The sequence below is a fragment of the Homo sapiens genome, chromosome 7 (genome assembly GCF_000001405.40).
Source record: "Homo sapiens chromosome 7, GRCh38.p14 Primary Assembly".
Classification (NCBI taxonomy): Eukaryota; Metazoa; Chordata; class Mammalia; order Primates; family Hominidae; genus Homo; species Homo sapiens.
This window is the reverse complement of record NC_000007.14, coordinates 35,313,338-35,457,516: the sequence shown is the minus strand read 5'-3', so window position 1 is coordinate 35,457,516 and position 144,179 is coordinate 35,313,338. Positions and strand designations below refer to the sequence as shown.

Here is a 144,179-nt window from a genome sequence, read left to right as displayed (position 1 = left end):
AAGAATTTGGGGGACTGTTAGGAAGGCATGATTGGTTTTGAAATGTGAGGACATGAGATTTGGGAGAGGTCGGGGCGGAATTATATAGTTTGGCTGTGTGCCCACCCAAATCTCATCTTGAACTGTAGCTCCCATAATTTCCATTGTTGTGGGAGGAACCTGGTGGGAGATAATTGAATCACGGTGGTGGTTTCCCCCATACTGTTCTCATGGTAGTGAATAAGTCTCACCAGATCTGATGGTTTTTTAAGGAGAAACCCCTTTCACTTGGCACTCACTCTTTCTTTGCCTGCTGCCATCCATGTAAGACATGAGTTGCTCCTCCTTGCCTTCTGCCATGATTGTGAGGCTTCCCCAGACACATGGAATTTAAGTCCAATTAAACCTCTTTCTTTTGTAAATTGTACAGTCTCAGGTATGTCTTTATCAGCAGCATGAAAATGGACTAATACAGGGGGCATGTTATATTTGGACATGATGGGAAGTTCAGTATGGTTGGAATACAGACCAAGGTGGGAGTGATGAGAGAGGATTTATTCAGAGTTAAAGTTACAGTGCTTTAACAAAAGACAGTGGCTTAAAGGATGTAAAAGCTTACCTCTCTCTCATGGAACAGTTCTAATGTGGGTAACCCAGGCTGTCAGGGTAGGACTGCTCTGTGTGGTGGTCCAGGGACTCAGGTTTCTTGCCTGTATTACTCCCTCATCTCCTAGGGTATGGCCCTAATCTCCATGATCCGGGGAATCTCCAGTTCCCATCCTCTTCAGGGAAGAGGATAAGAAACTAGAGAAATATGTGTCTGATGTATGAAGGCCCCCCATGAAAGTGGCACCAACACACTTCGTGTTTGCTGATTTTCAACGAGCAAGAATTTAGTCACTAGCCACAGCTAGTGCAGGGAAGTCTAGGAAATGTAACCACTAGCTGTGTGGGCACCTAGCAAGCTCTCTTCAGGCAGGAAGAAGCTCTGAAGAGCTGAGGGCAGCTTTTAGCTCAATGTATGGATAAAGGCTTCCATACTTAGAATCGGCCAAAAGCCAACATGTTTAATGATGAAGTCAGCTTCTCTTCTTCAGAGATATTCAAGCAGAAGCTGGACAGCAGCCGTGCAGATGCCTTGTAAAGGGGACTGGTAATGAAGCATGGACTGGACTAGAGGAACCCAGCCATGTCTAAGGCTCTTGGATTTGGCACTTGCTACATCTCTGCCTCTCAACAGTGGTGTGATTGGGCAGCCTGAGCCTGGAGACAAGGAGATCAGTTAAGAGGCTGAGCCAAACTGTGAGGAGGTACCAGTGAAGACAAAAAGGAAGGAATGGTTGTGAGGAAAAATGGAGAAGAAGAGCCACAGTTCTAAATGTCTGATAGGTTGTCAGTGGCAGGTTTAGCAAACCAGAAGAGTTAATGATGATCCCAAGTTTTCCAGCCTGCATACCTGCAAGACGTCACCAAGCCTCTAGCAGAGATAGATGAGGCCTATGGCATATTGATCAGGCAGCTGAAAATGTGAGTAGGCAACAGGTGAAGAGGTCCAGGCTGGGGGATTTAGATTTGGGAATTGTCCAAATACATATGATTTTTTTTTTTTGAGATGGAGTCTTGCTCTGTTGCCCAGGCTGCAGTGCAGTAGCGTGATCTCGGCTCACTGCAACCTCCGCCTCCCGGGTTTAAGCAATTTTCCTGTCTCAGCCTCCCAAGTAGCTGGGATTACAGGTGCCCGCCACCACGCCTGGCTAATTTTTGTATTTTTAGTAGAGACGGGGTTTCACCATGTTGGCCAGGCTGGTCTCGAACTCCTGACCTCAAGCGATCTGCCCGCCTCAGCCTCACAAAGTGCTGGGATTACAGGCGTGAGCCACTGCACCCAGCCCATATGATTTTAAAAACAGGAATTGGTAAGATCACCAAGAAAAAAAGTAAGGAGCAGAAGTGGTTAACCTGGGATTTACAGGCTCCTGTAGGGTCCATGAATGCCCATTGTGTGCTTGTGTTTGTGTGTGTCTGTGTGTGAGTGTGTTTTCATCAGATTCTCAAAAGGACCTGGGACTTAGAAGAATCACAGCTGTAGGAAAAGAATGTTCCTTCAGGGAGAAGAGAACTTGGGGGAAACTATTATTCATAGGTGCCAAAGGGAGCAATCACTCCAGAAAGAGGATGTTTGCAATTTCGGATGTTCCTGCGAAGTCCTGTGGCCTATAAGAATCGAGAAATGGCCATTGGATTGGCCAACTGGAGACCTTTAAGAAAGCCACCTCCGTGGGAGAGGGTGCAATTCAGATCCCAAACTGAGGCGAAGACCGCGCCCCGGAGTGTGGGCCGCCTTCCCAGTAAATCTGCTTATGAGAGGAAGTGATGGACCAGATGCTCAAGGGGTAGGGACTAGATTTTGCCTTACGGAGGACAAGTCAGTCTCTGAAGAGAAGTCGCGGAGAGGGACGCAGAAGCGCAGTGGGACGGAAGGGTCTCGGGGAAAGTGGGCTTGCGCAGAGGTGCCAGGGAGCTCGTGGGAGGTGCAGAGAGGCCGCTGGGATTCGGCCAGGAAAAGCGAGAGTGCGCGAACAAGCTTCACACAAATGGCCTTAACCTTGCCTGCTCAGAGTTGGGGTCAGAGGTGCACTCGGGGGCTGATCCTACCGGGGGTGTTTGAACCGCTGGCGTGCGGAGCGAGATGGGGGCGAAAGCGTAAGAGCCCGCGGGGCCGCGGCCAGGCCCGGGACCCTGGCTACCCCGAGAGCAGGAGCAGCTCCACCTGGAAGCGGGGCCCGCGGGACTGAGCCATACGCTGATTGGCCGGCGCAACATCGCGCGCGTCAGTTGCCAGCCGCCGCGTGGCCGAGGAGTAGCTTTGGCCCGAGCGTTCGTGGGGCCCCCACACCAGTTCCTCGGTGCCTCCGCCCGTGATGTGATTAGCCGAGACCTGTGCCTTTAAGGAGTGCCCCCTTCCTCGGCCCTTCCCCCTCCAATTACAGCACTAATTTCAGTAATGGAGCATTAATAGAGTAATGGGCGAGTGAGGCTGGCCTGAAGGAACTGTGGAGCTCAGCACAAATTGAGTAAATAAACCATGTATTAGATTTCTAAACAATACTTTTAGTCTGGTCTCCAGGGAAAGAGAGTCTTCAAGACTTATTTAAGTCATCCCTGCAAAGTGTATGTAAAAGAAGCCTCCTTTCAGAGCTTGGTTGTTTGTAGAAGCAGGAAATCTCTCTCTCTCATCCCGGGGATGGGAGAGGTAAGATAGCTGTTGTTCCCACATTTTCCCTTTTCCTGTTATTTTCCAATTTTTTTCTTACTTTGACAGATCTATGGGAGGTGAGAATCTCCAAGGATGCTTCCCTCCTGGGGACCCTGGTAGGGGTGGTGGAGGCAGACGTCTCCCAGTGAAAGGTAGCTTGCGCAGATCTTGATGATGGGTAGGAAGCAGAGGCAGGGGCCAGAAGGGGGAGAAACTTGGGGAGAAAGAGGGAAAATTATTAGCAGATGACCTCATTATGGAGAATGAGGCTGTTGCCTCCACTACTTGGCAATGTGTTATAGGGATGACTTTAAGAAGACTAAAGAATAATAACATGTTACAATAAGAAGGACTGCATCTTTGTTGCTTTAATGGGTAATGGAAAGAAGGAAGGTCTGGGTGTCAGAAGATCAAGGAGATGGTCTCAGATCCCTTATTTACTAGCTGTAGGACCTTGGACAAACAATCTTACCTTCCTGTGCCTCAGTTTCCTTGTCTGTAAAAAGGGAAGAGTGGTATCTTTCTGCCTGCTCCCCAGGGTCATTAGGAGGGCTAGAGGAGAGTGTGTGTTAGTTGCTGGGCAGGTGTGTCCTCTGTGCTTCTGATGTCCATGCAGCCCAGCTTCAGCCTCTGAGGGCAGGTCAGAAAGAATCTGTCACTCTAGTTGAGCAATGTTGACAAGATGAATATCAGTTCAAATGAACATCTTGGAAAGAGACACAGAGAGGCCACAGACTGTGGGGAGAGAGAGAATCCTATTTTATCCACAGTCCCTATACCAAATACTACTCTCACAAATCCAGGTAAGAGGTGTGGTGGCTCACTCCTGTAATCCCAGCTACTCAGGAGGCTGAGGTGGGAAAATTGCTTGAGCCCAGGAGTTTGAGGCCAACCTTGGCAAAATAGCAAGACTCCATTTCTAAAAAAAATAAAAGGAATACTTTGCTAATATTTTTGATAGCTCATTACTTTTTAGCAGTGAGTAATATCCCATTGTATGAGTGTACCAGAGTTTAATCATTCACCTATTAAAGGACATCTTGGTTGCTTCCAAGTTTTGGTAATTATAAATAAAGCTTCTATAAACATCCATGTGCACGTTTTTGTGTGGACATTATTTTTACAACTGATTTGGGTAAACACCAAGAAATGTGATTGCTGGATTGTATGGTAAGAGTGTGTTTAGTTTTATAACAACCCGTCGAACTGTCTACCAAAGTGCCTGTGCCATTTTACATTTTCACCTGCAGTCAACGAGAGTCCCTGTTGTTCTGTGTCCTCACTGGCATTTGGTGTTGTCAGTATGGGTTGCTTTGTAATTTATAGGTTTCTTCTTCATCTTGCTCTTTTTACCTTTCAGTTTATTTGTTGAAGAAACCAATCATTTGTCCTGTAGCATTTCCCAGAGTCTAGGGTTTACTTATTTTATCCCCATGGTGTCATTTAGCATGTTTTTCTGTCTTTGGATTGCCTGAAAATCAGCATTTAGATCTAGAGCTTGATCAGATTAAAATGTGATATTTTGGGCAAGACCATTTCATAGATGGTGGTGTGCACTTCCATCAGGAGGCACTAAATGATTGTCTCTATTTTTATGCTATTAGTAGCCATTGATCATTGATGCTTAGATATATTAATTTATGCAGATTATAACATAGTGATACTATATCATCACTTCTTCATCCTTTAGCTGGAAACTCTATAAAGAGAAATCACCCCTCATCAACTGTTTGGTTACCCTAAAGTATAGGGTCATACTGAAAAGGTGAGATAAATGTTTTATTCTTTCTTTTTTACTTACCAGTGTTAAAAATAATGAATTGGTTTCCTAGAATACATTTGGTATGTTTCAGTCCATTGCAGCAGTTATCATTCCAGTTGATATTCAGATTACCCCATCTTTGGCCAGTGGGAACCTCTTCAAGACAGCTCCTGAGTCCTTTTGACATGACCCTAGTAGACTCTGCTAACTTCCTTACTATCTGGTATGTCAAGAAGCTCCAGGTTTATCCTGTGTATTTCCTGTCCCAGACCTTGAAGCAGTCTTTTTTCCAAGGTTACTTGTAGTGGGTGACTGCTGCTCTTTGCCTCATGTTCTTTAATGTTGATAAAAATGCAAGCTGGGACGATTAGCTAAGCATAGAATTATATTAGTGTTGTGGATGTTTTACATCTGAGGCAGCCTAGGGCATCTTGAAACTCTGAGGGGCATTCCCTGTCTTGGCCATGTTCAGGGGCTTCTGTAAAGACTGTTGGTTATTGGCCGGGAGCGGTGGCTCATGCCTATAATCCCAGCACTTTGGGAGGCCGAGGTGGGTGGATCACAAGGTCAGGAGATCAAGACCATCCTGGCTAACACCGTGAAACCCCGTCTCTACTAAAAATACAAAAAAAATAGCTGGGCGTGGTGGTGGGTGCCTATAGTCCCAGCTACTCGGGAGGCTGAGGCAGGAGAATGGCATGAACCCAGGAGGCTGAGCTTGCAGTGAGCCGAGATCGCACCACTGCACTCCAGCCTGGGCGACAGAGCAAGACTCTGTCTCAAAAAAAAAAAAAGACTATTGCTTATTATTTCTTATGAACTCACAGTCAGCTGGGTCTTCTTTTATCATAATATTACAAGTATAATAATAATAACACTCATCAAATTGTAACTATGTTCCAGGTACTTTACATGCATTTTTTAATCCTCCCAACAATCCCATGAGGTAAGTATTATCATTAGTCCTCCCTCTTTACAGATGAAGAAACTAAGAGATTAAATAGCTTACTCAAGATTACAGAGGGAGAGAATTGGTAGTGCTGGGGTTTAAGCTGAGTAGAAATAATTAGGGCAATATACTCTCCGCAGCAAAACAGGCTTGGCCTGGAAGATGTGCCTGTAGGGAAAGCTGTTTTTCTTTGTGGTTAAGGAGATTTCAAATGGGAGATGTGTATTTAAGACATGGTAGCAGTGGAGAGAGAAAGACCATTGTTCTGGAAGCTGATAAATTGTTGCAGCATCTTTCTAAATCCTCCATGGAAGATTGGCGTAGCTAGTTCTTTGGTCCAGGAACCTTCCTGGCCTTGACTCTGAGCTTGCTGCAGGCCTCTAAAGCGGGGGAAAGGCTAGGAAAGGAGAAAGTGGGCATGTGGGAAGAGATTACACCAGGTTTCCTCCAGCAGATGGGTCATGTTCTAATTTATTGATGGCTGCTGTCCCAGTGGAGCCCATTGCACTGTCAGAATGGCATTTGTTGAGCCTGGCAGAGAGACAAACCATGCCTATGTATACCCCTTAGTCTCTGAAGCCAGCACTTTTTTCTTTAACGGCCCTTTGATGTGTTACAAGATCCTAATTAGGGCATTTCAATAAATCAGTCCCTTGGGCATTGACACTTCAACACAGGCCTAATTTGCTAAGCACTGGTAGACATTAACCAGTTGTTAAAAATTTGCTGTGACATTCCTTAAAGACTCATGTGGGGATCCTAGTCCCATGTGAGGACCTGGATGCCAGATTCTGGCCTTGAGTGTATGTACCCAAAGGTTGATCTCAGATATTCCATGACTAATAATACCACTCACAGGCCTTTAGTGGATTAAGCTATTGTTTGCCTAACACTCCAGGATAGACAGAGATATGTAAAGTGTTAAGTGGCAGCCTCATGGCTCCAAGTTTCCTGTGGTTACTGCCCAGCCTTCAGGATTAATTTGGGGCCTATGTTTTTAGAGAGTCAATTGTCCTGTGCAATCCTTATTCATAACTTCCTGCTACATCTGGTGAGACACCAGGACACTCATTCTTTGTCTGCTAGGCCCGAAAGAGGGAAAAAAAGGGGGTGGAGAATTGCAGAGGAAGGAAGGGAATTAGCGATGTCTTATCTTCAGAGAGTTAGGCTAGCCTTCCTCTGCATAGGATAAGAATGGCAAGATTTATCCTCATTGGCATCCTGCATGTCCAGCCTGGGATGGCACAGTGCAAGAAGGATATGACACATGTAAGGATGAGACATTCCCATCTGTTACGAGTGGTGCACTAGCACCTGGGCAAGTAAAATTATAATACCAAGATTTTTTTTTTAGAACTTGTTCTAAAAGGCCCTGTGCTCATGCCTTTCAATGCAATAGTTTATTTAAACTAAAAGGCTCTACACTCATGACTTTAAATGCAACATTTTATTTAAACTACCTGCAGTCCTACATGGAGTAGAAATTACTATTATTTACATTCTACAAGGGATGAAATTGAGGCCAGAGAGGTGAACGCCCCTACCCACCATGCAACTAGGAAGTGGCTTAGGTAGGCTAATGCTGAACTCCGAATTATGCACATTGAAGGAGCCGTTTCCAACCTGTCCCAGGGAGAGCCCCCGTGAGTGTGATGGCTGGACACTGGACCCTGCACAAGCCCTGGAGGACCAGTTATGAAACTCACTCATCAAAGTCTGGTGCAATAAAGTGGTTTAGGAATGAAGTTATTCCAGAGGGAAAAGCCTGGATCTGCTCTAATTTATATTTAAAAAGCAGATGATTTTCAAACTTCAATTCCTACAAGCCAGACACTACCTGCATTTCATCTCACCACTGATCCTGGTATACCTGTGGATCTCTTCATCGTGTCTCATGCATAGGGTGCTTAGCTTCCATCTGTCTTGTTAGACATTACTTTTGTTCCTGCCATCCTTTCTTACACACATCTCTGTTTGGTGTCGACATATATGTCAGGCCCTGTGCTGGCTGAGAACAGTCCTGAGGGCAACAGGCAGGTTTCTGCTATCGATGTGAGCCCAGGCTAGGACCGAGTCCCAGCGTAGTGTTGTGCTTATGAGCAAGGGCTGGGTCAGATTGTCCAGGTTCAATCCTAGCTCTGCCATGTATCAACGTCTTTGAGTCTTGGTGGTTCTGTCATCTGTAGAATGGGGAAAATAATGACCTACTTAACTGGGAACAGCAAAGATTAAATGAGATAATTCATTTGAAAACTTGACCCAGTCTCAAGTGTAGAGTAAGCTCAAACAGATATCAACTGTTAGTGTTTTCTGACTTTCTGGGCTTACCCTCTTTTAATGACAGCCAGGGGTTCCTGGTTTACTGGCCCTGCCTCTTGAATCTGTGTTTGATTGATGATCCTCTAACAACAGGGTCTTGGTGTTAAACTTGCCCAGGTTAACAGTACAGGACTTTGCAGGATCTCACAATACCCAGCTAGTCCACAACTTGGGGCAGCTGACCTGGGTACTCCTGCATCCAGACCCTGCTTGCCCATGGGCTCATCCCCTGCCCATCTTTGTCAGGCACCACAGTTATCTCCACCTCAAATAATATATTTGCAGTTTTCCACAGTATCGGTGACATATTTTTACATTGGCTGGAATCTTCTTGCCATTTCTTTGATTTCCTCTTTTGAAATAGGAAGATCACTTTTTATAACTTGACTGAGAACGGGATGAAATGCCTATTTCACATAGTCTGTCTCAGGCTCTAATGCTGTTTGGCACTGTGTGAAAAATACAATGTGGGAACATGGGATGACCCATGTTCCTCTGTAGAATATTGCTCTAGCTTCTGTGTCCTCGCAAGCTGTGCTCACTCTTGCATCTGTGCCTTTGTTGGCTGCTTTCCTAGCCTGGGCTGCCTTCACGTGTCAGCTGCTTTCTTTCTTCAATGCGCATCTCAAAGTTTTATTCTAGCTGTGGAGCTTGGAACCTTCCACCCATGCTTGACTTCTTTCCTCCCTGTATAAGTGGAGTACTCACTGCAACCCATAATCTGACACTGTTCATGTGCTTGCTTATGTTCAGATTATTCAGCAAACCTCCTAATATTTTCCAAGCCTTGTGCTAAGTATTTTTCACATATATTGCCTCTTTTAATCCTTACAATAACCTTGAGAGTAGATATTATTAATTTACCTACAATGTATATGCGACAATTGAGGTTAGATTCAATAGCTTAAATAACTTATCCATTAAGAAAATGAAGTCCAGGTGTGGTGGCTCAGGCTTATAATCCCAGTGCTTTGGGAGGCCAAGCCAGGAGCATCGCTTGAGACCAGGTGTTTAAGACCAGCCTGGACAACATAGCGAGTCCCCATCTCTACAAAAATAAAAATAAAAGACAATTAGCTAAGCATGGTGGTGTGTGAATGTAGTTTCAGCTACTTGGGAGGCTGAGGTGAAAGGATCATTTAAGCCTAGGAGTTGGCTGCAGTTAGCTGTGATCATGCCACCACATTCTAATCTGGGTGACAGAGACCCCCATCTCTAAAAAGAATAAAAAGAAGAGAAAAGATAAGCCACCAACTGGGGGAAAATATTTGCAAATCTTATTTCTAATGTGGAACTTGTATCCTGAAAATATAAACAACCCTTACAACTCAGCAGTAAGAAGACAGATAGTTCAACTTCAAATGGGCCAGATTTGAATAGGCATTTTTCCCAAGAAGATGTGTGCATGGCTAGTCAGAGCATGAAAATATGTTCAGTATCATTAGCCATTAGGAAAATGCAAATCAAAACCACAATAAGATACTATTACACCCATTAGAATAGCTATAATTGAAAAGAGAGGCTGGGCACTGTAGCTCATGCCTGTAATCTCAGCACTTTGGGAGGCCAGGCAGGTGGATCACTTGAGGTCAGGAGTTCGAGAACAGCCTGGCCAACATGGTGAAGCCCCGGGTGTCTCTACTAAAAATACAAAAATTAGCTGGGCTTGGTGGCGGGCACCTGTAATCCCAGCTACTCAGGAGGCTGAGGCAAGAGAATAGCTTGAACCTGGGAGGTGGAGGTTGCAGTGAGCTGAGATTGTGCCATTGCACTCCAGCCTGGGCAGCAAGAGTGAAACTCTGTCTCAAAAAAAAAAAAAAAGAAAAAAATGAAAAAGAAAAGAGAGATAATAACAGATTATAAAGATGTGGAAACTAGAACCTTCATGCATTGCTGATATGAATGTAAAATGGTAGAATCATTTTGGAAAAGAGTTTGGCAGTTTCTTAAAAAGTTGGATATTTAGCTTACAACTCAACAAGTCTACTCCTGGGGATTTACCCAAGATAAATAACATATATCCACACAATAATTTACATGTGAATGTTCATAGAAGCATTATTCATAATAGGCCAAAACTGAAACAATCTAAATACACATCAGCTGGTGAATGGATAAACAAAATGTGGCATATTCATAAAATGGAATACAATTCAGCAATCGAAAGGAATGAATGTATGCTAATACATGCTACAACGGGGATGGCACTCAAAAATGTTATGCTAAGTGAAAGAAGCCAGACACAAATGACTACATGTTGTATGCCTCCATTTATATTAATTTCTAGAAAATGTAAATCTATGGAAAGAAAAAGCATTCAGTGGTTGTCCAGAGCTAGGGTGAGAATGAGGATTGCCTACAAGTGGTCATGAGGGAACTTTTGTGGGGTAATGGAAATGTTCTAAAACCAGATCGCGGTAATGTTTGCACAACTCAACTCTATAAATTTACTACAAATAACTTTACTAAACTGTATACTTCCAATGGGTAGATTTTATGGTATATAAATTATGCTATTTTGTTAAAAAAGAAATAACTTGTAATGATATTTTGAAAATAACTTGTCCAAGATCTCACAAGTAGCAGAGTAGGGATTTGGGTAGAACCTTCCTTCAGTGCTCTTCTTGGCTCTTCATTGCTCTTCTTGCCAGCCTCTGACATTTGCTGCTTGGGTATGGCTTGTCTCCCAACAGAGGGAAAGCTCTTTGAGAACAAGGAGCATGCCTTTACATCTTCGGGACTTTCTCAAGTGTCCTCAACAAATATGTGGAACCGAGTTGATAGCACATTGTAATATAATGGGATTATTCTGTACCAGAAGGAACTCCATAGGGCTGCTATTTCTCCAAATGCTGCCTGCAGTGTTGAGACAGGAGGGGTAGATAGTCGTTCAAAGGCACGCCGCCTGAAGAACAATGTAGTGACAGGGCTGGCTGACAGCGAGAGACAAAGAGCTGTGCTGTTGAACACTGCCCAGAGCAACCTGTCTCTTCCTGCTCAGCCCAGCAGACTGTAAATGGACCACAAAAGGCTGCTGGAAAGAGGACAAGAGCTTAAGAATTTGCTGAATGTGTTACTCTTGATAGCAGGAGTAAACCCGAGTGACCTTCCTGGGACACACAGTAGAGATCATTAGAATATAGGCCAGACCTGAATCCAGGCAGGGAGGTGGAAATAAATATTTGAAGACATTGGAGTAGGCTCACACATATTGGACCAACTCAAATTTTTCCAACTTTGTTGGAAACCAATATTAAAATTAGTTGTTCGTAACTTAAGGTGTTATAAGGAAAATTCGTCTACAACTTGAAAACAGGCAAATGAGACTGCTAGGTGTCCTTTCAGTGGCTTGCTGGACATTGTCTAGCATAACCTATAAGGAGTGCACTTTTGATTGGCTCTCCATTGATTAGGCTTATTTTACAGCCATAGGGGTAGAAGTTAGCTTGTAGAAAATTTGATAATAATGCCAATGATTCTTGTCCGCAGCAAAGCAAGTGATTTAGAAAAGCAGCAGATTTAGAAAAGATAGTCCTAAACATTAGGTCTTATTGCCCTTTCAGATGTTAACCAGTTTTGCATCTGTTATTGACTTTAATTCAGCATTCCTGACTGCCTTTAGATACCTCTGTTCTTCAAGTTCTCCTTTAACCAGTGTTAACATCTTATGGGTTCTCCCATTAATTGGTGAGTCAAATAAAATCTTTTATATTGGCACGGGAGTCATATTTTTAACTTTTTGAACATTATATTTGAAGAGTGTGCATGTATATATTTCAGGTTCATTACTATGGAGACCACAATTTCTAAACCAAACATGGTCGTCTAGCATCTTATCAGACAATTAAAGGAGTCCCCACCTTCCTACAATCTTGAAACTCTCCTGTTGCTTCTCTATCAGTCTAACAGGTGTTACTTTCTTTACCAAGAATCTTTCTCTAACCTTTAGACTGAGCTAGATGTCTTTGTTCTATGTACTCTCTTTACTTGCTTTTCTTGCAGTACTTAGCATAGGCGCACCCAACTGAAAAATGGTAAAACTCCAATGAGGGGCAACAGTCAGAACAATTACTGAGGAAGCAGTGGGCAGGGCAGGGTCTGCGACCAGTTTAGACCATGGTTAAGTGCCAGGGGTTGGAGAGTTGTCTGAGATTACACAAGTAGCAGAGTAGGGATTTGGACCGGACCTTCCTTCAGTGTTCTTCTTAGATCTAGGAGGTCAAGGCTGCAGTGAGCCATGATCATGCCACTCCACTCCAGCGTGGGCAACAGAGCAAGACCATCTCAAAAAGAAAAAGAAATGATTAATAGTGGAAGTGTGGTTGAATAGCCAAGGTTCAAGGAACAGGTGGGCAATCTTGGATTGGGCACCAGGTGGGAGCCCAGCTACTGCTTTTTTGGGAAGATCATTTTCTTCTTCAGTCAAACCACCCAATCAAAGTTTCATTGCCCACAGCTGGTCCAAGGAACACAGAAACCAATGGTGATAACTTTTTATGTCAAGATTAATAGTGAAAGGTTGGGTGCAGTGGCTCACACCTGTAATCCCAGCACTTCAGGAGGCTGAGGTGGGAGGATTGCTTGAGCCCAGGAGTTTGAGACAAGTCTGAACAACTTTCTCTATAGGAAAGTTAAAAAATTAGACAGGCGTGGTGGTGCAGGTTTGTAGTCCTGGCTACTCTGGAGGCTGAGGCGGGAGGATTGATTGAGCTCAGGAGGTCAAGGCTGCAGTGAGCCATTATTGAGCCACTGCACTCCAGCCTGGGTGACAGAGTGAGACCGTCTCAAAAAGAAAAAGAAAAATATTAATAGTGGAAATGTGGTTGAATAGCCAAGGATACTTGTCCTAGACAAACAGAGAGAACTCATTAGACTAGTTCAAAACAATCACAAGTATTTAAATAAGCACATTCTAATTCTTACATAGGAACTAGCTCTACAGCACCTGTTTCTCTTCTTTTTTTGCAATCAAAACTGAGTCTCAGAGAGATTATCTTTTATGTGTTTAAAAAAATAAGTTTATAATTGCCTTTTTCTGTTTTTCATATAAGATTTAGGTGAACTTTAGCAATGGCTCCAGCCCTCTTGTGAAGTAGCGACACTTCAGTTGGAATTAGTTGGCCAAAATATTTCTTCAAAGTTTAGTAAGGATGGATAATTTCTACATTTGTGGATAGCCATGCCTATCTGCAAATTGTGAAATTTATAACAGACTATATTATTAGTTAAAAGAAATGGAAAAGACTGTGCATGCATACTACACATACATAACAGAAGAACTAACACAATGACAAGGACATTAAATTCACAATACCTAGTCATGATTTAAAAACTCTCATAAAACATAAAAATATTTAGAGATTGCTTGAACCCGGGAGGCGGAGGTTGCGGTGAGCTGAGATCGCACCACTGCACTCCAGCCTGGGTGACAGAGCAAGACTCCTTCTCAAAAAAAAAAAAAGAAAAAATTTAGAATTCATTAAAAATAATGTACATTTTGTTTACAAGAGACATACTTAAAGTGATACAGAAAGTTTGAAAATAATTTTTAAAAGGAGATAGACATGAATATACATGTTAATACAGGTAAAAAGAGAATAATGTTGGCAGTATTAATATTGGACAAAGGAAAATTCAAGGAGAAAACTTCAGGGAAGCAAGTGTGTTTCGTATAACATTTTTAAGAAAATGATTTGCAATGAAAGAGTGCCTCTTACACATCTGATAGGGGCAAATGCTATCATCACAGTGTAATTACCAATTGTGCTTTAGCCAGTCAACATATTTTTAAAGTCATTTTTTTGACCTTCTAAATATTGAGCAAACATCAAATCGTCTGAGAAGAAACTATTAGAGGTACAAGGGAAAACTAAGATTTTGATTATAACAAGAGTTTCACACACTCAGCTCAATCACAGACACAGCAAATAGACAAAATAAATAAGGATATAGAGGACTGGGATAATATGATTAATGATATTTGCTTAAAAGATCCATGTGGAAAATTACAGGTTACAAATAGAGAAAATATTCTGTTCAGTGTCAATGGGATTTAACAGAAATTAATCATTTATTGACACACTAAAGAAAACTCAAGGCTTTCCAAAAAGTAGAAATCATATGGGCTATGTTTTCCATCTATGATGCAATAAAACTAGAAATAAAAACAATGTTAAAAATTTAGAACAAAAAAGGTCTCAGAACTGAAAAATTTTAAAATTAGTTTCTAAAAATGGGTGAATGAAAAAAATAAAAATCACAGTTAAAAAATGACAGTAAGAATATTACCTCTCAAACAAAATATATTACCAAAGTTTTTGGGTTGACTGTGTTCATCTTTCCAGTTATTTGCCATCCTCCCTGTGACAGCAGTATGCCCTTCTCTTTGAACGTGTGACATTGGTTTGACCACTAGAATGCGAATGGGGGCAAAGTTTGCCTTGTCCAAGCAGAAGCTCCAAGAGCCTCTGTATGTTTCAGCCACAGGAACAGCATGTCCCAGAGAGGAGGCCGTTTGTTCAGCCTGGATCTCAGAATGAAGACGTTAATCAGAACTGCAGTCAACATGCAAAGGACGTGTAATGTAAAAGATAAATAAACCTGGGCTGTTGTAAGCCAGTGAGGTTTTGATGTTATTTGTTCCTTCAGCGTTACCTAGCAAAAATTAACTAATACAGCTATATGCCGTAAAGAAAACTATAGTCTCGAGTATGTTTATTATTAAAGAAAGGAAACAACAAAATAATCTGAGCTTTTAACTCCATTCAGAAAGAGAAATATAGGGGAATCAGGAGGAAGATAGCACGAAATTGAAATTAAAATTAATTACAAGAGTGAAGAAATGATAGTAAATCCCAAATCCATTCTTCGAAAAGAGCCAATTATGTTGGCAAACTCCTCACGAATCTAATCAAAACAAAAAAAGAAAGAAAAAATACACAAAAATTCCAACGTAAAATATCAATAATGAGAAGTAGACTTAGGCAAAAATACAAAAGAGATTATGAAAAATTTTGTGAAAATACCATGTATATTTTTATGTGGATAAACTCAAAAATCATGATTAAATCAAAGATTTAAAGAATAAAAATGAAAATGATCAAGTCTTATAAAAGAAGTTGAGAATCTTAATAGAGAAAATAAAACAAAAAGCATAGAAAAGGTAGGAAATTTTGTTAAAGATCTATTGTTAAAGGTACTGGATCCAGAGAAACTTAGAGACAAGTTATTTTAAATCATCAAAGAACACATAATTCCTGTGTTATTAAAAGCCAAAAGGAAGGGAAATGGAAATCTTTACCATTTATTTTAGAAAACTTGATAACTCTGATACCAAAACTTGACATATTAGAACCCCAAAGAGAGCCAACTATAGATGAAATATAAAATTATAAGTAATAGTCTGTGATGGTTAATACTGAGTGTCAACTTGATTGGATTGAAGGATGCAAGGTATTGATCCTGGGTTTGTCTGTGAGGGTGTTGCCAAAGGAGATTAACATTTGAGTCAGTGGGCCAGGAAAGGCAGACCCACCCTTAATCTGGTGGGCACAATCTAATCAGCTGCCAGCAAATGTAAAGCAGGCAGAAAAATGTGAAAAGATGAGACTGGCTTAGCCTCCCAGCCTACATCTTTCTCCCATGCTGGATGCTTCCTGCCCTCAAACATCGGACTCCAAGTTCTTCAGTTTTGAGACTTGAACTGGCTCTCCTTGCTTCTTAAGCTTGCAGACAGCCTATTGTTTGAACTTGTGATCATGTAAGTTAATACTTAATAAACTCCCATATATATGATATGTATATGATCAATACTTTGCATCCTAAAAATACTATGACAAAGTAAGTTTATTCTAGAAATATAAGAATGATATAATTTCAGGAAATTTATTAATGTAATCAATCATATTACTAGAACAAAGAAAATTACTAGTACTTTAGTATCAAAAACATTTGATGAAATTCAACATCCATTCCTGATTTAAAAAAAAATTCTTAGAAATAAAGTTTTTTTTAACCTAATTAAGAATACTGGCCGGGTGCAGTGGCTCACACCTGTAATCCCAGCACTTTGGGAGGCCAAGGTGGCAGATCACCTGAGGTTAGGAACTCGAGACCAGCCTGGGCAACATGGTGAAACCCCGTCTCTACTGAAAAATACAAAAATTACCTGGGCACGGTGGTGCACGCCTGTAGTCCCAGCTACTCAGGAGGCTGAGGCAGGAGAATCACTTGAACCCAGGAGGTGGAGGTTGCAGTGAGCTGAGACCATGCCATTGCACTCCAGCTTGGGTGACAGAGTGAGACTCCTAAAAAAAAATAAAAATTTAGTATAACCTGAAATTAATAGTAAAAAAGTAAAAATATTTCTCTTCAAGTTAAAAACAAGGCAAAGGAAGATACTTACTATAACAATTATTATTAAGTATTGCTTTCAAAGTTTAAAGAATGGCAATAAGGTAAGAAAACAAAATGAGAGGTATAAATATTGATACAGAGGAAAAAATAAAAAAGACTTTACAGAAGACAGTCTATCTGGAAAGACTAATAAACTCATATATAAAGAATATTGAGTAAAGTGGCTTATTAAAAATATGTACAGAATAATAGCTTTTTAATACTAGAGCAATAACCAGTGAGAAAATAAATACAAATGAAAGAAAAAATTCCATTAAAATGGTAATTAAAACATAAAATATCTAGGAATAAATTCAATAGAAAATGTTCAGGACATATGTAAGGAATCTATAACATGCTTTATTAAATTCTAGACACATGATATCCCTGTATAGGGAATTTTTATAATGATCTATTTTGTCACCAAGTTAATCTATAAATGTTATGCAATATCAATAAAATCTCAATGGGGATTTTTTTTCGAGATTGGCGGTCTCACTATGTTACCCGGGCTGGTCTTGAACTCTTGGGCTCAAGTGAGCCTCCTGCCCTGGCCTCCCAAAGTGCTGAGATTATAGGCATGAGCCACCAATACCTGGCCCTCAATGGAGATTTATAAGAAAATGTGAACATATGATTCACATGTGTTCCTGAAATAATAAACATGGGAGAATAAATGAGAATTTTTAGAAAAATGTATAATGAGGAGAGAATTGCCTATGCTGATGTCAAAACAATTTTTAAAGCAGCATGATACTGGTGCAGAGAGGCAAGCCCGATGAAAAAATAGAAAGTTCAGAAAGAGATTCAAGTTTAGATAAGGACAAGGCATTTCACATCAGTGACAATGGCAGTTCGATTTGACTGAGAAAGGGCATGTAATTCAACAAATACTTTTGAGACAAATTGCTCACTATATGGAAAAATGAAACACTCTATTTTGCACTCTAAAGAGAGCAAAATAAGGCCCACATGATTTAAAAACAAAAAGTAAAATAGAAAAAAAATGTATACACACACACATACACGCACACACACACACAGTCTTGGTATATATAATATCACTAATCCTGAGGCAAGGAGAGAGAAAACATGAAGGAAAACATTAATTTGATTTTTTAAAAATTCTGTGTAGCAGAGAACACAATAAGTAAAACTGAAGGGCACATGATAAACTAAAAAAGGTAAAACTCATCTAAATGTTAATTCCTTGGATAAAGAAGTCTTACAAGTGTTGGACATCATCCATCCAGTAACTACTGAGCACTTATTTTTGTCAGGCACAGTTACAGGTGCCCCAGAGACCTAAATGAACAAACAGACATACGTCCTTCCATCATGGGGCTTAGCTCATCAGGCAACTTATTTAAACAAATTTAAATAAAAATGAAAAAAAAGAAAAAGACCTTCATTAGCAATCAAAGGAATGTGAATGAAAATGTTTTAGTTTTTCACTATTTTAATCAGTAGAGATTTTAAAAAGTTGATTATACTCCACGTCGCCAAGGATATGGGAAAAATGTTTTCATATGCTTCTGGGAGAAATATAAATTGGAAGAACTTTCTGGAAGGCTGTTTGGCAATCTTAAGAAGGTTGACTAGCAATTCCCCTTCTAAGAATTTATATCAGGTAAATAAACAGGTAATTGTAACAACAATTTAACTACAAGAATATCTATTGTTTATAAGACCAAAAAATTTTGAAACACTCTAAATTTGATGTACACACACAATGAGTAACACACAAAAATTCTATCATGGAAGAATAATGATACAGAAATATTGTTAAATGAAAATATAGGTTATAGTATATATTGGATTGATTCCATTTTAAATAGAAAATATACTGCTTAAAACTAGAAAGATAGACAATAAAATGTTAATGAAGATTCTTAGTGGCAATTTTGGATGCTTTTAATTTTCTTTTTTGTGTTTTATATGGTACAGGTTTTATAATTTAAAATAGTGTTGTTTCTTTAATGTACAGATTAAAGATATCTACGTGCCTTAGGTGTTTTATATTTTATTGGGTCTGATTTAATTATTGCAGATGCAGCTCCTTCAAAACTGCATTAATTCTCTCAGACTAGAGAAAATGCTGCCAGAAAGAAGGGATCGGCAGGGCCAGGATTAGGTGAAGGGAATGAGGTGAGTTGTGCAAGACAGAGTCAGATACTGCCTTTACTTACAATTACGATATTTTGTTCATTATAGTTTTTTTCATTCATTTTTATTTTATTTATTTATTTATTTATTTTGCGATGGAGTCTTGCTCTGTCCCCCAGGCTGGAGTGCAGTGGCGCAATCTTGGCTCACTGCAAACTCCACTTCCTGGGTTCACGCCGTTCTCCTGCCTCAGCCTCCTAAGTAGCTGGGACTACAGGCGCCCGCCACCACACCCGGCTAATTTTTTGTATTTTTAGTAGAGTTGTGGTTACACCATGTTAGCCAGGATGGTCTCAATCCCCTGACCTCATGATCCACCTGCCTCGGCCTCTCAAAGTGCTGGGATTACAGGTGTGAGCCACGGCACCCGGCCTCATTTTGATTTGTAAAATACTGCATTAATATTTTTTCTTGAATACTGAGTTATTTGGCATCCCTTGCACTTTGCACCTGAGGTGTATACCTCACCCTAGCCTCAGCCCTGCTCACCAGCAGCCCTCTGCACCCTCCATGCTCCCCAAACAGCATCTCTTCATGTCCTACATCTGCCTCCTGTCGAGCAGCTGCAGTGCCTTCCTGACAACACAGAACCAAGCCTGGATGCTCTGGGTAGAGGAGGGATGGCAGCAATCCCAGCCATTCATGGAACATTTCCTTTGGCCTGGGCTCTGTGCAAAGCACTTTACCAGCATTATCTTGTTCAGTCCTCATGATAGCTGGATAGGTTTGGTAGCAGAGAATAATGTGCATCTCCTTATATCATTGTTTCCTCTCCATAGTAGTCTTTCCCAATTGCATCTGGGTATGTGGACATCCAAAATAAAGACTTCATGTCCCCAGCTCTCTTGCAGCCACATGTGGCCATGTGATTAAGCTCCAGTGAAAGAAGATAAATAAGAGTGTTGTACAGTTTGCAGACATGTCTATAAAGGGAAAGGCCATTCCCTTCTTTCCCGTTCTCCTAATTCCTCTGTGTGGAATGTGAGTGTGAAGACTGGAGCTGGAGTTCCACCTGCAACCAGAAGATGAGAGCCACAAACTGAAGATGGTGAAGCAAATAGGTGAAAGAAGACAGAGTCCTTCCTGATATGGGGTTGCAATTCCCAATCTGGACTGCTATGTTTACGTGAGAGAGAAATAAACTATTTTGTTAAAACTACTGTTGTCTTAAATTACCTGCCGTTTGCAAACCAACCTAGTCCTAATTCATTTGCATAAATATTACAATTATGTCCATTATGTAGATGAGAAAACTGGGACTCAGAGAAGTTAAGTACGCTTCACAAGATTACACAGCTATTAAGTGATAGATCAGAATCTGAAATCAGGATGTCTGACTCCAATGTCCTACCTCTTAATCCTTTGCTGTTAAACTTCTGTGCCCCAGGAAGATTTCCAAATCTGAGTAAAGGGTTTGCGGGCCTAGAGTTTGGATACTCATCCCTGTATTTTTCTCCAGCCAAATTCCTAAACCCTTTGGTAGCTTCAGGGGTTGGATCACATGCCGTTTTCAGAGCACTGTTGAAAGACTAGGAATACCTTGGAAATGTCTTAGTTACTACCCATATGTATTTTGCTCAGGCCACTCTGTGGTCCCAGCACTGTTGGTTTGCATCAAGACTTGAGGATCATTCATCATTGTTACCTAGGACAAATGTTACTCTGCTCTTCCTACAATGAGTGGTGGGAGTGGCGTATTGGGGAGGTCTGCATCTTTGCAGACAGTTCAGTCAGAAATCCCACTGCTTTAAAAGTCTCATGGCAAACCCAGTTCCAGCCTTGCAACACTGGGTAGCCCTGTGGCATTTTGACATTGGGTGTCTCTGCATTGTTGAAGTAACTCAGCACATTGCCATGCGTTTATCCTCTTAGGTCAATGCTAGGGGAAGTTCCTCACCTCTGCTTCTTCAGTAACTGATGTCTGGTGCATCAGCTGAATGCATTTCAGGCTTATAAGCAGTTCCCCCGGATCTACAGGCAAAAAAGCTTTTCACCATCCCCACCTCCCCCACGAGTGACCAATTTCTCAGCATTAATGCATCTGATGGCACCGAGCCTTAGTGGCCTGAGGGAGGACAGTCGCCAAGCAGAGACTGAAATCACATTTTTATTTACATTATTACTTTTCCACAGCTTGGTTTCTTGCAGGGTTTTGATCTATTAGGCCACACTATTTAGTCTGGACTGAATCCTTGAATTACTTTACTTTGTCTTCCAAGACTCTCAAAGAACTTGATAAACTTGTTCTAATTAATCTACATATTCATCCATAGTGTCCATATACCAGATCTAAAAACGAAACATTGCTTAATGCACACAGCATGAAAGACAATCTGGACATTTTCAAGTGTAGACTTTGCTTGTGACTCTTTTGTGAAGAATAATCATTGTTATTTTAGGAAGACCCTAGTTTATCCAACTCTTGTTAGAATTGGGTGAGTATGAATCTCTACAATAAAATGGAAATGTGAGATCCAAGCTTATAAAATAAACTCATATTATCATTTATACATGTCTGGTCATTGTGTTAATAAAATCAGTTTGTCTTGGATGAAACACATGGTTGGCCTTTATAATAGATGTGAAAATGGGATTATAGATCATTGCTCTTTTTTATTCTGAACATTACTTTGTATTTATTGCCAAACTCTTTCGACAGCTCCTAAGGAGTAAATTTTAAGTGCATTTTTGTTGTTCTCCAGGAACAAGCTGCCACTTCAGTTTCACCACATTCTTCTTCCACACACTGATGAAAGATATGGAGACAGCAGGAACTGAAGTAGAACCAGAGGGATTTGTTAGGACAGACATTCGCATTCATTCATTCTGATTCTCACTATGGTCAGACAGTCAGTAAAAGTTCACTGAATTTTTCTTTTGATAAATAAAATGGACAATTTTCTCAGTGCAATGCCTTAGTTTTAGAAGAGCAACCTTAAATGTACTACTGATTAGTAAACTCTAAACTGCTTTCTGTGTTTTTTTTTTTTTTTTTTTTTTTGAGACGGAGTCTCGCTCTGTCACCCAGGCTGGAGTGCAGTGGCGCCATCTCGGCTCACTGCAAACTCTGCCTCCAGGGTTCACCCCATTCTCCTGCCTTAGCCTCCGGAGTAGCTGGGACTACAGGCGCCTGTCACCACGCGTGGCTATTTTTTTGTATTTTTAGTAGAGACGGGGTTTCACCGTGTTATCCAGGATGGTCTCAATCTCCTGACCTCGTGATCGGCCCGCCTCGGCCTCCCAAAGTGCTGGGATTACAGGCGTGAGCCACTGCTCCCGGCCTCTGTGTATTTTTAAAAAATTTTTCAACTTTTATTTTAGATTGAGGGGTAGATGTGCAGGTTTGTTACAAGGTATATTGTGTGATGCTGACTTTTGGGGTAGGATTGAACCCATCGCTAAGGTAGTGAGCATAGTACCCAATAAGTAGCTTTTCAACCCTTTCCTCCCTCCCTCCCCCTTCTTGTAGTCCCCAGTGTCGACCGCTCCGATCTTTATGTCCATGTGTACCCAATGTTTAGCTCCTACTTATAAGTGAAAACATGTGGTATTTGGTTTTCTGTTTTGCACTCATTTGCTTAGGATAATGGCTTCCAGCAGCATCCATGTTGCTGCAAAGGACATGACTTCATTCTTTTTTATGGCTTTTTTATATATAGTATTCATATATATATGCACCATATTTTCTTTATCCAATCCATAATTGATAGGCACCTAGGTTGATACCACGTATGCTATTGTAAATAGTGTTGTAATGAACACATGAGTGCATGTGTCTTTTAGATAGAATGCTTTATTTTTCTTTGGGAATATACCTAGTTATGAGATTACTGGATCAAATGGTAGTTCTATTTTTATTTCTTTAGGACATCTCCAAACTGCTCTCCATAGAGGCTGAGCTAATTTATTTTCCCACCAACAGTGTATAAACATTCCCTTTTCTCTGCAACCTTGCTAGCATCTATTGTTTTTTGACTTTTTAATAATAGCCATTCCAACTGGTGTGAGATGGTATCTCATCGTGGTTTTGATTTGCATTTCTCTGATGATTAGTGATGAGGAACATTTTTCCATATGTTTGTTGGCTCCTTGTATGTCTTCTTTTGAGAAATGTCTGTTCATGTCCTTTAGCTAGTTTTTAATGGGGTTGTTTTTTGCTTGTTGGTTTATTTAAGTTCCTTATAGATTCTGGATAGTAAACCTTTGTCAGATGCATAGTTTGTGAATATTTTCTCCCATCCTATAGGTTGTCTGTTTACTCTGTTGATAGTTTCTTTTGCTGTGCAGAAGCTCTTTAATTTAACTAGGTCTCACTTGTCAAATTTGGTTTTATTGCAATTGCTTTTGAGGACTTAGCCATAAATTATTCGCCATGAATGATGTCCAGAATGATGTCTCCTAGGTATTCTTCTAGAACTTTTATAGTTTTCGGTCTTATATTGAAGTCTTTTATCTATCTTGAGTTTATTTTTGTATATGGTGATAGCTAGGAGTCCAGTTTCATACTTCTGCATATGGATATAAGTCAGTTATCCCAGGACCACTTATTAAATAGGAAGTCCTTTTCCCATTTCTTATTTTTGTTAAGTTTGTTGAAGATCAGTTTGTTGTAGATATACAACTTTATTTCTGGGTTCTCTATTCTGTTCCATTGGTTTATGTGTCTGGTTTTGTACAAGTACCATGCTGTTTTGGTTACTGTAGCCTTGTAGTATAGTTAGAAGTCAGGTAGCATGATGGCTCCAAATTTGCTCCCTTTGCTTAGAATTGCTTTAGCTATTTGGGCTCATTTTTGGTTCCATATAAATTTCATAATACTTTTTAAAAATTCTGTGGAAAATGGCATTGGTAAAGTTTAACAGGAATAGCATTAAATCTGTAGATTGCTTTGGCGGTATGGATATTTTAAAAATATTGATTCTTCCAATCAATGAGCATGGAATGTCTTTCCATTTGTTTGTGTCATCTATTATTTATTTGACAACGTTTTGTGGTTCTCCCTGTAGAGATCTTTCACCACCTTGGTTAGATTTATTCCTAGGTTATTTTATTTTATTTTCTTGTGGCTATGGTAAATAGGATTTTGTTATTGACTTGGCTTGAGAGCCTGGAATAACTGACTTATATCCATATGCAGAAGTATGAAACTGGACCCCTAGCTATCACCATATACAAAAATAAACTCAAGATAGATAGAAGACTTAAATATAAGACCGAAAACTATAAAAGTTCTAGAAGAATACCTAGGAAACACCATTCTGGACATCATTCATGGTGAATAATTTATAGCTAAGCCCTCAAAAGCAATTGAATGTTATTGGTGTCTAGAAATGCTACTGATTTTTGTACATTGATTTTGTATCTTGAAACTATAAACTTTCTTCTTAACACTGCTTTTGCTGCTTCCCAGAGATTTTGGTGTGTTGTGTCTGTTTTCATTTATTTCAAATAATTTTTAAAATTTCTGCCTTAATTTCATTGTTTACCCAAAAGTCATTCAGGGGCAAGTTGTGTAGTCCCCATGTAATTGTGTGGTTTGAGAGATCATCTTGGTATTCGTATTTTTATTTCATTGTGGTCTGAGAATATGTTTGCTATGATTTTGATTTTTTAAAATTTATTGAGATTTGTTTTATGACTGAGCATGTGTCTGATCTTGTTCCATGGTCTAGTGGAACATGGTCAACTGAGCATGGTCGAGTACGTTCCATCTGCAGATGAGAATGTATATTCTGTGGTCGTTGGATGGAGAATTCTGTAGATGTGTTTTAGGTCCAGTTGGTCATGTTTTAAGTTTAAGATCAGAATTTCTTTGTTCATTTTCTGCCTTGATCTGTTTTAATGCTGTTAGTGGAGCGTTGAATTTCCCCATATTGTGTGGCTGTCTAAGACGTTTTGTAGGTCTACAAGTACTTGTTCTATGAATCTGGGTGCTCCAGTGTTGGGTGTGCATATATTTAGGATAGTTGAGTCTTCTTGTTGAATTGAGCCCTTTATCATTATGTAATAGCTTTTTTGTTCTTTTTTACTATTGTTAGTTTAAAGTCTGTTTTACCTGATACAAGAATAGCAACCCCTGCTCTTTATTGTTTTCTGTTTGTGTGATAAATCTTTCTCCACTCCTTTACTTTGAGCCTATGGATGTCATTGCATGTAAGGTGAATCTCTTGCAGACAACAGAAGGTTGGGTTTTGGTTTTATATCCAACTTGCCACTCTGTGCCTTTTGAATGGAGCGTTTAGACCATTTACATTAAAGATTAATAGTGATATGTGAGATTTGGATCCTGTTTTGGTGTTATTTGCTGGTTGCTTTGTAGTCTCAATTGTGTAGTTGATTTATGGGGTCCATGGATTATGAACTTATGTGTGTTTTTAGGGTGGCAGGTATCCTTCTTTCCTTTCCAGGTTTAGAACTCTCTTGGCTGGGCATGGTGGCTCATGCCTGTAATCCCAGCACTTTGGGAGGCCGAGGTGGGCGGATCACGAGGTCAGGAGATCAAGATCATCCTGGCTAACATGATGAAACCCCGTGTCTACTAAAAATACAAAGAATTAGCCAGTCTGGTGGCAGGCGCCTACATGTAGTCCCAGCTACTCAGGAAGCTGAGGCAGGAGAATGGCGTGAACCCAGGAGACAGAGTTTGCTGTGAGCAGAGATCACGCCACTGCACTCCGGCCTGGGCGACAGAGTGAGACTCTGTCTCAAAAAAAAAAAAAAAAAAAAAGAACTCTCTTAAAGATATCTGGTAAAGCTCATCTAGTGGTAATGAATTACCTTAGCAATTGCTTGTTTGTAAAGGATTTTATTTTTCCTTTGCTTATGAAGCTTAGGTTGGCAGAAAACGAAATCCTTCATTGGAATTTCTTTTCTTTAAGGATGCTCAACATAGGCCCCCAATCTCTTCTGGCTTGTATAGTTTCTGTTGAGAAGTCCACTGTTAGCCTGATAGGGTTCCCTTAGTGATATGATCCTTTTCTCTAGCTGCCTTTAAGAATTTTTTCTTTTACACTGACCTTGGAAAGTCTGATGACTATGTGTCTTGGGGATGGTCACCTTATATAGTTTCTTGTAGGGATTCTCTGAATTTCTTGATATTGCATAATGACCTCTCTATTGTAGTTGGGGACATTTTCATGGGTTATTTCCCCAAATATGTTTTCCAAGTTGCTTACTCTCTCTCCTTCTCTCTTAGTAAGGTTATTAAATTGTATGTTTGGTCTCTTTACATAATCCCATATTTGTTGGAGGCTTTGTTCTTTTTTAAAAATTCTTTTTTCTTTATTTTTGTCTGACTGGGTTGACTCAAAGGACCAGTCTCTGAGCTTTGAAATTCTTTCTTCAGCTTTATCTAGTCTGTTGTTAATGCATCCAACTGTATTTTGCAATTCCTGTAGTGGATTTTTCAATTCTAGAGGTTCAATTTGATTCTTTCTTAAAATGGCTATGTAATCTTTAAAGTCTTGGATCATTTTCCTGGCTTCCTTGAATTGGATTTTAACTTTCTCTTGAATGTTGTTGAACTACCTTGCCATTCAGATTCTGAATTCTATGTCTGTCCCTTCAGACATTTCAGTCTGATTAGGATTCATTGTGAGGGACTAGTGCAGTCCTTTAGAGGTAAGAAAATACTGACTTTTTGAATTGCTGGAGTCCTGGTGCTGACTCTCATCTGAGGGCTAGTATTTATTTTTCTTTTTGAAATTGCTGTCATTTGGATAAAGCTTTTTGTTTTTATATATTTTTTTCCCTTGAGGGTTTGACTATGGTGTATGTTGTGTATAGTAATTGGCTTCATTTCTCGGTGGTTTCAGAGGACCAAGGCTTTGTAGAGGACCTTTGTGTCAGAGAACCTGAGTTTTGAATGGGTTTCATAGCCGTTGCATGCTGAAGATGTTTTTGTTTGGTGGTGTAATGCAGGCTAAGGTGCAGTAGATGGCGCTTAAGAGTAAGGGCCAGAAGATAGGCCCTTACTGAGCTGCAGGCCTCTTGTATTTCAGCGCATATGCAGCAGTGCTCTGAGGAGGCGGGGAGGAGGTGGCAAGAGATGACTCCATCACCAAGTCTGTTCCTGGGCCTTGGTGGAACCCCCTTCAATTACCGGAGCCGAGCTTGTATTTCCTTAACCTCAAGGGGGCTTTGGCAGGCTGTGTTCCCTCCTCCCATAGGAGCAGTCCAAGTCAAAAGTTAGGTCACCAGGAGACCCACAACTCCCTGGGGACCTGCTGGTCCTCTGGACTTGTCAGAGTCAGAGCTGGTTGTGGGGTATGTCTGTGGTTGGACTGGTGATGCAGTGGGTCAGGAGTGGAGGATCCCCAGGCAAGATGGTGGTACTGTGGGTATGTAACTGGTGTGCCACCCATGGCCTGAGGTTTTTAGCCCAGCAGACTGTTGTGGGACCCACGCAACTCACACTCCCCTGATCAGGTCTCTCTCCGGCATCTGCCTCAAGTGCAGACCCAACCAGCTAGACTTGTTCCAGCCTTCTGTGCCCAGATCACTGGACTGTTCCAGGTGTTCTAGGCTGTGAGGCTTTTTGGGACAAAAGCTGTGGCTGGCTAACAGGCTACATCTTTCCTAGACTGGGCTTGCAAATGGAGGGATGCCCAGCTTCTACAGTGGCACATGAACCCACGTCACAATCTTCTTAGTGTTCTGAGAGAGGGGGCCTCCTCCTCCACTTAAGCTCAGGCCACAGATCTCAGCTCAGTAACCCTGGGTGATGTGCTGAGATCCTCGGGCGGGTGGGACCAGGCCTGCATTTTTTTTTTCCACTGACCCCTCAGGGTTAAGGGCCAGCCATGCTTGGGGGACTGAACTACTCCCAGGCTGCTGGCAAAACACTCCGGTGGGGCAGTGGAGGCTGTGTTGTAGGTACCCTCCTGTGGGAGTGGCCAGGCAGGTGGTCTTGGGAGGGGTCAGTGGACGAAGGGTGCATACAGATCAGATGCACTCTGGTCATGCAGGAAAGGTAGCCTTTGTCTTTTGCGGCCTGGCAGTAAGCAGGAGCTACAGGCACTCAGAGAAAGATAGAGTGTCTTGGGGAATGAGCACTTATGGTCGCATTTTGCTGCAGCTACACCGCAGGCTCTGAAACCTTCTGGGCTCCACTCAGGTTTGCGCTCTGCTTCTGTCTGCTCTCTGTGCAGTTTCCTCTGCCAATTCAAATGTCTATGGAGGTCGTGGGATCTCTTGCAGCTAGGATCTCAGAGGTCTGCAGTGGGAGTGTGGTCCCCTGGAGTTCCTTCGTTCACCCCTTCCTTAGGACCTCTTCAAGACTTGGAGACAGCCCTGGTGCTCAGTGACTTCATGCAGGCTTCCCAGCTTCCTCCCTCTTCAAACATGGTGTCTATTTTCTCTCAAAAGATCTGTTCAAAGTATGATGGTTTACTTGGTATTTTGTTTTTTCTTGGTTCTAGAGGCGTTTCCTGGCTGCATCTAGTTGGTCATCTTCGGTCACACTCCCCAAACACTGGTGCTGAGCCCAGCCCAGTACTGTCAGTCACCAGTCACCAGACAGGCCCTGGCCAAATCCAAGATGGCCTGTTTTCTATGTACTTCAAGAGTAAAGGATAAGAGAAGGACAAAGGGTCCAGCCAAGCTATATCCATTGGAATTGAGGAGGGGCCCAAGGAGAGCGGAAGTAAGAGTTGGCATTGTCCCTTTCTGGGCCTTCTGGGATGGTTGGTATTGTACAGAATTGCCCAGAATTTCCTTCCCTGTGTGTTTCTGAGTTAGGGTGGACCCAGGAAACATTCATGGCAGTGACACAGTAGCCATTATACTCCAAAGTCAGACCATAAACCTTGTCAGTGATCTGTTGGCTTACCTTGTTAAAGTAGGGTAGAGGCCAAGACTGCAGCTCTTGCTGGATCTCCCCTTCAGCTTCTCTGAGCCTTGAGCGAGGTGCATGTGCAGTGCTGAGGCAAAGGGCACTGTCTTCTTATGCAGGTCACATCACCAAGGTTGAAGGTGCTGAGAGGCAGACATGGGTTGTCATCTCTTCTTGTGGTTTCCAGTTTTTCCCCCCTTTCCTCCACTTCACAGTCAGCTTCTCTTTCCTCTGTTGACCATGAGCAGACTGTAGACTTCTTCACCAGCCTTGTAATTGGATAAGACCTAATCTTGTGCTGTCCAGTACAGTGGCCACTAGCCATGTGTGACTATTAAAATTAAAATGAATTAGAATGGAATAAAATGCAACATTTTCTCAATTGTACTAGCCACATTTCACATATGTGTCTAGTGCCTGTGTTATTGTACAGTGCAGAAGTATAACACTTCCATAATTGCAGAAAGCTCTATGGAATAGTACTGGTGTAATTCCTTTAATAAATTCCTTATTTCATAGCACTCATAGGGATTCTGCTTCCCTAATCACACCCTATCAGATACCCTCGCATTTTGTAAAGACTGGTCTAGGCCAGTGGTTCTCATTTTTTTGTCCTTCTAAGCCTCTTTCACTGATAACATTGTGAAAGATGTGTGACACATTTCAATGGTCCTACTCAGATTGCGACAAAATCCCTCAAAAATTTTCCAAGGAGGAAAAGCAAATAGGTGAAATAGACACAGCATTAGTTAACCTTTACCCTCGCCCCCCATTTTCTTTTTTTTTTTTTTTACCACTTTAGAAAATATACCAAAATGTGTATAAGATGACATTTTATTGATTTTAGATGTTTCTTCTTTTTTATTATAGGCATTTATGCCATAAATTTCCCTCTAAACACTGCTTTTATTGCATCCTGTAAGTTTTGGTGTGTAGCATGTTCATTTTGATGAATCTCAAAATATTTTCTAATTTCCCCTGTGATTTCTTTGACTCATTGGTTTTGTAGAAATATATTATTTAAGTGCCACATATCTGTAAATTTCCTTCTGTTATTAATATGTTGTCTTTTTGTTGTTATTATTGTTTGTTTATTTAGTGACTTCTCTGGACTAATTCTGTAAAGTCTGTATTTTTGTCATAGGTGGCTGTTGAAGTCTCTGCTCAGCTTAGTGGTCATCTGATTATTGGACAATTATTTTCTTAACTCCCTGGAAACAATAAGCCTCCAAATTTTTGCCAATGATTGACTCCCAATGTTTGCATGTTAGGGCACACATTCAATTCTCAGCAAAGTGGTTGGAAACTCTGCCTTAGCCTTCATTTCCTGCTTGTGTAGAGCCTACAGGTCAGCCAGAGGTGAGAACTTAGGGCCCTTTCTGGTGTTTCCTGAACATGTGTACAGCCTAATATGTGTGTGTAGTCTTCCAGATTCCCTTGAACGTGTTGGAGTTTTTCAAATCCCCTATGACCATCTAATTTCCCAGTTTTCCTTTAAAGTTTTTGGTTTGTCTATTGTTTTTTCCAGCTGCTATTCTCTGCCTCAGGCAGCCATGAAGTTAAACAACTGCCTGTAACCAATGCCCCTTGGAGAAAAGGATTTTTGTTTGTGGGGGATAGGGGTCTGGAGGCTTTTTGCACTGGCTGAGCTCCAAAACAGGTTAAATAAAGACAACTTTGTCAGGGAAGTCTTCCAGGGAACTACCAGACAGGGAAAATTATGGTAATTCTTGCAAAAAGATGCTTTGAAAGAGCTCCAGCCTCCATTTGGTGACTGCTAGCCTGCTGATTTTCACAATGATTATGGGTAGTTATTTTTCAAGGCTACTGCAGGGCAGGGAGAGCTGAGACTAGGACAAGACAAAATGCTACAAAGCTTGCTGTTCTTACCAAGATTCAGATATTTTGTTCTTGAATATATACCCCACTGCTTGTTGTAAACCTTTATTTAATTTTTAGAGCTCTGAAAAAGTTGATTCTGATCATTTTTGTCAGATTCCTTTGACGGAGGAAAGAATTTTCAGAGGTCCTAACTTCACCATTTTTTTCAGACATCACCCAAGGTTGACATTTTATGCAGATAATCACAAATTATACTTTTCCAACAGACAAAACAAGACCAAGATAGAAAAGAAAATCACTCAATCATCCAACCTAAGTACTCCAGCCTTAGTCCATAGTAAAATAAGAAATACTACATGGATACTACCTGAACATGGAGGAAGGCTAACTACATGTTTTCTTAATTATTTGCATTTCATGAAGGCTACTTGCCTAGGATCAATGTGGATGGCTATTGAGAAAATATTAAAGACACTGAGATGAGCAAAGAGGGTGAGTCCTCTCTTTGGAAAGAGATGGGAGCCTCACATAATTTGTCACGCCCTCTGCAGTGTTCACTCTTCCTATCAGGTGCATACTTCCCTGGAATCAGTCAAAGCCTCAGGGGGTAGGGGGAGGTAGCGGAATACTGTTCTTTCCTCCTCCAGTCTCTCCCCTGCTCTGTGTCATCTCCTCCTCACTCTGTCACCCAAGGACCTAATGCCCCACTTCACCCTTCAACTGAACAAACCTAATCTCTAGAAAGGTACTTCTTCTGTATCCCACATTTTAGCCTTAGAAAACCAGCCCCACCTTGTCCTATTGGAATGAAGTTAGCTTTTACAAACCTCAGCAGTTCCTGAGTAATCTACTGCATGTCCCTTGTCCTGACAAAGGATTTCTCAGACATAGCTGAGAGGTGTGTTTTCTTTTATCGGCAAGAAAACTTACTTATTTTTTCTCTGATGCCCTTTGATTTATTTCCATTGAACACCTATAAACAATTCACCACCTCAATGCTAAGCACATTTATAGACTAATTCAGTATTTCTGAGGCCTTTTGTAGGCATCTCATATCTGCTCCTTGAGTAACAGAGGCAGCTGGGGCAGATTAAATGCAGTAATTCCTGTGAAATAAATTAGAATTTCTTGGATTCCCTATGAGTACAAATTATTTTGCTCTATCTTGTTATTTTAAAGGAAATAGTAAATGTCCTATTTGTGTGGCACCTGTGGATTTTTTTCTCAAAGGAGAAGGTGCAGATACACCTGAGTGCTGCCTTCTCTGTTTTACTACTCAAAGCATAAACATTGAAGACTTTTTAAAGACAGTCAATAAAGAACAATAGTTTAGTGTGCTGACATATGCTTTTTGCTTGTTTGTTTTGAGACAGGATCTTGCTCTGTCATTCAGACTGGAGTGCAGTGGTGAGATCTCAGCTCACTGCAACTTCCATCTCCCAGACTCAGTTGATTCTTGTGCCTCCACCACCTAAGTAACTGAGACTACAGGTGTGCACCACCATGCCTGGCTAATTTTTTTGATGTTTTTTGTTGAGACAGGGTCTTACTATGTGTCCCAGACTGGTCTTGGCTTCCCGGGCTCAAGTGATCCATCTGCCTTGGCCTCCCAAAGGCTGAAATTACAGCTATGAGCGTGCCCAACTGTAAACTGATATATGTTATTAGAATCTGCACCATATCCAAATGAACTTTAATTTTCTTCCACTCTTCAAGTTTGGAGGAAGAAACACATCATTTTTATTGCTGGTGTCAATTTTTAAGAAAAAAATTTCACTTTAACAAAACCAGGATTTTAAGATGAAAACAAAGTAGAATCAAACAAAAAGAAACAACAATTGCCACCCAGCTCCCCCGCTCAAGGAAAAACACCTGTGCCGTTGCTCAGCCACAGGATCAGTCCAGGCCTCCTGTGGCCACTAGCTGCAGTGGTTGGTTGTGTGCACTGCACTGCCCTCTGCTGGGTGGGCCAGCTCACATCTTACTTTTTTTTTTTTTTTTTTTTAATTGTGGTAAGAGTGCTAAACAAGAGATCTACCCTCTTGACAGATTTTTAAGTGCACAATACAGTATTGTTAACTATGGGCACAAAATTGTTCAGCAGATCTCTAGAACAAATTCATCTCATATAACTGAAATTTTATACCAGTTGAACAGCAACTCCCTGTTTCCCCCTTCTCCCACCCCCTGACAACCACCATTCTACTTACTGTCTGTTTCTATTAATCTGACTACTTTAGACACCTAATATGAATGAAGTCATGCAGTTTTTTCCCTTCCGCGGCAGGCTTATTTCACTTGGCATAACGTCCTACTGGTTCATCCATGTTGTTGCATATAGCAGAGTTTCCTTCTTTTTTAAAGCTGAATAATATTTCGTTGTATGGATATACCACATTGTCTTTGTCCATTTATCTGTCAGTGAACATTTAGGTTGTTTCCACATCTTGGCTATTGTGAACAGTACTGCAATGAACACAAAGGCTCACATCTTAATTCCATCTCCTCTGAGGCTTTTATCTGGAGTGGCCCATTTGATCTCTGCATTTGCCACTGTAGAGCCTGGGGCTTTGTAGTGGGACTAGGAGCTCCCATATACCCTATATCCATAAAAGTATGCTGCATTGCTTGTCAGGGCAAGGACCCTCCCTCTACCCTCCACCCAAGGATGAGACAGAAAGGGAGAGGACTTCAGCAATATTCATTATTGCTGATGAAGGTCACTGGGGTTGTAAAAGAAGGAGAAAGACTAAGACCGAGAAAGTCTGATGAGGGTTATGCTGGAGGTATTTGGGAGTGACAAGAAGGGAAGTATAATTTCAGAGGCCTGGCAATAAAGCACTGGAGAAAGGATATTTGGAAAATAACATTGGAAAGGGGCCCTTCATATCAAGCCACGAGAACAGGGCAGTAGATATACCCTGCTACCTCCTTGCTGGACAAGTATGTACCACAAATGAATCAGGCAAGTCCTTAAGGAATATCTAATCTACAGGGAAAACGAAACATGTGGACAGAAAACTCTATTCCAAGGTAGAAGTTTGTGTTGCCAGGGAGCCATGATTAATGTGTTCTCAGAGTTTAGAAGAGGAGAAAGCCCATGTGGCTGGGGGAGGATAGGAGAGGCCTCGTGGTGAAAGTAGGATTTTAGTGCAGACTTGATGAGCAAGGAAGACTGGATATGGAGAAGACCAGTCTTTAAAAGCTGTTTAGTTCTCATTTTAGTTCCTTAAAAAGCAAACTTTCAAGGGTAGATAGAGGGTGTGGGGAGGGAGAGGTCTAACCTCACTTTCTGAAATGGAATTTTCATGTAATAACCAATAGATCCTTTCACTGTAAAGATTTATGTCAAAATAAACATATGTAGTGGTAACTTTTGAAATTAGCTTCTCCAAATCAGTCTTAGATTTAAATAATTTAGAGGAACACGGATGTTATGGGCTGATGTGTGTCACTTGCCCCAAATTCCTGTGTTGAAGTCCTAACCCCCAGTACCTCAGAATATGGCTGTATTTGGAGATAGGGTCTTTAAAGAGGTGATTAAGGTAGAATGAGGTTTTATGGGTGGGCTCTAATCCAATATGACAAGTGTCCTCATAAGAACAGGAGATCAGGACACAGACTGAGGGGCAACGATGTTAGGACCGCAAACTGGGGAGAGAAGCCGCAGAAGCTATCAACCCTGCCAGCACCTCAGTTTTGGACTTCCAGCCTCCAGAACTGTGAGAAAATATATTTCTGTTATTGAAGCCACCCAGTCAGTGGTACTTTGTTATGGCGGCCCTGGCAAACCAATACAATAGGCATTACGGATTCATAAAACACAAAAACTTACTCCTGCGTTAAAGCTGGGAAACAATAGGCTCAGCCCTAGGAACAATCACTTGGATATTCCAAATGAGTATTTTCTTAAATAACAGGGCAGTCTGGATTGTCTTCCAAGTTGTTTGATTAAACATAGTAATATGTCCAACCAGAAAACCCCTAGCCATATTACAACAAACTAGTTGCTAGGATTTCTGTGTGATTGAAACTCTTTGACTTTTCAACCCATTGTTACTGCACGCGGAGACATACTCACTGTTCACCCTGGACTGCCAGATGATGTACTCTGTGTGAGTGTCAAGACTATTTTTACTATTGAATGTCACCTTTTGTGGCAGTCCATGTTTCTAGTTGCAAAGCAACCAAAATCCACTCTGACTAGTTTAAGCAGGAAAAGAATTTATTAATGAATATGAAGGAACTCACAGAATTGGGGGAAGGGCTAGAGAGAGGGACCTGAAGCTCAGCTCCTAGGAGCAACACCCAAACTCTGAACAGAAAATGGCCTGGCAAGAAAATCATTGTCTCTGACACTGCTGAATACCTAGTGCCAGAGATTCAGCTTTACTGCACCAGTTTTTCCATCCCTTTTGAGGACATTTCTGCAATAGGATCTTCCATGTGGAAGTCTTTCCCAGGTACAACTGACTGATGAACCCACAGGACAAATGTTGTGTCCTGGGTATGAAGGAGGCAAGTAACTTCATTTCCAACTTCTATATTGGGAGACATGGATATTTCAGCTAATAAAGGGAGGTTATTTTAAAGATGATGGGAACTAAAACTACCATTTGATCCCGCAATCCAACTACTGGGTATCTACCAAAAGTAAAAAATTATTACTAAAAGATACCTGCACTTCATTGCAGCACTTCTCACGATAGCAAAGATACAGAGTCAACCTAAGTGTCCCTCGACAGATGAATGGAAAAAGAAAATGTGGTATATATACACAATGGAGTACTATTAAGCCACTAAAAAGAATGAAATCATGTATTTTGCAGCAACATGGATGGGACTGGAAGCCATTATCCTAGGTAAAATAACTGAGACACAGAAAACCAAATACTGCATGCTCTCACTTATAAGTGGGATCTAACTAATGTTTACACATGGACATAGAGTATGGAATGATAGACAATGGAGACTGGAAAGGGTAGGTACTTGGGGGGTGGGGGGTTATGATAAGAAATTACTTAATGAGTACAATGTACCTTATTCAGGTGATGATTACCCTAAAAGCCCAGACTTCACCAGTACTCAACTACAAGTGTAACAAAATTACACATGTACCCCATCAGTTTATACAAATAAAAATAAACAAAAGTTGATGGGCAAGAAAGACTATAACAACTGCCCACTTCAAGTTTGGGGTTCTTCATTACTACTACGATGCTATGATTTTTTTGATGTTTAAGCCTTGAAAATAACAAAATTCATGTTGGACAAATTGAATGAGGATCCAGGCTGACAAGTCAAATATTGTCAATCAAATCCTCATCAAAATTTTATACAGAATTTCCTGCAGTTGATACATGTTCAGTATTCTTGGAAAATTCAAAAAGCATTTGTTGAGGAGTGAATAAATATTATGTAAAGTGTCCCTTCCGTTAATGAGAACACCAAAAACTATTAGACCCCAAATGGTTGGGCTGCAGTTCAAGATCCTTATTCTCATGCCCCCTAATGGTGTCTACTTTCTTACCCAAGAATATAGCTTCTCTTTTGCAATGGTGGTCTTGTTTCCCAATAGGACATTTGGGACGCATGATTCTGATAAAGAATCTTAGTAATTGGTTTTGGGCACAAGAAGCTGCTAGCTGGAAGCTCAAATATTAAAATGGTCATCTTGATGGTCGGTGAGGACAAGGGAACAGAATGTTTAAAGCTGGGATTATTCCAGAAAAGTATGATAGAGTCATGGTGCAGACCCATGGTATAATGGGTATAAGATTTGCTTTCAAGAGATGTTTTACAGGCATTTGTTGATTCATTCATGCATTCATTTTTTATTTTAACAAATATATATTGAGCACCTACTGTGTGCCAGACACTGAACTAAGCCCTTGTAGCATGTTCCACAAAGATTTTGCAGTCCAATAGCATCAGGCAGACAGCTAAGTAAAACAATGCAGCAAAAGTAGCTCTGGGAAGTAAATCTACAAGTCTGATTAACCACACACTGCGTTATAATTTAACAACAAAAAGTGAACTATAATTCTTTCTTAATTTGCTACGGAATATAATCACAAAAAGTCATGTATCAGTATCTCAGTCCCAGTGCATACTGGAACTCCATTAAGAGTGTTTGGAAGTCCACTGCCTCTGCGCTTCCGTTTGAAGACTTTGTTAGTTTCACTTTGCAAGCAATAAAATGTCAATGCATATCTAGAGCCCTGGATAGAAGATTCCACATAAATACAAAGGAAAGTAGCATGATTTCATTAGCTTGTATACAGAACAGACTTTTAATGAGAATTTCTCTTAGTTCAGTCCTTTCCCCCTTCTCTCTCAGGCATCTAATCATTTTCAATGACTTTTTCAAAACAAAACAACTTATATCTTAAAACCTGTGTGAAATCTTTAAGAAAGATCCCTTTCCAGTATTCCTACTGCACTTTGTTCATCTCTCTATGGGAGCAGGCATCATCTTATTTGATGTGTGTAGTATTTATTTTATTTTTGTCTGTCTACCACTGTACACCATGCATCCTTTTTCTATCCTTGGCACATAGAACCTGTAAGGTGAGCAATCTTTTCAGTATGAATGAGAAGATAATGGAATAAATGAATGAACCCCTTATCAACATCAGAAGAATGAAGAACAGTGTTCTAGTTAGGACTACAAGTTTAGGAGCAGCCTTGGGTTTATTAATTTGAGGACCTCAGGCAAATCATATAATCTCTCTGGATCCCAGTGGTTTAATCTGCAGTATGGGAACAATGAGTAGAACATGTCTCACAGGCTTGTCTGTGAAGATGAAGAGGGCTGATGTGTATAACGTTTGGAAGGCAATGCTGCTGCTCTGTGCCAAACCTGGGGCAGATCTTTGCAAAGAGTGTCAATAGTTATCATGGTTATTAACAATGACTGAAGAAGAGCTTTATTGCAGCAAGCACCTAGGATGCAGGGGCACTGATTTTCTGGGTAGAACAGTTGCACTGGCCCTTGGCTGCTATGTCCTTTGCCTCACACCCCTTCCCAATGTGGAAGCAACACCTCTGCTTGTCCCGAATCTCAGTGCATTTTTCACCCCTTGGGAAGGTGGCGTTTTTTTCTTACTGCCACAGCTCAAATTTTTCTTTCTCTGCCTCCCACTTCCCTGGAAGGGTATTTGATAGGAAAATGTCCCCAGCCTCATTGGAAAGCCCAACCTACTAATTCATCATAAAACATAGAAACCTAATAGGCTGGCTTCATTAAACTGGGACCCCAACAACACTGCACCACAAAGCCTAGGGAGTGGAGGACGTCGGCAGAATATCCCCTTCTCCCTGCCCCAAACAAAAACACACACACTGTCTTAAAAATAGCCAGAATTCTTTTTTTCTGTTTCTCTTCAACAGGAGGCTCATTCTGAAATTGAACCAAGTGGAAAAACACAAAGCCCTTCAGATGTGTCCAGCTTTGTAGCATTAAATTCGGATGGAGCATGTGACGGGGTGGGGGTGGTTTCATAATATAGTGAGTGGAACCTTTTAGCTTCAGTAAGTGAGTCTGATTCAGGAATGCAGGCGATTGTATCTCCAAAAAAATCAATATTAAGATGCACAATTATTCCCCTGGTATTGAAAGAATTAGTTGATCTACATGCTAAATGACAAGCCTCTTGATAACAGGGATTATGTGACCTGCCTTTCCAGCCAGAGCTGCTAGAGACGGTCCTTTAGGTCCCTAAGGCAGAGATAATCTAATTAGAACAACAAAGACCAGGTCCATTTGAGGAGAAGGCAACCGTGGGGGTGGGCGGGGGTCGGGAGGTGATGGTGGGTGTGCAGGGAGCCCTGCGGGGTCTGTGATGGCTGGGAGGGGCTTGTACAGAGCAACAGCAAGTAGGTGGGGAGTTGCTAGGGGGTGAGGCCGGAGGGGAAGGGACGCCTGCAGAAAGGGGTGGACAGAGGTCACCTCTAAAACATGACTTAATCTCCACTTTGGCTCCACAAACACTGCCCCGCTGGCTCCCAGACTGCGGCCAGACTTGACAGGATGAGTGAGCAGGGCTCCAGACATTCAGACACGCAGAGGTCTTACTAGCCCGCCACCGCCACCGCCGCCGCCGCCACCACCGCCACCGCCACCGCCACCGTCACCGCCACCGCCATCACCACCGCCACCACCACCACCACCACCAGAGAGAAATAAGAGGCCTGGGAGACATACGTGGGCCACTCCAACCCCAATCTTCTCACTCCTCTGGGAATTCCCCACCATCTAAAGACCAAAAGACCAGAGTCTGATGGAATTTCCACCTGTCCATAGCAAGACAAGAAAAATATAGACATGGGCTACATTTTCACAAAGCTCAATATCTTTTATTAAAAGATCTGTCCTCTCTTCTGATATTATGTCCTTCTTATGTTTTTGGTGGTAAAGATTCCCTTTTAAAAGATGGATAATGGGGATTTTTCTTCTGATTGTTTTGGTGTTTTTTTGTTTGTTTGTTTTGTTTTTGTAATGTTCTTACCTGGTACAATAAAAAGCTTCTGTTGATTCCAAAAACAATTTGTTTCTAAAACTTTGTCTGACTTTAAAAAACAAAAATCTATGAAATTGTCTTGTTAGACTTCTCAGCAAATGTTTTTAAATTTGATACTCATGTTTTTCTTCTTCTTAGGGAAAAAAAAAAATCAGACCAAATAAGCTTTGCTTTTAGTTCCTGTATCCTCCACAACTTTTCATTCCCAGGGTATTTTGAGCAAACGCTTTTTGAAAAAGCTGTTTTCGGCACCATGGAATTCTAAGGCAATGGGGCATTTATTAAGTAAGTCGTTTTTCCATTTTTTAAAAGCAAAGGGGCTTTGTCATGCAATCATTTCACTAAAACCTCACTGTGTACACAGTGTGATCTAAAGCAGAGAGGCTCTGACTTTGGGAAGGCGTTGAGGGGAGCTCAGAGCCCTGCCCTGGTCACCTCAGGAGAGCCTCGGGCCTTCAAACATAGCCTGAAAATGATTGCCAGAGGTGGTCCTCCATGTTTTCCTGAACTGTGGGTGGTGGGTGTGCTAGAGACCAGTTCCCCATCAGCCTGCCCAGCCCTGGGTGGGTAGGAGACCACCCCCTTGCCTCTCTAGCTTTTCATGGTGTTGAGAGACTGGACCCTGAAAAGCCAAGTGGGCATGAGGAAAACCTTCCCAAACTCAGGGCAGTGGAGATGACTTGTTTGAGAGGCCTCCCTACTTGTCTATGAACGCACAGGTGCTAACCATGAAAAGAACTCAAAAATTCTGGTAATATTGGCACTCAAAGTGGGAAATGAAGGAACTTTGTTGGGACAGGGGGTGGATGATGGAGAGGACAGGGTTTCAGTTATCCGCCAGGCTGGTCCTGTTGGCAAACACATACTAATAATCCTATCTATGAATAAAAAGCAGTTGGAAAAATATGTGAGGAGGCCTTAATGATAGTAAAAGATCCTGAATTTTTATTCTTCCTTCCCTCATCCCCTAATACAAATTCTCAACTTTCTTAGAGACAGCCTCTGGGTAAATAATTAATTACTTTGGCATTATTTTTACTCATAATAATATCAGTGATAATAATTATATTTTCTTTCTTTATAAGAAAAGGCTTGCAGGTTTTTGCTGAGGGAAGAAATTGTAAAAATTTTTGCATGATGGTTTTTTCTATTTAAAGAACTGAATGAAATCTTTAAGGACGTTATCTGTATTTGACTTCCTTCCTAAGTTCTGAGGACCAAATCCTAGAATAAATGACAGTTAACATCTGCTTAGCTTAAGATGACACTTGGAAGGCTTAACAATCTCTCTCAACTTATTGAGGTACCAATAATTTATATTAAATTGATTCACTTGGGCTTATACTTGAGTTTGATTTTTAGAAAATGCTGCCTTCATGTCAATCTCACTATGATTGATTTTGAAAGGCAGTCATGGTTCAATGAATGAGAAGGGAGAAGGTAAGAGGGAGGAAATCTCTAAGCCCTCCTTCTCTTCTAACTGAATCAAAATATACATGTATATTTTTAAAAATTAATTTTAAATTCACTGTTCACATTGACTCTAATGTCAACTATTGAAAACTTATTGTGTCCCTACTATTCTTGAAGATATCAAAAAAACATTCTTCACTGGGGAGAAAAGACTAACAGGAACAAACTTACTCAGTCCCTGAGCAAGGTTGTGTCATTAGGTGGCATATTGTTCAGTACAGTCACAGCTCAGTGGACATCCATGTGGGCTGAAGGCTGGGTGGAGACACAGGCCTTGAGGCTTGACTTGAGAGATGGAGAGAGTCATGCACAGCAGCCCAGGCAGGAAGACACATGGAAGAAGAAAATGCAGAAGCAGAAGAAAGATACCCTTGTGGCTCACTGGGAAGGCTGAGTCAGGTTCAGACTCCAATATAGGACCCCTATTTGGGAGACAGAATATGAAGCGAGGTGCGTCAGATGAGGCTGGGTTATGGTAGTGTTCACATCCAAGCCTGGAATGGCTGTTGCACATCACCATTCCTTTGTCCACAAAGACATCCACAATGGGTCATGACACTCCATGTCCTCTGTAGCTCTTCAGGTAGCCACTGCCAGCCAATTGAGCAGATTTGGCCTTCAAGATGAAATCTATTCTCTAATCCCATCTCAGGCAACATATTTAGGAAATGGAGAGATAGCGAGTGAAGAATAGATGAATGAAGAAGACAGGGGTCCCTAAACTTCCCACTTACTGTTGATTTCAACCTTTCCTAACACATTTACGTTTTAAGTGGGAGCTGGACACGATGGAAGATCACTGGACTGGAGATCCTAGGGCTTACATTAAAGCTCCATTTCTGCCACTAACTTCCCCCAGTCTGTGCCTCATTTTCGTTATCTGTAAAATGAAAAGATTGAAATAGATGATGGATAAGATGTGTCCTGACATTGCCTTTTGAGAGTCCTACAAATGCCAACAGAAAAGAAGCCAGGCTGAGCTTTGCAGGGGTCTCCTCTAGGAAGAGATGGAGGCTGGTACAAGCACAGCCAAGCCATGGAGGGGAAGAGGAAGCCAAGGTTCTGGCTGACCCACACCCTAAGTTAACAGCTCCTGGATAACTGAGAGCAAGCAGCATCAGTCACTGTTTGTGTTGGATGATCCATATGGCACGGAACATGTAGTTTAGGCGCCTTGAGGTCTCTCAGTAGGAAGTCGATGAAAGGCCTCATCTGGAAACAGCTTCTCTAAGGATCAAGGCAAGTGGGAAAAGTTTGTGTATCCTTGTTTGCCTCCCTCTGGATTACCCTGGCCCTGTCCTCAGCTTCACGTGGCCAGTTTGGCAGATGTCCCCACCCAAAGGCACTTCACAACAAAGCAGCCTTTCTCACCGATGACGTCTCCTACCTCCAGCTTGCCTGCTTCATTGGCCTCTAAGGGATGCATTTTGGAGACATGAGATGAGGCAGGATGAGGTCATGGCTCCATGCAAAAGGACAGGAAGACCGTGCCTTCCTTCATGCATGGAGCTGCACACCCTCATCCATGGAGGTTATTACCCCATATGCCGACAGCAAAAGATCAGCTCTGGCAGCCAGCTTGCCAGCGGCTCTGTTGAAACTTCAAGAATGCAGATAAGGCTGAGCAGCTTGGAGCCATGGTATTTGAATGTCTAGCTAGGCATTTTGCAGGCCTGGCTTGGCTTAATTTATTAATTTATTTGTATTCCCACCAGGACATGACAAGACTCTGTGCTTCCCTCTTGAAATGTGCCTTTTCTCAAGGTCCCTGCATGTCCATTCAGGGGCTGAGTATGCAAGGTCTACAAGGTCTGATGGAGAGGTCTACATGGCAGGAATAACATCTGTCTTTCAATTTGTTGCTTTTTAGAAAGCTCTTTGCATGGATGCTAAACAAAATACTTGTCTACTGTCACTTTTAAAGTACTTCTTGGAAACACATGGCTAGAGACAATGAAGGGGAAAACTAACTATTATTTACCGATATTTTGCATCTCTTAGTTCTAGGATACACAGAAGTCCATGACTAGAAATGAGGAGCTGGGACTCAAATGAGCCGAACTTGTTTCTGTCCCTCTCTTGAGTTGGGCTTTGTCACATCCATGCACCCATTAATTGATTCTTCCATCCTTCTGTCCATCTGTCTGTTTAGCCATGCATCTGTCCATCCATCCACTTTCTCATTCAACTGTCTGATACTTATTGCCTCCTCTGTGCCCAGCACCGAGGTTGCCATGGTGAATGAGACAACTTTCACCTTCACAAGCCCATGGCTGGAGGGGGCAGGTGTTTATGGGGAACTCTGTTGCTGGAGATTCTCTGGAGTTGTTGAGCTGCAGGTACAACTGGTTTTCTGCAGGCAGGATGGACTCTGCCTGGGTGTGCACTGCTTGCTGCTCAGAGCTTCTGATCTTTTAACAAATGAGGAAATGTTTCTTGTGGCCATGGAGCTTTCTATTCTACCTTCAGGATTTTTATATCTAATTTAGGAAAGAGACTAAAAGAGTAGGGAACATAGCTGAAGTCTTACTGACCCCTCTGTCTCTCACTATGGTGGAGAGAGGCATTGGTTTGGAGCTGTCCAGCTGGGCACTTGCCCTGATATCTGAGCCTTAGTTTCTCTTTCCCTAAACGCCAAGTGATAACATTCATTCTTCTGTGTCATTGTTGTGAGGACTGCATGAGATGAAGTGCACTGAGTCCTTAGCATAAGGCCTGCAATGTTATAAGCCTTCAGCAGATGGGAGTGCGTATTCTCATTAAACCTGACAGTGGGTTAGAACAGAGCTCTCTCACTTTCACAAGGGCTGTTAGTGGCTGTCAGTAACTAAGATTTGGACTTTATTTTACATTTCTTCACAAAATTGAGGTCCTCACCATGCTGTCACACAATAACAAGCAATCAGGCAGGGTTTCAAGCAAAGTAATGATTATCTTTTCCCTAATAACTTTCAGGTAGGACCTCAATTACTCTGTAATGAACATTAGTGTTCTTTGTCCCTGTCTGTGTGTCTCTGTGTAGGTATGTTTGTGTGTGTGTGTGTGTATGTGTAGGTGGATATGTATTTGCAGGACATAGATATGGCTAGGCTCCCCTAAAATTTTACCTAAAATAGTACTGAATTGTATGTGAATTGTTGAAAGTAGCATCATTCCTGAGTACAAAGAAGGAAAAGAGGAGGGAAAGAATAGAAAGGCTTTCTTTCCTAGTAGACACGTGGAAGAGAATGGGAGGAGGTCCTGGGACCAGAGGAGAGGAGGCAAAGACGTAAGCATGGGCTGCCATGGGCAGAACAATGTCTGCTGCTTCAGGGCACTAGTTTTCCTCTCTGCAGTGGAAAAGCATTTCCCTTTGAGGGGCAGACACTCCACCCCACAGGGCAGACACCAGCACAGGTGGCCCCCTTTCCATCTGCACAATGTTTAGGGAGCTTATGAGATGGTCTTTCATTCTGTGACAAGCCCCAAGGCACCCCCAAGAGAAAGTGTGTGGAAAGTGAGTGTATATGGCTTCCTTTGGGCTGGGAGCTTGCCTGCATGTGGAGCCAGACTTCATCCATTGCGGAAGCTTTGCTGCTTTTTTTCTTCCTTTCCTCCTACTCCTTGAAACCCCTGAGGATAGTTGTAGTTTTCCTCTGGATGCTTCTCATCAGATGATTGTATTAGTTTCCTATTGCTGCTCTAACAAGTTGCCACAAACTTAGTGGCTTAAAACAAAACAGATTTGTTATCTCATAGTTTCCATAGGTCAAAAGTCTGAGGATGGCTTTCTTGGGCCTTCTGCCTGGAGCCTCACAAAGCTGCAGTCAAGGAGTCCACTAGGTTGCATTCTCATCTGGAGGCTCAGTGGGAGAAGAATCCACTTCCAAGCTCATTCAGATTGTTGGCAGAGTTCATTTCCTTGCAGCTGCAGGACTGAGGGTCTGGCTTTTGCTGGCTGTCAGCTGGAGGCCACCTTCAGCTCTGGAGGCTGTCTGCAATGCCCCCACACAGGGACATCCTCATCACAGTGCTTACCTCATCAATCCAGCAAGGAGAGTCTCTAGTGTAGGTCCACAGGCAAGATGGAGTCTTTAAAGTATAACATAATTATGGGAGTGACATCCTTTTATCTTTGCTATATTCTATTGGTTGGAAGCAAGTCACAGGTCAGGCCTACGCACAGGTGCTCCTCAAGGGGAGAAGGTTACACAGGTATGAACACCGGGGGTGGAGGTCCTGGGGCCACCTTACATCCTGTCCACCACTGTGACCTACATATTTCAAATTTTCCCACAGGTGTTCTAGTGGCAAAGAACAGTCAGAAGCTCCCACCTCAGAGTGTCTGCTGCAAAGCTAGCCCCTTCGACTTGGAGTCCTCATCTGTTCTCAGCACTTTTCTCCCAGACCTGAACCCGAGTCCCACCGCTCATGTCTCGACCTTCGTGGACGGTAGTTGCAGATACCTTTTTGGCACCATCTACGTAGTCACCAGGCAGGCACACAAGACTTCTGACATCACCCTCGAGTCTTCCTTTCTTCCTGACTCATGCAAGCATTTCCCAACTCCCATCAATTTTAGCTCCTAATTGTCCTTCAAATCTGTTCTTGCTTCTCATCAGCACAGAGACCAGCTTAGTCTAACATTTCCTTATCTTTTGCTTAATCTACAGTAGTCCCCAACCAACTTCTCTGCTTCCAAGTTTTACCTCCTCAAATCCATTCCCACGTCTCGTCTCTCCCAGCACCATTCCCTTTCCCACTCTCTCCTCCAGCAAACCCAAACTGTTCATTGTCTTCCTTTGGCACCACGCTATTTCAGACCTCTGTGGATTTGCACATCGTGTTTTTTTTTCTCTACAGTTCTCTTCTCCAGTGCAATCTCTACCATTTGACTGTCTAGAAAACACCTACTCATCCTTTGGAATCTGACTGAGGTCTTGGGAAGATTTTCTTGACTATAGACAAAATAATTCACTTCCTTAACTGCTTCTTTGAACTTATTTCTGCTTTTTTTTTTATTTTGTTCTTGTTTTGCATATTCGTAACTAAATGCACCATCCCTGGTATTTTTTGGCTTGTTGATCGTTCTCTGTCCTACTTGCTTGAGAAAAGAATGTGTAACTCACCTGTCTTCATCTTCTCAGTACCAAGTACAACACTCCAATGCATAGTAATCAATAAATGTTGCTGAACTCAATTAGCATTTTTGAAATTATTTGGCCAGCTTTGGGGAATTTGTCAAATCCTATGTGATACCAGGATTATTTTAAACCTGGTTTTACACTCATACTTAACTTTAGCAGTTTGGGGTTCAGTTATGTATTTGATGCAATTTTTAATACCTTGCCCCCAATCTTTCCTCAGTTAGTTTTCATTTATTTCCAGCTCTCTTTGGTAGAGCTCAACAGCAATGAAGAAAGGAGCTGTATGTTTTTCAATAAGGAGCTTTTCGTGTTTCTTTTTCCAAGTGTTATCTCAATTCTGTGACCACAGAGAGCATTCCACAACAACATCACACTTTTCAAGTAAGCAGTCAGCCTCGAGTAAGAATTCAATGATCTCCACATCCTGATATTTTTTTTTCCTTCTCCAAACAGCTGGGGCCCAGCAGAAAGTAGAAAGTCTTTGCTTCATTTGCTTTCCTATGATGCCATTGACTCTTGCTTCTTCACAGCAATGTGGCAGCGAGAGCCAGATGCACCATCTTTGAGGGGGGCTGCGTGGCTCAGTGGAAGAATGGGCACCCAGAGCAGTGGCAGAGGGCACACCTCAAGTCACTGTATGTAGTAGCCTGGATCCTCACTTCAAATCCTAGCACCACTATTTACAGCTCATGTGAACTAGAGCAAGTTATTGGGCCTCTCTGTGCCTCAGTTTCCTCATCTGTAAAACAGGGCTAATATAGGACTATCCTCATGGAGTTATTGTGGGAATGAAAGAAGATGAAGCACATACACATACAACACTTAGAGGAGAGTCTTTCACATTCTAACGTTATAAGCATTCACTAGCCATTAGCCAGGCAATTCTCATTACCCCAGAACTTAATTTCCACTTTTCTGAAAGGACATCAAATGAGGGACCGTATTTTCTGGAACTGGTCCTCCTCATTTTCAAGATGCAAATTTCCAGAAAAGGCATCAAGATGAAAAAATGATCAGCTTCTCTAACATCACCTTTTCTAAGGGAACTTTTATCTAATCCACTTCATTTTTCTTATCTAACAGTATGAGTAGTATCTCCTGCTTCTAGTATTTCTTTCTTTTCTTTTTTTTTTTCAAATTCCCTTTCCCAGAATTCTAAAGGTTTATCTGAATTGAGAGATCCTCTCTATCTTTCTTCTGTTAGATTGTTTCTTGGTTTAAATTAATATCCGCAAACATAGACTGAATGCTTCCATCTGCGTGGGAGGCTTGGTGTTTGTTTTTACTTTGTTCTTCTCTGGACAGTGTTAAGAAGGGCTTGAGGGGATGATTTGGGATTCTTCTTCTGCAGGGACCCTTGAAGAGACATCCCTGGGAAGAGGTCAGAGTTGTGGATGTGTGTGTGCGCCTGAGCTAAGGTGTGGGAGTGAAGACACAGTGACAGAGTGCTGTGTCGCAGGAGGATGGATGGAGGAAGATGAAAGGAAACTATCAGGAAAGAGCCCCTCAAGATAGAGCCATTGAACAGCACTGACAGGTCCATGATTGAGCATGCCTGACCATTTCTCACTCCTTCCCAGGAGAAAGGAGAAGTGGGAAGAGACTCAGTGCTCATGGAGGACCGATCACGTGCCAGGTGAGGGGTAGGACATACTCATAAACCTTATCTCTCTTTTTAAAGCAACCCTGTGAGGTTGGTGGTGGTCCCTGTTTCACCCATGAGAGAGTTATTTCTTCTAAAAAGTCATACTGTATTAGGGGGCAGAAATAGGTTTAAATACAGATATCTCAGATAGCAGAGTGTGTTTTCCTTTGTAATGGATTCATTGTAGCTGAAACTTAAAAGTTTAAAGACCCCATGCTGTTCAGTGCAGGAGATGATCAAGCGTGGGAACATATAGACATCACTGTCTTCTTTCTGCAAGTCTTGGACTGTCACTCTCACAAGCCACCAAGATAACTCCCTGAGTACTTGGTAGTTGTTAGAGGAGTTTAAAAAAAAATCTGTTACCCAACTTTTTCAAGGAAATGCCTATCAGCTAAAATGATTCAAGATAAGGGTAAGCAGATATCAAAACAGACCACCAAGGAGCTGAGAAGCCTGAGGAAATTTGGGAGAATTGTGACAGGTGATAGAGGGGTACAGGGACACATGGACTCAGATATAGGAAGTCACAGGCAGTACCAACACCTGTTAGAGAGACATCATTGTTAATGCTTCTATTCCATTTATTTAAAGCCCGAGATGCTCAAGATGTTGCATGGAAAACAATTGCTCTGAAACAAAGGAGAGAGGGCATTCTTCCACCATAGATTTGCATTATGCTTCACTTTCACATAATGAAGGGGAGAAACTGGGGAGGGGCAGATGGGGACAGGCTGACTTCATTCTTCATGGCATGTGCTGCTTGGTCCAGCAGCATGGCCAGTGTGATGACATGGGAGAGGGTGTGTGGAAGAGTCCCCTTCTTTACCTGCCAGTGGATCCACACAGCAGCCTCTGGGTTAAAGTACCCTCAAGCTACCCCTCAGTTGTTGGCACAGAACAGAAAGCCTCAAAGTCCAGAATTTTCCAGCAACTCTCTATCTTTTATTTTAAAAAGCCTGTTATAGCAATTTTAGCAACTAATGATTTCTATTTTACATGGCAGCTTTGAATCATGTATATTTTTCATCTCAGTCTAATTACTGAATATCCGATGACACTGTGTGTCCATTGTGACCAAGAAGTGAATACCTTATAGAAGTGTTGATATTTCTGCTCTCAAACTAACGATTGAGTTACTTCATTGCTTTCTTCAGGGCTCTTAGAAAAATGACAGGGTGTTAAAAAGAATCCATCAATATGTCTCAGGAAAAAATTATCAGCAAACATAATTTTTTTTTTTTTGAGACAGAGTTTTGCTCTTGTTGCCCAGGCTGGAGTGCAATGGCATGATCACAGCTCACTGCAGCCTCTGCCTCCAGGGTTCAAGCGATTCTCTTGTCTCAGCCTCCACAGTAGATGGGATTACAGGCGCATGCCACCATGCCCAGCTAATTTTTTTGCATTTTTAGTAGAGATGGGGTTTAACCATGTTGGTCAGGCTGGTCTGGAACTCCTGACCTCAGGTGATCCACCCGCCTTGGCCTCCCAAAGTGCTGGGATTACAGGCATGATCCACCGCTCCTGGCCAACAAACGTAATTTTGAAGGACTAACTATCCACAATTCAGATGACAATGATAAGCTAAACTTCAGTAGCTTTGTTAATAGAGGTGTCCACAGTCTATGCTTTAATCAGCTTTAGTCAACTAATGAACATTAACTGTAACAGTCATTCATTCCTTTAACACACATTTATTGAAATATTTAAAATGTTTAACAGTTTAAAAATCTTAGAATAACACACATTTATTGAAATATTTAAAATGTTTAACAGTTTAAAAATCTTAGAAAATACCTTTTCCTAAATTGCATGAGCATTGCAACCTAGCATGAATTATTGCTTTGGATTTTAAATAGATTTTCAGTTTAATTTATTGGAAAACTGGGATAATTTCATGGGCAATATTTTGGCATCTAGCACAACTTGGATATTCAATAAATGTGTTAAATTAAACTGCATTACTAAATAATAGGAGATCTTGAAACAGAAGCGTAGTTTTTGAGTCCATTCCAATTTAAGCAGTATTCATTATATGTATAAATTTATGTGCATAGGACTGAAAATAGAGCCAATAATTTAAAACTTTTAAACTTTGTGTAAGTGTCTGAAAAAGCCACATTTAATTTCCAATTAATACTATGGGAGAGGAGAAGCAATTTGTCTAATGAAACTCAGAGTGCCACAGCTTGTCTTTGGTTGATTAGCAGATTGCGACTTTTAGCAAATTTTCTCTGCTGTATTATCCTGGAAAAGCCTATTATTTTATAACTTACACAGACTAGACTATTACAGGCATATGTTGGAGATATTGTGGGTTTGATTCCAGACCACTGTAATAAAGTGATTATCACAATAAAGTGAGTCACCCAAGCTTTTTGGTTTTCCAGTGCATATAAGTTATGTTTATACTATTCTGTAGTCTAAGTGTGCAATAGCATTTTTTTTAAAAAAGCCAATGTACATACCTTAATTTAAAAATACTTATTTTATTGCTAAAAAATGCTAATGATCATCTGAGCCTTTAGCAAATTATAATCTTTTAGCTGGTGGAAGTTCTTGCCTAAGTATTGCTAGCTACTGACTGATCACAGTGGTGGTTGCTAAAGGCTGCGGTCTATGGGGGACATTACTTAAAATGAGACAATGAAGTTGGCCCCAGGGATTGACTCTTCCTTTTATAAAAGATTTTTCACAGTATGGGATACCATTTGATAGCATTTTACCCATAGCAGAACTTCTTTCAAAATTGTAGTCAGTCTTCTCAAACATTGCTGCTGTTTTATCAACTCAGTTTTGGGAATATTCCAAATCTTTGTTGTAATTTCAACAGTGTTCACAGCATCCTCACCAGGAATAGATTCCATCTTAAGAAACTACTTTGTTTGCTCATCCATATGAAGCAACTCCTTGTCTATTCAAGTTTTATCCTGAGACTGCAGCAATTCAGTCACATCTTCAAGCTCCCTTTTGTCTCTAGTTCTCTTGTTATTTCCATCACATCTGCAGTTCCTTCCTCCATTGATGTCTTAAACCCTTCAAAATCATCCAGGAGAGTTGGAAGCAGCTTCCCCCAAACTCCTGTTAATGTTTATATTTTGACTTTCTCCCATAAATCACAAATGTTCTTAATGGCATCTAGAATGGTGACTCCTTTCCAGAAGGTTTTCAATTTATTTTGCCCAGACCCATCAGAGGAATCACAATCTAAGGCAGCTATAGCTTTAAAACATGCATGTCTTAAATACTATGAGTTGAAAATCAAAATGAATCTTTGATCCATGGGCTACAGAATGGGTGCTATATTAGCAGACATGAAAACAACTTTCATCTCCTTGTACATCTCCATTAGAGTTCTTGGGTGACCAGGTGCAGTGTCAATGAGCTGTAATGTTTTCAAAGGAATCTTTTTTTCTAAGCAGTAGGTCCCAACTGTGGCTTAAAATATTCAGTAAACCATGCTGTGAACCAATGTACTATTATCTAGCCTGTATTGTTCCACTTACAGAGGACAGGCAGAGTAGATTTAGCATACTCTTAAGGGCCGTAGGATTTTCAGAATGATAAATGAGTGCGGGCTTTAACTTACAGTCACCAGCCACATTAGACCCTAATAAGAGTCAGCCTGTCCTTTGAAGCTTTGAAGCCAGGCATTGACTTCTCTCTAGCTAGAAAAGTCCTAGATAGCATCTTCTTCCAATATGAAGATGCTTTATCTACATTGAAAATCTGTCGTTTAGTGTATTCACCTTCATCAACAGTGTTAGCTAGATTTTCTGGATAACTTATTGCAGCTTCTCTGTCAGCATTTGCTACTTCACCTTGCACTCTTTTATGGAGATGGCATCTTTCCTTAAACTTGTGAACCAACATCTGTTAGCTTCCAACTTTTCTTCTGCAGCTTCTTTACTTCTTCCAGTCTTCATAGAATTGAAGAAAGTTAGAGTCTTGCTCTGGATTAGACTTTGGCTTAAGGGAATGTTGTGGCTGGTTTGATCTTCTATCCAGACCACTGAAACTTTCTCCGTATCACCAATAAGGCTGTTTTGCTTTCTTATCATTCGTGCGTTCACTGGAGTAGCACTTTTAATTCTCTTCAAGAACTTTTTCTTTGCATTCACCACTTGGCTGTCTGGCACAAGAGGCCTAACTTTAGGCCTATCTTGGTTTTCAATATGCCTTCCTCATTGCTAGCTTTTCATTCAAAGTGGGAGACATGCGATTCTTCCTTTCATGTGAGTGCTCAGAGACCTTTGTAGGGTTATGAATTGGCCTAATTTCAATATTGTTGTGTCTCAGGAAATAGGGAGGCCCCAGGAGAGAAAGAGAGAAGGGGGAAGCAGTCAGAACACACACAGCATTTATTAAGTTTGCCTTCTGAAATGGATGTGGTTTGTGGTGCCCCAAAATAATTATAATAGTAACATCAAGGATCACTGGTCACAATCATAGCAGATATAATAATGATTAACATTTCAATATTGTGAGAATTATCAAAATGTGACAGAGACAGGAAGTGAGCAATCCTGTTGGAAAAGGGGTGCCGATAGACTTGCTCAACACAGGGTTGCCACAGACCTTCAATTTGTAAAAAACTCAGTATCTGCGAAGTGCAAAAAAATGAGGTGTGTCTATGCTGGGCTAAGGGGTTGGGTCGTGTGGAAAGAGCTGATAGAGACAAAGTACAATATTTAACCTCGAATACATTTTTTAAATGTGATGGCATTGATAGTCCTTTCTGTTAAGTTTTGGCCCCACATCTTTTCTTTCTTTATTTATTTTATAAACTTTATTTATTTTGAAGACAGGAATAGCCAAGTGATGATGGCTCTTCATCAAAAACGCAGATTCTGCTGGCATCACACTTGTAGATTGCATTGTGAGCACTTCATCTGGTTCCAAATAGCATATATCAAGCAGTTTGTTGTCAGGCTTCCAAAGGAAGGGAGATGGGAGGACGCGCGTGTGTTTTAATTTGATTGATTTGTGACCTACATTCTAAATGGCATACCTCTCGAAATGCAGAAAATCATACCTTCTCAGGTTAGAGATTACATAAAATAGCTATGTTAGAGGAACGTGAATACTTATAGCTGATATTAGTTGGGCTCTTACCACATTCAGCCCATCACCGAACACGTCATGCATGTGTCTCAAGAGATCCTCCCAGCCACGCTCTGAGGTGGGCATGGTTCTGTTAGATTTTCTGTGTAACAAGTTGCCCTCAACCTAATGTCTTCAGAGAATGCCCGTGTCACTTTTGGTTTGTTTTGTTTAAGGCCATTTAAAATGAGTTTTCATTGACCTGTCACTGAAAAAATCATGGGTAGAGACATGAACACACCCTGGGTTCTGTGTAGCCTCCTTTATTCCTCTTGAATGCCTTCACTGAGTGATTTCCAGAGTAGGGGTGGTTTGAAAGGCCCCAGTGCCACAAGATCCACACGGAGGACGATCATGCAGCTCAGAACTCAAGCTAGAGCATGCAGTCAGCTCCTGGTAGAAACCATGTCCTCTCCTCCCTTGGGAAGCTTTGCCCCAAGGAGTGAACCAGACCTGTGGGCTGCGGCTGTTCTCAGGAGATCTGGTTTGTGCCTCATCATCCAAGGTCTCCAGCTGCCCTTGACCTGTTCATGTGAGGCATAGTCATAGATGGGAGAGAGGTAGCATGGTAAAGGATAGGGTTGGTGGCCTATGGGGATCAATGGGGTTTCCCATTACAAAAATAGACTTGTTATCCCTGAAACTAAAGGAATACAATCCCTTTTGTTAAATACTAAAATACACATTGTCCAGTTCATGTTCATGTTCATGTTCATGTTCATGTTCATGTTCATGTTCATGTTCATGTTCATGTCTTCCTTTGTGGCATGGGAAAAGAAAATTCTTTTTCTCTTTCTTTCTTCTTTCTCCCTACCCTGATCCCTCATCTTTCTCTCTCTTCCCCTCTTCTTCTCTCTCTTCCTCCTCCTCTACCTCTTTCTCTGTTTTTTTCATTCTCTCCTGTCCAGGAGACTGGATTTTGTTATCTGATTTCTCCCCTCTAAAAGAAAAAATAAATAACCGTAGTGGAAGGGAAAAGAATGTGGCCCTTCTCACTGTGTCTTCTGCTCCCCACTCCCAGTTCCTGGGTCCGCAACTGCAGAGTAATTCTCAGGTGCCTCACTGTGACCCACCTTTGTCACTGGCCACCACTTGCAAAGAGGCCTGGAAGATTTGACAAACAGATAGAGCCTCCACTGGGCTACAAATCTGCACAAGTAAACCAAGCTCTGGCTCCGAGTGACTTCTCCCTGAAAGTGAAATGGCTTGGAAAATGGAAGCAAATCCTGTCACCTTCTGCTTCTTTCAAAACACTTATTCCAACTCTCAACAGGCAAGTGAGACGGGGTGGTTTCAGTTCAAAGTCATTCACTGCCACCCTGTGCTTAATTGCTGCTTCAGCATGGAACTGATGCTTTTCTCACTCAGGGAAGGTCCCTGGGTGTCTCAGTGCGTTTGGGCTGCTCTAACCAAGCACCATAGACTGGGTGGCTTAGAAACAGCGGAAACCTCTTTTTTAGAGTTCTGGGGGCTGGAAGTTAGACATTAGGGTGCCAGCCAGGTTGGGTTCTGGCAAGGGCCCTCTTTGGGTTGCAGACTGCCAACTTCTCTGTGTAACCTCATTTGGGGGGCAAAAAGAGCAAGAGAGCTCTCTGGGATCCCTTTTATGTATACTTTAAGTTCTGGGGTATATGTGCAGAATGTGCAGGTTTGTTACATAGGTATAGACATGCCATGGTGGTTTGCTCAACCCGTCAACCCGTCACCTACATTAGGTATTTCTTCTAATGCTATCCCTCCCCTAGCCCCTTACCCCCCAACAGGCCCTGGTGTGTGATGTTCCCCTCCCTCTGTCCATGTGTTCTCATCGTTCAACTCCCACTTATGAGTGAGAACATGTGGTTGGTTTTCTGTTCTTGTGTTAGTTTGCTGAGAATGATGGTTTCCAGCTTCATCCATGTCCCTGCAAAGGACATGAACTCATCCTTTTTTTATGGCTGCATAGTATTCCATGATGTATATGTGACACATTTTCTTTATCCAGTGTATCATTGATGAACATTTGGGTTGGTTCCAAGTCTTTGCTATTGTGAATAGTGCTGCAATAAACATATGTATGCATGTGTCTTTATAGTAGAATGATTTATAATCCTTTGGGTATATACCCAGTAATGGGATTGCTGGGTCAAATGGTATTTCTAGTTCTAGATCCTTGAGGAATTGCCACATTGCCTTCCACAATGGTTGAACTAATTTACACTCCCACCAACAGTGTAAAAGCATTCCTATTTCTCCACATCCTCTCTAGCATCTGTTGTTTCCTGACTTTTTAATGATCGCCATTCTAACTGACGTGAGATGGTATCTCATTGTGGTTTTGATTTGCATTTCTCTAATGACCAGTAATGATGAGATTTTTTCATATGTCTGTTGGCTGCATAAATGTCTTTTTTTTAGAAGTGTCTGTTCATATCCTTCACCCAATTTTTGATGGGGTTGTTTGTTTTTTTCTTGTAAATTTCTTTAAGTTCTTTGTAGATTCTGGATATTAGCCCTTTGTCAGATAGATAGATTGCAAAAATTTTCTCCCATTCTGTAGGTTACCTATTCACTCTGATGACAGTTTATTTTGCTGTGCAGAAGCTCTTTAGTTTAATTACATTCTGGGATCCCTTTCATAAGGGCACTAATCCTGTTCAAGAGGGCTCTACCCTCCCAAAGGCCCCACCTCCTAATACCATCACATTCGGGGTTAGGGTTTCAATGTGTGAATATGGGGCAGGGGCACTAACATTCATCCCATGGCCCAGGTGTTGTCTGAAGCCTCTTGGAGATTTTGTTCTGACATCTGCACTGCTTTCCAGGTTCATGTGGCAGCTGTGCTATGAATCTAGTGGGGTGCAGAGAGGAGAAAACCCTGAGCTCAAATCCTAGGCACAGCTCAGAGCCAGCATTTCCTTTCTCCGCTACCTGGTTCTCCAGCTTTGTAAACGTCTTCCTGGCTTTAGACTGAAAGGCAAACCTGAGGGCTTCTGGCTTACAAAGTGGCCCTGTCACTTCCTACTGTGTGATCACTGGCAGGGCACTTTAACCTCTCTGGGCCTCAGCTTTCTCATCTGGAAAATGGGGACATTGGACTGAATCAGTGGTTTTCAAATTCTTTTCTGTGACCATAGGAATCTCTATCTTGAGGAGGGAGAAGAGAAAGAGCTGGAGGTGGGGGTGGGGCTGCAGCCCCTTCCCTGCTTTACCTGGTGCAGCCTGGGTTCTGCAAATGTTTCCTTCTTGGAAAAGTTCCACGGCTAAAAAGAATTCTGAAAATCACTGTCCTTGGTCAGGACCTCCCAAGCTTCCCTGCTCATAAAATCTTCCCTGGTTGGTATAGGGTGCATCCCCTCCCAGAATCTAAGCAGTTCTCGCTCTGCCCAAAAGCCTACCACAGCCTCAGGCCCCTACACAGAAAGGCGGAGAAGGGACACCCACTCAGGCCCAGAGAACAAAGGCCAGAGGACACTGCAGCTACCTGAGGACATGCTGCATGGTGACGTGGTTGCCCGGCCCTGACCTCTCTGCCTGGCTGCCAGGGCTGGCATTTGTTCCCACCTCCCTTGCCTGGACTGTGACTCAGCTTATGACACAGGATCCCACCTGGGTAACCCTCAAACAATGTCTGTAGGGGCATCTCCTGCTCACATCTGTAAAGGGCCTCAGGACAGGTTTTCATTCCCTGTCCTCGTGTGCTCCTCTCTCATTGTTGGGGAGTCTCCAGGTCCAACATTCAATGCCACGGAACCAAAGTACACGCGCCCAGCTCAGCCCAAGCTGGAGTCACCACAACCATGCACAATTGACCAGGCTGTGTCACCCTGCCACAAGGTTTCCATCCAAATGAGGCACTTTTTTCTAATTAGGGCACAGAGGATAACCTATTAAAGAGAAATCACCAACTCCCAGATTATGTGGAGATTTTCTTATATTTTTCAAGTTTATAACTAGTTCTTTTAGGCAGAAAGTGAGGCCAGATGGCAAAAACAGACCACATACCTGAGCAAAAGCAGGGTCAGTCTTCAGAAAACCAAGCAGGGCATATAAGCCGGGAAAGTTGTGTGTCTCAAAGACATAGACTGTGAGCCAATGGTCCTTCCTTGTGTTATTTGGAAGAAATTTAATGGCAATATTAGTTCTGGTAAAATATGAAAAACATTTTCAAAAATAGGTGCTTCCTATTTTCAAATGATCTTTCAAAATTGTATCCCATGACTGTACAGATGTGATCGGAGGTGAGGGGTGGAAGATGGGGAATGTCCTTATTTAAAAAGATGAGTGAGGGCAAGTACTTTGGCCAAAGCCTGATGGATGGTACAGTCAGTTCTGGAATATCACATGTTTTAAAAATGCGAATTTGTTCCAATGCAATTGATATATTAGAGAATAATTTGAGTATAATATGCATGATGTTGTCCAGGAGAAACACTAGGCAAATGCAGAAAATGCACCTAGCTGAAGTGAGCTGTGTGGGACTATGCAACCACACAAACATCTCAAATATCTACCAACTACTTTGGTTCACTGTGTAAATTATGAGCTATACACATCAACATCTCATATTACAACTCTGCCCATTTCCAGAATGGTGAATGGGAACTACGGATGCCATGACTCCATTTCCTCCTCTGGAGCACCCTCTTGGATGTTCTCTGGTGTAGGCTGATCTGGCCTTCTCATCATATGAGGTGTCCTGGCCCCCTCCCTGCTGCCACACCGGCCTTCTGTGACATTCTGTACCATGCACCACAGTAAGAAAGAAAGGAAGGAAGGGAAGAAAGAAAAATATTTTCATCCCTCCTTTCCCCAGGGTTTTCCCTTGGAGAAAAAGAAGACAAAACATCCTGATCATGCTCATTCTTCTCCACTAACATCTTTTCTCTCCTTTGACAGGGACTTCTTGTCTCTGGGTCAAGTTTGTGTATATCTCTGTAGCTTCCTTCTCATGCAAAGGGTCCCACTGGGTCTCTCCACCAGCCCTTGACAACTGCCTGGACGTTTCCAAGCTGCAGGGCGAGCACATCCAGGCCTCTATGTGGGACCCCACCACAATGAGCACAGTGCGAGTTTTCCTTATTGCACACTCCAGCATCTGCTTTCAGACTAGCAGCCTAATCTTTCCCTAAAAGGAGAGTGGCTGTGTGCTGGTACTATTTGCACCACTTCACAGTAACCTCACAAACTGTAACCCTTCCCATTCCCTCGAGCAGATTTTTAAGTTCCTTTCAAGGTAAAGCACCCTATTTATTATGATATTTCTATATATTTTTAACCCTTCATCATGTGTAATCATTTGTCATATTTTTACCAGGTTCCTGTCATTTTTTGTTTTTTTTTTTTTTTTTTTTTTTTTTCTAAATGTGTCACTAGTGAAGTTTTGGATTGCTGTGCCCTAACTTTGTTTTTCCCATGAGCCCTGTTTTTCTTGTGTGATTCTGCATAGCCTGGTGAATTTTAAGAACACTTATGTCATGTTGCAGCAGAATTGACTACATCAAAATGTTAAATCCCACGATGACAGTTTAAATGTTCACAAACAGCATTAGATACACATTCATAAGTGAGATCCCACTGCAACTATAAAAACCATGTACAATTCCATCCCAGCTCTGCCTCCAATGTGGGTCTGCTCTTTCCTTTTGGAGAAGATTGGGCTGCTAGTCTGAAAGCAGATGCTGGAGTTTGCAATAAGGAAAACCTGCACTGTGCTCATTGTGGTGGGGATCCCACATAGAGGCCTGGATGTGCTCAGCCTGCAGCTTAGACACATCCAGGCAGCTGTCAAAGGCTGGTGGAGAGACCTGATGGAACTGTTTGAGAAATTGAGATCCTCATGAGAAAGAAGCTATTGGAGGTGCACATAAACTTGGCCCAGGGAAAAGAAGTTCCTATCAGAGGGGTGAAAAGATGTTAGTAGAGAAGAATGGATGCATTCAGAATGCATTGTCTTCCTTTTTCTCCAAGGGAACACCCTGGTGAGAGGAAAGATGAAAATGTTTCTTTCTTCCCTCCCTTTTTTCCTTCCTTACTGTGGTCCATGGTGCAGAATGTCACAGAAGGCTGGTGTGGCAGCAGGGAGGGGGCCAGGACATCTCATATGACCAGAATGCCAGATCAGCCTACACCAGAGAACACCTGAGAGGGTGCTCCAGAGGAAGAAGCAGAGTTATGGTACCCATAGTTTCCATTTGCAAGTCAATTCTCCCTTAGACAGTGAGACAGATGTCCACGCAAAATCTATAAGAGGCATGCCCCCCAGTCCTGTGGAAGGGCAGAAGAGAATGGGACTAACTCCTCCTGGGTGAGTCAAGAAGGGGACAATATTGAACTGTGCTGCAAAGTGTAAGCAGCAGTTCACCAAATTCCAGGAAGAAGGACTCAAATATGCAAAGGCACAGAGGACAGAAAGAGGCAGTTGTCTGGGGCTGCCAAGGTAAACGGTGGGAAGAAGGGCTGCAAAGTACACCAGGGTTACCCATGCCAGAGCTGTCATGCCAGACACCAGTGATGTCTGGAAAAAATGGGCGAGCTCAGGCAGTGGTTTGACGGAGAAGGAAGGTGGAGTGGAGGCTTTGAGGAAAGGGATTTTTTTTGAGCCCGAGGTAGGAAGTCTGATAAGAAGCAGTGCTTAAAGTCCAGGAGATGGTGGGGGTATGTGAGGGGAAGGGTTCTGGATAAGGGGACATAGGGTCCAGGTGGGAGGGACAGTGCTTTAAGAATGAAAGCTGAGCCCTGGGTGGAAGGGGCCACCTGCAGAGGTGGGAGGCGACTGGACTGTGATGATGGACTAGGTGTGACAAGAATAACCAGCTGGCTCAGTACTAAGCTTGGACTTGAAGACAAATAAGGCAGGGACCCTGCAGAGGAAGCTCACAAGTAGATTTTTCTCTAAGTTTCAGAATCTAAGACAACTGTAACTAACACATTTAAAATACTTCTTACCTGGAAAGACAGCCAACCAGATTTTACCTTGCCTTTGGTAAGTTAGTTAGCAATAGATTCTGGAAGTGTGACTTTTTACTGCTCACCAAGCCAGGTATTGTGCTAGGCACTCTGCGTGTGTTATTTCTGATCCTCACAACAAGCTCTGAAAGAGACACTACCATTTCCATTTACAAATCAGTAGACTGAGGCTCTTAGGGACAAAGTGACAAGCCCAGGAGCATATAGCAATTAAGATGTGGAGGTGGGAGTCAAACTACCCTGGCCTGTCTCCAGTATCCACACGTTTTCTCCCTTAGAGTGCACTGAGAAGAAACTGGTTTGGGTCAGTTTCCTTTTGATCTTCCCTGATTGGCTACTGGCTTATAAATACAACTTCCTTATAGTAGGGTTTCCTCCAGTGTCTGATGCACTAAAGTTTCTAGGCCCCTTTTCTCCTATTTACTAACCTCAAAACATTTTGCATGTCCTCTCATTTATCCAAACTCAGTTTCTTCATCTGTAAAATAGACAAAGCCAGCCTATCTACAAGAGGAAGCCATTGCAAAGCTCCAATGAGAACACAGAATTCCTTTGTACATTGTGAACTACTGTGTATGTGTTAAAGAAAACAAACAAAAACATCTTCCTGAGTATTCTCCCATAAAGCAGCACTAACGCCAAGTCAGTGGGGAAGGACAGGCCTTTCTCCTAACCCACACACATGTGCACACACACAGACACATATGCATACCCCAAGATGAGTGTTTCCCTTTTGAGTTGCATTTTGTTCCTTTCAAAGTCATTCTTGATGCTTATTGAAGTCTGACCTTGCCCATAGGGAATGCTGGGGAGAAAACCATATGTAAAATAAGAGCTATGAAAACTAATAAAACAGGGTGAGGGGACAGAGGATGGTGGGGGCAGTGCTAGTCCATGTAGGATGGTCCCACAGGCCTTTCTGAAGAGTTGCCGTTTGAGCCCAAACTGTCAGGAAGTGAAGGAGTCTGCCGTGTGATTTTCTGGGGAAAGTGTTAGGCAGGGGGAAGAGCAAGCTCTGGGTGTCATGAGGATTAAACAGGGTTGTGCATACACAGCTTGACACATAGCAAGTTCTCACTAAGAGATTTACTCAACTAGAAGTCTATACCAACATAGGCCAGTGATATAGTTTTGAATAAGAATTTCTGTATGGAGTTCATTAATATGGAATAAGAGACAGATTACATTTTGTCATATTGACTTCCTCCTCAGATGGCATGTCTCATTATCTATATAGCTGGTCCAGTGTCACAATTTTATTCATGTCTCTGGACTGCTGATGAGTTTACCTAGTTCTTCCAGAATGTACCAACTGTTTTTAGGTATGATCAGAACATCTTTGAAACATTTGGGGCCACCTTTTTTCCTGGCCTTCAACCCTTGACTGTGAGAGTAATGTTGTCAACTAAAGTTCCCCTCCTGACCATGATCCATATATTTATTTTTTTAACCCCGCCTATCCGTTGGTTCTATGTGGCCATTCTACTGAGAGTTCCAAATTGAATTTGTATGGATCGCTCACGCAAAAAGCCTTTTAGAGAGAGTGGAGGGCAGACTTGTGGGGGTGGAAGGGAGGTTTGGCCCAATACAGGTCTGACTTTGAACACTCTCTCTCTCTCATTCTCCCACTCTCTCTCCCTTCTCTTCACCCCATTCCGTGAATGCTAGAGGTGAAATGAAAGTAGATTCTTTCTGAAAAAGCAGGATAGATAATCAAGGACTTAAAGTCAGAGACGCTAAAGGACACAGCCTTCTGCTTTTAGTTGGCAAATTCAACAGATATCGGAAAAGTACCGGGAAACTCCACACCTCTTACTTCTGTGCCCACTGACACACACTTGAGATCATCTCAGTTTGCTCCCTTACAGAGCTCTCTCACCAAACATCCATGGTTTAGGCACATTTGTCCTCATTTCCTTGTGACTGCTGGGGGCTCTGGAGGGAGAAGAGCAGTGGAGTAGAAGAGTGAGGCTGCAAGTTGAGTGCCCCACAGGATGGGCTCCTGGGAAGTGAGGGAGAATGAAACTCCATGGGGAGATGTTAACAGCTTCAACCCAGCCCAGGAAGGTGGAACTTTCATTTAATTAGATTGGTCCCCAAAGGGAAATTCTAGTGCCTGGGGCAAGATCGCATTTGTCATCTTGACACCTTTCCATTGCTTGTCACATCTTAACAGCCCTCCTGGGCCTCTTCACATGTCCTCCGACTTCAGGGTCTCTTTGTCTCTGGTGCAAGTCTCATTGGTGGAAGTTGTTAAGAAATATTGTAAAAGCAACTAAGGTCCAATTTCTGGAAAATTCACATTTGCTCATTTTGGAGCTTAATGGCAAAGAGCACAGTGTGGTCTGCATGAGTTTAATCCCCAGCTCTCACACTTGATCTGTTCGGGCCTCAGTTTCATGGGCTGTATGATGGAGAAGGTCACAGCTGACCCTCAGGCACTGTTATGAGGGTTGAGGAGGATGGATATATCTGTAAAACTCAAGTCAGCTTTTGCGCATGGCAGCTGACAGTCCCATTGACATTCGTTCGTCTGCTTTTTGGGTTGCCTGCCTGCTTTATCGAATCAGAACACTCCTTTAAAGAAGGCAGCAAACTTCAGATTACATGAATTGAGGCAGCTCCCAAAACCACCTTCTTGGGAGAAATTGACACTTCGGCTCCAAAAGAGTGCATGACAAGGGCCCTAGGCACACAATTTATAACTTCCCAGTGGATCCCCGAAAGCATTGCCAAATTGCCAAATTTAACAACAACAACAATCACCCAAACCAGAAAATAAAGCAAAGCTAAAGAAATAAAGAAAAGGGCAATATTATTTGGGACATATCTGGAATTCAAATGTAACTGGACTTCCTGTGACCCTGTGTTTTATTTGGTGGCCCTAACAGGTGCTGTTCTATCCTCACATTTGGCCTTTTATGGTCTGTACATTAGCATATTTGTCTTCTGCTCCATCATATGCAACACTAAGAAAAATCTATTCCTGAAAAACTTCATGACATGGCATGACTTGATGCCAAGTCTGGCTGCATCACTCACCAGCTGTGGGTTCGTAGGCACAGTACCTAACTTCTCTGAATATCAGTTTCCTCATCTGCAGAACACCTGCCCCATCTATTTAACAGAGTTAGACAAGCAGATGAGATGTAAGTCTTGACCCATTTCATGGTGTGTATTGATGCATTCATTAAGCACAGATGTTCTCTGTGCACAAGCACATGTGGTATGTCTTCATTTATTGAGGGCTATAACATATGAGACACACTAGAATACTTTCAAAGTCAAGAAAGATTGCAGCAATGAATTCGAACCCAACTTTCCAGGCTGTCATATGAAGGTTAATTAGATTGATCTGATAGAAAGCTTAATTTTATGACACTATGTTGGTTGTCATTGCATTTAGGACAGTGTCTTGCACACAGCAGGTTCTCAACAAATGTTTGTTGAATGAATAAATAAATGAGTGAATAAATATTACTCCATTCCCTGGTTACTTCTAAATGCTGCCAAAGTGGTTTAGCATTATATCTTTCCTTGGCAGGAATTTTCTGGCATAGGGACTGAGATTAAAGAGGTTTATGTCAAATTACTCCACAGACTCACCATGGTTTGCTATGCTTCCCACCCAGCTAGTCCCTGGGCAATTCCCTTGGTAGTCCGGATCACACGCCCTCAGATTGTGCAAATCATACTCTGCCTCTATGACTGAAACAGGTGTAAGCATCCAATCTGCTGGTCCTTTCTACTCCCTTTGCTTTCCCCACCTTCCAGATCTTTCCATTGACTTTCAAGATGACACAAGAGTGCTCCAAAAAGTGTAAAACACTGCATACTTTTAAGGAAAGCTCATTCTTATTTTTCATTTTTTGTTTACATTCATAGGCAAAATAACTCTTCCTTACCCCTCTAGAGAGAGGGTAGTGTTTATCTGTGATTCCTTCTCTCCTCCTTACATCACGTCCTCCAGTACTAAAGGGACAGCATTTCCCTTTACTCTCCTTTTGTGCCCCTTGAAAAGCTATATCTTGTCTCCTGCTTCAGATTTCCTGAATTCCTTTGAACATTTTTTTTCTGATTTTTCTGTCATCTTCCTTGGGAATGAGTCAATCTTACAATTTTATGGCCACTCTGATGTGCGTCTCTGTTCCTGTGGAGCTGGGGTTTGCTCACTGGATGGCCTTTCAGTGCCTGCATCCTTTTTGGGGGAATGGTAACAATGTAAGAGTTTTATGAAAAAGTTTTTCTACAAGAGCACCTGGCTGTCTTGGGGCCCCTATTTGACCCTTGATCTCCTTTCTCTGGAGACTTTTTCAATGAACCCCTTAAGCCTGGTGAAATTTTCTTTCTTAAAAGCCATTTACTTAAATTGACCACTTTTCCCTCTTCTCTGATAGTTCTCACCCTGGTAACCAAGACACCATTTCAATTGTATATTTCTTGTTGACCAAGCCCCTATGCCCTGCATGAAAGTCTCAGAATAAAAGAAACACAGCCTTAAATGCTCCCTTTCCATAGACTTGAAAATGTCATCATCCTCACTGCCTGTTAAGGGACTAGGAATGGAAAGTCCGCATGCTTTCTGGTCAGATCACACCTCTCACATGTTGGGGCCAGATGTCTATATGTTGGTATAGATGTTTGGGTTCAAGGAAACCCATAGCATCATTTCCTAAATGACTTAATTTTATTCCTAAAAGTCACAAGTACCCCAAGAGATGTTGCTCCTGTGTTTTAGACTTTTGGATTTCCATAAAGAGGACATGCCTGAAATAGATTGCCTTCTGCCTTGAAGAAAAGAAGACATGAGCAAAAACCCAAGCAGCTCCGGTTTGGTGCAAAATAGCAAATTCATAATTCATCATCAGTTCCTGCCCTGCCAGTGAGCTTCCTTTCTCTCCCTGTTACATTCTCTACACACTCACCGCCATAGGTTCACATGAGATGCCCATAGAATGAAGCTGACACTGGGTAGCAGAAGCTCACACACTGATCTGCTCTTCCTGCACCCAACACTTGGCTTTCTTGGGACATGTCACCTGGCTTAAAACTCCTGCCTCTGGAATGCCAGGAGACTATTCAAATAAAAGTCTCATTCTGAAAGCTGTGCAAATGTCACATACAGCAATACCTAGGAAGTTTATCGGAGACTTGTCCTCACCAGAAGCAACCAATTTGTACAGCGTGCAGCAAAGTCCCACCTTGAGAAGCAAGTCCCACTTACATTTGCATAATGCTCTATCACTTTTGACCCCCAGTGGCTGATTGCCAGGATGGCCTGTGGAAAGCACATGAGTTAAGCTGGGGCAGTCATCCAACGCTTCATTAATACCAACAGGAATTTAGGGAGTTTTGTTTATTGAGATTTTCCCATTTGGATAAAACAATCACACTGGAATTTGAGGGAAGGATAGTAAGAACATGTTAAAATTTTCTGCAAGTGTTTAGAAATGAAGCATGTATCTGCGTCTTCATCATTTTCTACCCTTCAGTTAGGGACATCGTAGCTACAGTGACTAAGTCTTCTCCCTGCTCCCCGTCTGTCCCTCCTCCAGTCTTTCCTCATGCCCTTCCCTGCAATAAATTACTATTGCTTCACAAGGTAAGTTAGGTATTGTGGGTCACTTTAGCACTTTCAGGACTCAGGAGTACTATTTAGTTCTTGGTCCACTAGTACATTGTGGATAGTTTTATAGTGCAATAACATCTACCACTATACATGTACATGTACAACTCCTCTCTGCCTGAGGAGTCAGTGTGCTTCTTTATTTATATTTTTATCTCATTCCTCCTAACTAAACCCAGAGGTGGCAGGACAGTTATTTCTCTTGATTTTCCAAGTCAGGAAACAGAATGCAAAGAAATGAAATATTTTATCTAAAATCACCTGGGAAGTCAAAGCACAAATGCTTGTTTTATGCTTGGTAAGAGCTTGTAATTGTGTCCTTTTCTTTGCCACATTTGCCTTAAGTGAGTATCCTGGACTATGCACACAGAGGAATAAATGACAAGAGCCCGTGAGCCCTGGGTGGGAATGAGCTGTCCTGGCTTCTAGCCTGACTTTGGTACCACCAAGCTGCGTGGTTTTGGGCAAAGCCTTTTAAGCTCTCTGACCTAAGCATCTTCAGTAAAGTAAGAAGAGTTGAAGAAAATGACTCTAGAGTTGTTTCCACGTGAGCCATTTACTTTCCTATGATTAATGTGTGACAGCCTCGGATTACATGGGTTCTGAGACAGATAGCTGAATATTCCACCTCTCAGGGACAATGCCTATTTACCTGTCACCTCAGTGTCATTATTAATAGAATCCCCTTTCACTCTCAAAGGTGTCTTAGTTTGAATGATGGTTATAAGTAAATCAAAATATAGCAGGTGGACCCAAACTTTCTGTTAGTCTAATATCAGCAGAACTGCTGATCCTGCCATCCAGGGCAGTAGACTTTCTTTTCATAGCAGTGTATTTCGGGACCCACCTTTCTGAGAAGTTAAAAGCCATATGATTACTCCTCCTCCAAAGGTCTCAGATCTGTTGTGTCAGTAATTCCTATAGCTTAGAGAGAAATCTATGTCATTCACTCCATGGTGTTTACTGAGCATCTATTACATGCATATCTATGTTGAAATACACGTCAGTAGAATATTGGTACTATGAATCAGGAATTAATTTTGTTAAAAAAAAAAAAAAACAACTGGAGAGAAAGTTCTGTCATCTCCAAAAAGTCAATGAGGGGGCAGCCCAGCGCTATAGCTGATTGTTCTCCTGTCACAGCTTTGCACAGACCCTTTCCTTTTTGACTGCAGCTTCCTTCCTGCAGAACCAGATTGTTTTGATTTTTCACAAATGAGGTGGGCAGTGCATGAGTGAGGCAGTGATCTTGCTGCAGCATTACCCAAGAACTGCAGCATATGGGCATGACATCTAGTCCAATCCTACATGGAGGGGTTTACTATGTCTTTGTTTTTAACCTGAGGCATTAGAACAAACCCAGCACATGACTGCACAGGTGGCCTGCAGCAACCATATCACCTTCCTACTCCCTACAGTGGCTCCTTGGCAAATGTGTGTGGAATTGGGTTGCTCACCTGGTGCAGAAACTCCCTCTTTAGAATCTCTGCCGTCTCTGCCACACCCTTCCAGTGACAAGAAACTCAGTACCTCAAAAGGTAGCCCAGTCCCGTTTTGAATGTCTCTAATTGTTGGGCTAGATAACGCTAGGTCCTAGGCCCCAAGGCCTGAGAAAATCACCTCGCAAACACCAAAGTCTGTGTGGCTCTCCAGAATGGCATGAGGAGTCAGGACTCCCCCCGGCTCCTTCAGTCCCCACAGCGCAAGAGGGTGTGGCGGTCTCTGTTCTGTGAAGACACAGCCATCCATGTTCTCAAAAGCAAAAAAAAAAAAAAAAAAAAAAAAATGCCCTGTTCATAAATCCAAAGCTAGAACAGATGAGTTTCCAAACAAGCTGATATTTCCTCAAACTGATATTTGAGGCTTTAAGTTAAAGAGTGGGGACTCAACCAGGACTCCTGAGGGAAGTTCTGGCAGTAGCAATTCCTTTTATTTTAATCCTATTTTCTTCCTGATGAATGTGTCCTCTTCAGGCGCTCTAGGTGCTGAGCGGCCTGGCCTTGCAGTGTGTCATCCTCAGATGTTGCCATGGATTGGCTCACAAGGTGGTTTGTGTCCTGAAAGCACCTGTCACTGTCCCAGGTTCTAATCCAAACTCCCAGGTTGTTTGGAAAGTTCTTCAGGAAACATTTAACTGTGACTAATGTGCTGATTTACAAGTTGTAAGCAACCCCTAACCAAGGAGAAAGGCTGGCGGGAGTCTCTGTGGAGCAGCAGCGCTGTGCTGTGCCTCAGGTTGCCCGAAAGCCATTAACAAGCCGAGGTGACAGACACATGGTTAAAAGGTGAAAAGAGAACCTTGGGGGAGATGAGCCATTAACATCAGAGAGGAGAGAAAGCAAAAGTGTGAAGTGTCATAGTCGAGCAGGGTTCAGTGGCTCAGCCTCTGTCTGAGTTCCCTTGCTGAGCCTCCAGGTCCAGGCAAGTGGGGTCCACTGTGATGGCCGACTCAACTTCTTAGCACATTAAATTCCTTGGGGGTCATGGCCAATGAGATGGAGAAGCCTAGAAATTCTTAATTCGGTCATAACTTGGTTCAGAACTTTATAGATTTTAAAATATTAACTTCTAGAAATTATCATCCAACTCCACAATTGCCATCCACCACAGACAAGCAGGACAGGTCATCTGAGATCCGCCTGAGGTCACCCCACAAGGCCCCTCCTTATTTTCCAATGTGCAACATCATTGGCTCTTGGGGAATTCCTTCTTGCGTGAACCCTAAATCACCCTAATGCTGTCTCAGTCTGATTCATTTTATTAGAGAAACAGTGAGGGGTGTGGCGAAAGAACAGTCAACCTGGATAGACTTGTTTTCCCAGGGTTTCCAACTGTGTAGTTTGGGGCAAAATAATTAACTTTGCTGGGGCACAGTTTCCTCATCTAAAAAACATGGGTAATGATGACCATCCCTCTGGGATGTTGTGAGAATTAAATAAGATAAAGTCCCAGGGAATCGCCAGTGCCATGGTTGACACAGAGAAGGCACTCAATAAATAGCAGAATCTCCTTTTGATTCTTCTTCTTCTTCTTTTTTTGAGACAGAATTTCACTCTTGTCACCCAGGCTGGAGTACAATGGCATGATCTCGCCTCACTGCAACCTCCACCTCCCTGGTTGAAGCTATTCTCCTGCCTCAGACTCCCGAATAGCTAGGATTAGAGGTGCCAGCCGCCATGCCCATCTAATTTTTGTATTTTTAGTAGAGATGGAGTTTCACCACGTTGGCCAGGGTGGTCTCGAACTCCTGACCTCAAGTGATATGCTTCCCAAAGTGCTCGGATTACAGGTGTGAGCTACCTTGCCCAGCCATCCTTTTGACTCCTCAATATGAATATGTATTATTTAGACATGAGGTATGCTGGATGGTGGGAGGAGGAGGTGATGTTCTTGGAGTGTGTGGCTGAGACAAGGTAAGGGGACTCAGGGCATACTGCCCCCAGTGCTTGCTAGATGGACCCCTCACTCGCCCACTCACTTCCTGGTGACTCTCAGAGATGGAAGCGCCCAGTGCTCCCAGCTCCACCTTTCTGTGGTGACCCCATCGTCCTTGTGTTGCCACCCTGTCGGTCAAAGCGGAGGCACCTGTGTGTCTCTAAAGGTGGTCAAGTTTCATATCTCCGTTTTCTTTAGGCTGATCCTGAGCTGAAAAAAGACACTTGGTGTCAATATTAGGCCACCACGTCTGTGGAAACAGAGCACATAACTCGGGTCTGGGGCAAGTGTCATTTATGAGCCATAACAGAATTTTTACATTTCACCCCAGGAAATGAAATGGGCAAACTACTTATCTTCCTGACTTTTCTTAGGCCTCTTATACTCTGGCACATAGAAAATATATGCACATTATTTTCTCTGAAACTTCCTGCTACACTGAAATGAATAATCCCACAGTGTTTTTATTAGAAATAGTTTCTTTTTTAATAAAAAGAAGATCTAAGAATTCTCACCTGATGCTACTTCAATGGTATGTAAGAAGTTGAATTTGAAAGTAACCTTCCTGACCAATATTATTGCGTGAAGGCAGAAGCCGAAAAATAAAAAAAAAAAAAAAATTAAATAAGCATGGAAAACTCAGTCCTTATGAGATTTTGTCAATAAAAGAGAAAGGAGGTAAGCAACTGGTCACGTAGGATCTAACACAAAATTTGGGGTTCATGGTAAGGAGGAGCACTCAACGCTGAACATTCCTACCACAAGCATCAGTTTCATAAATTATGATTTTATTTTTATAGCCGTATCTTTCCTCCTGAAGCAATCGGGTCTCTGACAATGCAATTTCTATTTGCACAGGACATTATATCATGTCCTGTCATGATATCGTGTGTCTTCAAGGACATGATGTCACACTTCAGAATCAATTTTTCTTAATGGACATTTCAACAGCTCTTCCGTAAGCCTGGGATATCTTCTGATGGGCAGCGCACAGCAGAGGAATTGGAAGGGATCTGCACCTCATGGGGGTAAATATCTGCTTCTCTTTGGATTCAGTCATGTTGAGAACATTCTTTAAATCCCATTTCCTCTCGGATTTCCAGTTCCTCCATCTATGAAACCGTACGAAAAAATAGATTTGTAAAAAAAAGAAAGATTTATGAAAATCAACAAACATTTCCCGTAAAGGTCCAGGTAGTAGACATTTTTTGCTTACAGGCTCAACCCCACCTTTGTAGCATGAAAAACAGTCACCGATGATGAATAAATGAATGAGGAAGGCTGTGTTCCAATAAAACTTTATTTATGAACACTGAAATTTGAATCCCATGTAATTTTCCTGTGTTGGGAAATATTCTTCCTTTGATTTTTGCAACCATTTAAAAATGGGAATGTAAATTTGTAGCTCACACAGGTCATACGAATACAGGCTATGGGCCAGATTTGGCCGGCAGTCTGTAGTTTGCTGACTGCTGCTTTAAGAAAAGAAATCTTTGTGTATTGAAAAATGCATAAACTATTTTCACTTCAGCTTAATTCTTGTGCAGTATGAATCACTCAAACTTTGATTTCTCTTTCATGATGTCACTAACAACCCAGTGAGGGAATCATAAAATGAGGGTGGAATTTTCTTTCTCTCTAGAGGCACAGACACCCTCCCAAAGGAAAGAAGTCCAATTTGCACATATGCACACACGTTGGTAGACACATGAGCTCAACATGTGTATAAGCCACAGTGCAACATGAGAAGAAGTTAGATTCAGGTAAGAGAGAGGGTTTTTAAAAAAATGACCAGAAGCAGCAGGATTACCCTCCCTATTTAATAATCACAAAACGGGACTTACAACGCTTATCAAGCCATTTCAGCGGGGCCTGCATCATTTCACCAATTTCAACAAACTGTCCCAGCAAGGAGAAAGATTAGACTGCGTATGTTTATTCTCTGTGGAGTTATGACTGTGTTCTCTTCAAGAGAATGAGATATGGAAATAAAAGTTTACTTAGTTCAGTCTCCGATGGATTCTCATGACAGAGAAAAGTCACGTCATTTGCGCCCATGTGCTCAGGTGACTGGAGGTGGAGCTCTGCACAGCGTCCTTCTCTCTGGAGATGCAGATTCTTAAGTGGAGCAGGAATGGATAGTGAGAAGGGGCCCCATGCTCTCTGCTCCGGTTGTAACTGGGGCTGGAGAGAGGCCTAGGGCAGCGTCTTGCAAAACAAGGAGGGACCTGGAGATCAGCACCACAAGAATCCCATGAGGTTGGAACTGGAAGAGGTCCTTACAATCATTCCTTCCCACCTAGAAGGAAAGAGACAGTACTCCTGAGGGAGGAGGGTGAATGCCAAAGGCCTCCCAGGATTAGGAGACCCTGCAGGGTCAGACGGAAAAACTGAAACAAGGCAGACCAGCCCAGGTACCCTCTGCACTTTACAGGGGGTGGGGGATGGTGGGGGGTCAGAAACCAGCATGGTCTCCCTTGGCCACTAACGGTGATGGAGGTGGCCCCTGACCCCACCCAGTGACCAGGCCCCGTAGTGGTGAAGGTATGGAATATGGCTGTTGAACCCATTCACCAGCCAGGACCCAAAGCCTGCCAGTGTGCAGCCACTCAGCTACAAGTCAAAGGGCATGGGGGCTTCTTTCAGACCCATGGCGTCTTTCCACAGAGGGCTATTTTAGCAAAAATCTTAGGCTCAACACTCTAGTGGAGGCCAAACTTTGATGAGAACAGGAAACTAGGGAAATATGGAGAAATTTTTTTGAACCCTCAAGAGGCCAAGTGTGAATGCTCTACAGCCTAGGCAGGATGGGGGCCGATTTGACACTGTGGCGTCCCCCTCATGGAGGAGAGCTGAGAGCAGGTCCATGCCCAGTTACCCAACTCCACCAACATGGGGTGCAGCCAGACATACATAGCAAATGATGAGGCTTGGGGCCAAGACCCTGAGCATCCAGTTGTACCCTCACTGTCCCTCTATAGGCCTCAAGCTCCTCACCTGTGAGAGGCCTATTGCTGGATGAGATGACACTGGGCGCCGTTTGCATTGCTTTGGATTTCAGACAGCTCTGCTAATAACCACACGGAATGGGAAGGTAATGCCAACGAAGGGGGAAAACTGGCCATCTAGACGTATATATCTATACATCTTCATGCACATTGATTTTTTTAAAAAGCTTGCACTTACCAAGAACCTACTCCAGACTGGGGATTTATGTAGGTTTTCTTATTATATCCTCACAAAGGCCACATGAGAAAATAGAAGCTGAGAGAGACAAATTTGCCCAAAGTTATAAAGCCAGCAGGGGCAGAGCCAGTGTTTGAAGCTGGGTCTATTTGTCCAAATTCCCCATTATGCTGTAAGACAAAGATAAGATAAATCAACCTTTCATTTATTAAGAAAAAGGCTCACAGACAACAAACTTCTGTGTACTCTCGCCTACTGATTATGTGTCTTTCCTCTAATCTCAGGGGTAGGGACCAATTTGGTAGCAAAAATTTCCTTTGCAATCATATTTGCAGGGCATGCCAAGGAAACTCAACACCTATTGGGTGGGTCAGTGGGCACTGGACGAGGCAGGAGATGGGCTTGCCTAGAGCCTCATTTCAGGCTCTTTCCTGCCATCTGGGCTCTTCCTGAGCATCTGTCCGCACCTTGGCCTGAGCTGGCCATCAGTGGCCAGGGTCCTTTGCTTCCTGGGTTCACAGGCCATCTCCAAGCACTGTTAATGAAATATGTTATCACAAGGAGCCTATTGCCAGGAAAGACCAGATGGACAATTTCAATGTTGATGTACAGTTTTGTAGGGGGAGTCACAAGAGAAGAGAGAGGGAGAGATGATCCCAGCCTCAGCGGTTCATGTGTGCACGTCCATTGACACCAGATGCCTGGTGCTTCCAATCTGTTTCCCGCTGTCACAGGGAGCTGGTGAAGAGCTACAGCTGCACCGCCGTCAACCTCAGCAAGGCCTGAGGAGCAGCCACATGGCTGGAATCAAGCACTCTGGGGACTGAGGAGGTGGGAGTTTGTGGGAGAATGTGGCTGTGGGGACCCTAGGGGAATGCTTCTAGCCCCAGATTCCAGTTTATCTTGGGTGGAAAAGGAGTTCCCCTCCAATGGCTCAGCCAAGAATGTTGATGTCACAGGGAAAGGGAATAGAGTTTGATTGTGTGTCACACAGAACTGGGAACAGGCTGCTTAGAAGGACGCCCTTATCAATTAGGTAATGTCTGCTAATGATTGAGAAACTGTGTTATGCAGTGCTCCAGCTGTTGATGTGTTAGCAAATATCTGCGAAGGGCAGGATACCTTGTGGGAAAATGTTTTCTTAGACAGGATCTTACTGGCTGGAGCCCTAAAACACTGTTGTATCCGACAGCATTACCAGGTATCCGAAACAGAGCAACATGGCAGACATGTGGACTGGGCATAGGAGGCAGCTGTGGTTGGGATTTTGGTTTCAATTCCAGGAAATAAAAATGTATTTGTGCAGAAATGATGCCTATAACCAAATTTTCTTCCCCCCTTGCCTTTCTTCCTTTTCCCTTTATTTACTCTTCTTTTCTCTCCCTCTCTTCCTTCCTCTTTTCCTCTTTCTTCTCTCTTCCCTCCTTCTCTTTCTCCATCCCTCCATCTCTCTCTCTTCCTCTCTTCCTCCTTTTCTTCCTCCCTCTTTTCCTCTTCCTCCCTTCCACTCTTTCTCCCCTTCATTTCTTCTCTCCCCTTTCCTCCCTCCCTGCCTTCATTTTTTTTTCCTGTTAACATACCAACATTTAATGATGTTCACAATGTATAAAACACTAGGTGAGGTGCTAGGCATACAAAGATAGTAACAGTGCTTGTCCTCAAGGGAATTATAGCTACAGAGACAAAAGGAACATGTAAATTGATGTATGTAAAACATGTGTGATAGAATACAATGGTAGAAGTATGTAGCTCTACTGTAGCCAATGCCTATACTTTAAAAATTGTTGTAATAGGTTTTATTTAATGTTTTCTGTCTTCTCTCCTATAAAAAATAACACATCATATTTCAGGGTGGAAAACTTAAAAGACAAACAAAGTGCTTCCAATCTCACCAATCAGTAATGGAAATGTCTGAAAGAAAATACATATGTACATGTCTACACATGTGTAGACATACACATATTTTTCAAAAATGAGTTATTGCTGTTTAGAGTGTAGTGTGCTGTTTTCACTGAACATATTGTTGGCATCTTTCAAGGTTAACAAATATAGATGTACCACATAAGTTTTATTGATTATATAGCAGTCCATCAAATAGAGGATTCATAATTAAGTTTACCAATCTCCTGTTGCCAAAAATCAGTGTTCTGTTCCCAATTTGGGGATATCATTTTTACAAAAACATGGCAAGCATCTTTGTAACTAAATATTTACATGTTTCTCAGATTATCTCCTTAGGATAATTCCTAGAAGTGTAATTCTAGTAGAATTATGTATACGTCTTATGACTTTTTGATACATAACCCCACTACACTCCAGAGAGTTTATATTAAAGAGTGATGTTATTCTTTAATGTTTTCCAATTCAATAGCTGAAAAAATATGTCATATATATGATATATATTTAAATAGGTATATGTTGAATGAATATATCTGCTACAACTAAAAAGCCTCAAATATTTTAAATTTTTGCATTTGACTTTTGAGATGACAATTTTATCAATTTTACTATTTATTGTTTTAGTCATATATTTTATATATTAGTCTTTAATATTTTATCACATATATTAGAAATATTTTCTTAATTTGTCATTTACCTTTTAGGGTTTTTCCCCCTGTATAGAAGTTTTAATGTGAGGCAGTCGATCAATTATTTTCTTTATGGTTGCTGCTTTTGATACCAGATTTATAGACTATTTTCTACTGTAAGGTAATATAAATGTTTACATATGCTTTATTCTTATACTTTATCTGAAATTAATTTAGAATTTGTTATCACTAAGGATGTAGCATTGATCTTTCCAAATCATTAACCAGTTGTGAGGTATTATGATCAAGTGTATACTTAAAATTTGAAAAATCTATAATTATATTATGTTTCCCATTTTTAATGTTATTTATTTAATTTTTTAAAAATTAGGTTTTTAAATATTTGTTGGTCTTTTCAAATAATCAGCTCAGAATTATTTCTCAACTTTATTATTCTAAAATTATTAATTTCTGCCTTGATCTTTATTAAATTTTCCTTTCTTTTATTCTATTTTTAAATTTGTATAGCTTAATTATTTGAATTCACTATTGTTTTATTTTAATCGTTTGGTTAATAATTTTAAAACTTCAGCTAAGAATATTCCTTTCATGTAGCTTTGACCAAATTCCAAACATTTCATATGGCATATTTTTACAGACATTACACTTTGAATAATTTGTATCACCATTTTTTTTGCTCTTTGAAGAATTTTAGAAAAAAAAGTTTTACCCTTTTTTTGGGTAATAAGTAGTTTGAGATTTAATTTAAATTTTTGGGTAATAAGTAGTTTGAGATTTAATTTAAATAGTTGTTTTTAATTTCTGGTTTACTACATTGTGGCCAACTGCATGGCCTATAGATTTTATTTTTTAATTTTTGGAAAATCATGAGGTTCTTTGAGAAATTCTAGTTCCTAGTTGGTGTTTCATTTACAAAAGAAAGTTTACAGTTCTAATTTTTACTTGTTTCTCTCTCAAATATTTAAAGGAGACATTGGAATCTATTTTTTAGAATTCTCAAATAGTCATTCTCCTATTTCAAAAGAACTCTCTCAGCAACACTGTCCTGTTTCTTTTATCTTTTTTAATTAAAAATTTTAATTAAAAAATTAACATATCCTAGAGTACTTTGAGGAAGCATATATTTAATAGAGATGTAAGAAGATATTGTGAAATCACAAAGTGTCAAATGATTAACAACTGCAAAATCATTAGATTCTAGGGAGATTCCAAGTTCTAGAACAAAGATTCTGGTGATGCCCCAGAGGGTTACTGCAGCTTACACTATGGGGTGAACTGGGAGGCTCTGAGCCATCCTAAAGTGGTGATGTGTGCACCAACAGACAATTTTATTTCCATGTGTTTGTATACTTTTCAAACACAAGTATCCTCTTGTCATTGATTTCTTTTTCTTTTTTCTTTTTTTTTTTTTTTTTTTGAGACGGAGTCTCGTTCTGTCCCCCAGGCTGGAGTGCAGTGGCATGATCTCGGCTCACTGCAACCTCCGCCTCCCAGGTTCAAGCAATTCTCCTGCCTCGGCCTCCCGAGTAGCTGGGATTACAGGCACCTGCCATCACACCTGGCAATTTTTTGTATTTTCAGTAGAGACAGGGTTTTGCCATGTTGGCCAGGTTGGTCTCAAACTCCTGACCTCAGGTGATCCGCCTGCCTCAGCCTCCCAAAGTGCTGGGATTACAGGCATGATTTCTAATTTTATTCCACTGTGGTCAGAAAAGATACTTGATCTGATTCCTACTTTTTTGAATTTATCAAGACTTATTTTGTGCCCTAAGCTATGCTAAGCTGTGGTCTATTCTGGAGAATGTTTGTTCTGTGTGCCGATGAAAACAATCTGTATTCTGCTGCAGTTGGGTGAAACATTCTGTGAAAGTCAGTTAGGCCTGTTCCTTTTATCTTGTTGCTTTTCTTCTCCTTCTTCTTTCTTTTTTATTGTGGTAAAAAATAACATAAAATTTACCTTCTTAAATATTTTTTTTTTTTTAGACGGAATTTCGCCCTTATTGCCCAGGCTGGTGTGCAGTGGCCTTATCCCGGCTCACCGCAACCTCCACCTCCCAGGTTCAAGCGATTCTCCTGCCTCAGCCTCACGAGTAGCTGGGATTACAGGCATGTGCCACCACGCCAAGCTAATTTTGTATTTCTAGTAGAGACGGGGGTTTCTCCATGTTGATCAGGCTGGTCTGGAACTCCTGACCTCAGGTGATCTGCCCGCCTTGGTCTCCCAAAGTGTTGGGATTATAGGTGTGAGCCACCACGCCCGGCCTCTTAAACATTTTTAAGTGTTCAGTTGAGTAGTGTTAAGTTCACTCACATCGTTGCGCAATAGATCTCTAGAACCTTTTAATCTTGCAACACTGAAACTCCAGACCTACTGAATACTAAATCACCCCAGCCCTTGGTAACCACCTTTCTACTTCCTATTTCTATGATTCTCACTGATTTCCATACTTCATATGAATAGAATCATATGGTGTTTGTCATTTTGTGACTAGCTTGTTTCTCAGCATAATGTCCTCGAGGTTCAACCATGTTGTTGCAAGAATTTCCTTCCTTTTTTCAAGGTTGCATAATGTTGTCTGTATATCCCACAATTTCTTTAGCCTTTATTCTTCTTGCCTCATATAATGTGGTGACATGTCATGTCTTACCAAGTTCCAACCCTTTGACCCCACATTCCCACTATGTAGAATATAGTGCTTTTTTGTCCTTAGCTCTGTCCTTGAAGCTGATCTCCATCTTCAGAAGGTGGAGGGAAAGGAAACTAAGTGGATGAAAGAGGAAGGGAAAGACTGCGTACCTCATCCACTGATAATTTTTGACACCTCACATTAAAACCTGGATTGCCATTTTCTGTTTGTTGGTAATTGTATGCTATACTTTTGATTAAAGTTTTATTTTAATGTATTTATGTGTCTGTGTCTGAGGTTGAAATTGATTTCTCCATGCTATATGAAACTCTTATCAGATAAGTGTAATCTATTTATATTTGTTGTTATAATTCATGTATTTTAATCTGAAATCTGTTTTATTCTTTTGTGGTTTCTAATTTTCATACTTCCTTGATTTTCCTTTATTTTTTATTTTTAAATAAAGAATATATATTTTTTTCTTTTATTATTCTTGGTATATGTTCCCTTTTAAATTCCAATACCTAGTACCATTAAATTGTTCAGAAGCATTACTCATTTTCAAAAAGGTGAATGCAGTTTAAGCCTAGTGTTATCAACACATAGCTTATGTGGATTGCCCCTGGCTATAGGCTTTATTTACCGGTGATAGTTGATTCCTATTCTCAGTTCTATGGCTGAAAGTTACATTAATATTCAGAGCTTTAAATCCAGTTTCCAGTAATTCCCACGTTTTCACCAATGTATTATTGCCTGGTTGAGGAGGCATTCTTTCCTATTTGGTTCTATAATACTCTGAAACAGTGGAATATGAAAAAGCCACAACTTCATCAATGCATTGTCTTCAAGATTCTTGCCACCATCATCCCAGCTCTCCCTGTTTCTGGAGATTGTCACCTTCCAGAATGTCATAAGCCATCACCAGTCCTCTTTTTTTGCTTTCTGCTATCTTCTTTCTAAGAGTTGGTGGAGGAAGGGACATTGGTTGAGAACACAACTCTGGCTGCTTCCCAGGTCAACAGTCAAATGGAAAGAGGAAGGTGCAGCCAAGGGTTTGCGAATGTGGGAACTCAGAAGCTAGGATGGCCCTTCGGAGTCATCCAGAGTGGGGCACAGGGTGAAATGACATGGAATGTGTACTACCCTGAGAAGGGGCCATGACCCTGGATGAGGCAGCTGTCTTCAGGTGAGGCAGTCCCCAAGAGGGTCCAGTGGAGGCTGTGTTCTGGCGGAACTCCCAGCAGCTGCAGAATGATTTCTCCTGTGCTAAATGGGGATCCAGGTGGCACACCACAGCATCACCTCTTAATTACATCCTCAGTCATGTAAGTTGACATATTTTCTGTCTCCTCACTAGACTGTGAGCTTCTTAAGAGCTAAAACCATGTCTGTCTTGTTCAGTATACATCCCCAGTTCCTAGCATGACTTCTAATACACTCTTACTGAACATTCATTGAATAAATAAATGAATTAATGACACACATCTTTAGGTATGGGAAGGGGCTGAGGCTGAGAGTAGAGAAAAAGCTATAAAGAGAGAAAGAATCCCCCATCTCACATAATAAAGATGTTATAAGATGCAAGAAAACTATTAAGTGATCTTCAAAACCACAGAAAAAGACAGGTTAAAGAACATAGAGTAATTCTCTACATCCCATTTGTGAAATACAGCTGGAAATTGTGGGAAGAATATTTATGACCTTCAAGTCCAAAGAGGGACATAAAATAGTTGTCTGGTGCGATGATTTCCACCTTTCTGGGGTTGCAGCACACTCTCATCATTTTCTGACAGACCCTGCATCCAAATAAACCCTATAGCTTAGCATGTGTGAGTGTGTTTATTATTATGAATCAAAGTGAATTTTGTATATATTGAACTCTGTCTCAGTATATCCCAACGTTTTGTGCTATTGAAATATTTGGAAACACCTTGGAGCATCTAGAAAATCAGACTTTGGGAGACTGTCCTAGAATTTTAATCAGATGAGCCTGTTTGATTAAGGTCCAAAGGGACTGTGTTTGGCTTTGCTGTCTTTTATTCCATAAGCAGAGCTGCTCTCTCTGCTGTGAGGGTCTATGGTATGCTCAGTTGCTGTTGGAACCTGGGTCCAAACACATTTGCTTCTTGCTTTCTCTGCTCCCAAACCTAGTCCTTTCTCCTGAAAGACAAATTCAATAAGCAAAACAAAAAGAGGCCATAAAACTGATAAAGATGGCAAAAGCCCAAGGAGATTCCCACCGCTCAGGGTGAGCTCTGGGCAGATCGCCCCTGCCTTACCAGCTGGGGACTGAGCTGTGAAATGCAGCACACACTCCATCTGAGCCTTCTGCAGAGGGAGATAGCACTGTGCCCCCCCCACCCCCACAGTGGGCCAAGGATGGAATGGCTTTTCCTGACTGGGAGTGTCCTCATCACAGACTTTTGCTCAGGCATCATTCTTCCTGGCTCCATGGCAAAGTGCAAAGTCCACAGATGCTCATCCTAAAGAGAAAGTCCCTTGTTTGCACTTCCCTGGGGTCCCCGCCACTTCTGAGAGGAAAGCCACTATTGTGCATCGAGTCTCTGGTTTGGTTTAACAACTAGTCCCCAAGCACACCTGTGGGTAGTTATGATTATCTCCATTTTATGCAGGAGGGAGTTAAGGTAAAGAAATGGTATGGACTTACCCAGGGGTATTAGCCAATAAGTCGCTGAGCTGGGATTTATTGTTATTTTTTGGTCATTTGTTCAGCAACTCTTTATTGGGCCGTCATTCTGTACCAGGCCAGGGAACTTTGGCATTGCTATGTAATCTCTCTGGAGGAGCAGCCATCACTACCTGCCCCCATGTGTTGATATAATAGCAGTAGCTGGGACCCTCCAGCCTGTGAACTTTAATGTTAGCCTGTAGAATCCCCTGAAACTTCTTCTGGGGGAGGGAGAGAGGGGAAAGACTGGCATTCTCAGAGGTCTTTGCAGCATCCTAAGCTAGGACTCTGAAGAAAATACCATTCAGCCATAGGGCCCCTCTGTGAGCTGGCCTTCTGCAGACCCAGTAGAGACCTGGCACTGGCACATCTCACAGTTTGTATCGTGGCAACTTGGTATCTAGGCCAGGCATCAGTTGGATGATAGCTAAGCCAAGTAAAGTCTGTCATCTCCCATGGAACCTTGATTGGAGATTCTGCCCCAGATTGTTCCTGAAGTTATGCATGTATGTACATGTGTATGCATATGGCGGCATGGATCAGTTCGTGTGTACACGTGTGTGTATACCTCTGTGTGCTTGGTACTTTCATGTGTGTGTTGTGTGTGCCTACCGTGCCTACTGTGCCTTAGGAGTTCCCTAACATGGCAACTGAGCATCAGATTTGGAAGGCCATTTGGAAAGCAATAAACGTTTCTGGGGCTCTACCACCCATTGACTCTCAAGCCATTTGGAAATAATAATCATAATAATAGTTAACCGAATAATAGCTAAGCTAATTGACCACTTAATCTTTTAAGTACTACTCTAAGCAACTTCACAAGTGTTAATCCTTAATTCTCAGGACAACCCTATGAGGCTTGAACTATTGTTACTACCCTCTCTTTAAAAATGAGGAAACTGAGTCCAGCAGATCCCATGCTCAAGGGCCCGCTGTGTGTAAGCTGCAGAGATGCATTGGAATTCAAGCCATCTGGACTCGGAACTTGCCCTCCTCATCAAGACTGCAGCCCCAAGCTTTACTGAGTTACCAAAGCCGTCTTCCTTTATTTGTTATGGCTCCAAGATGTGAGTTGAATGTTTGAGCTCAGAGATATTTTCCAGGTAAAGGAAAGGTGCCTGAGTAACCGTGGAAGACAATGCATGACAGTGGGTCCAGCCAGAGCCTCCAAGGCCACTGCTGCCTGCTTTGCTGCTGTCACCGGAGGAAGCAGGCAGCATTGGCTTCAGTGGCGGAGTTGAAGCATCTACAGGAGGTAGAAACCACAGAGGTGAGATGAAAACTGATCAAGAATGGCGGCATGGGAAACCTGGAGAACCGAAGACTCTGTGGAGGCCTGGGCACCCGCTGGTGCAAACCAAGTCAGGTTTCAGGCAGGCTGGGAGGCAGCACCGCGGTCTCTGCAGAGCCAGGACCTCTGGAGCCTCCGTCTTCCCTCATGGCCACACCTTCCTCTTGTAGTGGACAGTTGCTTCTGGAAGCTTCCTTTGGTCAGTTTGCAAGGAAAATCAGGACCCAAGAGAGGACCTCGGCTGCTGAGGGAATTGAAAAGGGGAAACTGCATAAACATTTTTGTACTTTAGTTTTAGAGAAAATCATACTGAGACTGAAAAAAAATTCTGGAATTTTTATTTCAATAAACAGGAACAGTTTTTCCATGAGCTCTGCTCAGTTCCCCTCACACTAGTAAAATGTAAATCTCTAAAAAGCACACACACATAGCCCCTAGCCTAACTAAATATACAAAAGGGCTTTTTGCTCAGAATGAACAGTGACTCCTTCTTCTGTCCCTCTCTGAGCCAGGTGGCTGGGGTGTCTTTTCCAGGCCCCTCCACCAGGCACTCTGGTACAGGCCACAGCCTGTGCAACTGTCCACAGCAGCCCCTCCTGATGCTCACTCTCTCAGACAGTCTGCAAGTGGAAAACACACATCCTGTCCATGTGGATTTATTCATGTTTCCCGTATCAGTAAGGAGATGGAGCTATAACACATTAAATATTTACAATTACCAGAGAAAAGGCAGTACACAGCACTGAACTGAGATAAGAATACAGTTTCAAAATATTTACAATGAACACGTCTTGCTTTTTCTGGTTCTTCTCTTTGGTCTGGCACTTTAGGTCTCTGATCTCTTTATTGTATTTTCTTTCCAGGTTCCCTGTAATTTTGAAAATGTTTGACAGAGCCTCCTAAGTCTGAGGAGGATTGCTGTGTAAGTGAGAGACATTTGGGGAGTCTGGTTCCTGTGTCTCCAAGCAAGAGGGCCTTTTTTGGAGCCCCCTTTATGCTGATGTGTGTGTCTCCTGCTTATGCCCGAATCAAGTTTGTGGCTGGTTCTATCTATGGCTCTACCAAAGACAGCACCAGCGAGAGGAAAGTGGCAGGCCCCTGAGCTTGTGCTAACCAAAATAACTTATTTACACTGGTCTCTTGAACATCTCAAGGTCTTTTAGACAGCCGCAGTTAACATGGAGCCAGGAATGCATTGGTTTATGTTTCCTTTAATTAATTCGACTTTAAAGTGTTCCACATTATTACATTCAAAAGTAGCTCCTTCGTTGTGTTTGATTTTAATCTCCATTCTTTGAAAGATCTCACTCTTTCCTTTTAGGCCTTGAAACAGCCAGTGACCAAAACCAACAGAGATTTGACCTGAATGTGTTACATTAGCAACACCAGGGAGAGAAAGACAGGAAAGGTATTAAAAATTTGGCTCCTTGTTTAATTATAAAGAATGCAAAAGAAGCATCAACTGTGAAATATTTGGCTATTCAGAGAGATTAAAGACCTCCAGCTTTTGGAATAGGGTGCCAGAGAATTATCAGGATCACAGGCGTTTTATTTGATGGGTGCCATATTTGACCTTGAAGCGTTGAGGCTGGCACTCCTTTGTGTCCTGGGGATCTCCTGATGTCCTTGCTCCCCGGCGGTATCTGCCCTGGGGCCTCTGGAGGCCTCACCGTGGAGTATGAGGTTGCGCACGTTGCTGGTGTATATTTATATCGAGGTGGCTGTGTTGCCAAGGAGCTCTGAGAGAAAGCAGAGCGGAGATAACTTCTAATCCACCTTTCTGTGATAATGTGGCGCAAAGTGAAGAGACCCAGGGCTCCATCCTCTGGTCTGGCATCGCCCTGGGAGGGGTGGGCCCTCGGGGTGTTTTTAGCAGCCCCAGTGCACTGGCGTGAGCTTCTGCATTGGAAACAATGCATTTCTGAACTCTGTGCAGCAAATAGAGAAGACTGGGATTGAAGAGGAGAATGAAAGCAAACCGTAATTCGTAGGTAACAAGAAATGTATTTCAGTGTCCATTCCCAAGATTTGGACAGTGGGAGATTAGAATCTGGGAGCATTGGAACTGGCAAGGAGCCAAGAGGGAATTGGGAGTAGAAGGAGAAAGTCACTTGCCCAAGATCACAGCGGGAGCTGGCAACAGGGGGGCTGTGGAGGCCAGCTGTATTAGTCTGTTTTCATGCTGCTGATAAAGACATACCGAGACTGGGTAATTTATAAAGGAGAGGGGTTTAATGGACTCACAGTTCCACGTGGTTGGGGAGGACTCACAATCATGGCTGAAGGCGAAAGGCACTTCTTACATGGCAGCAGGCAAAGAGAGAGCGAGAACCAAGTGAAAGGGGTTTCCCCTTATAAAACCATCAGATATCATGAGACTTATTCACTACCATGAGACAAATATGGGGGAAATCACCCCCATGATTGAAATATCTCCCACAGGGTCTTTCCCACAACATGTGGGAATCATGGGAGCTACAATTCAAGATGAGATTTGGGTGGAGACACAGCCAAACGGCATCACCAGCCTGGGGCTCTTTGTACCACATTCCGCATATTTAGGGGGCTCCTAAACAGGAGTGAGTTTCTTTTCCTGACACTTTGAAGCTGACCCACAAGGAGCCACTCCCTGAGGATCCTTTCTTGATGGGTCATGAGTTCCACCATTTTAGGATGGGTAGAAGGGTCTGGAGATCTGCATAGGAGTGAAGACAGAGGAGAAGGAAGAGGGGTTCAGTCCATCTTATGCACATAGGTTATGTACTAAGATGAAATGTGGTGGAGCCCATACAGCCATGTATCTGGTGTCAGATAGACTTGGCCTTGCATCCTAGGCTCGCCCATGCCTGAACTTGGGTGACTCATTTAAGTTTGCAGTACCTCTGCTTCCTCATCTTTAAGATGAGAATCAGGATACTGTTGTGATTTGAATGTTGTATGCCCCTGAAATTCATAGGGTGATATATAATCACCAATGTGATGATATTAGGAGGTGGGGCCTTTGGGAAGTGATTAGGTCATGAGGGTGGAGCCCTCATAAATGGGACTAGTGGCTTTATAAAAAGAGGCCCCAGAGAGCTGCCTTGTCTCTTCTGCCAAGTGAAGGCACAGCAAGAAGATGCCTTATTTGAACCAGAAGTGGGTCTTCACCAGACACCAAATCTGCTAGTGCCTTGATCTTGAACTTCCCAGCCTCCAGAACTATGAAAAATAAATGTCTGCTGTTTATAAGCTGCCAGTTTCTGGTATTTTTGTTATAGCACAGTTCTATACTACAGTAAAGCTAAGACAGTCACCTTCTTCACAGACTTGTGTAAACTCATATAAGAAAGTAGACATGAAAATCCATCGTGATAAAAAAATGTGCTTTATAACTGATTCCTGAGGAATTGGTCTTCCATTAATAAGCATCATGTAGTGATCACTGGTCATTTTGTATCCTTGCCATTCTTATCTTTTTCGACTTCCTCCAGATCATTTCTCCACTTCAGAAGTTGCCTGAGGTGTGAACAGGGGACATGGGCTGGGGTTGATTAAGGCAGAATCAACTGGTGAGACTGGCTGATCATGTGTGTTTTCCCACCATAGATGCTGCCTCTTGCGTTCATACAAAGTGCTGTGAGACAGTATCTTCCAGGGACAGACCTTCCTTATTGGGACCTAAACAGATGCCCTTCGAGGTGGAGTGGAGAAGAGCCAAGGAAGCCCCAGGCCTTTGGCTTGAATTTCTGGTGTCTTCATTTCTTCGTGGCACAAAAATCCCCTGGAACAGAATATCTTTTCACAAGGAATTTTAATCAAAGTCGGTGGAATAAGAAAAAAGAACACAGGAATTATTCACTACATAAAAGCAGCCACACCAGCAAATCAGCCCTGACTGGCACTGTCTCTTTCTACAGCACTGGGCCTGTAGGGACCTGTGGGGATAGGATTGATAACTCAGTTTAGTGCAGGCCCAGCAATTAGACAGGATCCTTCACAGGCCATGAAGTGGTTTTGTGTTTTGTATGGAGAATATACTCTGAGAGTTCCAGCTATGACATGACCCTATACTTAATCTGGCTGATGGCCAAGGTCAGACTGTGGTGTGAGCAGAATAACCCTCTTGATCTATGGAAATCAGCAGTATCTTCCCATGAGCAGGCAGACTAGGGGGTCTATCACTAGGGCCTCCTGAGTGACCAAGGGCCTCCTGGACTACCAAGGGCCCTGATGAGCTGTCCTGGAGACTGTTGGGCAATGGCGGTCTAAACTTGGCCATCAAGAGTGAAAGAAGAGAAACTGTTGTCCTCTGAACAATAAACAACAAGATGCTGACTCTGAGCTTTTGCCTTTAGGGAGAATGCCTTCGCACTTCTAGCCACTTGTCTAAAAGTCCCACGCTCAAGCCTCAATCAAGTTTTTCCTCCTCCATGGACCCAATTCAGCCAATAAATATTTAATGGGTGCATATTAGTTGCCCAGAAGGGTTTTAACTCAAGCTGACCTGCTCCGAGGCTGAGTAAAAGCCTTGGTTTGGGTGGATTCCCATGTAACAGGGAAATACTGGAAGAGCAGCAATGTCATGATCCCTGGTTATTGGTCCATTAGGAACAAGGCTTCAGGCAGTGTCTGGGGGGGCGGGGGGACAAGAGACAAAGTATGTGTGTCCCATCTCTTGCTATTCAGAGAAGAACTTGGATATCTAGGCAACTCGAGATGCCAGGACCACAGCCTGGCTCTAGTGCAGGATTTTCACACCAATGGAGGATGCAAGTGTGGGACCAGAAGCTGGGCAGGAGGTTTGCTGTGCAAATGGACCATCTCTGACGAGCTCTAAGAAGGCGCAGTGAACAAATCAGTACTCAGAGGACAAGATTCAGGCCTAGGGTCCAGGACCATCGTAGTCCCCACCAGGAATGACCCTGGACCAAAGTACAGCTGGGCTTACAAGTGGAAGCACTGAGGTCTTTAGCCACAAAGGAAATGTCTGGGTCTCTTCTCTTGGCCTTCCTAGATACCACCCTAGTCCAAGTTACAGCTCAAGGCCACCTCCTAAAAACGAAGTTTTCTTGGTGTCTCCCAATCACAGAGACCTCTTCCTCTCTTGATTCCCTAAAGAGATGTCCATCTATCTCACTCACATTGACCCAGAAGAATATCCTACTCAATTTCCTCTATCTCTGCATCTGACCTGAAGCTACTCAGGGAGGAGTCAGTATTTACTCCCAGTTATGGTGCCAAACACAGGCAGGTGCTAACTAGAACACCCATGAAAAATGTCGGCACATCACACCTCACCCCAAAGTTACTCCACATCAAGTGAAATACTTTCCAGCTCCTCACCACCACCTGCAACACAGTGCATGCATTGGAGGTCCTGGCTTGTCCAGACTCCAGCTCATGGGAGCTACCCTGGTGGGAGATTCACAGGCCTGCTTGGCCAAGAGATGTGCTGGACTGAGCTATTCCAGGCTAAAGAGCAGTGGAAATCTTGCTCTTTTATTAGAAAAATTCTTGCGAGTTGGCCTATTTTAAGAAATATGGTTTGCTTAATGACTTTTCAAAAGCCAGTTAAAAGGGATGGAAAATAATTCAGAAGCATTAAAAAAAAAAGACAGAGATTCTACTGGCAATATTGCTTATGATTGGCACTTGCCTTTCTTGCAGATTCGTTCTTGACTTTGCATCCTGTCCTCAGAGTGATATTCTGCCAACCAGACATTGTCACCTGCTAGGCGACTCACTCAGGGCTCCTTGGCTCTGTCTGGAAAATCTCTCCTTCTTTTGCCCATCCTTGCTTCCCATCCCCCTCTCCCAGCTCAGAGCCTTTGTTGATGTTGACAGCTCATCCCTGGGCCATCATTCATCCTGCCCATGGCAAACTTTGGAGAAAATAAAAAACCCTGCTCCCCTAATCTCATTAGAAGGGCTGCAAATTGAATTTAGCCCCTCTCAGTGTCCCCTCAGCTGGCTGTCATTAGGAGCAGAGGCTGGGCCTTGGCTGATACCCAAAGACCAGCTAACTGAATTTGAGATGCTGTGGTCTTGACAGGCCAAGAGAGGTAATTGAAGAGCCGTGGGGCTCCTGGTAACATTTCAGGCTGGGATTACACTGGGGATCTAAAACCCCCATCTGCATTGGTGTCGGGGGCACTAAAAAGTCACCCATTGGGCTTCCAGGGTCGGATTATTGATAAAGAGATCATTCCCAGTGGAAGGTAGGGTGGTGGTGGTGGGGGAGACTGCATTGGTTACAATGCAAAATGGGTGTCAGAGGTGGAGGGAAAGGGACAGTGTATCCAGTGAGAGTCAGCAAATTACTCAAAGTTAGAAACAATTTGCAGGAAGTGTTGTCTAATGAAAAGAAAAAGCAGTCTGGGGAGAGTAGGTGATGAACCTATAAAATACAAGGAAAAGAAATACTCGGTTTTAATCTGTGGGCATTATTGGTCTGTTTGTATAAATCTTAATTTTTAAATTCTTGAATCATCATAGCTTTATTTCTCATGTCAACATTAAACCCCAAGCAGAGAGGGGCTTTTTGTGGTCAAAAAACTATATTTTTATTTTTGAAAAATGTACCAAAAAACTGCATATAACATATATGCAAATAAGAAAGTATTTATATCCATATAACAAAAGTATATCCATATAACAAAGTATTTAACAGAGGTTCACGTGGAAGACATGTCTCTACTGATTTGGAGTTCTGAGGTTTCTTTAGTTCCCAGACCTATCGTAAGTGTCTCAGTGAGGCTGAAAATTCCATGAAATCCCGTCTTAAAGAGGAGGAAATGAGCAATAATTAACCACCTACTATGTGCAAGGCATGGTTCTAAGCCTATTATGCACATCGTCTAACTTAGCGTTCACAGCAACGGAACAAGACAGGCATTATCCTCCTAGTAGGGTTCCCCACCTTACTGACGAGGAGAGTGATTCTCACAAAGGTTAGTCAGTCTCTTGCCTAGCGTCATAAGGATAGGAAGGCCTGGGGCTGGGATTGGAACCTGGGACTGCCTGGTTCCATCACTCCCTAGGCCTTCCTGGCTTATAAGAGTGGTAGGTTTCCTATGCAGTGTTGTTTCCCTAAAAAAGCCAAAATGACAAAATCTGTCACTCAGATGTAGTGTAGTTGGGAACACAGGCTCTGGGGCCAGACGGGCTCAATTCCACTGCCTACTAGCTGTGTGATGTTGGACATTTCCAAATATCTCCGTGCCCTCCTGGAAAATGGTGATCATAGTAGGACTTGTCCCATCAGTTTACTGTGAGGATTAAAGAAATCAATGCACATCCAGAGTGCATGCATTGCATGGTGCCTGGCACATTGTAAGCATTCACTATGTAATACTGGATAATAATCAGCGTTGTAGTGGTGCAATGAAGAATGCCCATCCATTTGCATATTTGATGGTCTAAATTTGAGAGGTCACCAACCAAATATGAGGCCACAACATCATCAGACTCTGGTTTTCCTTGCCCGACATTGCCATATTTATGGTCAGAATGCCTCACATTTACATTCTTAGAACTTACTCATAGATGCAATTTCTGCTGAAGAGTAAAAGATGAACTTAAGGTTTTTCCTATGTTGATTCTATTCATGGATTTTTTTTCTCTCCAGCTTATATTCTTTGATGTGAGGTGAGGGAAGGGTGATGTGGTTGCAGCTCCCTGCCACAGAGGCCCTTGATGACCAAGATCTCACTATATGCTAGGTGTTTTACAAATTTTACCTCATTGAATGTCCACTTTTACGCATCTTTTGTAGGCAGGTATTATTCTCACTTTTTCAGATGAGAAAAGTGTATTTATTTTATATTTTCCATATTCTATCATGTCAACAGCATTCACTACAACCTTAAAGTTCCTCTAAAATGTCACAGACTATTAAAACATGGGCTCTGCTACCTTCAGCAGAAATTAGTTACATACCTAAAGGCCTTTCTGCCTGGCATTGTGTATCCCAATGGATTGTAGGTTTCAGATTTAATGAACATTGTTGATCCTTACTGCGTGCCTGGCTCTGGGTTGACAGGCTTGTCTATGTCATCTCATTTAAGTCACCCATCAATTCTATGAAGAAAAGCCTTATGATTTTTACTTTGCAGATGAAAAGGCCATAAATGGAGTTTCAAAGATCACAAAATTACTGAGTAGAGGATTTGGGATTTGAACCCAGGTGTCTCTCACTAACTCCATCTCCAGGGAGCTTCCTATCACATTGCATAGTTTCAGCACAGTCTGCAGACCCTGCGCACAGGCCTCTGGGAAGCCACTTGCAATCAGTTAAAGTTGGCACCAATGATGAAGCCCATTTTTCCTCCCACGTTTAGTCAAATTCTTTAATTTGCGGGTGAAGAAATTGGGCCTCAGGGAGGTTAAATGGCTTGCCTGAGGTCACATAGGCACTTTGTGCTGTGTGAGCCAGACTGTGTTCCCATTCTTGTCCTAGTCCCATCCACAAAACTACCAGCCCCGACAACTTCACTCCCCAGGGGCCTGATCCGCATGGGATTTTTGGCAGCCTAAAGCTGTCAAGACAATTTCTCCTTTGCGGAAAGGTTCCCTTTAGTGCTGGTTCCTTCTCTTAATCAGATGCTGGAAAAGTCCATGGGTAGAGTCCCACTCTAGAGACGTTTCAAGGTTGTAAATAAAGGCCTGATAGAGGCTGGGGAGCAGCCTCTGGCAGTGCATTCACTGCCCCTGAATTTATTCCAAAGGCCCAGACACCCCCTTACCATTGACTCCGGTTCTTACACCTCTTGATTTGACTTTTCTGAGGAATCTCTGGACACTTAAAAGGGACTTTTGAGAGAATATGGCCCAACCCCTTCACTTTATAGGAGCCAAAGCCTAAGGAGAGGAGTGAGTTACTCGAGGTCATAGAGTAGGTCTGTGGCAATTAAGGGCTCAAGAGCCAGACTGTCAGGGACCAAATTCTGGTACCACTTAGCTGTGTGACCTTGGGCAAGTTAGTTACTCTCTCCCTGGGCCTTGGTTTCTTGGTCTGTATTTGGAAATGATCATAGTATTTATGGAGAATTAGAAATGGCCTCAAATTCTTTGATACCTCTCCATTCAAGAGGTGTCACCTTTTCCCACTCTCCTTAAATCTGACCTGGCTGGTGATTGTGCTGGTTCCAGGGGTAGCCTTTAAAAGAATTGTCAGCTTCACCTTGGTCTCATGGAGTCCCGAATTATCACAGAAGAGGCACAACTACCCTGAGGCCAGCATGCTTGAGGAAGTCCAAGCTAGCCATTTGAAGAAGCTGTGTTTTTAGGGAGAGAGAGAGAGGCCCAGGCAGCCTCCAGCTATACCAACCTCCAGTCCTTCAAGTCATCCTGAGGCCTCAGACATAATAGAGCAGAGATAAGCCTCATCCAAATTCCTAGCCCGTGGAATAGTGAGACATAATAACAATAAGTTGTTGCTTTCAGACAGTAAGAGTGGTTAGTTGTACACAAAGGATAACCAGAACAATACCTCTCAGAAGGTTGTGAGAATTAAATGAGTTGATACAGTTGGATGTAGAGCAGTGTCTGGCACAGTGTTCAATAAAAAAGTGAGTTATTACTCATTCAACAAATATTTATTAACACCAAGTTGTTCTATACCTTGAACTAGCTGGAAGGGTCACAGTGGAAAGAGTGACCCAAAGAATTTGACCCTTGTGGAAATTAGGAGAACTGTAACCTAGTCATACACTTCCTATTGAGTGAAGAACATATTTTCCCCTACTTGGGCCCCCCACATCTTATCTGTCCCTAGCAGAGGTAGAAGTTACAGCCTCTCCTTCTAATGGGATACCCAAGACTGGGTGGGTCTGGAGGGGTTAAGCCCAGAGATGTTGTCCCAGGGCTGCTAATGAAAACTCAGCTGCTATTGATTCCAGCAAGCACTCCCTTTCCCAGGTCAGAAGAGAAACTCAAACCATTGTTGAGTAAATACAGTATTCTGTTCACTACATCAATTAGCCTGACCCCAGGGGCTCTAGGAGCCCCCTGGCTCCCCCATTTGCAATGACAGCTGCCATGCTAATGAATCCACATTGACATGATAATTAAACCATTACACAAAGTGGGGCTTTCCTAGTCACAGCAAATTCAGCAGGGGAGCCCGGGTGGCCGTGGCCCGGACAAGGCAATGGGGACCGTTCCAGAGCCAGGAGCTAACATGCAGTGCCTGGGTCATTCCCAGACTTGTCCACAGGGGCAGCTGGACTGGAGCACTGCAGCTGCTGCCTGTGGGGCTGGAGGCAGGGATGGAGCAGGCAGGCCAGGAGAAAGATGTCACCCGAATGATGCTCCTGCTCTCTCTTCAGAAATCCTTAATTGGGTGAAGCCTGAAAGGAAGGAATCCCTTGCCCCTTTGTGGAAGATGCAGGGCACCCTGTCAACTCTGGCCTAGCCCTTCCCCTCTGGAAGGCTTAGCCACACCCAAGGGAGAGTTGGACAATGGGGATTGCGAGGGCCAAGGAGCCTTGCATTCCTGGCATCATCAGGAAGAGCCATGTGACCATCTTTCTCACTATCTTTGGAGAAAATGACTCTTTCTGCAAGCAGATGATTATAAACTGCAGGAATGTCTGATTTCTTGGTACAACCTTACCAATAACTCATTTCTGAGACTCCAACCAACCACAGTCCTCTTTGCAAGAGCACAGACTTGGGAGTCAAGGGGACTGGACTTACATCTCGGCTCTGTAACTTATTAATTGTATGATCTCAAGAAATCACGTGGTGTTCTGAGCCTCTATTTCTTCAACTGTAAAATGGACTCAGAAAAACTGCTTGGCCTCTCTGTGCTTGGGATTAAACAAGACAGTTTATGTAAAAGGTTTAAGACAGAATTTTACTTAAATAGATGACAGAACCTTACTGGCCACAATAACACTCTCCATAAAGATGAGTTCCATTGACAGAAATAATCATTGTGATTGATTGGGTGGGAGCCTAGAAGGAACAGATTAAGACACTCCTAGAAAAACCTCTAGACAAAGTGAATGTGTTTTCCTCTTGATGACTGCATGCAGGTAAATCTGCATGTAGAGTGTGCTCAGTATAAATATGGGGAAAAAGAGGAACAGAAAATGACATGCTTGTGGCAGAGAAAGAGGCAAAAGGGGAGGGCTGTCCTGGCTCAGGATTATTAGGCATCACCCCATAAGAGGTGACTAATCAAATATTTTCCCACCCATCCATCCATCTCCGTTATTCATACAAGCACAAACACACATATTAGGGGACTTATCATGTAGAATTAAACACAGGCCAAACCAGTGCCTGTTTCTTATAAAAATCTGGTCAATAAATGAATGAATGTATAAGATGCAATCCCTACTCTCATAATACCCTGTAAAATGGAGTGTACTGTTCATCTCACCTCTTTTTCCCTTAACGTAATTCAATTCTAGCTGAGCTATGATTTATGGGCAGCAAAGAAAACACAGGTATGCAGTTTTACAAGAGAACTACAAGCAGGTGATAACCTGGCAAGAACATACTCAGACAAATTATGCTCAGAAACATAGGAGTTCAGCAGTGGGCAGGTGAAGAAACAACCAATGTTGGATTCAAAACTGAGGATTTTGAGATTATATCCATATTTAGCTGGGAAAGTGCTGTGATTGATTAGTAATGTCTGCCATGGGCATGGGAACGGAGAGAGACGGGTCTTTCTTCATGGCAGGTGTTTGTCATCTCAGGTCTAGGCAAGATCTAAGATACCTACCATTGTGAAACTCTGTGTGTGTGTGTGTGTGTGTGTGTGTGTGTGTGTGTGTGTGTCATATAGGATAAGCCAATTCTCTTCTCCTCATACTATGAGCAATTAGTATTACAGTTTGCTACATGAACCAGTTTTGGTATTTTTCTTCTTCCTGCCTCCCTGCCAGTTACCTTAAGTAAATCCACTCAAGCTCTCAAAACCTGTGCCGCCATGCAAAAGAAATTTGGCTGCCTTAAAAGAATCTAATTCGATTTGTCAAAGTAGCCAAAGAAAGTCAAACTTTTTGTTAACTAATTCAACAAACATTTACCAAACATCTATGTCAAAAGCCTTGGGAATAAATAAAGAAAGAACCCACAGTTTCCTCAGGTGCTCAATGTCTAGTGTTTATGTGCTGGGGGGTGGGGTGGGAAGAAAGAGGCAAAAACACCTGTAGACACTTTCTTGCATCCCTTGTTTAGAAGGCACAATAGCCAGTGAAATTTAATTTGATGTGGCTTAAGCGTTCTTTGGACAGAAGCCACCCCCATTTATGCTGTGGGAGCTGATGCAGCTCTGGGGAGCAAGTGAGAGGTTTGAAATTGAGCTCTTTGGATTTCCAACCCCCTTCAGTTTGGGCTTCCTGGAGGAGGCTGCCCTGTGCCTGGGAGAGTCCAGGCAGAGGGTGGAAGGTGAAAGGAGGGAATGTGGGACCAGAGGACCCCTTTGAACCCTGGGATGTTCAGAGTCCTTCCATTATTGTCAGGGTGACCCATTCACATCTTTTAAAAGATGAGATAAAACATGAGCAGAAGCTTTTTTAGTGCTTTCTCCACTAAACCCTTGCTACCCAAAGTGGGTTTCCCAACCAGAAGCATCAGCATCCCCTGGGAACTTATTAGAAAATGCAACATCTCAGGCCCTTCCCCAGACCCACCAAAACAGAATGCAAATTGAAACAAGAACCCCAGGTGATTCCTGTGCACATTGCAGTTTGAGAAGCCCTGGTTTATGTTACAGAAATGCCATTCACGCCCCTTACCTCATTGGGTAGTCATAGTGGACTCTACAATAATACCGTTTCTCTCTATGGCTTTTTTTTTTTCTTTTAATTTTAACTTTCCTAAATGCTCTTGTGAGTAGGCTCTACCCTTCACTTCCAGGCTCACATCAGATGTGCACCCTCTGATGCCACTCAGCTCCTCTGTTCCTTTGGTGTTAAGGAGGGCCTTCCATTGCCGTGACCCAGGCTCGGTGATGTAAGGGCACCACATTTACCCAGTGGAGTTACCCATGACCAGCGGGCTCCATTACCCTTCCCTTCTCTTTGTAGGCTTTCTAAGAGAAAAGAGATAAAGAAAAATCCATGCAATCATGGAAGGGTGGGAGATGGAGTGGGGGAGAACAAAGGGATGTGACGGGCAAGGTGTGTGCATGGAGGGAAGCCTGGTTGGGGACCCAGGAAAGCTACAAAAAGGAGAGAAGGTGTTGTGGATTGAGATACTGAAGAGTAGGCAGCAGTTACAGTTGACTGTGGGGTCATAATTTTTTTCCCTTCACTGTTTCTCTGTTTTCTGCCATTCATTCTTTCAATCAATCACTCATTCAGCAGATATTAATTGAGATGCAGCTTTGTGCCCGGCTCTGTTCTGGGTGCTGAGGATACTGACAGAAGACAAACCCAAGGCATGAAGTGGGTGGGGAAGACATCAACTGAGAAGCGGGGTGCCAGGCCAAGCAGAAGCCCTGGCCCTACACCGGCATGGCTGCCAGGCACCATAACTGGACTGGGCCTTCCTCTCCTCATGACTATGGCATCAAAGGATTCTACAGCTACCTGAGGCATGAGGACACATTATGTAAAGCAGATAAAATGACTCCAGAGTCTTCTGCCTCACCAGATCTTTTCCTTAGGATGAGTTTAATGAGGCACACACAGTCCTGGATGTTTTACATGCACCATCTGATTGATCCATCACAATCAGAATCCTGTGAAACTGGTAGCAGAATGAGGTGAAGACTGGGGTGACACAGTGCGTGAGTGGCCTGAACCCAGATCTTTCCTGGCAAAGCCTGTGATCCTGACCACTTAGTGAACAGAAGACAAAAGGGCAGCAGGTGGTCAGAGGGGTACAGATTGGACATTTCTGCTCTGAGGTAAATTTCTGGAACCAGGTTGAATTTATTTGAAACAGAAATACTTTGCTGGCCACTAAAGAGGAAATCTGCCCTGATGTCATCCCTTCCAGAAGGCATTCAACAAACACTGGCTGAAATGAATGGAGAGAGCCTGGAGACAGCCAGGATGTTGAGAGGTTCAACCAAGTCCTGGGGCCCCAAGAACAGCAAACTCCACACTTGAGGCTACTGGGAACACTCTGCTGGGGGCTTGGCTTTATTTGTCCCTCCCCCTCTGTGAAATCCTGGGGACTGTCAAATAAATGACAAGACTCATTTTACAAGTAGACTAGAAGTCTGCAGTGGCGAGTCGGAGCTGATTGCCTATCTTATCTTGAGTCATCAGTCTCTCATTCCGCCTTCCACAAACAACTCTCAGTTGTGAGATCTGTGCATGGGCCTGATGCAGTGGGCATTTCCCAGGGCCTTGGTCCATCATGAGCCGTAGGGAATGAGAAATCCACTTAGCCCCTTGCTGAGGGGACCTTGACCAGCTGGACCAGAGCAGCAGGAAGACCGAAGCCTTGAGGTGCTGCTGGTGGTGTCTAGGCACTAAAGTATGATGGTGACAGTGACCACGACACCCAGCACTTTGGGAGGCTGAGGTGGGTGGACTCAAAAGGGATTCAAAACCAGCCTGGCCAACATGGTGAAAACTCGTCTTTGCTAAAAATACAAAATTAGCTGTGCATGGTGGCACATGCTTGTAATCTCAGCTACTTGGGAGGCTGAGGCAGGAGAATTGTTTGAACCCCAAGAAGCGGAGGTTGTGGTGAGCCAAGTTTGTACCACTGCACTCCAGCCTGTGCAACAGTGCGAGACCCCATCTTAAAAAAAAAAAAAAATCAATGACCATGACAGTGATGATAATAGGTAAGTGATAACTCAGGCTTACCACCGGCTAAATTCTGTTATGTACTATTCATGAATTACCTCATATAACCTTGACAACCTTTTTTTTTGGATAAAGAAACTGAGGTCCAGGGAGGCTGAATAACTTTCCTAAGTTCATACACCTAATAAGTGGGAGAGCTGAGGTTTGAACCTCAGTGTGTTGGAGTCTACAGTTTCTTACCCCCTTGTTTGGAGCAGAATATCACCTGTCAATCAAAACTAAATCACAGGCCAGGCGTGATGATTCATGCCTGTAATCCTAGCACTTAGAAAGGCCGAGGCGGGAGGATCACTTGAGCCCAGGAGTTCGAAACCAGCCTGGACAATATAACGAGACCCTGTCTCTATAAAATATTTGAAAGTTAGCTGGGCATAGTGGTGTGAGCCTCTGGTCCCAACTACTCAGGAGTCTGAAGCGGGAGGATCCCTTGAGCCCAGGAAACGAAGGTTGCAGTGAGCCATGATGGCACCACTGCACTCCAGCATGGGCAGCAGAGCAAGATCCTGTCCTCCCCCACCAAAAAAAAATCCCACAAAACCCCCAAATCAAACAAACAAATCACAGAGCCTTCAAGGATTTTCTCCAGTAGCCAATTTTCCTGGTCAAGCATGGAGCACCCTCACTTTTTTTGCCCCAGACATATCTTCCCTCTTGGGGTCGTCTCACCTTGTTTCTGCCACCCCTATGTTGCTTAACTCCAAAGACACAGAATGGATCTTTAAAATTAGTTGAAAGCAGAACAGTAGACAGAAGAGAATGTGAGAAACACTGAATTAGTGAAGTTTATATTTGGCTGTATCTCCAGGACCTCACCTCACTTAAATGACAGAGGTTTTGCAGCACAGCAAAGATCCTTGGTTCTGGGGCCAGGCATTCCTGTGTTAAAATCTGACTCTATGGCTTCCTAATTCTCTGCTTCTGAACAGAGTTCTCAACCTTCTGTGGTGTTCTCATATGCAAAGCAGGAATGATGGTAATCCCTGCTTCGCTGGGTTATTGGAAGATTAAATGAGACAACGTGCGTGAAGTACTTTGCTGGATGTCTGGCATAAGTAAGTGCTTGATAAATGGAGTCTGTTATCCATTAGCACAACAAATATTAGCATCTATTCTATATATTGGGCTTTAGCATAAGATTTCATTTTAACTATCCTCTTTTAAGCTCTTCAGTAAGTGTTCTGGTTTTTTTCATAGCGATCTTACACATTTCTTATAAAGGTTATCTCTTGGTTTTTGAAGTCTCTGGCTGCTATTTCAAATGTAAGTTTTTCTGTTATAACTTCTTTAAAACTTTATCAATTATAAAATGTTTCAAATGTACTGAAAAAACTAAAAATCAGCATTTTAGCCCCAACTAAGTTGGTTAAGTCCACCTCTTTCTCCATGCAAAGCACATCTGCTATGTAAGAGACCTCCTCAGTGTCAAACCAAGGGAATCATTCTCCCTGCACAATTGATTGAGGTGCAGCCCACCCATTTCATTGACTGGGAGAGATAGGTAACCTCTTCCCAGTGGGGGAAAGGTTGTTGTGGTTGATAGGAGCTTGAGTTTTCATGGTTGACACCCTAAAATTCCTCATCCTGCAATCCTATACCCACACAAACAAAGGCCCACCATAAATACACAAACTTGCAATAGATTGATTATTGCCTTGTAGGCTTTCTTTTAAAAAATAGAAATAAACTTACTGATGTCAATAAATATCAATACTGAATAGTTTCCCATTTTAGGATGCACCAATACCTATTTAGATAAAAATATTCTGACATCTTTGTTTCTGATGTGTCTGCCATTAAAAATTGCACAGTGGGCTGGGCGCGGTGGCTCACGCCTGTAATTCCAGCACTTTGGGAGGCAGAGGTGGATGGATCACGAGGTCAGGAGTTCAGGACCAGCCTGGCCAAGATGGTGAAACCCAGTCTCAGTTCACCAGATGACTCCCAGCCTTCAATAAAGTCTGAATGACACAATGGACTTTGGGGACTTGGGGGAAAGAGTGGGAAGGGGGTGAGGGATAAGAGATTACAAATTGGGTACAGTGTATACTGCTCAGGTGATAGGGGCACGAAAATCTCACAGGTAACCACTAAAGAACTTACTCATATAACCAAGCACCACCTGTTCCCCCAGAAACCTATGGAAATAAAAATAAAATAAAATAATAAAATAAATAAAAAGAAATTATGCATGCTTCTAACCTTCCAACATTATTATACAATTCAAAATGTATGTTATACAAATTCAAAAACTTGCTTTAATGTCAAAAAAAAAAAAAAGTCTGCATTCCAGCCTACAAGAAGGGGGTGGGGAGAGTCCAAGTGCTGTGCAAACAGTGCCTTTTTCAAAATACCTGACTGGGAAATGCCCACATTACTTCCACTAACATCTGATTGGCCCAGATGTAGTCGTGTGGACACACCTAGCTACAAGGAAGCTGGAAAATGTAGTCTTTGGAAGGGCAGCCATTTGTAAGCAAAAACTCCAGGTGTTCTATTATCACATGGAATAAGAGGAAAAGGATACTAGAAGAAAGTTCACCATCTCTGCCACAATATTTTTTTGCCTACTTTTCTATAGAGTTTTTGTCTTGCATTTGTTAATAAGGAGTTCTTTATGATTTACATACTAATGTTTTGAAGGTTGTGTGCATACAAATATCATCACATTTTTAATTCCCTATATAAATAAAATATCATTCATTATATTCATGGTATCATTATCTATAACAATATTTTAATTTAACACATTTTCAAGATTAATCAAACTTTTTATAGTTTCTGCTAACTGTATTTTATTTAAGAAATTCTTTTCTGTACCTGTGTTAATATTTTTTTCTTCATTTTTCCCTCAATGTTTTACTTTTCATGTTTAGATCTCTAATTCATTTGGAATTTATTTTTGTGTATTCTTCTTTTTTTTTTTTTTTTTGAGACGGAGGCTTGCTCTGTTGCCCAGGCTGAAGTGCAGTGGCGCGATCTCAGCTCACTGCAAGCTCTGCCTCCCAGGTTCACACCATTCTCCTCCCTCAGCCTCCTGAGTAGCTGGGACTACAGGTGACCGCCACCATGCCTGGCTAATTGTTTTGTATTTTTAGTAGAGATGGGGTTTCACCATGTTAGCCAGGACGGTCTCCATCTCCTGACCCCGTGATCCGCCCGCCTCAGCCTCCCAAGGTGCTGGGATTACAGGCATTTTCGTGTATTCTTTAAGGTAAAGATCCAAGTTCTATTGGTACAGATAACCAACTGGCCTGGCACATTCAATAAACAGAAAACCCTTTCCCCAGTGACTGGTGATGCCATATCTTTCACAGGCAATGCTTCCATGCATTTGTGGGGGTCTGTTTGTAGCTCTCTAGTGTCATCCCTACCAATGCCACATTGTCTTTATTATGAGAGCTTTATATTAAGCCTTGATCACTCTTTAGGGAAAATTTCCACACTTTCTTCTTCAAAAGTGCCTGGCAATTCTAGGCCATTCTTTTTTCCATGTTACTTTTAGGATCAACTGGCATGTCACGGGAAAAATGTGTGGGTTTTTTACTTGTGATTTCATTGAATTCATAGATGAACTTGAGGGGAATTTACATCTTTATGAGATTTATTAATATTCTGTCTGTCCATGAAAATGGTATACCTCTTTATCTATTTATCTTCCATGTCATCCAGTACCATTTTATATTTTCTTCATAGATGATTTTCATGTCTTTTGTTAGATATACTTCTAGTCAACTTATAGTTTCGTGGGTATAAAGCCTATTTCTAGTCTATTTTCTAATTTGTTGTTTCATGTAAACATGGATACTGCTGATCGTTGTATATTGATCTTGCATCAATTGATCTTATTAAGATCTTAAAAGTGCTAATAGTTTATAATCCTCTTGGGTTTTCTATTTAATCTATGAATAGTAGTAATTTACCTCTTCCTACTGTTTTTTATATCTAAAATTTTTCCTTTGTTCTATTGCATTGGTGAGAAAATCCACTATAATGTGGAACAGAAGAGGTAATAACAGGCCTCCTTGTTTTTGCTGACTTTAATACAAATATGCCTACAGTTTCACCATCAAGTGTAATATTTGCCCTTGGTTTGTGACAGGTTAAGGAAGTTCTCTTGAATTTATGGCTTGCTAAGGATTTCATATCATAAATAGCTGTGAAATTTTATTACATTCTTTTTCTGTATTTACAGGGGAAATTATATAATTTTCTTCCATTACTCCATGAATTTTTGTTAAACCATATTTACATTCCTGAGATATTTTAAATTCATTACTCAATTTAATTTACTAATATTTTATGTAGAATTTTTTTCATATATGTTCATCATGATATCATTCTAAAATTATTTCTTGGTATTTTCTTTGTTCAGTGTTGTTAAGAAGACTATAAAATTAGTTGTCTATTTCCCCCTTTGCTTTCAATTATCAGTTTGTATACCAGTCCCACCATCTGATGTTCTTTTTGCCAAGGAGACTTTATCTATTAATTATTCATGATGTATCCAGATTTGCTATTTCTTTGTCAATTTCATTTCTATTTTTCTAGAAAACTGAGTACTTCATTTCATTTTCTCTTAAGATTTTTTAAGTCTCTACTCTCTGTAGTTATGGCCTCTTTTTCATTTTTTACATCTGCATAGTTGTCCACTTATTGTTTAAGCCTATTTAAGTTGGCTATTCTACAACTCAAAATTAAAGTCATTCTGATTGACAGAGACAAAGACACAGGGAAATGTGGTGTACGTTCATACCATGGCAGTGAACTCAGGACCTGTCTTCCACACCACCATGACGTCTTCATGCTCTCCTCTGCTCCTCACCTCTTGTCCTTCAGGACTCGACCAAGCTGATGCCTCCTCCGAGAAGCCTTCCCCAACCAACCCCACCCCAGTGAGCCCGGATGTTTTTCTTTTGCTTCCCTCCATAACACCACTTATCAGTCTGAATGGAAATGATCTGTCTCTCCTATTAACTTGGGCACTCATCCAGAGCAAGGAAACCATATTCATCATTCATCCCCAGAGGCAGGCAAGTGCCTTGCACATAACAAGTGTTCAACAAATACTTTCTCAACAAAGCTGTAAATGGAGCAGTGTGGTGCATGTCAGGAAGAGTAGACCAAGGCCAGGCCTGGAGAGAGGACTTTGCCCAGAACATAACATTCTCAAGCTATAAAAAGATAGCAGCCATAAAAGTACATGCACAGGGGGCTGCATGTGTAAAACCAAAGACCTCACCCCCTTGGGTAGGCAGCTTGCCCTCTGCCTGTCTGTTGCCTCTTCCTCTGTGTCAGCCTTATTTATACTGGGGACATGGCAGGGTGCCTCCTGGCCAGGAGCCTCTGGCTGGCAAGCTGGGTCGGCCACTGCTTACTCCAGTTTCCGTCTTCATCCACTCCCCTCCACTTCTCCACCCACCCTCACCCCTGCCATGAGGCAGAGAAATCATGGTAACCGTGGAGGATGCTGGGCTTTGGAGCCAAATAGTCTTCAGTGAAGTCTTGCTTCTGCCCCTTCCAGGCCACGCACTCCTGGGCAATTTGCTTCTCCTCTCTGCACCTCAGCTTCTCTCTTCCCCATCCTCAGTCCCAAGATTCTAACTTTTGAGCATGCAAGAAGCTGTATGAACTCATTTCTGAGTCCCACTGTAGTCAGCAACTGTATATTCGGCAGTGGGATAGGGGCCTTTGTCATTCAGGGCCAATTATCCTTTCTGCTCCTCACATCTCCCTCCACAATCTTATCTGCTGTTCGATCTCCCCCTCCCCCGATTTTTTCTTAAATTCTCTTTTTACTAGGCGGAGGAGGCTCCTGGTTAGGAAAAGCCCAGAAGCAATTTAATGGTACACTTAATCCTTTTGTTGTTGTCTAGCCCTTGGAGGGCAGAAAGCCAGGTGCTCCCATTGCTCCTCCTGGGTAACTCAATTAAAGGAATTAAAAGGCTTCGGTTACATTATTAATTTTGAAGCTGTGTGCTTCTCACTCAGTAAGGACCCAGGAGAGCTTCCAATGCAGATGTTCTGCAGACACTCTACCCCAGACAGTCACATGGCAGATCATCCCTAGAACCCCTCGCCTATTTGCTTAGCATGGAGCAAGACTCTCACACAACTCTCCCTCTCATGTGACATTCACAACAACCCTGTGACTTGGGAAGGACAGATTTCTTTATGTTTCAGGTGCTTTCCCAAGGCACCGAGGACACCAAGCACCTTTGCTTATGGGGCACACCTAACTGAGGGTAGCATACAGATAGGAAGGAGCTGTCTCATTTTACAAAACTGCTGGTGACCAAAGTGAATGGTCAGTACCCCAGGGTTAGGGGTACTGGGGGGCTCAGGGCCCCAGGGTCAGTAGAAGCCTGATATGCAGAGTTGGCAGGATTGTGGCTGTAGATGGCACTGGAGGCATCAATGGATTTGCAGCTTCACTGGTGGTGAAAAGGCAGTGCTATGACAAAGGAGGGGACAGCCAGCTCCAAGAAACAGCCTGCCAGACCACAGGGGCCTGGATCTGTAGCCTTGGCAGCCAATGTAAGAGCTTCATCCCCAAGCAGTCAGCATAGGATGGTTTATGTTTGGTCTCAAAAGGCCCCTAAATCAAAGTGGCTTAAAACAATACAGATGTTCTTGGGAGTCAGTAGGGAGCTGGGATGCGGCAGGGGAATGCTTTGCCCCATATAGTGGTCACTCAGAGACCCAGGCTGATGCAATTTCCATCTTCTCATGCTGCCCTCTCTACATGAGGCCCAGGACTCACAGTCTCAGCCGAGGAGAGAGCATGTAGAATTGTGCACCTGCTCTTAAATGCCTCCACCAGGAAGCAGCACATAACCTCTCATTTCATTGGCCAAAGCAAGTCAAACGGCCGTGTGTTATGTTACATTATGGTGGAGGCCAGAGTGTAATCCTCTCATATGCCTGAAAGGAAGGGCAGGCTGGATATATTGTTCTTAACTGCCACCATAGTACTACTTGGATGAGCTTGGGCCACCTTGCTGGAAGATCCCTTTTGAATGGGACAAAGATGGTACACTCATCACAAGTTCTCTTTATAAGCTTGGCACACAGCCCACCTGATGGGGCCTGACCACAGCTACAGATACCTCTGCCCACACAGAGCTCTTTAAGCTTTTGGGGGCCAGCCCTCTGCCATGCTGTTTTAGTCTTGTGTAGGAGAAAGAGCTGAGAAACAAGCCATGCGACATTTCTCCCAACCTGTGATCCTGAGCAAGGCATTTCCTGTTCTGTTCTTTTTCAATACTTCTGATTATTTCCAGGAGGAAAATTGTAGACTGGAGCCACTAGATCTCCCGTGTCTTTCTAACACTTATTAACCTCTCTTTGTAACAAGGAAGAAAAAGATCTGTATCTCAGATATAGGTAATCCTATTTTTTTCTTGTAATATTCATTTTCATAAACACCATCTATTTGAAATAAGAGATACTAGTTTTCAATCTATTTTTTGATGTGTTTCTTTTGAAATACAGTTATTTAAACTTTCAAAAACAGGTAGCTCACAGAAAGCTTTAAGAAAATCATAGTACTTGTTGAATGAGAGTTGGCCCAAGAATGTGAAGGTGTTAATAAATGACTGAGGTTTGGCAGAGAGGCATCTAGTAACACCTCGTTTTTCCAGTGAGAAAACCACAGCAGAGCAGGATTTGAACTCAGGCAGTCTGGGTCCCGAGTCTGTCTTCTGGATGTTTAACCAGTACTTGCCAGCAGTGTAACCTTAAGCACAAATGATGTGAAGTATATGGGCCTCAGTTTTATCATCTGGAAAATGGGGATAATAATTGTGCTTATCTCAGAGGATTTATGTGAAGATTAAATGGGTTCAAATATGCAGAACTCTTAGAATAGCGCTGATAACTTGATACTGATTATTTCTGTTATTACTGTTTCCACTATCAGTCTCCACCTCGAGTGCACTTCTCTCCAGCTGCTTTCCTTTTGCAAATCAGGCCTGGGACTGAAGCTCACTAAAAGGAGGCAGTTAAGTCTTGTGGTTTATTCTGTTTTTATTTATCGGAGCAAATGTTTTCCTTGAAAATTAAGTAATTGAGTTAGTGATCACCAAACTAGGCCAAACTGGGTCTGGCCTTTCCTGCAATCAGCGACTTCAAAAGCAGTTGTTGCTTAAAAACAGGCAATGTAGCTATTGGCCCCCTCCTCGCTCCCCAATTCTCTCAATTCATTTCTTTGTTCAGTAATCTATTTCACGTTCAGGTGGGAGTGGCTGACTGCCTGGCTGCAGCAGCTCCTCTCTATTAATCGGGGGGGAGCTGGAGGCAAGCGGGAAGATGAAGTACAACAAGCTAATTGCTGAGTCAGACATGTGATGTCCCAGACCCTAGAGCAGCCCACGCAGGAGCAGAGACAGATACTGGAGCTGGTGATGAGGAGCATGTCAATCACAAGGGGACTGGCAATCCACAAGAACAGCTCACAGGCTGGCCTCCCTCATCCTCTCCTAGGACTCCAGGCTGAGATCAGGCACAGTCTTTCAGGGGCCCAGGCTTCCACTGTTTTCTGCACAAAATCGTGTAATGGCTAAAGGGCCTGGACTCCTGAGTCACAAAGTGTGGGGTTGAGTTCTGGCTCATTAGCTGCACAAGTCTTAACAAATGACCAAATCTTCCTGAGTCCCTGTTTCTTCATCTGTAAAATGAGGATACTAATATCTACCTTAAAGATTTGCTGTAGAAATAAAATGAGATCACTAATGTAAACTAGTCCGTAGAAAATAGCCTCTGATCCCATTTTATGCTGCTTTGTGTTCATGAGTGTAAGGCTATGAGAAATGGCAATAGGTTAATGAAACAACTATTCTTCCATCCACTTTCCTATTGGTCAAACACTCCTGCCCAAACCAAATTATGACCCTTTTTTTCCCCTCACAGATTGCTTTTGTTTTCCCTTTTTGAGTGCTTTTTTTTTTTTCATTTTATAATATTGGTGCCCTTAAAATGGCAGTGCTGCTGTCATCTTAAGGGAATGATAAATAATTGATTACTAGATCAATCTTTGGTGCATTTCTTTCCATTATTTTTAGTGCACACACAAGCAGGGTTTCATCTGGCTAGTCTATGACCACATGTCAAACTTTTTTGTTAAATAGTAAATCCGTGGGATATGAGTAAATGCTATTCATACAGAATCCAGAGTCTATGTACAAGCAAATTTGGAAAACATCTGGTTGAGCAAAGTTTAAAAAATTTACTTTAGGACCCTTCCAAACCTTTAACGATGCTGATGTGTAAAAGAACAGGATAGGATTCAGTGTTTCCCAAACTTGTTTGCCTGTAGAACCCTTTCTGCCAGGTTGGAACACTTGGAAGGGCTGGTGCCTTGTCAAGCTTCTCAAACTTCACTGTGCACATGGATCCTAAGGTGTCTTGTTTAAATGCAGATGCAGATTTGGGAGCTCTGGGATTGGGCTGGACACTCTGTATTTGTGCCAAGCGCTCATGGGATGCTCATGCTACTAATCTGAAGACCACACTTGGAGACTCAAGACCCTAAGGGGCTATCACATGGCACAGATGTTTGGGGAAATTCTCTTTACTGGGAAACAGCAGAAGAATCTAGTCTCAAATCAAAATATGTTTGGGGCAGTGGAAAGAATACTTACCAGGAGTTGGAACATCCAATTCTAGGTGAAACAGAAGAACTGGCCCCAGCTGGGGGAACTTGGATAGGTCATTTCTCTTCTTCAGATCTCGGTTCCCTCATCTGTAAACATGAGTAGGAGATGCTGCACTAGTAATAGTAGCTAGCCCCATAGAGCTGCTGTGAAGATGAAATGAAATTTTGTGAACCAGCACTTAGCACAGTCTCCAGCAGTAGGCCAACACTGGTTAGAATGTTAAGCCACCTTCACACTGAAGCTAAAACTTTGTGTTGGAATCACACTTATGGTTGCCACAACCCTCTTAGTTTTCCACAAAATACATGGCTCAGCCATGTTGACCCAGACTTACCTGCCTTCCCTGCCATCCATTGCCCAGATTGGGTTGAGCAGATGTAGGTCTTCCCATGTACTGACAGACTGTCAGAGGCTGCCCAGAGCCCTGTGCTGAGAAGGATGCTGTCAGGGCTCTATGGGAAAGAGCTCCTTGACTGATTAGCCATGACTGCTATGGGTGTTGAGAGGAAGAGCATATGCCACCCACTCTTGCTCCCCTGGCCCAGCTCCCCACTTTGCTTATAATCACACAACTTTTATAAAATGATGGCAGCCTCCCTCCTCATGCTCAGCCCACACATAAAATCTCCTCTTTCTTCAGGGCACAAAGCCAACAGGTAGCCATGCAAGCAGCTATTGACCCCACGCTGCCCTGCCTTCCCCACATTTAAGTCTGGTCGGCGGGCTCAGGCCTATGTTCTAGGACCAAAAGGGGCGACTCTCCTGTAGGGAGGTTTCAAGAGGTTCCCTGAGCCTTAGGTTTTTGCTAATCTCACAGATGTCTGATTGTTCCCAAACTGGCCTTATCACCATTCTCTATTTTACTGGGGTTGAAAGGATCTTCAGGCCACTTCAAACATGGGTAAAGCCATCGATGCCATGCTCAGTGACCTCTGTCTTCAACTGCTTCTGCCCCAGCCCATATTGCTCTAGTTACAAAGGCTCCCACTTCAGTCTAGGCAACTTACCCCTGCATCCAGAGAAGTGGTGCTGCATCCTCTTCCTCAGACCAGAAGCCTCTGCATCATCATGGATGCTTTCCTCTCCCTTGCCAACTCATGCCTGGCAAATCCACATCCCGTTGCACAATGTTTGGAAACGACAGGCGCCCACAAGGCTAATGTACCTCACATCACCATTCTCAGATTCATAGAGGTGAGCCTGGGTGCCTGTGAACTGCCCCCGTCCCTCCTCCTGGGACCTGATTGATTGGCTCAGGGGTCAGCCTGAACCCCAGTTGGACCATGCAGCGTCCCTTCCATGGGAGTGAGAGAGAAGGCTATACAAACTCAAGAGCTGTCATGGCCTTGCTTCCACCCCCGACTTCTCCACTCCCCACACCCCACCTTCCCCGCCCCCTAGGCACATGGGGAGGCAGAGGAAGCCAATCTGTAGATACAAAGGAGAATGCAGAAGGTGAAGAAAAGAAAGGAAAGAGGAGAGACAGAGAGCCCTGGCAGTAATGCTCCTCTGCCCAGGGTTCTGTCAAACACCACTGTGCCTTAGTGATAGAGCCCCCATTCTGCTTAAATCAGCATATGGGTATTTCTGATTTAAGCAACTACAAAAATTCTAACCACAAGGTCCCCCAACTCTATCATAGTGATATGGCTCAATCTGAGAGTTTGTTTCCTTCTCAACTGGCCCCATCCAGGATACGACCCTTCACACTTAGATGGTTGCAGTAGCCATCTAGTCATCTGATTTGTCACTTTTATAAGATTATTGTTTTTCTAAAATTAATACAAAGGAAATAAACATGAAACATGGGTGTATTTTTCCTACTCAAAGACAGTCCCAATTCCCCATAGTTACATTCTTAACTCTTTTGCTCACTATTCGAAGTTCTTGTAGATTTCAAAAACATGATCAATAGTCACTACTCTTAAAGTAACAAAGAAGGTGATACAGCAGATGCTGCAAACTGGCTCATTCAATGCTCATTTCAGCCCCTTCTAGCACCTTCCAATCCCGAACAGGCTGGAAAGTCAAAGACTGCATTTCCCAGCTTCTAGGGTTCTGGGTGCATTTAGTTTCCACCGATCAGTACATATATGAGGATGATAAGGAACTGAGTCAGATAGAGGGAGAGAGGCAAGGAGCACGTTTCCTCTCCTGCATTCAGAAAGAAAAAGAATGACGGTTCTGGAAGTTCTCTCACAGAAGTAAGGAAACCCTTAGCCCATATCTTCTCCCTTCTCATTGGCCCACATTAGACCATGTAACCATAACTGCATCCATTGCTGGGATGAGTGGATGATATTATGTCGATTAGTGTAGGCCTGAGGCAGAGGTGTCCCCGCTCCTAGAGCCAAGAGTGGGGACATTTCCCTCACCACACATGTGAGGTGTATGGAAGAGGTGGACACTGAGATAAAATCCCAGATGACGACAAATAAAAGAAAAATGTTGGAATGGGAAATACAAAGACTACTTCTTCTCTGCTATGGTCTAGGTCCCTCCAGGGCAAGAATCTAGTCCAGCAGTTCTTCCAAAATGCCCTCAGTAATCATTCATGCACACATTTCTATTTCCACTGGGCTTAAAGTGACATTGGCTAGCAGGTATCTGTCACTTTGTTTTCCTCTTTAGTTCAAATTGCCTCTCATCTGTGGGGGCTATGAAAAGTGGACAGGGGCAATCTATGAAAGTGTTAATTAGAACCCAAGTTTGTGAATTCCATTTGGTGAGTAAAGCATCATCCATATTTTCTAAGTTGGTGAGAGTCTAGGAGTTGCTGTCTTCAGTGGAGTTAATGTTGCAAGCATATCTTATTATGATGCCAGCCATGTGCCCTCACTGGAAAATAGAAGTGAATAGCCTCCAGCAGCCCCTACCCTGGGTAAACTTATACTTTGATGAGGAAGAGAGTCATTTACCAAATAAACACATGTCATTACTTATATGCTAATTACAAGTGATCTGAGTGCCAGAAAGGAAAAGTATGGTCACTGGAAACACCTTATGCCTCAGTCCTTCCCTGTGAATATCACACTTCACTTCCTTGGCCCAGCCGCCCCCAACACATAGCTACCTTGGGCATCATTTCTGAGGCTGCATGGCCAAAGCCATAAATCTGTGCCCTTGTTTAGCGTGGCATGTCCTCTCCCTCTAATCCAATCTCCCCTCTGTGTGTTCTCGGTGCTCGCTGATTCGGTTTGACAGCTATTTAATAAACCGATCTGCTTGCCTTTGACATGAGGCAGAAGTGGTGGGTGTTGAAGAGCTGCGAGGCCCTCGTGGACAAGGAAGCCCTTTCCCACTCAACACTCTTCCAGCTCAGTACAGATAAATTGTGGAGAACTGGAAATTAACCCAAGCTATCTTCTTTTCTTAAGAAAAAAAAAAATCACTGGAGACCCAAGAAGCAGAGCAAGTACCATAAGTGAAAGAGATGGCAGAAGAAATCACATTTCCTGGCTCTCAGGGCAGGGGTGAACCCAGATCAGGAGCCTGGGAGCCTTCCTTCAATCTAGCTTTTATCACTTCAAAGCAGAAGGTCTTAAAGGAATGCCCTTTATGATGGATTCTGTCTTCAAAAACATGAAAGAAAAGGCATATTTTCTTAAGCCCAGTTGCTGGAAGCCAAGCAATTTATCCGAGGTGCTTGGGCTGCAAATCTCCGTAATCAGGATGCAGTTTAGTGTGGCAGAAACAGCACTGGTTCCACAATCAGCAAACCATACTGGGATTCTGGCTGCCTCTCACAAGCTTTATGACTTTGGGTCATTTTTCTCAGCTCTCTGACCCTCAGTTTCCTTCTTTATAAAATGGGCATGCCATTCACCTCACAGGGTGGTCATTAAGATTAGATGAGAAGGCATACGGGAACATTCGTGGTACATAGTAGTTGCTCAAAGAATGGTAGCTAATTTTATTGTTTATTGATAGTACTTAAAAAAAAGCACATCTGCTACCCATTCCATCTCCAAGTAACTATGTATCCCTGTTTTTTATTGGCGTATCATACAGAATATATTTACTTGCATTGCACTTGCATTGGTGGAGCCCAGGATCTATTTACTCTATGTTTTCAGCTTTGATCTTAGGGTATAATATCATTTCTCACATTCTAATATCTCTTTAAACAAAAAATGGAAGATGTACAAGCCAGGCCTGGGTTATTTTTGAATAGGAAGTTTAGACCATTGGCTTAAGAGTATGCAATCTCCCCTGAGAGTGGATATGTTTATCTGGCTGGGCCAGTCAGAGCAGATGTGGTTTCAAGACTAAATCTAGGTGTGTTCAACAGCTAAGACTGAGAAGAGCCAAGGGGTTTGAGTCCAAGCTGTTCTTCATGGACCAACAACAGTTCAAGGTAGAAAGTGAAGTTTGGGTGGCAAAATCCAGGAGCAATGGTTATGCCAACTACCAAGTATGACAATTCCAATTACATGTTCAGGAACTGGGAAAATGATACTGGGTGGTTCCAGGAGGCCAGTGAGCCTGCGGCAAGCTGGACTAGGTTCAGGGCTCCAATTATTATCTGTTCCTCATACACTCTAATTCTAAAAGGTAGGCCATGGTTGCTTTGGAGGCTCCTGGGCATCAGTGTCAACTCCCTAGGTCAAGACCTTATGTTATCCAACAATTTCTAAAATACCTATATATATTCTTCTTTCTTCATTGCACGGTTATCTGAATAAGTAGCCGAAAGGAAGGACTGGAAAAATTACTACTGAGTGACTGGGAGAATTACTACCGAGTGACTGGGAAAATTGCTGCTGAGTATGCATGCTGTGGCTTTGCAGAATTGTTCCTTCAAGGGACTTGGCCTGTACTTCGGTCAATGGTTTCCATGTCTGAGAATAGCCAGGAATCTTGAATTTTCACTGGGGCTGCTGTCCACAGGCATCTGACCATTCATCCTTGTCTTCTTTTGATTGCACATATTAAGCAATGCTTTTGTTTGTTGCCCAACTCTCTCAGCCCTAGGAGCACAAAATTCTGTCAACCACCTTCATCTCTCCGTTGGTCTGTCCTCAAGGCCACCACTCTGCCTTTGCTGCTTATTGTAATAATTGTGCCCACATTGCTTCTGATAGTTAAGCGCTGCCACCTGCCCTCTACGATTTTGGGATCCAGCCATCCCCATTGCTCTCAGGAGCTCAGTTTCGTATTCACATCTCCTGTTGGTAGCCCTGGTCTATGAAGACAATCACCGCTGAGCTGCATGACAATTTTAGTACATTCTTTGGGCCCTCGTCCCAAACTTGGTCAGTTGGTAAGTTTCCTGGCCTTATGAAATATACCTGTTCTAGCATACCCAATTCTTCGAGGCTTTTGATTCTTTCCTCCCTATCTGCCACAGCAGTTCTGCAGGTGCTCCTTCACTTAGTGGAGGCCATCACTTTTCTCAAGCTTCCAATAGCCATTCTAGCAACCCATTAGCCTGACTTCGGGATCCTTGCCAAGGAGTTAAATCCTAGGTACTGGAGAGTTCCCCATACCAATACACTCTTCTTTATCCAACTTTATTTCCTCCTCTTTTGATCCTGCACACGCAGGGACCCATCAGTACATACTAGCTAGATCCTAGCTTTAACACTTGTTATTGGTCTTATTGCCAGGAAGTAAGTGGGATGGTGTGAGAGGCAGTGAGATCCTGAGTGAGGACAAACACTGTTTTGTAATTATTTCACTTGTGCTTTTTGCATGTTCTTCAAGCAAGGGGAGGGCTACTATTTTCTAACAGGTAAGAGTGAGCCACTTGCACCAAGTGGGTTCAGGGTTATTTAGGCACTCAAGATTTTCATAGCAGATATTTCACACCCAATTATCAGGGTCTCCTTCCTTCTGAAACAGAGTTCTGGCCTTTGGGAGGGAGACCTGCTAGGCTGAGAAGTCAAACTTCTCTTAAACCCACTGCTTATGAACTGGTGATTAATCATCCTGAGCTGGTTATAATCTTCTAAGAATCCATGCATGCAGCAACAGCCACTTGGTGCCACAGTCTTTGTGGTTACAACTTTTCTCGTTCCACTCAAGCTCACCAACTAATGTATTCCCATCCACTGATGTCCTAACCACATCCACTGTCAGTACAGGTTGTAACCATCACACCACGCAGTCTGCTAAGGACCATTCATGCTCCACATCCCACTAAAAATGGGATCTCGTTGACAGCCCTGGCTGTTTATCCAGCTTTAAAATTCCATTTTAAATTTCACGTTCTAGGACCAATTGTAGTTCCATCTTCTAGAAACAAATGCTGAAGTGGAAAATTATGTGCAGAAAGTTTACTGGTATATACTCTCAACAATAAACCTGTAAATAAATGAAGAAAGCTGGATTGGAAAGAGGGAGAAGCTAATCCACAATGAAGCTGCAGCTAAGGCTTTAGCTAATTCTATGGGGAGCTTTGGAGAAGGAATGGCTCTTCAGAGTGTCTTAAAGTGAGGCAAGCAGGGCAGGTCTAGAAATCTCTGCACTGGACAGTCATTTGTTATGGCTCAGCCCTTGCAAGGGAAATGTCTGGGCAAGGCAGTTCCCTGTGACCAAGGGCAATGCTCAGTCGGAAATGCAGGTGTGGGTTATCCTAGCAGCTAGGGAATGGGCATGTCGGCCTTGAAGAGGGCAGCTGAGCAGAGCACCACAGTATCCACTTCATCATGTAACCAATATCTCACTTAAGATATAACACATTTCTGTCACCCTAGAAAGTTTCTCAGACCATTTGTCATCAACCTCCAGCCACTCAACCTCCCACCTCCCCACCACCAAGAGAAAACCACTGTTCTGATTCTATCACCATAGATGAGTTTTGCAAGTTCTTCAACTTCATATAAATGAAATCACAAAGAAAGTAATCTTTTGTATTTGGGATATATCTTTTTTAGATTTAATCAGACTTTTGTGAATGTCAGTTTTTGAAATGGTTAGTAATATTCCATTATACAAATGCACCACAAATTGTTTATCTATTTACTTGTTGATTGACATGTTAGTTATTTTCAGTTTCTTGCTAGTAAGAATAAAACTGTCATAAACCGTCTTGAACAAATCTTTGTATGAACAAATGCCTTCATTTCTTTCAGATAAATATCTAGGAATGAATTTGTGGCTCATGGAGAACATGTGTTCTCATTTTTGTTGTTGTTTTATTTCGAGTCACTTTAAACAAAGTGACTATTTTTTAAAAATATTAAATGTATTATATACCCTCTATATAATATACCAATAAACTATTTTATTGAGGTATAGTTGACATGCAACAAATGGCTCATATTTAAAATGAGCATTTTCGTCATCCTCTCAAAGTTCCCTGTATTCTTTGTAATCACTCCCGTGTATATCCCCATCCCCATCCCCCAAGCAACCACTGATCTGTTTTCCCTTACTATAGTTTGGATTTTCTAGAGTCTTAAATAAATGGAATCATATAATATGTACTCTTTTGGGGGGATGTTTGTCTTTTTCACTCAACATAATTGTTCTGAGATTCATCGATGTTGTTGTATGTATCAAAAGTTCCTTCCTTGGGAATGTGGTGTTTTTTTGTTTGTTTGTTTGTTTGTTTTTTGACAGAGTTTTGCTCTTTTGCCCAGGCTGGAGTGCAATGGCGTGATCTCAGCTCACTGCAATCTCCATCTCCCAGGTTCAAGTGATTCTCCTGCTTCAGCCTTCCAAGTAGCTGGAACTATAGGCACCCACGACCACGCCCAGCTAATTTTTGTATTTTTAGTAGAGACAGGGTTTCACCATGCTGGGCAGGCTGGTGTCGAACTCCTGACCTCAGGTGATCCACCCACCACGGCCTCCCAGGGAATGTGTATTCTTAACAGTTAAAGAACTGATCAACAGTCATCCAAATTATCCTCTTTTGCCCTCCCACCAGCAATATATGAGAGCTCAATTTTTCTACATCCAGTCGATATACTTTTGGTATTGCCAGTCTTTGTAATTATAGCCATCTTAGTGATTGTAAAGTGATAACACACTGTAATTTCTCATTTGTATTTTCCTGATGAATAATGAGCAGTTTGCATGTGTTCCTAGACCATTTGTGTGTTTGGAAAATGTCTACTCAAGTCTTTAGCTTTTTTATTGTATTGTTTGTCTTTTTATTATGATTTGTAGGTGTTCTTAATACACAAGCATACCTCAGAGATAGTGGGTTTGGTTCCAGATCACCACAATAAAGCAAATATCATAATAAAGCAAGTCACACAAATTTCTTGGTTTTCCAGTGCATATAAAAGTTATGTTTACATTGTAGTCTACTAAGTGTACAACAGCATTCTCTAACAAAACAATTTACATACCTTAATTTAAAAATACCTTATTGCTAAGAAAAGTTAACAATCATCTGAGGCTTCAGTTAGTTGTAATCTTTTTTATTTTTGCTTTTATTATTTTAAATTGACATGAAATAATTGTACATACTTATAGGGTACAGTGTGATATTTTAGTACATATATAGAATGTATTATGATCAATCAGAGTAATTAGCTTACCAATCACCTCAAAAATTTGAGTCATAATTTTTCTGCTGGTGGAGGGTCTTGCCTCAATATTGATAGCTACTGACTGATCAACTGACTGTGGCAACTTCTGAAAATAAGAGAATAAAGTTTGCTGCATTGATTTACTCTCCCGTTCATGAAAAATTTCTCTGTAACATGAGATGCTGTTTGGTAGCACTTTACCCACAGTAGAACTTCCATCTAAACTACAGTTAATCCTTTCAAAGCCTGCTGCTGCCTTACCAACTTAGTTTTGCATTTTAAATTCTTTGTTGTCATTTTAACAATGTTCACAGAATCTTCATCAGGAATGGATTCCACATCAAGAAACTACTTTATTTGCTCATCTGTAAGAAGCAGCTCCTCATCTGTTCAAGTTTTATCCTGGGACTGCAGCAATTCAGTCACATCTTCAGGCTCCATTTCTAGTTCTAGTTCTCTCGCTAGTTCCACATCTGCAGTTCCTTCCTCCATTTAAGTCTTGATCCCCTCAAAATCATCCATGAAGGCTGGAATCAACTTCTTCCAAACTCCTGTTAATGTTTGTGTGGTTAATATTAGGTGCCAACTTGATTGGATTGAAGGATGCCTAGATAGCTGGTAAGGTATTGTTTCTGGGTGTGTCTGTGAGGGTGTTGACAGAGGAGACTGACATTTGAGTCAGTGGACTGTGAGAGGAAGACCCACCCTCAATGTGGGTGGGCCCCATCCAATCAGCTGCCATTGCAGCTAGAACAAAACAGGCAGAAGGTGGGATGAGCTGGCTTGGTGAGTTCTGGCTTTCATCTTTCTCCCATGCTGGATGCCTCTTCCCATTCCTCCTGTCCTTGGACATCAGACTCCAGGTTCTTTGGCCTTTGGACTCTCGGACTTACACCAGTGGTTTGCTGGGGGCTGTCAAACCTTCAGCCACAGACTGAAGGCTGCACTGTTGGCTTCCCTGCTTTTGAGGCTTTTGGACTCAGACTGAGACACTACTGGCTTCTCTCTTCCCCAGCTTGCAGATGACCTATCATGGGCCTTCACTTTGCGATCGTGTGACCTAACTCTCCTTAATAAGCTCCCTTTTATATATACATATATCCTATCAGTTCTATCCCTCTGGAGAACCCTGACTAATACGATGTTGATATTTTGACCTCTTCCCCATGAATCACAAATATTCATGAATCACAAATGTTCTTAATGGCATCTAGAATGGTCAATCTTTTCCAGAAGGTTTTCAATTTACTTTGCCCAGATCCATCAGAAGAAATCACTCTCTATGGCAATTATAGCCTTACAAAATGTATTTCTTAAGTAATAAAACTTGAAAGTCAAAATATTTCCTTGGTCCATGGGTTCATTGGTTGCAGATGAATGTTGTGTTAGCAGGTGTGAAAACAACCTTAAAGTCTTTGTACATCTCCGTCAGAATTCTTGGGTGGCCAAGTACATTGTCAATGAGCAGTAAGATTTTGAAAATAATCTTTTTTTCTGTACCATAGGTTTCAACAGTGGGCCTAAAATATTCAATAAACTATGAAGAGATGTGCTGTGAACAGATGTGCTGTCATCCAGACTTTGCTATGCCATTTCTGGAGCCCAGACACAACAGACTTAGCATCATTCTTAAGGGCTCTAGGATTTTCAGCATGATAAATGAGCATCGGCTTGAACTTAAAATCACCAGCTGCATTAGCTTCTAACAGGACAGTCAGCCTGTCCTTTGCAGCTTTGAAGCCAGGCATTGACTTCTCCTTTCTAGCTATGAAAGTCCTAGCTGGCATCTTCTTCTAATATAAAGCTGTTTTGTCTATAGCAAGAACCTGTTGTTTAGTGTATTTATCTTCATCAATGATCTTAGCTAGATCTTCTGGATAACTTGTTACAAATTCTACATTAGTACTTGCTGCTTCATCTTGCACTTTTATGTAACAGAGATGGCTCCTTTCCTTAAACCTCAGGAACCAATCAACCTCTGCTAGCTTCCAACTTCTGCAGGTTCCTCACCTGTCTCAGCCTTCACAGAAGTGATGAGAGTTAGGGCCTTGCTCTGGATCAGGCTTTGGCTAAAGGGAATGTTGTGGCTGGTTTGATCTGCTATCCAAATCACTCAAATGTTCTCTATGTCAGCAATAAGGCTGTTTCACTTCCTTTTCATGTGTTCACTAGAGTAGCACTTTTAATTTCCTTCAATAGCTTTTCCTTTGTATTCAGAACTTGGCTAACTGTTTGGCACAAGAGGCCTAGCTTTGAGCCTATCTAGGCTTTTGAGATGCCTTCCTCCCTAAGTTTAACCTTTTCTAGCTTTTGATTGAAAGTGAGAGACGTGCAACTCTTCACTTGAATACTTAGAGGCCATTGTAGAGTTATTAATTGACCTAATTTCAATATTTTGTGTCTCAGGGAATAGAGAGGTCAGAAGAGAGGGAGGGAGAGAGAGAGAGAGAGAGAGACGGGGAAACATCTGGTTGGTGGAGAAGTCAAAACACACACAACATTTATCAATTAAGTTTGCCATCTTATATGGGCACAGTTTGTGGCACCCCAAGGCAATTAGAATGGTAACATCAAACATGATTGATCACATAGCACCAAACAGATATAATAATAACAATAACAATGAAGAAGTGTGAGATACTGCAAGAATTACCTAAATATGACAGAGACGCAAAATGAGCACATGCTGTTGGAAGCATGGTGCCAATAGACTTGCTCGATTCAGGGTTGCCAGAAACTTTCAATTTGTAAAAATCACAATATCTATGAAAGGCAATACAGCAAAGTGCACTAAAACAAGGTATGCCTGTATTCTGGATGCAAGTCCTTTATTAAGCATACACATTGGGATATTCCTCTCAGTCTTTGGCTTTCATTTCATGTTTTCAATGGTGTCTTTCAATGAGCAAAATCTTTTAATTTTGATAAAGTCCAAATTATTATTTTTATTATTTTATGGTTAGTGTTTTAGTGTCCTGTTTGTGGAATCCCTGCTCATCCCCAGGTTGTGCAAGTATTCTTTATTTTCTTCCAGAAGCTTTATTGAATTAGCTTTTAAGTCAAGTCACTCTTAATGCCACATATGGCTATTCAAACATAAGAAATCTTTGGTAAAAGTAGCCAAGCAGTGGAGTACAGAAAATGCGAAGGAGGTGGCAATGGGCAGGGGGCTTGAGGACCACAAAAGCAATGGGGTACCCAGCCCAGACAATCAAAGTCTCCCGATGCCAGGGAAACGTCCTCCTCTCTGGCTGTAAACTTGAAGCTGCTCTTCTCCATTAGAGCCAGGAAGGCCAGCTTTGCCTTTTAAAAAGGGAACCTGCAAATGGAATTCACACAGTGCCATGACCCTTGATGTGCAGTGTGGCAGGCTGTGGCCCGATTTACTTCCACAAGTACAGCGCACATTCACAGCTGAGAGCTTTCCTCTCCTGCCCTTTCACACCCGCCGCTTCCAGCAAGGCCTCAGCCTCCTCTCCCTGACAATGTTTTGATATGTTGGGCTGAGCCTCTACAAGGACTCCAGCTCATTTTTGGCTTCTGAACACACTTCTTTGGTCTTGTTTTCAAGGAGGTCAGCTTCAATTCTCTGTGACTCTGGCTTCACTCATTCTCACGTTTCAAGATTGAATCCAGGAGGCGGGCTGTACTTACTCTGTAGCTCTGTGTCCTGTGGCCTCCAATCCCCTGAAGCTCCTCATTTGGTTTTTATATCTAGATCCCTTTCAGGGTAAGATGAGGAAAGCCTGTACCCGGGAAATTGCCAGCCCCGTCTAAACTCTCTTCACAAGGAATCCGCCCAGCCCTCAGTCCTTTGCCGCCTGGGCCATGATTTGTACCTTGTGGTACCTGAGTCACAGATGATTGGGTCCATGAAAGTCACGTGACAAAGATCACATGATCTGGGAGCACCAATAAGAGGCTAGACAGCAATCTTCCATTGGTCCAATGAAAAGGTAAGGTACTCATATGATCAAATTCTTTCCGCTGAGAATTTGAACTAAAATACATGGAAAGAATTTGCCAAAATGCAGTTGGATGGAAGGCTACATATAGCAAGAAACAGGTTAGGTGGCTGGAAAGTGCCACGTGTAAGTCTAAGCAACAGAGGAGCAGAGACACTGAGCAAACAGAGGAAGCTGCAAGGTAGAAAAAGCAGAGCACGGAGCAGATAGAGCCAGAGGTACCAGGAGAAGACGCTGGTCCTACGTGTGCCTCCGTCCCCAGATCCCACAAGCAGACTCCTGCCCTGTTGTGTTCCTACTATCAGCCTTCACAGCTATTAGGTATTTTGTGAGGATCACTGTTTTCATCACCGAACAAGTTTGACAGAAACAGGAAGAGAAGAGGGGTGAGGCAGTGAAGAAAAACAAAATGAATCAAAGTAAAGTGAAGATGGTGGTTACTGATCACTCCGCAGCATAAACATTTGGGGACATGTTTAACATGACTTCACTCCATTTCCAGCAACACCCTTCCATTCCAACTTGCCTGTGAAGGTCAGTGAGGAGGCGCCTGCTAGACCTGTGAGGAAGGTAAATGCATTTTCGATGGGCTGGAAAATCTGTGTCATTGACGAGTGGCTCCTGCCTTATGCATTTTTTGGATATTTTGAAACCAAATCTTTTAAGTGCTTACTTCAAGGAGTGGAGTGTGGTTGGGCAATAAGAACAGAGGAACTGAATTGTGGCTTTTGAAAATGGCTGTCCGACTGGGATTATTGGACATTGTATAGCATCTTTGCAAAATTCTGCAGTGTCAATCCTGAGAGTAAGGTTTTTGTAAAAACCACGTATTAAGGGAGTGACATTCTGATAAAGACAGTGGTCACTTTATGCCCACAGAGAAACACCCACAGAAGATGGGTATTTTCTGGATTGTGCTAAAGGAACGCAGATTACAGCTACATGGTCTGGATGTAGTCAGCATTCCCACTCAGTTATGTGCACGAACCAACCACAGGGATGAAGTCAGTGAAGTTTATTACACACACACACACACACACACACACACTCCTTGAAAATAGAGGACAGATCAGAAAGACAACTAGTTCATGGGAATTAGCTATTCAGCAGAAAGCTTACCACTCATTGTGGCTACCTCAGCTGACTAGTAAGAAAAATCACAGCAGCAATGAGCAAGGAGTATTCTATCCCATCTAGGATACTTTATTTCCTTAGTGTAGGACAAAATGATGAGAAAGACTTCAAGGTTAAAGTAAAGGATGGTGTTTGAAGGCACAGGTAGTTAACTGAGACCCACAGAATCTTCTTTCTGGGTGTGAAAAGTATCCCATACTCAAAGAAAGTTTGAGCTGGAAGAAACTTAAGCAAAGCTAGTCCAAGTCCCTTGTTTAACAGGTAAGGAAGATGAGACACAGAGACCTTTGTGCAAAAGAAATTATTGGTTCTAAGTTTTGGGGCGGAGATCATAGATAATGGCATTCTATATAGCACTGAACACATCAGGACAACTACTGTGATAAAAACCACAAATAAGGGTAAAGAGCACAGAGGCCCAAGTCAAAATTGAATGTTAGCCAGTGGCTCCCAGCCGAACATAATTAAAATGTTCATTTGTTGTGCTTCTGTTTGAAAGTCGATTTCTCAAACTAGTTTTTGTGTGTTCAAAGCGTGTGGAACAGTCAGCAACATTTGTGTCATGGGAAATGTCTCAGCAATGTAGAATCTTAGACCCCAGCCTTGACCTGCTGTCTCACAGGCAGGTCCCCAGGTGATGTGTGCACAGGAGAGTTCGAGCATCCCTGTGTATTCAGTTTTTAGAGCTGCTCTAACAAATTACCACAAGCTTCAGTGGCTTCAAACAACAGAAATTTATTCCTTTAGTCTGAAATCAGGTGTCAGCTTCATCACACTCACTCTGAAGGCTCTAGGGTAGGGGTCCCCAACCCCAAAGCCACAAACTGGTCTGTGGCCTGTTAGGAACCGGGCCACACAGCAGGAGATGAGCAGCAGGTGAAGGAGCATTACTGCCTGAGGTCTGCTTCCTGTCAGATCAGCAGGGACATTAGATTATCACAGGAGTGGAAACCCTATTGTGAACTGAGCATGCGAGGGATCTAGGCTGCGTGCTCCTTATGAGAATCTCATGCCTCATGATCTGTCACTGTCTCCCATTCCCCAAAGAGATAAGACTGTCTAGTTGCAGGAAAACAAACTCAGGACTCCCACTGATTCTACATTATGGTGAGTTGTATAATTATTTCATTATATATTACAATTTAATAATAATAGAAATAAAGTTCACAATAAATGTAATGCATCTGAATCATCCAAAAACCATCCCCCTCCAACTCCCTGGTGTGTGGAAAAATTGTCTTCCCTGAAACCAGTCCCTGGTGCCAAAATGGTTGGAGACTACTGCTCTAAGCAACAATTCTTCCTTACCTCTTCCAGCTTCCGGTGGCTCCAGCAGTTCCTCAGTTTGGGCTGCATTTTTCCAATCTCTGTATCCATTCTCACTTGGCCTTCTCCGTGCCTCAAATCTCCCTCTGCCTTTCTTTTATATGGACTCTTGTCATTGGATTTAAGGCCTGCCTGGATTATCCAGGATGATCTTATTTTGAGATCCTTAATCACATCTGCAAAGACCCTTTTTCCAAATTAGGGAATAGGCACAGGTTCTAGGTGGACATATGTTTTGGGGTGCCACCATTGAATTCACTACAGTATTATAGGGGTCAGTGAGGTACACAGTCTCTAATATTCAAGGGCCTGTCACAGGGAAAGAGAAAGGGCTAGATGTCACATTGTGGGAGATGAAGTTCTGCTCTTAAGATTCCCCTACTTGTTATAAATCATTCAGCAAAGTCTTCGTGGGCTTTAATTATGGGAGAAAAAGAGAGGAGACAGAAAAGGACGGAGAAATTCTTTCGCAGAAGCCTCCCTGGGTCCTCATTGGAAGAAGTGCACAGAAGACAGTAAATTAAGTCAGCTTATCCTGAAAAGCACTGCTCTCTGACCACGAGATTAAAACCACACAAGCATTAGAAGTTGGTCTAAAACATATCTCTTTTCTGTCAGCAAAACATTCTCCTCTTGCCCTCTCTATCTAGGGCCTCCCTTTTCCTTCCAGCCCATGCCTCCCCACAGCTGGGTGCTCAGCCACTCCTAGCTGGGCTCAGCTTCAGCCTGGGAGCATATCCTGCAGAAGAGCCTCCTCTGGCTTCCTCCCCATCCCCACGTCTAAGGGCCCGGCCTGTCAGGCTGTCTGGACGCAGGTCTCTGTGCTAATTAGGAGCATTATCACTTTGCCAAGAACACAGACCCAGGAAAAAGCCTCTGTGAAATGTCCTGGACATCAGCGATCCTGACTGCAGGTGGCTGAACTCTGGCATCTGCCTGACAGCACGCTGCCTTGGTGCTAGCAAGACCTGAAAGCTACGGAGTTGTCCCAGTGCTGGGGAAAGGACAGCATCTCCCTTCAGAATCACATGAATCAGTCAAAGGATGATAAAACCCATATAACATAGTATATAGTTTTTTAATTGTGGTAACATTTGCATAAAATAAAATTTACCATCTTAACCATTTTTCTTTCTTTCTTTCTTTCTTTCTTTTTGAGATGGAGTTTCGCTCTTCTTGCCCAGGCTGGAGTGCAATGGTGCAATCTCAGCTCACTGCAACATCCACCTCCCAGCTACAAGCGATTCTTCTGCCTCAGCCTCCCAAGTAGCTGGGATTATAGGTGCCTGCCACCACGCCCAACTTATTTTTTTTGTATTTTTGGTAGAGATGGGGTTTCGCCATGTTGGCCAGTCTGGTCTCAAACTCCTGACCTCAGGTGATCTGCTCGCCTCTGCTTCCCAAAGTGCTGGGATTACAGGCTTGAGCCACCTTGCCTGGCCCCATCTTAACCATTTTTAAGTGTGCAGTGGCATGAAGTATATACCTACATTCTGTTGTGCAACCACTACCAGCATCCATTGCCAGAACTTTGTCACCTTCCCTAATGGACACGCCATACCTACTAAACATAACTTCCCATTCCCTTCTACCCCCAGCCCCTGGCAACCACCATTCAATTTTCTATCTCTATGAGTTTGACTAAGTACCTCATGTAAGTGCAATCATGTAGTATTTGTCGTTTTTGTGTGTGGCTTATTTTACTTAGCATGATGTCCTCAAGGTTTATGTTCTAGCATGTGTCAGAATTTCTCTCTTTTTTAAGGCTGAATAATACTCAGTTATATGTATAGGCCACATTTTGTTTATCCATTCATCCATTGATGGACACTTAGGTTGCTTAAGGCAAGGATTTTGTAAAATAAATACTTACTTTAAATTCTGAAGTCCCTTCAGCAGGAGGAAGGAAAAGTCTAAAAGGCCTAAAACTGAGCATTGCACAAAAATAAGCACATCTTTGACATCCACTGAAAATAACTTGGCAAATTTGGAAAAGGAAAAAAGAAATCACCTCCTTTTTAATTCTTGCAGAAAGCCCCTGGCTTTTCTAGAATGAAAGGAAATCTGAGAGCTCTAGGAAACTCAGTAGTTTGGTTGGCTGAGTTATGCCATTTGTCCAAAGAGTTAAATGATTCTCAGAGTTAAAAGGCAATAAACTGCATTTGCCATTCAAATGAGACTGAATTATTTGGATGGATTTTTGAGAATTCTGAAGTGTGCCTCAAGGTCTTGGTACAGTTCTGTAGAGATGACAGGGGCAGGGTAGGGTAGGGGTTTTCTAGAGTTTCCGATTTAGTGAAGTCGGGTCCTCCCTGAAGGGACCTCTGATGCCTGGTTGTCCCAGGTACTCAAATACTAATTTGAGTATTAAGTGGAAAGTATACTGCCCCTACTATTGTATATCTTGAAAGTCGCTCTAAAATTATTTTCTTAATAAAGTCTTACTTACTTTATTATTTTTCTTGCTTTTGTTAAAACAATCAATACGTTTTGAAAATATCGGGTTACTGAAATTCTCGTTGATTAGATAATGGATGAAAGGGACGCTATTGTGAAAAGAGAACAAGAGATGTCTTTCATTTAAGGAAAAAGAAAATTATACATTGTATTTATTTTTCCAATGGATACTTTCTATTGCTTAATTTTACTATTAAAAAAATACGTGAAAAGGAAGACTCATAAATGCTAGGACAAATAGTAACTCAAGTATGGGGATTCCCCAGGGGACGACTGGCTGCATTCCATCTTGGTGAGAGAGAGACCTGTGGGATAATGTACCATTAGCAAGGGAGGCGTGACTTCCAAGTGGCCAGTATGAGTGGTCAGGAGGGTACTGAGTCTCATACTGATGGGCCCTGGGAATACTAAAACCAGTGCCTTAGCATGTCCATGAGCCTGACTACCCACTGTGGAGCATAAAGCTGGGAAACACAGCCTCCCCACCCCATCCATCATGCTGTGCTAAATGCACAATGAGACAAACTTAGGCAGTGTAGTTTGCAGGATCCAGAACCTTCTAGGATTTAGATTCCTACAGCTCCATGTAACCTTCTCTCTTCTTCTATTTCCTCACCTATAAATAGACACACATAAGCTTACCACCCACCCTGGTAAATGAACCCAGATTTGCCAAGGGCTTGGCACTTTCTACAGACACCGAAGTACCTAATGACTCTGCCAGCTCTGTAATGAAAAGAAAAACCATTGATGTTATGAAATGATTCCTGAGGCCCCTTTAGTGGCAGAGTCTGTCTGCAAAGTTCAAAGGGCACATGGGGCCTCCAAACAACATTATGACCATTTCAGCTGGGCCCAAATTGCCTCTTTCAAAGTAAGCTGCCTGGGACCCAGCAGTATCCAGTGGCTAACAGCACTGACACCAGGAGCTGAGGCTGTTAGCACCTATTTTCCGCCTTCAAAATAAACCAGAAAACTCATGTTCCAGCATGGAATTTTACATAGAGGGTGAATAGTTGGTGGTCTTGCTGGTGGTCGCCTTGAGTTATCAAGTTCCAAAATAAAGGAAGCAGAACAGGAAGATAAATACTAATCTTGGGAACCTAATCTGAAGACCGCTTATTCTTTCTTCCAAGCGGAATGGAAAGGCATTTCTACCTATGCCTGTCTCCCCAGGGTTCAGGTTTCTCAAGAAAAATAAAAACCAGAAAGAAGAGTGTCCAAGCTTCAGCCATGGAGGAATGGAACTGCTGTCCTGCAATTGTATTTACACAGTGGGCTCACCAGCTACCAGTGTTTTTCTCTCTGTGACTGGTAGAGAGGCTTAAATAAGGCCCCATCATTTGTATTTGTCATTTTTACTTTGCTTATGTGTTCCTTTCATAGTAATGGCCCCAGTCCATTTTCACATCATTGCTACTTGCTAGAAATAATAATGATAATAATGACATTTACGGCTACCACTTATAGCCCTATTCCTGTCACCTTCCTACAGGCAGTACAAGCATCATCTTGCCAAAGTACATGAGCTAGACCCAGACTGCCTGCTCCACACCGTGGAATCTGAGCCACCTTAGCAAGATTATCATGTGAGTCAACATTGGAAAAAACATGCCAGCGTGTTTAACAGCATTGATAATAGTCTGAGTGTTAACTCTTGGAAAACTTCAATCCACAAAGGGAGTGGCCTTTTGGATGGCATATTATAAAATAACTCCACACTAGAGTAGCCAATCTGACACTGCTGCCAGCCTCTGTCACCCACCCACCAACACACACACCATTGTATTCTCGCCAAACCTCATGCTTTACTCTCAAATTTTCCCTAGCAAGCTACATTCTATATCTGCTCTTAGGGGTAATGACCAAGAAAAAACTAACAGTTAAAAAACTGAAAGCAACATGGGCTAGGTGCAGTGGCTCACACCTATGATCCCAACATTTTGGGGAGGCCAAGGTGGGCGGATTGCTTGAGTCCAGGAGCTTGAGACCAGCCTGGGTAAATAGCAAAACCCTGTCTCTACAAAAAATACAAAAATGTGCCGGGGCGTGGTGGTGCACGCCTGTAGTCCCAGCTACTAGGGAAGCTGAGGTGGGAAGATGGCATAAGCCCAGGAGTTTGAGGCTGCAGTGAGCTATAATTGCACCACTGCACTCCAGTCTGGGCGACAGAGCAAGACCTTATTTCAAAAAAAAAAAAAAAAAGGTGTCCAGAAAAGAGAAGTTTTCTGAGTCCTAGAAATAGGACCCTGTCTCGCATTTTCCAGCCAAGCACCTGACCCATCTCTTTGTGTTACTCTCTGCTCTTGCCCCACGTAGTTGGCAGGAAGACTCCGTCAAAGGGTCAGTCTGTGGTAGAATCTATAAACCATAGCCTGACGGATCTGAGTGACTGGGCTTTACACTGGAATTTTCTGTGGCAGCCCCTTTGCCCCTATCACCACAGCCTTCCTGCCTGGCAGCTGCAGACAGAATATTCTATTCGCAATAGTCAAAGCCCAATAAGACTCCGTTCTCTGAGGCTCTGGGCCTGCCCTGTCCGATTGCTTTAGGGCCAACCAGGAAGGGTTTACTTGGCTGGCTAGGGAGGAACTTTTACAATTAAAAAAAAAAAAAAGTTGTCAGTGACAAAGCCTTTAGAATTCTGGAGGATTCCTAAGGGTAGCTAATTGGAAAAACCATTTGCCCCCTTTAATGACTCCCCCGCCCTTCCCGGCCCCCAGCCTTATCCGAGAGCAGCCACCCTATCTGTAAATGGCGACCATGGAAAATGTACCCTGGCGACTTGGTGTGAAAGATAGGCAAGGCTCCTAAAAAATCTTCTCGGAGGCTTATCACCTTCTTCTGGCTCCACAGCGGGCTCGGGCTCTGGGGCTGGAGGAAACTGCCTGTCTGTGAGCCTAGACAGGGTCTCATCAACAACTGATAAGGCCCTCTGTGAACAAGCAGGCTCTGTGGGGCTTACTCTCCTCTCGAATGCCAGAGACATTTGTAGGAAAATCTACAGGGTCCAACGACCTCCGAGAAGGAGGCCGGGCAAGCCTGCAGTGTCAGCCGTGACGCAGGACCGCCCTGCCCCCACCTGGGAAGAGAGGAATACCTAGAGGTCATGCCACAGGCCAGGACACAAATGTCTGATGGCCAGCTGGACCATCCAGGCACTGACAATGCTGGTTTACCAGATGAATTAATCACAAAATAAATTCCAATCTGCTCAGACACAAAATAACCAAAAAGCTCCTATTATCAGAATTTCTACAATGAAAATGAATATTAAAATGATGCCCCTCATACTGCAAGATCTTGAGGTTCCTTCTAAATCAAACCAGTTAGTTCAACAAAAGGCACAGCATTGGGAAGGAAGAAATCAGATTTCATATTTCAGCTCTGCCCTCTGAATATCCATGTAGCATTAGATAAATCAGTTTCCCAGGAAACTGCAAATAAAAATATTTGCCCAGTCTGGCTCTCATTATGTGAAAGAGATTTATAAATAAATGGTAGAATGCTATATAAATAAAGTATTCTTCTGTTAAAAAATACAATATTTAGACTATTTTGTGGCCAGTGCACTTATACACTCTCATTCTTTGAAAATTGCTAATTCCATGCTATGCAGACATAAAAAAGGATGAGTTCATGTCCTTTGTAGGGACATAGATGAAGCTAGAAACCATCATTCTGAGCAAACTATCACAAGGACAGAAAACCAAACACCGCATGTTCTCACTCATATGTGGGAATTGAACAATGAGAACACATGGACACAGGAAGGGGAACATCACACACCAAGGCCTCTCGTGGGGTGGAAGGAGGGGGATAGCATTAGGAGATATACCTAATGCAAATGACGAGTTAATGGGTGCAGCACACCAACATGGCACATGTATACATATGTAACAAACCTGCATGTTGTGCACATGTACCCTAGAACTTAAAGTCTAATAATAAAAATAAATAAATAAATACAAAGAAAATTGCTAATTCTAATTTAGCATGGTGAATTCAGTGGGGAAAATGTGCACTGGGTTCCTGTGCACTCTGAGGACACAAAGAAAAGATACAGCTCTCATACAAAGAACTGCAATGTCAGGCAGAGACATGTGCCATAATACAGGTACAAACATATGCTAATGGGGAAACCTGGCAGGAAGACTGCTGAAAAAGTCTTGTGGCGAAAGTACGGTCTGAGCAGATGCCAATGAAGGGATGGCTTTGACCAGGCAGAGCATGAGCAAAACCACAGCACAGGGCAGGCCAGCAGGGCAGGCAGTGGTTGGGTTGGACTGCACTGAAAGGTGTAGGGATGATAACGAAGGGTGGTAGGCTGGGACCAGGCAGATGGGCTCTGAATGCCAGGCTGAAGATCTTGGATTGTATTAGGTAGCGTGGAAAGCATGAGACATAGGACAGATTGGAGGTGGGAAAACCAGCCTCAGGGAACCAGGTGGAAAGCGGCAGTGCGAGTAGACAGAAGGAGATGCTCAAAAGAAGCTTGGGCTGTGAGTTAAATCTCTGATAATCCAAATAGGTACCATTCTCCTTCCTTTCTGATAAATAGGAGGTTACTCTACTCAGCATGCATTTCTTTGCCTGCAAAGTTCCTCAGCCTCATTGTCTGTCTTGGGCCACTTTACTATTTCAGGTGAAATTCATTTCCTATTCTGGTTCTACATCAAGATATCACACTGGGAGAGAGGGGGAAATGGTTAAAGAATGTAAAAAGAAAAGGAGAGTAAAACAGGGAAATGATTTAAAAAATTAAGATTTGTATTCCTACAGAAGGAAATAAGTTTACTGTACAAAATTTAGAAATCATAATTAAAGTGTAAGAAATGAAAATCACATGTATTCAGAGATATCTACTATTAATAGTTTAGTGGATAGACTTCCAGTATTTTTTCTGTGTGTATGTGTTGTAATATATATTTCTGTGTGCATATAGTTTAAAAAATATGTCAGGGACTGTTATAGTACTACTTATGTGATCACTGCCACGGCACATTGAAACTTAACAAATATTTATTAAAGTAATTGATTACATGAATAACTGAAGACATTGTTTTATAAATTGATTTTTCACTTAATTACATTTTATATTGTGGACACCTTTCCATGTATTAAAATGCTCTTTTAATGGCTACATGATACTCCATGTCTGCATTTACCATGCTTTAATTACCAAAACATGATATGGTTGGGTACTTATTTTAAACAACACTGCGTTAAAAATTCTTATAGTTAAAGATGAACATTTATAATAATTTTCTTAGAAAAGGATACTAAGGGGAGATTTGCTATAGCAAATGATATGCACATTTTCAAGACTTTTGATATCTGGTGCTGGCTTTCGATATTTTACCCTTGCTGAATTGCCCTTTAAACACATGTATTACGTTGCTTCCCATGTCAGTAGATGTAGACTTCTTTCTCCGACAGACTGACAGATGACAGATGTTATTTTTCCCTTCATCTTTGCCCATTTGATGGGTTAAAAAAAGTATATCATTCTAATTCTCAGTTATTTGGTTACTGTGATCTCAAATTTATTTTATTTCTTTTTTTTCCTGGTCTTTAGTTATACTTTGGAGAGGGGTAGATTTGTTTGCTGTCTTATTCAGTTCAGGCTGCTATAACAAATATACCAAAGACTAGGTGGTTTGAACAACAGACATTTATTTCTCACAGTTCTGAGGACTGGGAAGTCCAATATCAAGGTGCCAGCAGACCTGAAGTCTAGTGAGGGCCATTTTCTGTCTGCAGGTGGCTATCTTCTTGCTGTGTCTTCACATGATAGAGGGGAGAGAGGGAAAGGCAAGCTCTTTCATGTCTCTTCTTACAAGAGAACTAATCCCACATGAGGGCTCCACCCTCACGACCTAATTACCTCCTAAAGGCCTCATCTCCAAATGCCATCACATTGGGGATTAGGATGTCAACATATGAATTTTGGGGACACAAATATTCAGTCCATAGCACTTGCTTGTACCTTTTAATTATCTTTCTATGTTCTTGTTTATTTGTAAAGAATTATGTATATTAAGAATATTAATCCTTCTTCAAAAATACTGTAAATGCTTTTTTCCAGTTTGTCATTTTGCTTGTAGGTTGTTGTTTGTTTCTTTGCTATACAGCTTTAAATTTTTAAATTTTTATCCATTGAATTCATTGATCTTTCCTTTATGATTTCTGCCTGTGACATCATGCTTTAAAAGGCCTTCCCCACCCCAAGATTCAGGGTTTGCAGCAACTTCATAGGATATAAATATGGCAAATAAAGAGAATTGACAATATAATGCAAAAAACCTTAAGACTAGATATCAAACAATTCAGATATTAAAAGTATCTCCATCATACCCACCATAGGGAACTTCTGGGAGACTGCTTTCTCTTCTGCTTTCAACCTCCAGCCACTCTTCTGGGCTGTCTCCCTCCACTCCGCCATCCTAGTCCTCCCTTTCCTATTCCAGGGCCAGCTCTCTTCCTTCTGGGGATTGCCCTGGGAACCCAAGCTTCAGCTTGTGAGGCAGAGCAGTTCATCACTCTCTGCCTTACTCGGCCCTTGGGCCATGCTCTTTGGGTTCTTTCTTCACTAAGATGATCTCATAAGTCGTTGCACAAGACAATGAGAGATATCCCCCCACAAATTCTTCTGCCAATTTTGAAATTAACCTTTGTTTCCCAGATGCACAGCCAGATGTATTTTCTGGTGCTTATTTGATGAGCCAACAGATGGTCCTGTGGGCACAACTGTGCCTTGGGTTTAGCTTGGAAATAAACTTTTCAGAAACACATTTGGCCAACTTTGTACTTTTTCCAGTGAGGGTAGCAAGAACTAAAGAGTATTGATCTGTACATCAACACCTATTTTCAAAGGAGGCAGAGGAAGGCTGTGGAGGTGATTTAGACAAGCCTCAACTCCATTTCTGCAAGTGGAGGAGGGGAGGAGTAGAGAGCTGATTGTATCATTCTTTGTTTGTTTGTTTGTTTTTCTGAACTGGTCTTGTCACCTAAGCAAAAGTTGACAGTTTCCTCTCAGGGGCCCTTTATGTCATCACCAACTCACCCCTACCTCCATTAGAAAAACGTTAGCAGAACTCCAAAATGCTGTGCAGACATGACCTCACAGGCTCTCAGATATAGGACCTCATTTTAGGTTCAATGATTTTTTTTTCCTTTCTTGTCTTGCCACATGAGAAAGCTGCTTTTAGAATGCATGGGACAGAACTGTCTGCTACTTATTAGTGTAACTTCTAAGAGACCTGAGAAAACATGATTACAGCCATTGTTCAAACAAAGAAAAACAGGGACCTAAAAACAGTAAAAACAGTGGTTTGGACCATGTTAACTGCCTTTTAAAAAACACATGCCAATAGAGGGCGAAGAAAATCAATCAGTAAGATGGCTGCTAAAAATGTTTTAAATGAAGAATGCATAACTATATACAGCCCATGTCTTCCTAGCTTTTTAAATTGAGCATTTTCCTGCCTTTGGTTCCATAGTTAATGCCATTCCGCAGCTATGCTTTTGCAATTAGGAAGGAAAGAAGTGTGGGACTAGTTGAGGCCAATGTGGAAAGCAGGATTATTGTAGATGATAAATCAGAGGTCTATGAGTTTTTCCTATATTTTGCAGTAATCTTTCTTGGGAGAAAAACACACATTTTTCTGCAATTTGTTTATCAGTTTTTCTTTTGAAAATAAATGATTTGACATTTAAGAATTGCAAAAGAATTCCTATGGGAAGAACCACAGGCTAGAGATAGATAATGTTGGATGTGGAACTCTGCAAGACACTATAAAAAATTGTTTAATGGGATACATAAGGATTTGCTAATTGGACTGGGAATTTGTGAGAGAGAGGAGTTGATAACTCTGAAGTGATTTGGAAAAGAATATTATGTCAGCATTATAATAAAATGAAAAAATAGGTCAACATAAAATGATTTTGAAGACCCTCAGTTGTGCATATACTTAAGTGGATGCTTTTTTTGACAACGGTTGCTATTATTTTACTTTAATAGATATTTATAAATTATCTCAAAAGTCCTTTATCAAGTGTCTGGAGTCAGTGTACAGTGTGAGTATTTAATTTTGGCATATTTACATATAAGAGTGTGTAGGAGGAGGTGTGTATGATAAGACAAACAGCAGTGTGTCTTCATTCAAAATAAATGCCTTAGATTTTGGCTGGATTTTACAACAAAACCTAATACTTTAAAAATATACTAGAAGTAGACTTCTGGCACAAAATGATGTTGGCTCATAGCTCTGTATTTAGTATCTTCTAACTTCACAATAAATGGGCATACAAAAAAAGAGATAAAATGTTGAATGATACTGTATTTACTGTATTTTGTACCACCACTGACTCAGAGATTCCAGTTTTACCACCCAGAACACTGGGCATAAGTCTTTCCTTCAACGACCAGACACAGCTGAACTACTGTTCCCATCTGCCTATAAACCTCTCTGATCTAATGACATCTTCTTACAGTCAAAGAGCGAATGCCAGGTAGAAAACTTTCATTTGAGCATTGTACATGGGGTTAGTAACCACCAAGAGAAACTTATTATAGGCATGTGCAGACATAGGAAGAAAGTTGATAGCCATGGGAATTATGCTTGTTCATGCATTCCATCACTATCAGACAGGTGGACATCAGATGTGGGAATAGATGCCATCTTAATAGAAAGACACATTAGTTGAAAGCCTGGGTATTAGATTGGAAACTGTGTAAATCAGTTAGCCTGCAGCTACAGATCTGAAAAGTGAATTCAACCATTACATAAGTAGAGTCAAAGAGAGGCCAAAGGTAATTCACATACCCAATATCTGGAAAAGATTTCACCTTTCTTACCCTCCTTATTCATTAAACAAATGTCCATTTAACCTCTGTTGCCTTTTAGGTAATAAAAAAAAAAAGAAAAATAACAATGTAACAAAGACTCAGAAGAAAAGTATAAGATTAGGAAATATTTACTACAAGATTTAGAAAACAATTTCAGAAAACTAATTGGTATATTTAGAAGAGTGCAAATAGAAATAATCTCAATAAATAGGTGCAAAAATCTGAAAATAAGAGAATAAAATGAGATTAAAAGGTAACAAAATAAGAACTGACTACAGAGAAAAACATACAATGAAAATTGAAAGTCAGTAGACATACAGAATAGGGAATGGCAAATCATTCTGATTTACAAAGGAGAGGCCTGAATTGTACATAACCAGAAATGCTACACAAAGAAATAATGAAATATATAATCTAATACAACTTTTCTGAGCTGAAGAAAGACCTGGAGACTTGATGAACTCACTACATTCCAGATAAAAATTATTGAAAATTGACCCACACTTGTAAACCTCTTGGCAAAACACTTGAATTGCAAAAATAAAGAAAATATTCTCATTTGCAGGAGGGAAAACCAGTTTCCTATGATGGAACAAGAATCAGGGTAGCCTCAGACATCTCTATATGTTGAATTTGCATCTCTATATGCTAGATGTCAGTGAAGCTACACCTACATTAAAAAAAAAATGTGTTGTCTTTGACACTGTGGTTCAAGGTTTTTTTTTCTTTTCTTTTTTTTTTTTTTTCAGAAAACAGAGGCAAGTATTCAAACTGTCATGAGAATAAGATGTGGCCAAAATTAAATGTGGTTCTATCTCTCATAAAAAGTCTTAGAATGATGCATCACACCAGCTGTCTGGGAACAAATGTATTTTGTTGGCATGGGAACAAAATAATTAGTCTGAATTTTGTAAATAAACTGCGGTTATTAAAATTACTCAAAACAAACCAGAATAGTAACCATTAAACATGAAAAGTCAATAGAAGTCTTTGAATTAGAAAAAAAAGATGTGTTATAACCTAAGAATTTTATACCTAGCTAAGTTGGCTTTCATGTATGACCACCAAAGGTAAATTTTCAGAGTCAAGGATTCAAAATATTATATGACACATATTTTTAAAGAATAATTGGTTGAAGACATACTACAACAATTTAAGAGTTGAAAGAAAATTAGGTGATTAAGTATTTAGATGTGATAGCATAATTAAAATAGAGATGCACAAGCAGAGGAAAGAAAAAAATAAAGACGAGCTGAAATCAATGAAATTGAAAAGAAGAAAACAATAGAGAATATTAATAAACCAAAAGTTGGTTCTTTGAAGTAATGATTATATTGGAAAATCTATAGACAGACTGACAAAAGAAAAAATAGAAATGATGTTAATTACCACCATCAGAAATGAAAGAGGGAGTAACAATACAAACATATATGTTAAAGAAATAATATGGGAATACTGCAATAATCCTATGAATAAAAGTTCAGCAACTTAGATAAAATGGCCTAATTCCTTGAAAGCCACAAACTGTCAAAACTCACCCACAAAGAGATAGATAATATGACTAGTCCTATACGTAGTAATGAAATTGGGTAGTTTAAACCCTTCCTCAAATGAAAGCTCCAGGCTTATGTAATTTCACTGGTAAATTCTAACATTTAAAGAAGTAATAATAGCAATTCTACACATTTTTTTCCACAAGATAGAAGAGAATAAAAACCTTCCCAAGTCACTTCATGCAGCCAACAGTAACCTGATATCAAACCAGACAAAGATAATACAAAAAAAAAGAAAACTAAGGACATGTATCCCTAATGAATATAGGCAAAAAAAGCCCTCAACAAAGCACTCTTGAATCAATTCCAGCAAATTATTAAGGGACTAATACATTACCAGGGTAATGTATTACCATAGGGTTTTTTTTCTTGTATGTTCCTCCAATGAAACAAGTGAGTTTTATTTTAGAAATACAAAGCTAGTTTAACATTCAAAAATCAATCAATGTAATCTACCATACAAACCTACTAACGAATGAAAATTACATGATCATCCATAAACTGCTGCAGAAAAAGCATTTGATAAAATTAAACACACAAAAAAACCTAAGACTAATAAGTGAGTTTAGTAAGATCACAGGATAAAAGGTTAACATACACAAATCAATTGTATTTCCATATATTAGCAATCAACAATTGGAGACTGAAAAAAAAATTAAATGCCATTTAAATAGTTCAAATGAAAGAGAAATACTTATGTATAAAACTAACAAAACATGTGCAGGACCTGTATATTGAAAACTGCCAAATCCTTCTGAAATATCGAGGAAGACCTATATAAATGGAGACACCTACCATATTCATGAATTGGAACACTCAACACAGTCAAGGTGCCCATTCTCTCCAAATTGATCTGTAAGTTTAGCTCCATTGCAATCAAAATCTCTGGGGGATTTTTGTAGATATAGATGGGCTGACTCTAAAATTAATATAGAAAGGCAAATGAACTAGAAAAACCAAAGCAATTTTGAAAAAGAAGAACAAAGTTGGAGGACTCACACAGAAAAATAGACCCATATAAACATGGTCAATTTATTTATTTTTATTTTTTGAAATGGGGTCTTGCTCTGTCACCCAGGCTGGAGTGCAGTGGCACAATCTCGACTCACTGGAACCTCCGCCTCCTGGGTTCAAGCAATTCTCCCACAATTTACACAGATTTATACATGTGTTAAAATTCATAGATTTTCTCAAAAAAATGTTAATTTTACAGTACTATTAATCTTATTCAATGTTAAAAATTAAAACACTAGCAGGTACTATGCAAGTGAATTAATAAATAAAATTCATACATCGTTTTCTAAGTTTAGAATGCAGGCATGTTTCAATGTTAGGATATCTCTAAGTGTAATCCATTTACATTAATTTAAAAATAAAAAATGCTTAAAATATATATGATAGAATGTAAAACCCATTCTTCATAAAATTCTTAATAAATATAATCACTCTTAAAAATAGTAATAAACTTATTTAAAGAGACAAGGAACTTAAAATCAACAACAAGTATTTTATATAGCAATGAACAAGAGTCATGTCTCTCCAAGTTAGAAATAAGATATAGAGCCTACGTGAGAGAGTGAGACCCTGTCTCAAAAAAGAAAAGAAGAAAGAAAAAGAAAGAGAGAGAGAGAAGAAAGAAAGAAAGAAAGAAAGAAAGAAAGAAAGAAAGAAAGAGAGAGAGAGAGAAAGGTAGGAAGGAAGGAAGGAAGGAAGGAAGGAAGGAAGGAAGGAAGGAAGGAAAGAAGGAAAGGAAGAAAGGAAGGAAGGAGATAGGTTTGTTGTTATCAGGATTATTAATATTGTACTCAACAGCACAGCCTGCCAAAGGTTGGTTTTCCGAAAGCAGATGTCAAGGAAGGGCTTGGGGTAGAAGATGTTCATTATGGATCAAAACCTGTGAAGGGCAGGAGTGGGAAGCAGGACTTCTTAAAGAAAGAAGTTCGACCGTGACTCAGCCCAGCAAAGCCTTGGCCAAGCTGATGGTAGCTCTGGAGCAAGTGCTCCTTGCCTGGCCTTTCTACCCCATCTTACTTGGAGAGCCATTACGAGATGCCTAGGAGGGTTTCCTCTGAGTGAGCTGGCCCACCCTGGAGGAGTCCTCACCAGCTGGAGACACTTTACTGACCGAACTCTCTGCAGCTGCACAGCACGGGGGTTCTGGGTGGTACCTTTCTTAGTCTACAACAGGAACCATCCCACTTTTTTAGGAAGGAGCCATATAGCAAATATTTTAGGCTTTGCTGGCCAAGAGACACCATGGAAGATATAAAGAAAGTTCTTCATAAAAACCATTTTGAAATGTGAAAATGATTCATGGGTCATACAAAAAGAGTAGACGGATGGATTTGGACTGTGCCTCATAGTTTACCAATCCCTGATCTACTTACTACACAGCCATTGCAATAAGAAGAAATAACAATCATAGAAACTGAAAAGAGGAGGAAAAATGATTACTTCTGATGACATGACTGTCTTTCAGAAAAACCCAAGGAATTTATTCAACTATTAAAATTCAGAAATATGGATAACTACAGAATAATGCAATACCACTAAACATGAACCTTAATTCATTTAAAGCTAGTGGTTCTCAAATTTTTAATTTTAAATCAAATTTTAAAGTACATCTTCTGGGAAGATTTTCAGATGCAGATTCTGGGATCCCACCCCAGATTTTCTAATTCAAGAGTTGTGTCCTAGAGGTCCCAGGAATCTGCAAGAAGCCCTAGTTGATCCTAACGTCAGTGGTCCATAATTTAAGAAGTTCTGTTTTAATTCTTTATAGTAATCTCCTCTAAATGGATGTTTCTTAAACTTTGAGAATTTTAAATACCTGTGAGAATTATATAAAAGTTATGAATTCCCCCAAATTTACCTATTTATCAGGGAAACAAATCTTCTTACTGCAATGTAATCTTTAGAGGATAGGTGTTAGCATAGCTTCACTTGAATAGAGGACTTAGGCTAAATAAAAATACTGAATTATATTTGCTCAAATTTTGAAAATCAGTTGGGAGAAGCTGGGGTAGGAGCAGTAAAATAAAATAGAGAATTAATGCCCAGTGGTTGAGTTCAAGTCTTTTTGTGTAGACAAGTTTGGGTTTTCTGGAGGCAGCTTCCCCTACTTTTTCTCCTCAACATACCCTGTCATGCCACCACCATTCATAACCACATTCATATCTCCATCCCATCTTATGCCTTGTAATTACTTTCCCAGGATTATTTGCATTTTAAAAGAAATCTCTGGAAAAAGCTAATGAACTACTGAAAAGGATTAAGTTCCAATGGTAGAGCTTGGAAGAGAGAGATGGGTGCATATCTCACGGGCAAGGGCAGTTTGTCAATGCTTTTTAAATTCCAGCGTACAGGAGGGTCTACATTCTCCCTGTTCTACCTATTTTTAAGGCCAAGCATGATCCAGTTTGCAAAATTTTTCTCCTTGGACTAAATGGAATCCCATTTGATACTTCAATGATCCAGCTCATGGATGTTGACTTCCAATGAGATAATGCATGTAGAGCAGAAAATGTGATTTTAAGCAGTTAGGACATATTCAATAAATGTTAGGTACTATTATTGTGGATGTTGTTGATTCAACTGAACATCAGTTCAGCAGCCCACATTTAGATGTAGATCATATTCTTGGTGGTTACCCAATTTTGATGGAGACAGGTATTCTGGTGTTAGGGCACAGAATTCATACTCCGTGGAACTCGTGGTCTAGAAGGGGAGAGGGCCAGTAAACACATAGGAGCTGGGCAGTGACAGGTGCTCTACTGGGGGATTATTCTACTGACAGGGTGGCCCAACGAGAGAATGGACAACTCAGCCTACAAGGAGTCCTGGGGGAATTTGTCATCAGAATAATAGAGCTGGTTTTCTGACATAATACAGAGTTACATTTAATTGTCAAATAAATTATACAATAATTTACCATAACTTATTTCCACTACTTTAGTAAAAATAAATTACATTTTAATTCTAAAAGTATAATGTTAGAATAAAAGAGAGTCTAGTAAATTGACTAGATTAAGCTTTTTGAAGAATTCATCATGTTTTTCTCACTTTTCCCCAGACAGAAAAACCTCCTTGGGAGGTGGCACAGGCTTTGAGCCACCACCTGGGAAGGCTAGTCAATGATGCGACAAGAGAGGCAAGGGCTGCAGTCTGAGTTCTAGGCTCCAGCCCTGGCTCTTCACCTGGTGTCTGTGTGGCTTTGGACAATAACACTGAATTCTCTCTTGGTCTCGGTGCATTTATCTTTCCCCACAGCTAACTCTTAAAGCTGTAGGGAGGTGTAGAAGAGATTATATAAGTGAAATTGTGTTGTTAACTGGTATTTTAATTGAACGGATGATTAAGAAGAGGTAGCATGTTGCTAAGTCTGAATAGGTAGCTCATATTTGGACAGCCCAAGGGGAGGCTGGAGTATAGTTCAGCCTGAGCTCCATGTACCTGGGGTCACATTTGACCAGTGGGCAGGTGCTCCAGGGCAAGGAGTAAGTGACAAATACAACTGGAAATTTTCATTGGCGGCAGAAAGTCAGGGGAAAGGCTTTGGATTTTATCCTAAAAATAATGGGAAACATTGAAATGATGGGAAGATTGAGGAGAGTAAAATGACAAAAAGAGAGTTTTAATGTCAGTATAATGTATTTTTAAATATGTAAAGGTACATTTGGATTTTTTATGATTATTACTTGGGACTGTGTTCACATAATCTCACAGTTGACTGAACACTCCCCTTTGACCTCTCCCTCCTTGGGGACCAACTCAGGTTTAATTGAAGCTTTTGTCTCTATCTCTGCCTTTGACAGCTGGGAGAGTAGCGGGGGTTTGGCTAATTAGTATTTAACTGTTCGCTAGTGTTCCCGTGGGTTTGTCAATCACAATCTAGTTTAAAATGGATTCAGACTTTTCGAAATCTTAAAAAAGGATGCTGTGTTAGAGCTGATTCCATTTTTTGAAAGGAATAAAGCAAGAATCAAATCCACCTTTATAAGCTTTTCAGTCACATCTCCCAACAAAATGATATTTTGAATTGGAAATATGCTGCAATCATCTTTAGATGCAGGGGCTGTGGAATGAGAGTTAAAAATGAGCTGAAAGGTCTCCATCCACGGAGACCTGAGATCTTAGATCTTCATTTAAAGTAACCCACCAGGGACATACTTCTCTTTGCTTCCCAGGTGGCTTTAGAGACATGAAGAGATAAACCTCAATATGCTAGAGTAAGCCCCTGAAGTTTACTATTAATAAAAGGTATCATTGAACATAACTGCCTACTTTTATTCATTCAGGCAGTTAGTCATTCAATGAATATTTACTTTTTTGGTGTCAAGCAGTGAACTAATGCTGAGAATAGAGATGGAAAGATCTTGCCTCTAAGGAAGCTGACGTTTTATTACCTACTAGGCACAATGTCCAATATTTGGGAGATAGGTACATGAAACCCAGTCCCCACCATTATTCATGTAATATCCATGTAACGAAAAAGCACATGTATCCCCTGAATCTAAAATTTTAACAAAGAAGAAGCTGGCCAGGCACGGTGGCTCACGCCTGTAATCCCAACACTTCGGAAGGCCCAGGTGGGGGGGGATCACCTGAGGTCAGGAGTTCGAGGCCAGCCTGGTCAATGGTGAAACCCCATCTCTACTAAAAATACAAAAATTAGCTGGGCGTGGTGGTGGGTGCCTGTAATCCCAGCTACTTGGGTGGCTGAGGCAGGAGAATCGCTTGAACCTGGGAGGCAGAGGTTGCAGCGAGCTGAGATCAAGCCACTGCACTCCAGCCTGGGTGACAGAGCAAGACTCCATCTCAAAAAAAACAAAAAAACAAAAAAAAAAAAAAAAAAAAAAAAGAAGAAGAAGCTGACATTTTAGAGAGGAGACAGGCATCTAAACAATTATCATACTGTGCAATATAATGTACGTGTCTTATGCAACGCAACATCTTAATAAGGTTCAGCATGCGGCAACAGGAGCACAGAAGAAAGATGTGTCCTGAGACAGCTGTTTAGCAAAGACTGCAAAGAGGAGGTAGCACTTCGACTGGGTCATGAAGGATGACTGGGAGTCTTCCAGATGAAAAGTAGAGGCAGAGAATTCTAGGCAGAGGGAAGAACATTTTCAAAAGCCTAAAACAAAATGGAAGACCACAGGTATTTTACATGTCATGTTCAGGAATTTAGATTTATATTATACTAGAGCAATATGTCAAATCATGCCACTTAACTGGCTGTGTGATGTTAGGTCAATTACCTGAGCTTTCTGAAACAGGATTCTCATCTGGAATAGAGGCAATGAAACATTAAAGTGCTAGCATACCGTCTGACATAGAGAAGGTGCTTGAGTCCTACTGCATATAAAAGTAGCTTAAACAAAATAGGCATTTATAGCTCTTCCACATACAACAGTACAGAAGCAGGGAGCCCAGAGCCAATATGGCAGCATTGAAGACCTCAGGGACCCTGTCTCCATTATTCTAGACTATGGATGCTCTCTTCAGGATATCCTCATATCCAAAGTGGTCATTAGAGCTCTCTAGAAGCAAGAAGAAAGGGCACAGGAGAGAACTTATCAACTAGAGCAACTATAAGCTCTTAGCAGCCTTTCTGGAACCTCCCTCCCACCACCACCACGCCTTAACCCTTCCATCTCATCATACCAGCTTTGCATGGGCATACTTTGCTTCAGGAAGCCTGGGGTATAGAGTCTTTTAGGGGGTACATTTCCATACCAAAACAAACCAGGGCTTTGCAATTAAGAAAAAAGGAGAACATGAACATTGGGGGACAACTTAAAGTCACTGCCATAGTGCTCAACAAATGTTGGTTTATTTAATCCCTTGGCAAGTCAGCACAGTTTAAAAGTGAAAGATGAGTTTTGAAGTCAAATCCACCTGGGTTCATACCCCAGATCTGGCACTCATTCACTATATAAACTTAGGCAAGTTACTTTTAGCTCTCTGAGCTTCAGGTTTATCAACTATAAAATGAAGGCAAGAATGCTGATCTCCCAAGTCATAGAACACCTGGCACATGGATGGTATGCAGTAGAGAAGGGTTCTCTCTAGGCTTCCACCCCTCTCTCCCAACCCAGCAGAAGACTAGGGCATCAGGCCCAAGTCCAGCTCATCCATCAGCTGTGCTTCATTGTCTGTGGGAGGGAGACACCAGAGTCAGCATCTTATGAGTGAACCAAACCAAAGTCAGATGGAGAGTTCCAGTTAGGCATCTGAAGGAGGCAGGCAGAGAAGGATCAAGGTGTAAGTCACGAGGATGCAAACCAGAGAAACAAGATCATAGCAAGAGGGTATGGGAGACACAATCTAGAGACATTCCCACAACTAGAGGAGCAGGATGTGATGTCCCATTGGGGGAGGGAACTCTAATTTGGAAATACTAATGGGGAATTATTAAGTACTAGATTATGTTAAGTAAAGCTTGGACCCTGTGAGAAATGGACATGGTCTTAAATAAAATTCTTAGGCTTGTGGTCTGTCTGGGAGAGGGCTGAAGGACCCAAGCACAAATGCATCTAATAGTGGTATCTAGGGTCTAGTGACCTTTGAAGAAGTCTGCAAAAAGCATGGAAAATGAGCAATTTACTTCATGAACATCTTAGTCCCTCGTATTTCACTGTGAGAAACAGAAACCCATACATACTAAGTAATTCAAATAAAAGGGAAGTTTATGGAGTAGATACAACTGGCAAGCTCATGGACATGCAAGACCAGAACAGACATGGATGGGTCTCTGGGAACACAAGGGGCCTGGACATTGTCAGGCGGGATGAAGGCTGGCTCTTACTCATTCTGCTTCTCTCTACCCACCTGCTTCCTCTGCTGTTTCTCTTGGCACATTGGCCTTTTCTCATTACTCATGGCTTGTGAGCTATTTCTTAACCCTGACTCTATGCACCATTCCATTGCCATGGTGATGACTGAAGTTCTGACTCCACAAGTCTCTTAAGTTTAAATGTTCACACCTTACAATATAATTTCCAAGCCTTTAGCTAAATCCTAGAGGTTGAAATTCTTCTTAACTTGGCCAGGCATCGTGGCTCATACCTGTAGTCCTAGCACTTTGGGAGGCTGAGGCGGGCGGATCACCTGAGGTCAGGAGTTCGAGACCAGCCTGACCAACATGAGAAACCCCATCTCTACTAAAAATACAAAATTAGCCAGGTGTGGTGGCACATGCCTGTAATCCCAGCTACTCAGGAGGCTGAGGAAGGAGAATCGCTTGAACCCGGGAGGTGGAGGTTGCAGTGAGCCGAGATCACGCCTTTGCACTCCAGCCTGGGCAACAAGAGCAAAACTCCGTCTCAAACAAACAAAGAAAAAAAAATTGACTGAGGCTGGGTGCAGTGGCTCATGCCTGTAACCCCAGCACTTTGGGAGGCCTTGTCCCTAAAAAAAAAAAAAGAAAGAAAGAAGATCTTCTTAACTCGGATTAAAGATTGGCTCCCCTGAGTCAGCTTTCCATTCCTCATCTAATCACCTGGGGCTAGAGAATAGAGCAGGGTCTCATAGTTCTGTGGAGAGCCACATTCCTTTTCGTCCTAAAGTCCTTATATATATAAAGAGTAAGATCCTATTCCTATTCCTTTTTCTCCCAAAGTCCTTATATGTAGAAAGAGTAAGATCCTATTCCTTTTTCTCCTAAAGTCCCTATGTGTATAAAGAGTAAGATCAAGACTTAAAGTTACAGTTGCATAGCTAAGATGTGCCCAATAGCAGCACCACACCCAACCACAATCACAAGGACTATTACCATCACCACCACCCACAGAGTCACCACTGTGATTCCCTCCATCACTACAACACCCACAGCACAATCACTATTATAGCAACCAGTACTACCATCACCACCACCTCCATCATCATTACCACCATTATCAATATCACCACTTATAATCACCACAACCACTCTCACTACTACCCTGCCCACCACCATCCCCACCACAATCATCTGTCACTATTATCATCACCAGCGCCATTACCACCACTAATACCACTTCCTCCATTTCTGAAATCATCCACACCTCTAACATCGCCACCACTACCCCTACCAACACCATCCCCTACCAACACAATTACCACCACCACCTCGATCATCATCACTACCGCCATCCAACTATCTCTGCTACCATCACCATTATCACTACTACCAAGGTCATCTCCGTCACCACCGTCATCACCATCACCACCTTCCTCATAACTATCACAAGCCCCCTTTATAATTACCATCATTGTCACCACCACCACCATTAATCTCAATTACCTCCATTAGTACAATCACCACCACAATCACCTCCACTATTTCACCTCACATTCCTCATAATTATCACCACTCTCACCATTACTACCACCACTACCACCACCTTGAACATTCACATCACTACTGTTAACACCACCTTTGCCATCACTACTGCCATATCTACCACCACCTCCATTATCACTACCTCCATCATCACTACTATCTCCACCATCATCACTACCACCAGGCGTCTCTGCTACCACTACCTATGAAATGTAGGCTGGAAAACAAGATTTCTACTATGGGTAAACTAATCTTGAAGAGAGAGGAGGTGGAAGTCAGATGGGTGCCTGTGAATTTTCTAAGTACATCAATGTCAATAATTCTTTATAGTTATCTAGTCCTGAAAACTTAGCATCATCTTGTCCTCCATATCCAATCAGTCACTGAGTACCATACATAGTCATTTCTGATTTGCCTACATCGCTTCCTACTTTTCTATTTCTGCTGCCACCATCCCTCATTTCACAAATGGATGATCACAATTTTTTCCTAGCTGGCTCTCTGCCTCCAGTCTACCTACTCTCAAAGCATTTTTCATGTCCTGCCAAATTAATCTTTCTAAAATCTTGATTTCATTGCTTTTTTGCTTTGCTCAAAATCTATTGGCCAAATTTTCCCATCTAGAACGAAAAGCTCTAGATCCAGATTCCTTTGCCAGCCCTATTTCCTGTGACTCTCCTCCTGGAACTTTGGGCTCCTACTAGGTTGGTGTCCTCATTAGTCTTTCAAACCTAGCATGGTCAAACCTATCTCCACACCACGGCTCAAACATGTCCTCTATTTGGTCTGTCTTCTACAATCCTCTGTTTCTATACACATTCTACTTATTTCTCAAAGCTTGACTTAAAATGGGGAGATATATGTTAAAGAATCCAAAGTAGCAGATTTGTAGGATGAACAATTCTAGAGATCTAATATACAGCATGAAGATTATGGTTAATAAAATTGTATGTATTTGGGAATTTTGTTAAATAAGTAGATTTTAGCTGCTCTTGTCACAGATGTACACACATACGAGTAACTATGTGAGATGATAAATACATTAATTTGCTTCACTGTAAGTGAACATTTTACTATCTAAATGTATTCCATACCGTCACATTGTAAACCTCAAATATAAACAATAAAATGTGTTTAAAAACAACCAAACAAACAAATCTGGGCTTAAATCATATATGTATGAAATTTAAGGGATTCCTCTTAAGCATATTAGGGGACTCAGCTTTAAGATTACAGACAAAGTCCCCACGTTAGACTCTGTATCTCTTGAGTCCTAAGATGATTAAAAATCAATAAAGACATAAGCATGTAGCAGCCAAGAGAATGGGAGGATACTCACCAACATACAAGAAGTTTTAATGAATTTTCAGAAGACAGGAAGTAAATGGAGAAGCATTAGTGGCTTGCAGCAGAACAGAAGAAAGAGCAGCCTTGAAAAAGCTGCAGGAATTTGAAAGCAGCAGAACCATGTAACCCCTGGACACAGAGTCAATGCACTCAAGAATGGAAACAAGGAGCAGGGCCAAAAACCAGGGAGAGTGAGAGGACTGTCAACGAAATAGTAAACACCTCCACTCTTGCACAAAGCTCAGGCCAACAGGCATTTATTCCCAGCCAAAACACAAGGGCATTTTTCTAAAAAAAAAAAAAAAAAAAAAGAAAAAAAAGAAAAAAAGAAAAAAAAAAGAGAATAACCACAGGATACTGCTGTGGTTTGAATGTGGCCCTCGAAGTTCATGTGTTGAAAGCTTAATCCCCAATGCATCGATATTAAGAGGTGATTCGGTTATGAGGTCTTCACCCTCATGAATGGAGTTAAACGGTTACTGCGGGAGTGGTTAGTTATCATGGAAGTGGACTCCCAATAAAAGGATGAGTTCAGCCCTATTTCGTCTTCTGTCTCCTCTGGATGCCTCCTTGCCATGAGATTCCTCCAGCCCCA

The 144,179-nt window shown here is 42.0% G+C and overlaps 2 long non-coding RNA genes across 2 annotated transcripts, besides 4 other annotated features; both read right to left on the bottom strand.

Annotated features, from left to right (window-relative positions):
* Nucleotides 37,605-38,576: an enhancer, noted in NCBI's record as "VISTA enhancer hs472". NCBI's record gives its function as "enhancer in: hindbrain (rhombencephalon)[5/6] | eye[6/6] | heart[6/6]" and the evidence as "EXISTENCE:transgenic organism evidence [ECO:0001131][PMID:17130149]".
* Nucleotides 40,909-42,327: an enhancer, noted in NCBI's record as "VISTA enhancer hs461". NCBI's record gives its function as "enhancer in: eye[9/9]" and the evidence as "EXISTENCE:transgenic organism evidence [ECO:0001131][PMID:17130149]".
* Nucleotides 69,802-72,815: an enhancer, noted in NCBI's record as "VISTA enhancer hs2286". NCBI's record gives its function as "enhancer in: other[3/5]" and the evidence as "EXISTENCE:transgenic organism evidence [ECO:0001131][PMID:17130149]".
* LOC105375230 (uncharacterized) lies at nucleotides 70,222-72,469 on the bottom strand. Its single transcript, XR_927168.3, has 3 exons — nucleotides 72,031-72,469; nucleotides 71,564-71,733; nucleotides 70,222-70,676 (listed from the first exon to the last, which is right to left on the bottom strand). It is a non-coding gene; the product is annotated as an uncharacterized LOC105375230 (long non-coding RNA).
* Nucleotides 80,778-84,402: an enhancer, noted in NCBI's record as "VISTA enhancer hs1659". NCBI's record gives its function as "enhancer in: heart[9/9]" and the evidence as "EXISTENCE:transgenic organism evidence [ECO:0001131][PMID:17130149]".
* Nucleotides 81,041-143,662, bottom strand: LOC401324 (uncharacterized). The gene is made up of 3 exons (NR_038864.1): nucleotides 143,577-143,662; nucleotides 105,126-105,226; nucleotides 81,041-84,482 (listed from the first exon to the last, which is right to left on the bottom strand). It is a non-coding gene; the product is annotated as an uncharacterized LOC401324 (long non-coding RNA).
* Between the last annotated feature and the right edge of the window lie 517 nt (nucleotides 143,663-144,179).